We start from the raw sequence: 120749 nt of genomic DNA, 5'->3' as shown, positions 1-120749 counted from the left end.
CACACACACACACACACACACACACACACACACACACACACACACATCTTCCTCTGCATGCTCCCCAATTACCTCCAGGAAGCCACACAGCAGCTGCAGCTACTTGCTGTCAGTGTGCACCAGTCTGACTGCAAAAGCACTATTCCAGTCACAGCTGGTTTCAACAGCCTGCACTGGATCTTTTTGCCTACACAAGTCTCTGAATTGTAGAGGACCTTGTTTACCCTACAGCTCTCCTCTCTCAGGCCAGATGGGGAGCCCTACCCTGCTGGTCCAGCCTAAGGCCTTTGATTGGTGCAAGCACAGTTCTTCATTTACATGAAGGTTCACTATGATTGGCTGAATCACCCTGGCCACACCCCTTTTGAGTTTATGAGCAGGCTGTTTGGCTCACTGGCCCAGTCACCTTAGGGCAGAGAGTTCCAGCACTGGAAGGCTATTTGGGAGCTGTAGCACTAGCCCGTTGCTTCTGCTACTGTTGAAAGCTGAGGATTACAAGAGCTCCCAAGGACTGCTGGCTAAATCCTACAGCAATAAACCTTTAGATAGGGTCCTATAAGCCAAGCACTTAAATAACTCAGTGCCCAGAGTTGTTAGCTTCTAGTTGTGTGTGGTATGTGGCTACCCTCAGAGCCAAGCAACTACCATCTTGGGGAGTTCAGCTGCACTCCGTTGTAAAAGGGTATAACTCCTGCTGGATTTACTGACCCTTTACACCCCATGAAAAGATGGGGAGTTGCAAGACCCTCTCCTAAGAATCCAGCCACTTCCTACAACCTGTTTTATATACAACTCTGCCTTAAGTTGCATGTGGCATCAGAAAGGAGTTAGCGTGCATAGGCTGGGAACACCAGGGGAAGGAAGCTCCATCTATGGTGCTATAGGGCAGCCATCATCTCTTCATCCCTGCTGAAGTCGACTTTCACTGCGGCCTTTGGGACAGAAGAGCACCCACACCCCTGTAAGTCACCCCTTACTTATGTTCTGAAATGAACCCCAATAAACTCATTGGTTCCCACAAGTGAACTTTGGTGGAACTGTGCCTCAGTTTGTCATTGGAACCTCCAGATCAAGGACAGATGTTGCTTACGTCGTCCCCACCAGGAAGGAATTTTAACAACACTCTGCTGGTTCAGCTCTCAGGCACTGGGAACTTCAGGAGCCAAGGCTGACAGTTCTGGGGAGCTGCTCCTCTGCTCTGAGTAGAGTGGAAGGACCCAGACACCTGAGTGGAAACAAGCATGCCGGGTCTACCTGAGTTTATTCAAAGCTGGTCCCCTAAATGACCACCCTTGAAGTAGAGTGACCATGGCTGGCACAGGTGTCTGGCTCTTAATTGCCTTTTTGCCTTCCATATGCTTGCCCTGGATGTCCAGAAGATCTTGGACCCCAACTATTGGGACTAGCAGATCTACAAGAAGACAGGTCACCCAGAATCTCTGGGTGAAAACACAAGTTTTCAGGAGATGCCAGCATACAGAAAACATGAGTCCCGACTCTCCACAGCCTGGAGCCACCTGCATACTTGGAGCCTCAGCAGAATCAGGTTCTGGACCTATGGATTTTAATATGGCTGGGAGTCCATGTCTCTAATAAGCTCCAGGATGTGCCTTGGCAGCCTGCCCATGGACCCTAAGGAGGAGTGAGGCCTCAGAGCATCCTAAAGGGATTGGGGGCCTATTTTGGAGGCACCATGCATTTTGAATAAAGTTCTGGATATTTGGAACTGTGAAAACAACTTAACAGTCGAGAGAAGCAAACACAAACCATCGTGGAAACCCAGTGCTACTTGGCATACATTGCAAGGCTCTCCAAGGAAGGGCAGAGGGGGCCATGCACACTCAGGTACTGGGTGTCCTGACCTCCCCACAGGAAGCTTGGACAAAAGCACAAGCTGCCCTGTTGTCATTTCTTTGGTCTTTCTAGTATCCCAGGATGCCCGTGGGAACCCACAGAAGTGAGGAACAAGGGGCTGGAGAAATGGCTCAGAGGTTAAGAGCACTGACTGCTCTTCCAGAGGTCCTGAGTTCAATTCCCAGCAACCCACATGGTGGCTCACAACCATCTGTAATGAAATCTGGCATCCTCTTCTGGTCTGCAGGCATACATGGAGGCTGAACACTGTGTACATAATAAATAAATAAATAAATCTAAAAAAAAAAAGATGTGAGGAACAAGCCTCAGGGTCCATAAGACTCCGGCTCCTGCCAGATGAGACCAAGTGTCACACAGAGCTGATCGCCAGCAGATGCGCAGCTCTGAGGCCTTGAGCCACCAGGGAGGGTGGTGCAGCTGGTCCTCGAGTGGTGCGGACTGTGGTGATGGTTCTGAGTGGTTCTGCTTATGGTGGTACTGGGAGAGGCGGATCACAGTGATGGTCTCTGGGGTGTGTGCTTATCACCAAACCCAAGTTCACATGCTAACTGAACACAGCTAAGTGTCAGCCTGGCGGTGGTGGTGCACACCTTTAATCCCAGCACCCAGAAGGCAGAGGCAGGTGAATCTCTGAGTTAGAGCCCAGCCTGGTCTATAGAGTGAGTCCTGAGAAGCCAGGACTACACAGAGAAACCTGTCTTGAAAAACAAAACAAAAACAGTTGCTATACCTTTTCTCTGATCCAAAATGGCAGTTGGATTGGCTATAACCTGGTCCTTGCAGTTACACGGTAGGGAACCTTGAACTGTTCCCCAAAGCACAGAACACACGTTTTTTTCGTGAGGCCAAAGAAGGCCCAAGAGTCCACGACTACCCTTGTTGGGTACTGGACCCTCCCTGGGTGGTAACAGGCCTCAGACCTTCCTAGGGTTTCACCATGGTCATGGGCTGGTCATCATGTGAGTGCAGACGGTCAGTTCAGCCCAGGACTCAGAGCACACAAATCAGAATTACAAGAGAAATGTGTTTTGTTTTGTTGGGTTTTTTTAACCAGCGGTTTGTCTAGAAAAGGATGCCACATGGTATCATGCTGGATGCTGCTGCAGGATAAGAGCTGGATGTGGCTTTAGGAACCTTCAGGAATGTTAACCAGAACCTATAGTGTCAGGCACCAGGTAGCAGTGCCTGGTTGGCAGGCAACTGAGTGGGAAATGTGGCACTGGGTTGGCTCCTTGCCCAGAGAAGGTGTGGTTGGGACACATGGAGACCATGAGGGAGTCTCAAAATGTGACAACCTGGGATTTGATGGCCCTCAGGAGTCATGTTCTATAGGACACATGAGACAGTGTGCGTCTAGAGACTTCATCATACCCAACGACCTGGGGCTGGAGTAGACACTTATTTTCTCCCCCCAGCCTCTGTATAGGGGTGTGAATCAAATCATGAAACACAAGGGTCCAGCTACACACACTGCCCAGAAGCCAGAGCACTGGTACCTCCCTCATTTACTCTCCCTGGGAGACCCCCCTGGCTGCAGCAATGGAGGGAGGGGTGGTTCAGAGAACTCTATGCCCGCTGACTGTTTCACTCAAGACTAGAGACACAAACAAGTTTTTGTACTGGAGATCAAGCCCAAAGCCTTGGGCACGCTAGCCAAGTGCCCCACCACTGAACTGTCACCTGTCCAGTGTAGAAAAATTTTTATTAGAGTTTGGGTTTTTTAAAATGAGTGAGACACCAGCCTCTGGACGGCTTCAGCCTGCAGGCCTGACTTTCAGTGCTATGTGACAAGGCCCCTAGGACTCTTCTCACTGCCGTACTGGACGGCTGTGTTCTGCAGGCTGGTGGACAACATGGGACATCATAGGAGCGTGCTGTGATAGAGGACAGAGTGGGGTGGCCCCTATGACACCGCAGACCCCCACTCTGTCCTGTCTAGCCTGGCAGATGGGTGTAGGATGGGGCGGGCTGCTCACTCCTCCCAACCATGCTCGAACCTGGGCTAGGAGGGAGTGGCGCCAGTGCCCTGTATGTGAAGTGTGAGGCGGGTGTGCAGAAGCCTTTCTTTCCTGAGATGGGACCAGTCGGGGGAGGGGTGTGTCATCACATGTCCAATGGCAGAAGCTGCCTACTATACATCCACGCCTACATGGGTGGCTCCGCCCCTGGGCTGTATGTGTGTGTCCCTCAGGCCCATCCCGCCCCAGAACCAGCTCCCAGTAGCTGATGGCTCCTTGGTCCTAGCTCAGAGGCCCTTTCTGGACCCATGAAGGTCTGTCTTTCAGAGCAGCAATTCTTCCACAGCTCCTCCATCTCCAAGGCCAGGGTAGACCAGGAGGCGACATCATCACAGCCCTGCAGGACACCTGGCCGTGCTGAGTATCCCTGCAGCTGCCCCTTCCCAGTCCCCCTGTGCGCCACCTGCCAAGTTGCCATTCCCCTACTCAGGGCCTGGGGTAACCCAGCCACCGTTCCTTAACTGAACCCCCACTTTGATGCCAGGACAGCCACAAGCCTAAGCTGCAGGGTCTCAGCCCATAACCATATGGGGGCATTTTGCGGAAGCGATGGGCAGGGGAGATGAGAGATGTCCCTACAGGCACACCCCCAAGCCACAGCACCCCGGGGAGACCCACGGTTCTCTCCTGGCCACGCAGAGGGAGATAACAGGACGTCGCCTCTACTTAAGAACAGCTCATCTAAGATGAAGCAAGGCAACTGCTCCTGACGGTTGAAGCGAGGCGCCTGGCCAGCATCTGTAGATCCTGAGTGTGACTGGTCCTCTGCAGTGGCAGATGTGGCTCTAGCTGCTGCAAATGGCAGTGGATCAGATTTCTGGGCAGGTACCCTGTCCCCACTCTGTTCCCCGTTGGGCCATCAACTCGCTTGTGAAACCGGGGCCGTGGCCCCTACGGACACTGCGAGGACCTCCCCTTGTCCCCATCAGCCCACCTGCAGCTGACATCAGAGCTGCTCAGGTGCGGACAAGGCATCCCCGGGATGTGACAGCCAGGTGTGAGCAGCCCAGTAAGGTGCGAAGAAGCAGCATGGTGTGCAGAAGAGGAAGGAGCACCGCCTATGGCTGCTCCAGGGGGGGAGGGCACATGGATGCCACTGGTGGGACTTCTTGTCCCAGTTGGAGGCTACTCCAGCAGAGGGCACAGCACCCCTGGGTTTGGCGGAAGGAAGGAAGGAAGGACCGGGCGCTTGAAGCACAAGTCCTGCTGACTACTGGCCGGTATGTCCCTGCCCTCCTCGGCTCCTTGATCCGCAAGGCCAGCACTGTCCTCAGGATGCCCTTGCGGAGACTGAGGTCCACACGCCCCACAGCAGTGGCGGCAACAGCAGTAGAGATGGCGATGAAGACTCGTGTGCATCTGAAGTGCAGGAGCACACTGCTAGGCTGTCCTGGGCCCCACTGCGGCCCTGGGGTCCAGGCCCGACTTCCTCCGCATCTGCCAGCGGCTCGCCACACACCAGCCAGTCCCGGGCTGTAGACTGGGGGTAGCCAGGTGCTGCCTCTAGCTCGCCATCCAGCACTTTCCAGTACTCCTGGCCTCGGAAGAAATAGGATGCACCTGTAGAGTACAAGAGGGTGGCTGAGCTGGTCCCTCAGACACAGGGAGGCTCTGCATAGAACTGCGGTTTCTGAATAGAGCTGCGGGGGCTGGGGGGGTGGGCAGAGGTAGGACATCTTAGGCTGTCTGGGCCATGCATGAGCCTGACTTGGGCATCTGGAGGAGACTCTGGGACACAGGGACAGACTGTCAACTTCCACTCTTCCTTGCTGGAGTTTGCCCAGCATTGGTTCTGCGTGCCTCTCTTTTGGTATTGGAGGGGAGGCTACAAGTAGGGTACAGGTGCTCTAAGGAAAATGTACAAAGGCTGGAAGTCCTGTGTGTTTATGGAGTGAAAAGTAGGAGGTCAGGGCGGGTGGCAGAAGGGAGCAGAGCCCATGAGGGGGCTGAGGAGAGGGGTGAGGTCCTGAACCCCTCAGAGCTCAAGACAGGTTAAGTGTGGTTCAGCAAATCCCGCCCCCATGCCCCATCACAATCCCTATCTACAGTCAAGGAAACATGCTGGACAGCACTGTCCCCTGCCTGGCGCTCACCATCAGACCAGCGCATGGCGTCATCCAGCATGCTGGGGACACCCCTCCATAGGGGGCCCTGGGCAGGGTAGCCAGGGTCCATGCGCCGTGTGTGGTCATCATAGCGCCAGTACAGCTGGTCCTTAAAGAAATAAGTCCTGTCATTGTGGGCCCAGGAGAAGACAGCATCGATGCCACCTGGCGGGAGGCTGAAGTCGGAGACAGGTCGCGGGTACCCTTCCTCTACGTTGTTGTCCTTAAACACCCAGTATCTGTCTCCTGGTGGTGAGAGAAAGAGCCATAGGCTGCAGCAAAGGCTCCGGTCTTGACTTTCATGCGTGTCCCCCATCTTCACCCAAGGGGCCCTATAGAGTAGTTACCCTATGTCACCAAGTCAAGGAGGAACCCTGTCTGACATTTAATGAGCACCTACTACACACGTCTTGGTGTGCATCTGAGAATCAGTTCCTATTCTGGCAGTCACTGAGAGACAAGGAACCAAGACAACTTACCCTGCTCTATGACTGTTATGTATGAAAGGTAGGAACGTTCCCTCCCCCGTTTTGAGACAGAGTCTCTTACGGCCCAAGCTGGTCTCAAACTCACTACGTAGCCTAAGGGGTGACCTTGAACTTCTGACCCTCTGGCCTCCATTATCTGAATGCTAGGATTAAAAGCAGGTACCACCATGCCTTGTTTATGGGCTTCTAGGGACTGAACCCAGGCCTTCATATGTGCTAAGCAGGTGCCGTAATAACTGAGCCACCTACCTAAGCCAGGTATGACCATCTTATGGCAGAAGGCATTTAGTCTGAGGCCTAATTACAAGTGAGATGCAGGTCTCTTTGTGAGACTTTATGAACCAAGATGCTGAAGAACCGTTGGGTTCCATGGGAACAAAGATGTGTGGAGTGGGACCAGACAGACTCCATCCAGGGGTACCAGTGTGTGGGGTGAACTCAGGGCAAGATGCTCAGGTGGCTCTCGCTGTTTCCAGAGTGGAAACAGTATGTCCAAACCATCAACAAATGGGATGGGTCAGGACATCGTGGATGATATTACTGATCCACAGGACACACAGGACACACGAGGGGTAAAACCTGGGGTGGGTAGATACTGAAGGCCCGAGAGAGTGCTCTAGATTGGAGACCAAAGACACCACCATGTAAGGGAGATCCTGGCTGGGACCCTGATGATGCAGGAGTGGGTGTCTATGGACTAGATGAAGGCACTATAACCTCATTGTAACTGTAATATAAAAGTCGCTGTAACCTCATTGGCTTGGGTGGGGAGCAGTGCTTAGGAACAACTGGTATTGGGGTTCACGGCTCAGTCTCAACTGAAAGTCCCAGAGAAGAAAAAAAAAATACTGGCCACCCTGGGGATACACAATGAACTCTAGGCCAGCCAGAGCTACACGGTGAGACCCTGTCCGGGTAAAAGGAAAGGCACGATGATGATTAACACTGCCAGCTTGATAGCAGGTAGAATCCAGCCTCTGGGCGTGCCGATGAGGGATGTTAACCTCGAGTGGGCTGAGGTGGGAAGACCCACCCTGAATGTGGGTAGCACTGTCCCATGGGCTGGGGTCCCGGATGGAATAAACAGGAGAAAGTGAGCTGAGCAGCAGCTCCATCTTCCCCGACTAAGGGGGACGACGTGACTGGTTGTGACCGGCTGTTTCATCCTCTTGCCACCCATTTCTTCCCTAACATGCTGGACTGGAACTGTTAGCCACAACAAAACCTTATTTGCTGCTGTCGGGTATTTTATCACGGCATCGAGTCAAGTGACCTGAGGCCAAGCTGGCTCAGTAGCCTCAGAGGGACCTGAGCTGGGAGGGTGACCTAAGAACGGTGGCAACTTTGAGCTGAGGGCGAGCCGCTGCTCACACCAACCCCAGGTTTCTGTCTGTCCATGTCTCCCTGTGCATGGGCCCAGGAGGCTCACACCTCACACCTGTTTCCCTCCTGCCCCTGCCTTAGCTTCCTCCTTCCTAACTTAGGCTGGTCTCAAACTTGCCAACCGGCTAAAGATGACCTTGAATTTCTAATCCCCCTGCTTCGAACTCCCAAGTGTTGGGATTAATGCACCCCGTGCGTGCAATGCCAGGGCACAAAACCAGGGTTTTGTGCACGTTAAGCAAGTACTCAACCGATGGAATGATATCCCTAGGCCCTCAGCGCCCAAAGTTTTGGGAAACAGTCTTAGTATGTAACCCAGGCAGGCTGGGAATTTGCAGCAACCCTCCTGCCTCAGCTTCCCGAGTGCTGAGATTATAGGAATGTGCTGCCTTCCTGGCCCAGGTCTCTTTTCCCTTTCTGTGGGAAGAGACACATCCCATCCAAGGCTAGTAGTGAAGGCTAGGAGCCTTGCTTCCAAGTTAGGGACAGGGTAGGGTGGCCTAGAATGGGGCAGCTGCTAGGGGTTGTGGCCTCATGGCCTCTCTGGGGCCCCTGGGGCCTCTCTCTTAGCTCTCTGCACGCGGAAGGGATGTTTCTGCCTTGGGGGTCTTCACACTGGCTCACCTGATCTGGACCCTGTTCTTGGTGTTTCTGCTCAATGCAGGTCCCTAGATAGACTTCGCCTGCCGTTGTTTGTTCTCTCCCATTGCCTCTTTGAATAAACTCTCTCCTGTGGAGGAGCTCTTCACACCCTACCTCACCCCCAACTTCCGCTCTACATCGGTCCCAGCAGAGATTTTCCTCTTTTTTCTTCTTTTCTTTTTTTGGCTTGCTGTGTGTATCTGCAGCGCCCCCTACAGGAATAGACGACAGTAGGCCTCCATACACATCCAAGGAGTACAGCTGCTCTTCAGACTGGTGGAGCAAACTGCTCTCTCAACCAGGCTGGAGGTGCAAGGTTACAGCCAAGGGTTGGCAGGGTGCAGGGGAGGTCAAGGCAGGTCAGATGGCACAGGGGGAGGCCATGGCCAGCTGTGGCCCAGGAGAGAAGCTCACTCACCTTTGAAAAAGACAATCTTGTGATCGCTGGTACGCTCATACACGGCATCCACACTGTCCAGGTGCAGCGGCAGGCCCCGCCAAAAGCGATGCATTTGAGCTGGCTGCAGGGACACCAAGTGCCGATCCCGGGTCAGCCGCCAGAAGTACTTGCCTGGGTGATGGAAGGGAAGGTGGCTGCAGGAGCCTGGCGTGGCAATGGGGATCTGTCCTTCCATTCCCCAGGGCCCCCCAGGGTCGGTTACCTTTGAAGAAGAAGGCTTCACCTCGGATCTGGGCCACGGCATCGAAGTGGGCAGTGCACCTATGAGGCATGTCCTTCTGGGGCCTGTAAGGCAGAACGTGAGAGGGTCTGAGAGGGAAAGCACCCGACCCAAGCAGCCGGCTGAGCTACGGCTGCCAGCATCATGAGGGGAAGCATCCTGGAAGGACCCACAATAACCCTGTGTCCACATGGTAGACGGAGCTCACCAGGCAAGAAAGGGCAGTTAGAATGAGGGCCCCATAAGGCTATAAGCTGCATCGTGAGTCGGAGGCTAACCTGGGCTATATGAGACTGACTCAAAACCCCAAAGCCAACTCCCCTAAACCTAAAAACACCAGACGATAACAACAGCACCCGAAACGAACCTATAACGATGACAAACAAAACAAAAGCAAAGAACGTGAGCTTCAGTCGGGCTTGCGGCCACACTAGGCCTACAGTCCTGTACTCAGGAGGCTGAGGCAGGGGGATCGCTATTGTCTGGTCAACTCAGGTGTTGGGTTTCAATTGCCTGGGAAAGAAAAACATTCCTAGGAGGGACAGCCCTTACGGCTTAGGAGGGAAACAAAACTCCTAAGTCTCAGGAAAAGTTCCCGAAACTTACAAGAGTCACAGGCCCCTAACTAAGGTTACATAAGACGGCCGGGGCAGAGATGTCACAACTGGCTACCTGCCAGTCACGCAGAAGTTTCAAGGATACAGCTTTTTTCGGTTCTCACTCAGCCTGGGGTGGGCTTTCCAGTCACGAAGCTGTCTTTGCATCACCTATACTCTTATAGGAACTAACCCTCGTGCTTGCTCCTGTGAGAAGCCCTGGAAAACTTACTGGCTCACTATCCTAGACTAAAATCCTTCCCTTGGTCTGCTGTGGGGGCCTTATCTAGGGTAAAGAAATGTTTTTATAACTCCCTATGGAGTCATACAACACTGGGCTCCACAGTAAGCCCTTGTCTAAAGCGAGAGGGAAAGGAGCTGGGGAAGTGTTGAGTGGTTAAGACCCAGGTCGGGTCCTTGCACTCGCGCTGGGTAGCTCAGAACTGCCTGTAACTCTAGCTCCAGGAGATCCAGCGACTCTGGCCTCTGTAGGCACTATAGGACCATGCACGAAGCCACATATAGACACACGACTTTTAAAAGCCCTTAAAATCGATGGAAGGGCAGAACGGCTTCTCGGCTTCCCAGATAGGTCAGTGTCTCAGCACACAGAGCCCCGTGGGTAGGAGTCGGGGTGTGAGTGTCTCAGCACAGAGCCCCGTGGGTTGGAGTCGGGGTGTGAGTGTCTCAGCACAGAACCCCGTGGGTAGGAGTCGGGGTGTCAGAGTGTTCACTGATGCACACTGTAGACAGGAGAACCATGTTACACGCCCGAGACTGAGAGGGGTCCTGTCGACCACAATGCTAAGTATGCAAACACGAGCCCCAGAGCATCACCCGACACAAAGGGGACGGAGAAGCAGAGCTGTGTCAGGGACAGCGTGGTCCATTTGCTGAGAAACAGCCAGTCCTGAGGGTGTGTGGCAGAGGACTTCCCAGCAAACCACCTGCCAGGGCCACACACAGTAGTGTGCCATGCATGAGGACACTCTCCCTTTGTCACAACGCAGAACCCTCCGGCAGTGTCACACATGGGTGACCTAGAGAGCTTGGTGGGAGGGGTTGGTAGGAGAGAAATGATTCTTGCAGGGACATATAGCTCAGTGATAGAACGTCCTGGGTTCACTTATCACTTAAAAATGAAAGAGAAAAGAAAAAGAAGAAACAGCAAAGCCAAGCGTGTGGCTTTGTTTCATCCAGCTCATATCTGAACGCCAGCACGCAGGAGGCAGAAGCAGGGTGTTCATGATTTTGAAGCTGGCCTACGCCATGCAGCAAGTTCCAGGCCAGCCAGGGTTACACCGCAAGGCCCTACCTGAAACGAATCTGCAGAGGGTCAGTGCGGTGGCTAATTCATTACAAGGACTTGCTGTCAAGGCTGATAGCCAGAGTTCAGTCTCTGAATCAATATGGTGGAAGCCAGTTCCCACCAGCTGTCCTCTGACCTCCATACACACTGTGTGCCCACACCAAATGTGTGTGTGTGCATGCACACATGCACAATCACATATGCACGCACATGCGCGCATGTGCACGCACACACACACACACACACACACACACACACACACACACACACACACTGGGGATGAGTATTTGCCTAGCATGCACAAAGTCCAAGATTCAACTCCCAGCACTACATTAACCTGGATTAGTGGTATACGCCTGTAGTCTCTGCACTTGGAAAACAGAGGATGAGAGGGTCAAGGCTGTCGTCATCCTTAGCTACACAGGGGTCTGAAGTCATCTTAGGATACACGAGACCCTATCTCAAACACCAAACCAAACCAAAAAGTACCAACAACACAAGAAACACACACACACACACACACTCCAGCAGATAGGAAATAACAATGGGTTGATCATATTGACTCATACCTACAATTCCAGCACTTGAACTGTAGATGAGTGTGGGCACAGCAAGGAGGCCAGGGTGTGGGGGTTGGGGTCAGACAAGAGAAGGGACAGGCTGAGAAACAAAAGGTGTGCACTGTGCACTGCTGTACTGAGAGCCCAAGTCCCAGGGACAGCACAGATGTGCGCCGGGAACTGTCTGAATAAGCGCAGTTCTCAGTCAGCTCTGCAGAGGGACTGGCAGGAAAGTAAACAAGCCACTGTTTGCAAGATGTCCTAGCCCCCAGGTCCTGGGCTTTGTGAACCAGGCTATAGAAGAGGGACTATTTGAGGTTCATTGTAGCTCCACGGGGTAGCGGGTCCTTTCCCGTCCCGTCTCCTATTGGGAGGTCTAAGAGAAGAAAGTGCCCCTTGGGCCCAGTCAGCACATACAGCAATGCCTTCCTCAGGATCCCAGGCTATACTGGGTATTATGTGCTTGGTAGGGACAGCAGTAATGGGACAAGGGACAGGACTTACGGGGTGCTAGACCGATTGCTGGGGGGATCCGGCAGGAGGGGTGGTTCTTCAGGCTCTGGAGTATCCAGCTGTGCAGTAGGGGACACGGACTCCCGCACACCTGCAGAGACAGAAAGTGTGTGTTCAACCCAGGGCCTTAGTCTTACCAGCCTATCCTGCGGCCCTGGGCATGCAGTCTGGGCTGTGAGGCTGGGGGCCCCCAGTTCTGCTCATTCAGCCAGATGGGTGTTTGGTGGGGCAGACCACAGCAGCAGTCCTGTGAACTATACTGTGCCCCCAAAAACTTGTGGAGAGCATCACTGTCCCTCGAAACCACGCTCCTGGGTGGACACCCCTAAAAGATGTAAGCCAGGTGATCCACAAGAATTCCGCACCAAGGTCCACAGCGCTGGTCACAAGAGCCTGACAGGGAAGTAACCCTGTGCTCAATGTTGAGTTCATTCAGCCATGGAAAGGAACCAGGCCTGACTCCGGTTGGGGAGAAACCTTGAAAATACCACACTTGGGTAAAACAAACAAAACAAACACACACACACACACACACACACACACACACACACACACACACACACTAGCCACAGAAAGCCTCATTCTGCCTGGCTCCCTTTCCTCCGAATGTCACACCTCAGGCAATCCTCAGAGACAGTCCCTTGGGGTTAGTTAGTTCAGGGTGGCAAAAGTTGTGGACCTAGGTAGGGTGGAGCCTGAACAGCCCTGTGACGCACGTGGAGATGAGGGATTTTACTGCATTAGAAACAGCACTGGGGCTGGAGAGATGGCTCAGCCGTTAGCAGCACCAGCTGCTCTTGCAGAGGACCTGGGTTTGGTTCCCAGCACCCTCATGGCAGCTCACAACTGTCCATTAACTCTAGCTCCAAGGAATCTAACGCCCTCTTCCACACTCCCTGGGGCAGCAGGCATGCATCAGTGGTGCACATACACATACCCACAGGGCAAGAAATTCATACACATAAAAAGGAGTGACCCACAGGGTTGAAGAGGCAGCTCAGTGGTTATGGGTGCTTGGGACTCTTGCAGAGGACCTGGTTTCAGTTCCCAGCACCCACACTGCCTGAAACTCTAGTTCCAGAGGGTCTGACGGCCTCTTCTGACCTCTGTGGGCACCTGCATGTGTGTGGTGCATGGACATATATTCAAACACTCACACATTAGAAAGGAAATTCTGCAAAATAAACAAAACCACCACCACCACCTAAACAACAACAAACTCCACACAGATGGGGTGGGGAGGTGGGGAATGGAAAAGCAGATTGGGGGAGCACAGAATGAAGCTAGAGGCAGGATGGGGGCCAGGCTGGCTCTAATTCAGGGAGGAAAATGTTTCTGTATATTAAACATCACCTCTCCCACCCCATTCAGAGTAGCATCTCTTGGATGAACATGGGGGCAGACACCTCTACTTATTTCCAGATGTGACCCGGGAGCAGCCCTGGACCAGATTCTGGTCCTATTTTGGCTGTTTATACTCCTGTGGGGCAATACCAGGCAAGCTGCCTGCCTCTCACTCTCACAGATCGACCCTGGCAAGCTATCTACCTCTTGGTCCTGTGGGCTATTCTGGGCAAAGTGCCTGCCTTTTGGTCCTACAGGGATATCTTCATAGTCTTATGGGCTATCCTGGGAAAACTGCTTCTTCTGAATCCCGTAGGGATGTTCTTTCATTCTTATGAGCTATCCGGAACAAGCTGCCTGACCCCAGCCCACCGAGGACTCCTCCTCCCTTAGAGTCATGTAATCAGATGGCCAATTTAGCACAGACCCGGTGCTTAGAAGGCCTGGATCTATCTTTACTGCCGCCAAGGCTCTTTGAGGGACTGATTGACATCCCTGGGGCTCTACGAACAGCACTAGAAGGCCGAGACCTGTGTCCCACACCCTGGGCTCCTCTCCTCTCTCCACTCTTCGGTTTCCAGCAGATGTCTGTCATGTGCCCACAGAGTTCTAGACTAAGAAGGCACAGCCATAAACAGAACATACAACTACCTGGGGCATCTGTCCCTAGCACCGCCCTCCAATGTGGTCCATACTGGGCTTTGGGGACACTCACCATATAATTGCCAGACACGCACCCTGTCCTCGTAGGGAAGCCCGTAGCGGAGTGGGTCACCGACGGGGCCCTGGTAATACGGTTGCATGATGGAGCTTGGGGCAGCAACATGGCTCAGACCAATGGCATGACCAAACTCATGGACAGCCACTGCAAACAGGTCCATCCCATGGGCATCTGGAGACACAGAAGCTGCATGAGCCGGGGAGGACAGGACCCTGTCACTGATGATGGGGCTGGAATACAGAGCCGGTGCTCAGAGGGTCCCTGAATCCTGGCTGTGCTGGGAACTCCAGCTAGCCACGTGAGTACTGCAGACTGGCTCAGATCATGCTGGGCTCCAATGGAGGCCCTGTGTGGCAGAAGAGGCTTCCCAGGGGTCTCTTACACTTCCACAGTATGGAAGCCAGCCCGTTTAGTGTCTGACCATAGTGGAGACATCCCAGGATTGGCAGGATTTTCCAGGTTCAAACACAATAGCTGTCACCCCAAGACCCTACTTGAGAGATCTGGGTTTCAGCGCACTGGGCAGGGAATTAGCTGATTAGCCAAGCCACCTGCAGACACTCGGTGGATCAGATCATGAGAACGGCCCACCAGGTCTCAGTTAGTGGCTAACTTATGAGTGGAGTAGGACTCAGCTATTTAAGCCTAACCTGGGACTCGTTCTGGGGGAGACAGCTGCACCTTTTTAAAAAAGATTTATTTATTCATGTATTTATGTATATGAGTGCTCTCTGTCTTCGTGCACACCAGAAGGAATCTGATCCCACAATCAGATGGTTGTGAGCCACCATGGATGCACCTATCTTTAAAAGGTTCAGGGTGTTACTGTGGGGTCCACAGGGCCCACAGGGGCTGCCCAGGCCCAGGGTTCCAAATACTCAGGACTGACCACCTACATACCTGAGGAACGGAAGGTCCATGCCTCGTCATCATCAAAGTGGGTATCACCTGCCGTGTGGTGGTCACCGGGGAAGAAGGCATGGGCCACTGTGCCCCCGGGGCCATCAAAGGGGTAGCCGTCATTGTGGTCGGCCTTGGAGAAGTCGATCTGGATGTCAGCAGTGTTACCCGCTACCTCGTGGAAGTTCAAGGGTGTGATATCACTCCAGACTTTGAGGGCGTAGTACATGAGCGCCCGCACAGTATCCCGGCCCAGGGGTGAGTCCCGTGGGAAGGTCCGGACCCTAGGGGCAGGGTCAGAGTAGAGGCCAGCTGTCCCTGAGGTCTTTACGGACCTCCCTCTGGGGTAAAATATTGCCCCTCCTTGGCATCAGTGTTCCCTTATCATCTGCCTTTTTCTAGTCCCCAGGAGATGAACACAGATGAGTCCAGGGAACTCAGGAAACGCCAGCTCTCCAGACGGCACGGGCAGGCTGCATCTCAGGGCTTGCTCCACCCTCCATCCAGTCTATACACTGGGGATCCTCTCTGATATGGTCTGGCCCCAGGGGTGGTAGACAGAGAGACACTATCCTGGGGAGCCCCCACCCCGGCCACGCACCTCCAAGAAAGGTTCCTCTTGCTCCATTTGGTTGGTGGCGGAGTCTGTCGCTTTCTTCTTGCATGGGCCCCAGGGGGCAGGTCCGGAAGGGAGCAGCGAGGGGTCTTCATCAGGGCCAGAGTGGCCTCATCTGCATGGCAGACATAGGTCAGCGGGTAGACCTCATTTTACCTCCCCAACGAAGACCCCATGACCCCTCAGAGCCAATGGCCTCAAGGCCAGGTGTGTTCAAGCCCCACCTATCCCCCACCAGGTTAAGGCAACATTCACATTCATGGCTCTGGCCAGTCCGAGTTCTCAGTGGCCAATTTCAGGGTCCTGAGTAGCCAGGGTGGGTATGGCCAGGCTGGCACAGCCTTGATGGGACCAAGAAGCTTCCTGGTGCCTCCCGGAAAACTAACCCAGGATGCCGGTGGTCTCCAGGCCGCCAAACTGCTGCATGGCAGTAATGGCCTTGGACAGTTCCTCCTGGGTCTGTAGCTGTCCTGTTGCTGGGTCTGCAGGAGGCAGGTAGCCAAACCTGCTCAGCCATTCCTGGGGACACAGAGCAGAGCAAGAGGCTGTTAGGGTAGAGCCCAGCGGAGGAGGAGCTGGCCAAGCTCATGACTGTTGCACGGGAAATGCCGCTTGAGCCCTGGCCACCCCTACCTAGCCCCATCCCAACATCCCTGTCCTTTAAATCGGGTTATAAGCCATGATCAATGTTTGCCAGCAACCACTAGATGGTGCTGCAGTCCACATGCCAATTGTGACAACAACTCTGCCTGCTGCATGGACCTGTCTGGCTCCTGATCCAGAGGTCCTGTAGGGCAGGATGCTCTACACCCAAAAGCCAAAAACACCCCCCTTTTCAAGAAGGGCCCAAACACGGGTCCCAAATCTAACTTGTAGACTTGTTTATTTCCATCTCATCAACACACACAACACACACACACACACACACACACACACACACACACAATTTTGAAACAGGGTCTTAACGAATAGTCTTGGCTGGCTATGTAGATCAGGTTGGTCTCAAAATCCCAGAATCAGCCTACTTCTGCCTTCCAAGTGCTGGGGTTAAATGCACCTGCCACCACACCCAGCTACACCACTCTTTTGAGAAAGGGTCCCATGTAGTCCAGTCTGGCTTCAAACTTACCTTGCAGCCAAAAATGATCTTGAGCTTCTGATCCTCCTGCTCCCACTGCCCAAGGGCTGGGATTACAGGCACATACTACCATGCCTGTTTCGTGTGGTGCTAAGGATTGAGCCCAGGGCAAGCACTATCCTTACCTATTTTTTTTTTAATGTTTAGTTATCTAGTTGTGGTGGCGCATGCCTTTAATTGTAGTACTTAAGGCAGAGGCAGGCAAACCTCTGAAAGTCTGAGGCCAGCCTGGTCTACACAGGAAGTTCCAGGATGGCCAAGGCTACACAGAGAGACCCTGACCAAAAAAGACTACAAGACACACGTAGGTGTGTGTGTGTGTGTGTGTGTGTGTGTGTGTGTGTGTGTATGCACGTGTGCATATGTATTCAGATAACCTCAATCCCCAAAGAAGCACTAGCTCCCCTTGGAGATGGACTTAACAGGCAGTTGTGAGCTGCCCAAGGTGGGTGCTAGGAGCCCAACTAGGGTCCTCTGCCAGAGCAATAAGTACTCTTTTTTTTTTTTAAAAAAAAAAAAGAATTTATTCTAAATTCTAATTGTATGTTTTATTTTGTGTGAGGGGGGTTTTACCTGCATGGATATATATAGCCACAAGCATGCTTATTGTCCACAGAGGTAAGATGGCATCAGATCCCCAGGACTGGAGCTTTGGGTAGTTGTAAAGCCCCATGTGGGTGCTGGGGATGAACCCAGGTCCTCTGCAATAGGAAGGAGTGCTCTTAACCAGAAAGCCATCTCTCCAGCAGCTTCTCCACGCCTTTTTGAGACAGTGTCTCACCATGTAGCCCTGGAATATGCTATGTAGACCACGATGGCCTTGAACTCACTAAGATACTCCACATCTGTCTTTGCTTCCCAGTACTGGTGGGCACTGAAGTTGTGGCCATCATGCCCAGCAACCTACTTCTGTTTTGATGAACACACACACACACACACACACACACACACACACACAAAATACCACCCTACTCAAGTCCTTCCCTGACTCTCCAGTCCCAAGGACGTCACCCAGACTCCTTTCTTGCACTGGTTACTGCTGCTGAGAGCTGTTGCTTGGGAGTCCAGTGGATGTGGTTGGAACTGGGTTTCATCTCCCGGGACTCCTTGGAGCGTCAAACAGCGGCAAGCTGCCCAGGCTAGGAGGTCCAGCCTGGATGATGTAATTAGCATACATTTGCAGTGTGCCTGCCAGGTCTCTTCTCTGCATAACATGTATCCTCGCTGGGGTTTCTCTGTTTCACAATTCATCCCACCCCAACCCGTCCTACATCCTGTTGGTGTATATGGGGATGCCAGGGACTGGTTTCTAAGGCTGAAGGGCAGGACCTTCAAGCAGCCCGGAAAGTGAGAGTCATGCCCCGGGCACACACCCAGATCTCTCTACTGCCCCATTTTGGGTTCTGTAAGAAGGCCATCTTGGTGAGACCCTGTTCAGAGCTCTCCTCTCAAAAACTGTTTTAACATTTTAGCTGTTTTCACGTGTCAAAACACACACACGTTTTCACAGCTCAGACGCGGGGCCCCAGGGCTGCCTTTCCTTCCTACAGGAAGCCCCCTGAAGCTTCCTCAGAGAATGGATCCGCCACCCGAGAGTGCACATGGATGGGGAGCAGGGGCTGGAGGCTGGGATGGTAGCCCTTGTTTGTCTAGAACAGACCGTAATTGGGCTTGGCAGCATTGCACCTGCAATCTCGGATGCCCTGCCCCCACCAAGAGAGAGTTTAACCCTCTTGCATGCTGGCAGCCCCCTCCCTGTATCCAGGAGCCTTCTCCGCAGTGCTGAGTCCTGGGAGGGGCTGACCACAGTGGACTTTGGCTTGGGGAGGTGGGTGATCGCCAGCACTGGCCTCAGGTGGACACCCAAGGGGCAGCCAACTGACCAAAGTCATACATCAGCAGAGGATGGGTGTGTGGAGGCCACAGGCAGCTAGCTCATCCATCTCCAGGCGGGTGAACCCCAAACGCTCACATAAGCTTCCCATTATCATCTGGGACTAGAACCTGATAAACGTCAAATGAGGATAACGGGCCATTGAGACGGCAGTTAGCCTAGTGGACTTGGGGTTGCCTAGGCTGACAAAAGCCACGCAGAGGACAAGGTTTCTGCAGAAGAGGCAGCCTTGACTGGCACCTTGCAGCTAGAGAACCGAGGCAGTCCCTCGTCACCCCATCTGACCTGCTCTGACCCCTGCAGGTGTGAAAGCCTCTCCCCACCTCCCCGTCTGCAGCAGGATGGCCAGAGATAAGACTTCCTTGCTTCCTCTCCCCTGTCCCCTAATACCTATTGAGCCAGGACCTCACACACCCTTGTCCTGGGCCGCCAGCTCCCTGCTTGCCTGCCTGGTCCTCCTTCCACTGTCGCCACGGAGACAGACCGCTGTCTCCAGGGCAACGGAGGCTGCAGCAGGCGGGTGCTGTGAGGCTCAGGGTGAACCTTCCAGAAGGCCACTGGGGAGGAGGGTGGGGCCGGAAGAAGAGGAGTCCCACTCCCCAGGGCAGACACCCCTTCCTCCCAGCCCAGTCAAGGAAACTAGACCATTACTGCAGACCATGACTGAGGTTGGCTGAACAGTCCCGGGATTCCTGCCCAGATGTAAACACACGCAGTCAGTCAGCGCTAGCCCCCTCCTCTTTCTCATCTTGCTGCTGCGTTTATCACCATTTGACACAATGTGTATCCTTTTACAGCTCTAACGAGGCATAATATGTACAGTGTTACAATCCTTCAGATGGTTTTAGCAAATTTATAGAGCCACCCCAATCCCTGCGCTGGCTTATCCAACTGTCTTATGGAATCTGGGCAGCTCTGCCCACAGCCTTGATCAGATGCCATTGTGGCCCCCAGGAGCCTGCAGACCTTGCCTGGCACCTGGACTATTACTAAGCTTATGACCACCCCCCTATCCCTCTCTAACTGTACCCACCAGTTGGAGGCAAATGGATGCCACCAGCCCCATCTCACAGGTAGGGAAACTGAGGCCTGGAAGCTGAATCCAGATTCTTGTCCTGCCAACCTGTGTCAGGAACAGGGCCAACTCCTGATATATATATATATATATATATATATATATATAATGATAATGATATATGCTATATATCATTCATATCACATATGCTAACTGTAGGTGCTCTGATCTGTAGGCAGTGCCACCTTTGGCCACTCACTCCTCACATTTACCACTTTCCCCCATATAAAAGCCCTCAGGCCCTTGTAAGGGCAATGCCAGTGGGGACCCTCCAACCCTTACAGGTGAGGCATCTGAGACCCCGAGGAGCAAGGAAACTGTCCACAGCTACGCAGCCCATGGGATCCATGACTCATCCATTTATCAATGAGCATGTGTGTGTGTGTGGAAGCCAGGGGACAAGCTTGGGGGTGACCCTCAAGGTACACTGTCTGGGTCTTTTGCAGCAGGGTCTCTGCTCACCATAGAGGTAAGATTGTCCATCCAGCATCTCCAAGAATCTCTTGTTTCTACATCCCCAGTGCCAGAATTATGGTCCACAGCTAGGTGGTAATGGCACACACCTTTAATCCCAGCATCTGGGAGGCAGAGGTGGATGGATCTCTGAGTTCAAGGCCAGTCAGGTCTAAAGAGTGAGTTCCAGGACAGCTAGGCCTACACAGAGAAACCTTGTCTTGAGAAATCAATCAATTAACCAAAAAAAAAAAAAACAAAAAACAAAACAAAAAAACCAAGAATGTTCCACCAAGCCAAGCTTTAAAAAATATTTTTTTTCTTTTTTTTTTTTTGTTTTAAAAATTTTTCTTCTTTTTTTCCTTTATTAAGCAAAGACTTCCATGCCCTATAGAAAAAATATTTTTTTAAATGTGTTTGTGAGTGGGTAACTTGTCTATGAGTGCAGAAGCCCAAGGGGGCCAGGGGCATCTGGTCCCCTGAAGCTAGCATTCCAGGAAGTGGTGAATCACTTGCTGTAGGACTGGGCCTCAAATGTATATGCTCTTAACTGCTGGGCCATCTCTCTAGTTCTATGATCAGCTTTTCCAGCGGTTTCTGGTGGTTGAACTTGAGTCCTCACGCTTGCCTGGCAAGCACTTACCCAACCAAGTGAACCTCCCTCCAGCCCCTGTGTGGCCCTTTTATAAAGAAAGATCCTAGCAGATAGTCAGAGTGGTCCCCTGCCTGGGCCTTTCTGACCAGAAGGGAGACAGGTAGACCAGGGCGGATCTGTCCTGGAGGGGAAAATTAGTGGAGACCATGCACACATTGTCTCCGGCCATTTTCGTCCTGATGCCAACTGCTCCACTGATTCTGAGCTAAGGGCCACTGAATGCCTGTGAAATATGCGGAAAGCTCCACGCAGTCCCCAGGATGTGGGGAGGATGGTGGGCGCTGTTTTTTTTTTCTTTCCTGCACTTTCCGTCATGCACAGTGTTCCGTAAGTCACTGCGAGTTGGCCCGACGAAGTAGGTGCTGCTGCTACCCCATTTTACCAACAACGGAAGAGAAAGAAGCACAAAGTACAGACCCCTGTCACATAGTATGGGAGTGCAGAGCTGAGGCTGGAGCTGGCTGGCTTCTGGGCTAACCCCGTAACCACTGCAAGGCAAGGGAGGGATGTGACAGAGGGGACAGTTAGATGGACACTCGGGGAAGTTGTTCTGGGCAGATACGGGGTTGTCATTGTCTATAAGGAGCCCTGGGGAGAGTATTCACGGTGGGAAGGTTTTCCTGTTTGGTTTTGTTTGTTTGTTTTTGTTTTTCGAGACAGGGTTTCTTTGTGTAGCCTTGGCTGTCCTGGAACTCACTCTGTGGACCAGGCTGGCCTCCAACTCACAGAGACCCGCCTGCCTCTGCCTTCGAATGTTGGGATTAAAGGTGTGCACCACCACTGCACGTCCTGGTGTGAAGGTTTTGATGCAGGAAGTAGCTAGGTATAGCACCTAGGAAGGAGATGGTTACTGAGGGGTGAAGGGTCTGGGGACAAGGACAGAGTGGGACTTGGCGCTATGAGGGGATGCATGCCTATTACATAACCATCTCGTCTTTGCTGGGAGCCAGGTGCCCGGCGTATATAAGATGTCTTTTCCTTCCTGGACCAGCACTGGCCTGTACACAGACCCAAGGCCAGGTGGCACTGAAAGTTTAAAGTTTACAGTTAAGGCGACAGGCATCTGACACACCTGAGAAGTCCCCCAGCAGGCTCCTCACTGGACAATGCCCTGGAAGCCTTCTGAAGTTGTCCGGCTTCCCCACAAGAACAGGCTGCTCCTATGGGCCCATTTGCTAAGAGAGAAGACTGAGGCCCTATGAGCTGGTCACAGAGCAGGTAAGCAGCAGCCTGGGACTCAGCCTAGATCTAGGTAAATGGGTCTCACATCAGATATCCACAGAGTGGCCGGGTATGGACGTGCACACCTTTAACCCCAGCATTCAGGAGGCAGAGGCAAGCAGACCTCTGTGAGTTCCAGGTCAGCCATGGCTACAAAGACCCTGTCTCAAATGGAAGCAAAGCACAAAGTAGTGAACATTGAGACTTGTTTCCTTCTCTCTCTCTCTCTCTCTCTCTCTCTCTCTCTCTCTCTCTCTCTCTCTTTCTGTGTGTGTGTGTGTGTGTGTGCATGTGTGTGTGTGTGCTAGGACAGAACTCCGGGTCCTTCACGTGTTAGACAAATGACCTACGCGATGTGGTTTGGATGAAAGTGACCCTCCCCACCCCCCAGTTCATATATTTGAACACTCGGTTCCCAGTTGGTAGAAAAGTGTGGGGAGGATCAGGAGGTGTGTCACTGGGCCTAGCTTGAGGTTTCCAAAGAATTGCCATTCCCAGTGTGTTCTTTGCAACCTGAGACGTGGGCTCTCAGTTATTCCTACAATCAGGGCTTCAGCCCGGCCGTCATGAACGCTACCCGTCTGGAACTGTGCTCAATCAAATGCTTTCATTTCTAAGCTGCCTTGGTCACGGTGTTTTCTCAAACAGAGAAGTAACTATGACAGTATAACACTGACAGACAGCATCATCTTCTATTTTCTTGAGACAGTGTCTCACTAGTAGCCCTAGATGGCCTGGGAACTCCCTATGTAGAACAGGCTGGTTTTGAACTCTCAGATCTGCCTTTGCCTCCTGAGTGCTAGGAGTATACGATTAAAGGTGCATATACCACCATACCCAGAACTGGTCCTTTTTGTTTGTTTGTTTTTTAGAGCCTTAGGTTGCTCAGGCTGGCCCTGAACTCACTATGTAGCCAAAGACCCTAAACACCATATCCTTTTCCCTCTGCTTCCTGGCGCTGGGATTACAGGTGTGTGCCAACATGCCTGGCTTATTTGGTGGGGCTGGGGCTGGCAGCCAGTGGTGTGTGCATGCTAGGCAAGCACTTTCTGAGACAGAGTCTTGCTCGAGAGTCCATGCTGGCCTTCATACCACCCTCCTGCCTCAGTTCTGGGCAGCCGCGGTGAATGCCCGTAAATGCAGGTCTGGCACTATGTTCAACTGCTGCCTTGCCACCTTGGTTTGGGTCCACAGCGAACAGCTGTAGTTCCCAGAGCATAGCTATGGGCATAAGGACGATTTCTTCGTGGGCCCAGAAAGAGTGCAGGCAGCAGGGAGAGCTAAGATCAGGACAGGAGGAGACTGTAGGCTTCAAGAAGGAGACACACAGGCCAACCCTGCATTCCATGTCCCTGCTTCTGCCCGTCACCATTGGCCATCCTTAATTCCAACACACCAGCCTTCAGTTGTGGGCATAGTGAGATGAAGATCTGAACCTGCCCAGCCTGAGTGGTACCAGCAACGGGAGAGACTGCTGTGGGAGGAAAACCCAGAGTCGAAACTTCCGGGGTTCATTTGTTTAGCTGCCAGCATGAAAGGAGCTCTTTAGCAGGACCCCTAGCAGCCGCGGGCCCCCAGATACCTAGACTGCTTGGCGCTGCCGAGACACAGCCACACAGCATGCCCTACGGAGCCAGGCCTGGCTGAGCGATCTGACATTTGTGAATGAAATATAAGGGGGTGACGGCAAGAATCTGCAGCGCCAGTCAGTGGATGAAACAGTCTCCAAGGCAGGTTGTGAGTGAGAACTGCAGGGTGTGAGAACTGGGGCCTGATCTGGCTGTGTGAAAATTGTCCACTTCCCCATGGCTACCCAGCTGGACATCTGAAAGGGCCGTCAGGACGCCACTCTTTCAGAACCTTCCCTGGGGTTGCACACTTTGCTGTGAGGCATTAACCATTCAAGAAACGGAATAACAAAACAAGGCCCACTAGGCTGTGAGGAGGCACAGCCCCGGTGTCCTTCCAGGGGGCCTGGGGCCTCTTCTGGGCTTTATTCACTGGCGTTGGCCCCTCCCGGCCCAGCCGTGGGTGCAGCGCTGTCTGGCAGCGGTTGATCACAAAAACAAAGGCGCCCTTCTCCTCGGAGGCATCCAGACTTGAATACGCTCAACAGCCCGCAGAGGGCGGTCTGAGGGGCATCAGAATGCTCCCACCCAAAGCCCGCCCATCTTTTGCAGCTCGGAGCCCCTGTGCCCCAAGCTCTTTGGTGCCATCTCCTAGAGGGCCACCAGAGGGCGCCCCCTACCACCACAGAAGAGACAGGCAGATGAGGGTTCCCACACCCGGGAGGATATTGTCCTGGGAAGGGGGATGCCTGCTGCACCCTCCCGCTTTATCCAGAACTGGACGACAGGGTTCTGCTGCCTCTGACAAGGCTGCAGTCACGCGCCCTGCTCAGTGAGACCTTCAAAGTGTGGATCGGCCGGTGACCCTAGGGTGCTCAGGAACTCAACAGGGGAGGGGAAAAGTAGATGAGGTCCACAGGTGCCAGGGGGAGGAGCCAGCCCCACCCCAACCTCCAAGGTCTGGCTGTTACAAAACTTCCTAAAGGCACTGGGCCTAATGGAGAAGTTGGCTGGTCAGGGACTCCATCGCCCCAACTCCACCTCGGTGTCCTCTCTCCCTTAACCAGTCCTTTTTGAGACACCCTGAGAACTGGAACACGAAGGGGTCTGGGCTCTACTGTCACCTACCCAGAACTGGGACTGGATGTCCCACTGCTCGTGGCCACGGGGGAGAATGGCTATGAAAGCCCAGGAACAGGAGTGTGAGGAACCCCTATTTTAGAGACCACTGGAGTCGGAGGAAGCCACCCCTAGGGGACCCTCAGGCGTCTGTCCGCAAGTGGGCAGAGAAAGCATGGGGCCACTGCCATCACAGAGGCCTGGGGGTGGCAGAGTCAGCCTCTCACTCAGATCCAGGGGCAAGTCTTGCCAAACAGGGGGTTGCTCCCTCCCGCCCCAGTGTCTCCTCCAGTCTGACATCTCCAAGGCACCTTGCCTAGACCTAAAGGTTTACGAGTCCCCATTGCCAACCGCCGGTGGAGAGTGGACTCTGCCAGGACCCCATTAGGATATTGGCTACTTGTGCCGGGCAAGAAGCCGCCCGGGCTGGGTCTCTGGATCTCAGAGGATCAAGGGCGCCCAGGCCGGGGCCTCCTCTTCGAAAAAGGGCTTTATCCACCGCGCGCGCCTTTGCAGAGGCTTCGCGGGCCTGCGGAGCTATAAAGTCTGATCGAAAACCTTCCGGGTCTCCTGCGGGGACTTGGGTCAGGAGGGCAGACGAGAGGTGGGAAAAAGCCGGCACAGCGGCCCCCAAACAAGGGTGCCCCGCTAAGCTCGGGTCTTAAGGTAGCAGAAGGGTTGGGAGTTGGCGGGCCAGGGACAGCAGCGGGCTAGACACGACAGAGGTTGCCACCCGCACCGGCGGGACAAGGCCGACCGCTCCCGTGGAGGAAGGAAAGGGGGTCGCTCCACGCACGCCGAGCAGGCGGTTCTCCCAACATCGTCAGCAGAGCAAAGTCGGGAACCCCAGGCTTTCCGGACGCCCACATGCGCGTCCCCGGCTTGCGGTGCGCGCCCCTGACCTCCCACTCCGGCCGCGAAGCTTGCGGGGCGCACCGCTCCGAGCGACTGTGACGCCGGTCACCCCGCCAGAGGTCTCTGTGGAGCTGCTTTTAACCAGGGACCCGGCTCCAGCTGGGCGACCACCTCCCCGGGGCGCCCGCGGCTGCGACGCAAGATCGCATCGAACGGGAAAGCGACCGCTGTCCCCCTACACCTGCAAGCGTGCGTCCCGCTCAGCCCGAGTCCCAGGCTCAGTTTCCCTGCCTTGGAAATGGGTCCGCCGCGCCCGGGATCCGCGCACCTCTCCTAGAGGAACAAGGGAGAGTCTCCCTTCTCTCTTGCACCTCGTGAGAGCCCGGGGACTCAGCTCCCGGAGTCCCGTGCCCGCGTTGCACACTCACCACCCCGAGACTGAGGTCCTCTGCGCGGGGCGCTGGCGCTGCGCAGCCCCCGTGGACCGCCAGCGAGAGCAGAAGCAGCAGCGGCGGCAGCCTGGGCCCGGGGCTTGGAGGGCCAGGTCCCCGGGGAGATCCAGGTCCCCGCGGGCGGCGTCCCATCCCGCTCTCCGAGGCGGGGCGGCGAGGATCCCCGCGCCCGCCCGCAGCCGGCTCCGCGCCTCACTCGGCTCCGCGCCCGCTCCGCTCCGCGGGACTGAGCCGCGCGCCCGCCCGCCTCCGGGGCAGGGCCATGCTAATGTATGCTAATAAGATATCACCCCGCCCACTCCCTTAAAGGGGCCCCCCCGCACGGGCGGGACCGGATAATCCGCACCGAGGGTTTGCCCTCTTTCAGAGCTGGAGCTCTGCTCCAGGTAGGGGAGCGGGGAAACTAGGGTGCGAGTGTTCAAGATCCTCGGTCTTCTGCTAGAGCTCCCGGTCCAGTTCCAGGTCACTCAAGACCTGGAAGACAGCCGCAGCGCGCATGATGGGCGCACGGGGGAGCCCGCGGGCCACAGAGTCCTGGGGCGAGAGGGAGTGAGCACCCCGATGCGGAGGGAACGGAGGTGGGGGGAGGGGGGATAGTGTGATTCCGACGAGCGTAGGAGGGAGCCTGGGATGGGATGGGTGAGCGTGGGTGGGAATAGGGGCGTAGGATGGGAGGGGCTGAGGCCGAGAGCACACCTGAGTCCTGCAAGGAGCACGGAGCGCAGAGCACTTTGTTACCCTGGTGCGCCAGGAAGCACCTGGCTTCTGCGGCTGAGTGTCTGCGGCAGGTGTGAGAAAGGAGAATTTGTGTTTTGAGGTGCGGGGAGTGAACCCCCAAGGCTGCCGACGGCCTGGACCGGCTCTCTCTCCCTGAGCCGCTACCGAGTGGGAGGCTATGAATAGCTCACATTAGCTGGGATCTGGCATCCGCTCAGCACTTTACATAAAAAAAATTTTCTTTCTCACAACCCTTTAGAGGTGGAAACCATATTTCTCAATTTGTACACAAAGAAACTGAGGTCCAGAGAAAATAACTCCTAAGCAGGTGACAATGTGCAGAGCGACAGAGGGGAAACTGGCTGGGCTAGGGGACAGGGTTCAACCCCTCCTCTGCCCCCAGTTCAACTTCTTATCACCTTGGGATGCAGCTGGATCCCTAGTCTCTCTCCCATCTGTCTCTCTTTACTGTTGGTGTTGTTAGGATTACAGTCTGTTGTCTACATAGGGAAACGGAGGTTCAAGTGATGTCCCCTGAAGGGGAGGGTGGCTCCCTGCATCCCAAGCAAAGCTCCCTCCCCCAAATCCTAGCTGTGGGACTTGGACTGTGCAGTCCCTGTTGCTCTCAGGGTCTGGGTGGTTTGGGAAGAGGTTTAGATTCTGCGCTTACTTCAGCACTGTGTAGTGACAGCCGGAGACGGCTGTGTATAGATGCGTGTGTGTGTGTGTGTGTGTGTGTGTGTGTGTGTGTGTGTGTGTGTGTTGGGGTTTAGGACCTTAATTTGAGAAAGCTGGTGGCCCAGAGGGTACCCAACCCAGCCATCCAACAATGAGACAGTAACATCTTGGGGTGCTTCGCTATGGGGGACAGACAGACTCCATACCACTCCATATCAGCCTATGAAAAGGTGCTGTCCACATTTAAAAGTGGGTCTTCCTATATCTCAGTTAACCTAATCTAGGTAATCCCTTAAAGGCGTGCCCAGAGGCTATCCTAATCTAGCCAGTCTCTCGCAGGTGTGCTGGGGGACTTGTATCCTAGGTGATTATAGACCCTGTCGAGTTTACAATATTAACACGTGGCATTAACATCACATTGGTATTAGAAGAAAACTCGGTCCCCATCGAGGAGCTTTGTGCTCACCTGGTAGACGAGAAGAGGGGGACTGACTGTAGGTAGCATCTGTAGTTACTCTCTGTGAGATCGGCTGCAAAGCTCCAGACCTCCTGTTCTGTCTGTACCGAGGTCTCTGGCCTCCCGTGCATGACATCCCCATGAGGGAATGAGCCTTGGGAAAATGCAGCGTAAATGGGAAAACGGCTTCAGGCATGGGTGTCTCTAGAAGTCCTGGCTTCAGAGTCTGTGGCTAACTCCATCTGGTACCTTCTCCCAAGGTGCAATCCTTTGCCTGTCTGGCTCTGCGAGTTTCTTCCAGGACTCCTATAATCTGGCAAATGTCCACTTGACATTATAGACATGCTCTTAGTCGGACAGAAATCTTTTTTGTTTAGGATTCTGTCCTGTTTCAGCCTCCTGAGTGCTGGGATTTTGGGTGTGCGCTCCCATGCCTGGCTTGGATAGGCGGTCTTTGCAGGTATGATTGGGTTAAAGACCTTGAGATGATCTCACTAGGGGATTGTTCAGGGGACCTCAATCCACTGTCAAGTGTTCTGATAAAAGCAGGGGAGGCTGGGCATGGTAGCAGGAGCTTGAAATCCCAGCACTTGGGGAAGCAGAGGCAGGAGGATAGTAAACTCCAGGCCAACTTGGCCTACAGTTTCGTAAGTGTATTTAAAAACAAAAACAAGCAAATGAGGACAGAGGAGAAGCCATAGGAAAGCTGACCACCTAAGCAGGGAGGCGGAGGGTGTGATGTGGCCACAAATAGCAACATCAGGATTATGGTACCACTTGGAGCAGGATAGGCTGACTCTCCCTTTGAGTCAGGGAAGGAGATGTCTGCCTATGGCTGTTTATAACCAGCGAATCTGTGGCCCTCTGCCCTAGACCCTAGGCACTTCCTACTCAGTCCTCGACATCCGTTCTGGCCTCCGTCAGGCAGACTGAGTCAGAGTCGGGCCCTTCTTCCCAAAGATGAGCGAGATGTCACCACCCACATCACGCTCTGGAAGACAAATCCAAGCTCCTCTTCCCAGCCTGTGGCATCTTGCTCTGTTCCGACTTCACCCTGCCTGTTCCCACCTGCTTCCCTCATCTGGTAAAGTCTCTGACCTCCTCCAGGGGCCTCCAGATGCCGAAGGACCTTTGCATGGGCTCTCTGTGTGGGGTGGTCTTGCCTTATGATTCTTTGCCTCAGATCTCTGCAGACGATTCGATTCTTGCTTCATCTCTAAAAAGCATCCCTTGCCCCTGGCACCCGCTCACTTAGCACCGTCTTATTCGCACGCACGGCAGCTCTCCCCCTCTGCCATCTGTTGGAGCCTCCTCTGTTCACTGCTTGCTTCCCGGAGGCGTCAGCCCAGAGGGCAGAGATATCTGCTATCACCGGCTCCTGCTCTGGGTACAGTGGGGATGGGTTCAGTAGGCAGTCTCTACCTTCAAGTGGGGGCAGTCTCTATCTTCGAGTGGACCCCGCTCAAGCCAGTGTGCCCTTTTGCCCATCTTCAGGCACGTGGGGGTGGGAGCCTGGTGGCGCCATTGTTAGCACCCAGCTGGCCACTCCTCTGCTTTGACTAGGAATTATGCTAGTCCGTCCCGGTGCTGCCAGATCTGAGCTCTGGAGTTCCCAAGGCTTAGGGGCTTGACTGGCAGACCCAGAGGCTTAGAGCTTCTGAGAGCAGGGTGGCCTATTGCTCCAGGCTTTAGATGCCAGAGACTCAAGAGTCTCAGCCTGGAGGCTTATTGCTCTGGGCTTTAACCACGAGCGGACTTGACACTTGGCAGCTGATGTAGGTAGCTTCCAGTGGTAGTGAGCGGTGGCAGCATCTCCAAGTGCTGCAGTTCCTGAGAAAGGTGTTGGGACTTCAGCTTCCTGGTGGCTGATTTTGCCTAGCTCAGGCCTTGCCTGCTGGGGATCTCTGGTGCTGGAGGTGTAGCAGCACTCCAGGAGTCTCCCAGCCTCGGCTCTTCAACCCCTCCCCTTCTCCCAGCTTCTGCTGTCCTGCCTTTGCCTCTGCTGGTCCTCTTCCTGCAGTTCTGCCCTGGCTAGCTTTTGGAGCCCCATGTGTTTGTAAATAAGAGGAAAACTTGTGGGAGTCAGTTCTCTCCTTCCAGAGTGCGGGTTCTGGGGAATTAAACTCGGGTCGTCAGCCTTGTGTGAACGGGCCTTTGTTTGCCAAGCTATCTTGCTTCCCCAACATTTTTTCCCCTTTAACAGGATTTCATGTAACAACTATGTAACAACTCTGACTGTCCTGGAACTCAGTTTGTAGATCAGTCTGACCTTGAATTCACAGAGATTTGCCTGCCCCTGTCTCCTGAGTGCTGGAATTAAGGCATTTGCCAACATGCCTGGCACATTTTAAAAAAAAGATTTATATTTATTTTATGTGTGTGTGATCCTGTGTAAATTTATGTGAACCATGGACATGCAGATCTTTGAGGAGGCCACAAGAGGGTGTCTGATTCCTTGGTACCTGGAGTTACATGTGCTTTGAGCTACCACATGGGTGCTAAGAACTGAACCTGGACCACGCTGTCAACCACTGAGGCTCAGCATCAGTTCCAGCCATAAACCGCCCATTCCCCCATCCACCAAGGTTTTAAAAAATATTTATGTGTGTACATGTGTTGCCTGCACATATGTCTGTGTATCAGTGTGTTCTGTTGCCTGAAGAGCTCAGAAGAAGGCATCAAATCCCCCGAGACTAGTTATGAATAGCTGGGAGTTACCCTATGGGTGCTGGGAATCAAACCCAGGCTCTCTGCAAGAGCAACTGCCCTTATCCACTGAGCTGTCTCTCCAGTCTCCCAACCAAGGTTTTTAACCTTGTTGAGTAAGTTAAAATGGCCTCTCCAGCCTCTGGCATTGGCCATCCTGTCTCTATGGACTTGCTGTCCCCAGGATCCTTCCTCGTGCTACTGAGACACTGCAGGATTTGTCCTTCTGTGGCTGCCTTGTTTCATTGTCACACACTGTGACCTGTGTCAAGGTTCCTCTTTTTTTCCCCTAAAGCCAAATAAGCCGGGTGGTGGTGCATGCCTTTAATCCCAGCCTGTTGGAAGCAGAGCAGGTAGAGCTCCGAGTTTGAGGCCAGCCTGAACTACAGAGCAAGTTTCAGGACAGCCAGGGCTATACAGAAAAACCCTGTCTAGAAAAACAAAAGGCAAAACGAAAGGCTGAATAATATTCCCCTGTCCACAGGGACCATATCCATGGCTGTGGATGCACATGTGGATTGTGCCTACCCTTTCTATTCATACTATGCCCCTTCATTTGCTTGGTATCCCTTGGCAGCGTCTTTTATCCTTGGGTCCCCTGCAAGTCTCCCCCTTATTTCTGGTCCTGGGCCCCATTCTGCCTCCTCCATCCTTCTGGCTGTCGTGTGTCCCTACTGTCCTAGCACTGGTCTCAGCTTGATCTTGCACTGGCTTCCTGGACATCCCTGATAATAATCCCTTCCAGCCGATTGGCCAAATCCGATGCCTTGCCTCCCTCCCCTACCGCCCAGATACCTGGTAGACAGTGCTCTTCACTCGGAACTGTGGCCATCTCATCCACATCTCTTATCATGTTATTCCAGAACTACTCATTCTGAACACTAACGAGAAAGGAAATATCTTGCCCTCTCGCCTTCATTAAAGTCAACATATAAATACTGCTTTTGCAAGTGTTCTGTCCTCCCAGTTACAGAGATCTGCTGTAGAGGAAATAACCGAGTATCAATCCTAAGACGTTCTGGAAATCAGCTTTTAAGTTCAATCATGGGAGCCCCGAGGCAGAACGATGCCCACCAGGCACGTTGCCAACAGTACCACGCCTGCCTCATTCCAGTGGAACTGAGGACATGCGTCTTGGCGAAGCCACACCCCCATCCTCCCTACCGTGCTCAGGAAGCCTAGGTTGTGAGCCAGCTGGGAGGCTCTGGAACACCCACTCCATGGGTGTGGGGTTGTGCTCCTGTCTCATGAAGTCAGAGCACCGGCCGGCCTTCCTGCTTGACAGCCTTGGAATGCGCAGTTTGTGTTCATGTGCTTTATGGTTTTTTTTACAATAAGATTCTAAATTTAGACTATTTAGAGTCATAGAGATATTGTGGAGACAGAATAGTGTATTCTGGGCGTTGTCACCGACTTGTACCACAGCCACTTATACTGCCACTGCTCATGGCAGTTAAGGGCCCTTCCATCAGATTTAACCAATGGTGTATGCCTGTAATCCCAGAGTTTGGGGGACTAGAGGCAGATGGATCAGGAGTTCAAGGCCAGCCTCAGCCACAAAGCAAATTTTAGATCAGCCTGAACTATGTGAGAAAATTAAAAGATTTAACAAATGGTTTTGACAACCGAGTTTCCGCTCATGTCACCTGTCTGAAGGTTTCCTCCAAGCAGGACATGATGTTTAGTGACCGCTTTTCCTCGGCAGCCAACACTTACTTTGGGGGAACCGTCTGGTACAGTGTTGCTAACTGAGACTTGGCTCCTATTTTTCTCACCACCAACCCAGCGCTCCTCTGAGGTGCACTGCCATGTCTGAGTTTGCCGAAAAAAGTCATGGCTGAATTTCTATTCCATTAGGCAAGAATCTGTGACTCAGCAGGGTGGTGGTGGTAGCACATGCCTTTAGTCCTGGTATTTGGGAGCAAGAGGCAGGGGGATCTCTGAGTTCAGGCTAGCCTGGTCTATAGAGGAAGTAAGTTCCAAGACAGCTAGGGATACACAGAGAAACCCTGTCTGGGGGAGGGGGATGTGATTTGCCTTGGAAGATGGTGGCCCTGACCACCTGGTCAGGGTGTTTGTGTCTCTGCTGTGTGATATTCACCTGGGTCCATCCCTCAGAAAGGAGTTGCTGCTCAAAGGGGTTTGTGGGGGGGGGCGCACTGCCTGCAGGGGTGCCAGAGCAGTTCCCAGGTGGTCCCACATGAGTCTGCTGCATAGTGATGTTGTAGCTGTCTTAAACACGCTCAGTGATGTTCACAGGGTGACAAAGTCATATGTGATGTGCGACTGGGTTTGAGGGCCATCGGCCCCCTGGCTGGGGCTGCCCCGAGGACAGCAGGTGTTCATGTGATGTGCGACTGGGTTTGAGGGCCATCGGCCCCCTGGCTGGGGCTGCCCCGAGGACAGCAGGTGTTCATGTGAGGGATGAGCGCCCCCATTTGTCCCTTTTCCATTTACTTTGCTGTCGGTTATGGGCATCAGCATGGATTCATGGAGATGGACTCGCGCTGGAATCTAATGTGACCTTAATTACGTTGCTCGGCTTGTGAAGGCTCTCCAGGTAAGCCCCGCCCACCCGAGATGTCGTCACTTTGGGCACATCTGAATGTGGCTTCCACCATGCCTTTCCTGCCCAGTCCTGGCCATCAGTAGGGAACGGGCACAGGGGCTACAGAGGGCGCTGGATGTTAATGCTGTTGAGGGTTCAGAGCTGGGCTTCTCTTACCCTCACCTCCAGCACACTGCTCTCTCCCTCCCTCCCCTCTGCCTGGGTCACTCCCCCCCCCCCTTCAAGACCTGCCCATTGTTCTGCATCCCTTTTGAATGCTTTCATGGCTAATGGGCTGTGCGGACGCTGGCCTCCCACTGCCCTCGTGGGGCTTTCTGAGGCGGGCACAAATCTAAGGCTGCTGTTTTTCTGTGGGAAGGATGTGCTCGGCTGGGGGCTGTTAAAACCAAGCAGAGGCCATGAGCAGTACAGCAAGGCCTCCTCTCGATACAGGAGCCCAGGGCTGCCAGGTGTTGTGTTCTGGGGGCTGAGGGAGACATGGAGAAGAGGGAGGTGTCCTCAGAAGCTGAGCGCACCTCCCAGCTTCGGAAGTACTGTGGCCTATAGTGTAGCAGCTATTCCATTTGTTTGTTTGTTTCTTCATATGTTTTTGAGTTGGGAACCTGGGGTCATTTCAGGTCATTAAGGGCATCGTCCTGACCTCATCACCATGGGATCTGTGCTGAGCAGGACCCAGGCTTCTGTTCTGCTGTGTGAGATGTGGGTTGAACGGGGAAAATGCTTTCTCAAATCTTCTGCTTCTGATGTTCATGTTTCCCTAAACTGCCCTCACTGAACAGCTTATGCGCCTGTAATTAAAGCAACTTTTCACACTGCTGAAATGAGTTGGTGCAAGCCGTCCTTCAGGGGACCTTTGCAGTCTAAGATGACGGAAACCTTGGCGGATCCGGGGGAGCTGGAGATACAGGCCCATTGACCCTACCCAGGGCCTGGGCAAGTGTGTAATCACCAGCCCTCATATTATGGGGTGCAGTGAGCCCTGGGGAATAGCACCTCATTTCCTCTCAGGCTGAATGTCCTTACTGGACACAGGGTGGTGCTTACTGCACCCATGGAAAGTTGTTCTCTGAACCTGAATCCCAAACAACTGGAAAGGGCAGGTATCACTGCCAGGGTCTGGCAGGGCTGCCAATACTATACTCTCTTGGGGAGGGGAAGATGGCTCCACCCTGGGGATAGCCAGCAGCTTACAACCCTGAAAGCCGAGATCAGATCCTCAGATAAGATCAGAAAGGAGGTGTTTGGGTAAGGGACAGCTTTGTCCTCAAAAGGGCTTTGCCTAGCTTGAGGTTTGTTTACAAAGGAGGCCACCTGGGGTCCTGCTCAAGTAAGCACAACAAACACAACCCACGTGTTCCCAAGTGCTCTCTCTCTCACTTGAACCTAGGTATTACCCTAGGGTTCCTAGAAGTCTCAAAACAGAGACTGTGAAGTTCCTCATTCCGTCGTGAGCAGTCAGAAGCACACAGAGTTCCAATAGGAGAGCAGTAGTTATTAGCACCCACTGGTGCCCTCCCATGACAGACAGGCACGTCCATAGAGATGAGAGGTTGCTCTTGCTGTGGACTCCCAGCTGACACAGCAGCGTAAGGGGAATGCCCTTGAGCACCACGGAACAGGACGCTGACTAGCCGACTAGCACTGAGCAGCAGCCCGGACGCCAGCAGGGAATGCAGAGCAAGGCTCAGCAGTACCCGGCCAGTAAGCAGTTCACAGAGCGGCACAAATGCTTCCAGTTCTTAAGAACATATAAATTACTTTACTTTTTGTACATACGTGTTTGATCTGCATATATGTACCGTGTGTGTGCCTGGTGCCTGTGGAGGCCAGAGACCTAAGGCTGGAATTACAGACAGCTGCGAGCTGCCATATGGGTGCTGGGTATCAAACCCGAGACCTTTGGAAGAACGACCAGAGTTCTAACCACTGAACTCTCTAACTGCTCCTCACACTTTTTTTTTTTTTTTTTTTGACACAGGTTCTCACTCTGCAGCCCTGGCCGTCTGGAATTATAAAGACCAGGCTGGCCATTTCATTTTATTGATCACTAAAAAATAAGAAATTAGAAGGTGGCATACACCTGGCAACTTGGAATGTGGAGGCAGGGGGATCAGGGAGTTCAAAGTCATCTTTGACTACACAGTGAGTTTGAGGCAAAAACATACAGTAAGTAAATATAAAAAAAAATTCTTCAAACATACAAAATCTTTTAAAAAGTTAAAAAAGTTCAAGGCCAGCTTATCTACATAGCAAGACCCTGTCAACTCCCAACAAATCAACAAACAAAACATGCAGGCCCCTTATGTCCATCTGAGTCACTGTAGGAGTCTAGAATCACGAGGGTGGCAGTGTCTGTCACAAGCGGCCAGCACTTTTACTCTCCTGACTTAGCCAGCGCTCAGTGGTCCTGGCAGACAGGTGTGGTGTGTGATGTTTCCTGAGGTCTGGGCTGTGGACAGGGAGGAGTGGCCCGGTGGGAGCCAGAGACTCAGATTAGGTATGCTCAGTGTCATGAGTCCTCTGAGGACAAAGTTAGTTTATAAAGTCACCATTCGTAGCTGAGGCCACTGGGGACGGAGACGGGGTCTAACACTGACAACCTGACATACACGAGGGAAGCACAGGCTGGCACCAGGCTGTGAGGATGACAAGGCACAACCGACACAGGTGTGGGGTGGGGGAGCCTAGCTGATGCCTCAAAGGCAGGTGGTGGTTCTGTCTGCTCAGGAGTGCTTGCTGGGCCAACTAGGGGGCCATTGTCTCACTGACACCCATTTTCTAGGGCCACCAACTCCATCATCTGCCCTGCCCACACCAGCTTCTGGGGGCTGTGAGTGTCTTGAGGGAAGCATCAGAACCTGAGTGGGGACCACTGCAAGGGGGGAAGGGGCCCATTTCTGGTCAGGCACAAGGCAGGACCTGCAGAGGAAGCCCACCTAGCACAGAATAGTCTGAGCATACTCGAGTGTCAGCCTATGCCAGCACGTCTCCATTTCTCATGTCAGGACCCTGTATGCCTTGCATGTGAGCAGTGGGAGAGTAAAGGCCTCCTGAAGGGAGGGATACACAAACCTGCAACTTCATGGGGCAGTTGAGGCCCATGTCAGGATGACCCTGTGACTGGCTGGTCTGGCAGAGGACACAGAGGACACAAGTGGGACATCCCCTTCCTCAGCCAGGGAGAAGCCACCACTGGAGGGAAGTCCCGTTTCTCCACAGGCTGACACTCGTTAAGTGGCAGAAAACAGAAAGCAAGAGCCGCCCTGGCTGCTAGCTAGAAAAGGTGTTTCCTCCCGCTTTATTTGATAATACATTTTCACAGAAACATGATATATTTACAAATATACAGGTAAGAGACTGCTGGTCAAAAATTTGAAACTGAAAATATCACCAAAAATTTACAAAAGCCACCGACTAACCCAGGGAGTCGGGCTGGAGAACCTGGAGGGCCGTGTGTAGGTCGGCACAGAGCTTGCAGCTCAGCTTCTGGCTGGGCTGTGGGTGCTCTGAGCTGAAGCCCAGCACCTGTGGCCACAGCTGTGCACGATGCTCTGCTTGGGGCCGGCTCCATGGCTGCCGTCTCAGGATGCACTGGTCTGCAGGTTTTTTGAAGCTGCGAGCATTGCTCTTACTTTGGCCATGAGATCCTGTGTAGGGAAACATGGAGGGCATTTCAGTCTCCTGTTAACCAGACTTGTGAGGAGGTCGTGGTGAGGACAGGCAGCAGAGTTTCCAGCACCCTAGCTGTGAACCCATACCAGCTGCACAGGGACCAAAGTAACCCTCTGTCTTGTCACAAACTTCCCAGAGCTGTGACCCCACATGGCCTGGGGGTACAAGTAGAGCCCAGGATGTGTCAGTCACCTGTGGAAGACTTGGGCTCTACAGCATAGCAACCCCAGGAGGAGGACATGAACTTCCTGTGGAAGACGAGGATCCCCAAGAAGTGATTCCTCCCCGTTCCCTGCCTCATGGGCTCTTACTTAGTGCTTGACTGTGGCAGGGCCCAAACCACTGAGTCAGTAGGTGACCAGCCCAAGATTTAGACCTGGGTTAGTACTGGAGACAAGGTGTGAGAAGGAAAATTATCAGAAAACAAAAAATTGGGCCCCCATTTTAAAAGCTGAAAGGAGAGGGGCACGCCCATCTTACCTGAGTTATTTTGCTCTGCACAGAGGAAACGATTGCTGAGGAGATCTGGCCATCTTTTTCCTGAGAAACTCCCCTAAGGCAGAGGAAGGAGCGGAGGCTCAGACACACTCAAGAATCTGAAGGCTGGTTCCTGTGCCCTATACTCTCAAACTAACTTGAAAGTAGCAACAAGCTTAGGAACACACCATGTGTGCATGAGGGGCAGGGGCTGTGCTGGGTGCCTTCCTCTACTGCTCGTGACTCTTTTGTGAGACAGGGTTTCTCACTGTCTGTTCTTCATGGGTTGGACGCTGGATACTCCCACCTCCACCTCAGCCTGCTGGACCTGCAGGAGCATGCTGCTGTGCCCTGCTCTTCACATGGATGCAGGGATCAACTTCAGGTCCATGTTTGTGCTAGTAAGTACTTTATCCACCGAGCCATCTTCCCATGCCAGGAACATGCATTTTTATACCCACTTCATAAAAAGAACCTAACTTACATTTTAACACCATTAACAAATGCTTGTAAAGAGGAAGCTAACAAAGGCAGCACCTGTCAGGTAGGTCGGTAGGATCAGAACCACAGCCCAAGTGATTCCTAGTTCACACATAAAGCTTCTGTGAATGTGGACATCACCCTTGTCCTTGTGGCCGGGGTTTCCTACACTTACTTTGGGATGGCCCCCGTCAAATGCAGAGCCCTTAGGTGAGCTGTGTTCCTCACAGAGTGGCCATGAACCTGTCTGAACTGAGTATGCCCTGTTCATGCTTATGGAAGCTCCTACCAAGAACACACACTTTAACCTTACACAGCCAGCCCTAGACTCAAGATTCCCTAGACTTCTAGGCCTGATTGTTTGGTAGATGCAATTCCAGCATGGATAGCCTCCTGAGACCATTTGTCATTGAGACGCACTAAGTTTTGTATGGTACCTCAGGTGCTCTTTTACTGACGGAAGGAATCTGAATGTCTGATAAGGCAAGGATTCACAGGAGGTGCACCCACACACTCCTGTTTGAAGTCACCCACTTCAGGTCACTTGGTATCCCCTATTCCCAGAGAAGCAATGGGGGCGGGGGCTCCACTGAGGCACTCACAGCCAGTGCTGGCCAGGTCTCACTTCCTCCCCTTGCTTTTTCTCTCAGAAAGCCGTCCGGGGGTCATGGTTACCTGGAGCGTTCCTGGGAAGAACCTCGGCTCTCCACAGGAGAGATGCTGGCCGAGTGGGCTGAGTGTGCAGAGGGACGCTGTGCTGCCTGTTTGCTCGGGGACGTTGATTGGGAGCGGGCTTTGGCCTTGGTGCGCGACCGTGATCTCCGCTTCTTCTTCTTCTCGTGGGGACTTCTGAAAGGGAAGTGCTCTTGTCAGGGAATGCAGCGTGACAAGAGGCCAGTCTGAACTTGTTTATTTCAAGGGCCCCTCCTGTAGGTTTTCTTTCTTTCTTTCTTTCTTTCTTTCTTTCTTTCTTTCTTTCTTTCTTTCTTTCTTTCTTTCTTTCTTTTTTTTGTTGTTCTTTTATATTATAGGCTGGCTTTGGACTCATTATGTAGCTGAGGATGACCTTAAACTCCCCATCTCCTTCCTCCACTGCCCAAGTTCTGGAATTAGAGGATGTACCACCAGGACTGGGGTGTGAAATACCCACAATTGAATGAGGGTGTCGTGCATGCCAGCAAACATTTTAATAGCTGAGTACATTCCCAGCCTCATATGCATGCCTTAGACAGCTGTAATCCTTCAGTCAATTGAGCCTGTATATCCACAGGGTACTGAGCTTTAAAAGAACCATCCAGAATCCAGCCTCTCCATAGGGGAAGCTTAGACCTGGGGAAATGTCTGGCATTTAATGTACAATGAACAATCTATTTGCATTGAAAATACCAAGATAACTACCAAGGGCAGCCTGTAGGAAAGTCTATACTGCTTTCTCATTCACGCCAAAAGATAGGGAATTATCAGCCAAATCCTGCATATACCCCTTTGTGGATGATAACTCAGGAGGAGGCAGCCTGGGCCTGCTCTGCTCTGCATGTCTGCTGCACCACAGGACAGGGCTGCCAAGCCCACCAGTCCCAGCAGGTCCCACTCCTTCTGAAGGCTCTGGCATTGCCTCACTGTTTCTACCATGTACAGATGTAGACACATACACAAACACATGCGCGAAGACTGTTGAGGACACATACTTGGTAAAATGCAGTGTCTTCCCTCAGATCCATTCCCTACATACAGGACAGGGCCACTGCCAGCCTGCACTCCACCTCCCACTAAGCCTGTCTTGAGATGCTTTGGAGCTCTATCACTGCCTCCCAGAGTCTTTCCTCCCTCTTGGGCTGCAGGACACTGCCAGGCAGCTCACCGCTTGGCTGTATCTTTCCAACTGTACCCACTTTAATGGGAACACTGCTAAGTCACTGTCGCCCTTTTCTCTTTTGCAGTCACCAGGGACCCAGCTCTTAGGCATTTGGTTTTCACAGAGACACAAAGGCCCTTCCCGATCTGGCCTAGCCCTCTGTTCTCCAGGAAGGCATAGGCATGGAGGTGAGAGGACGGCTCTGGACAGTTCTCCCCTTCTTCCACGTTGTTGTGAGTCTTGGGGCTCACCCAGGACGTAGGGCTTGCACAGTAAAGCACCTTTACTTGGGGCTCACCCAGGACATAGGGCTTGCACAGTAAAGCACCTTTACTTGGGGCTCACCCAGGACGTAGGGCTTGCACAGTAAAGCACCTTTACGGGCTGAGCTTTCTCACCAGCCCTGATTAATCTGAACTTTGCTGGAGCAAAGCAGTTTTTAAGTTGCTGAGGTGCACTTTGCAACTGGGTCCTCCGTGCTGTTGCTGAGTGACCAAAGCAACAATTGTGGCCTGCTGTTCTGGAACATTCCCTCAGTGTACTTTTCAGTCTATGCCATCCTCCACACTCAGCTCTATAGGAACCAACACTCACATTACTGTATGGGTCTCAGCAGTATTTCCAAGTCCCCTGTAAACCTGGGCATGCCCCCACATGTTCTTATACTAAAAGTAGCACTGTCCAGGTGCAGTTGGTAACCTCACACCTCCTTGCTTCTGTGGCCAAATATCCCCAGTGCAGTCTGGGGAGAAAAGCAGTGGTGAAGTACAGCAGGTGCACCTGTAACCTTGTAAGAAACGAAGCTGTTTCTAGACGGCAGCCTCAGCTGTGAGGACTGGCTGGTGAGCATCCTCGCCTGACCACTCTAAGTGAGGCTAGTGAGCAAGGAGAAACTTGCTGAGGCTCCCTTACTCCGGACTGCTGATGTTCAACATCCTCTTGAGTGTACCTTGCTAATGTGTTTCTCTGTGAAGTCGGTGGCCTCCGGTGTTGACACGGACTACAGAGACAGGCACCATGGGTGTCTTTTTCACTGGGAGAACAACTGCTCTGTCTCCTAATTGCCCCTGGAAGAAGGCTTTTTTGACTTTAGTGATACTGACTGTATTATGCTTTCCTCCCATTGGTAGGGTCTTCTTCTGTGGTGTGTATGGATGCAAATGTGGGAAGACAACCTAAGGGCCTGACTGCCTGTTTCCCCGGTATTGGTATTATGAGCACGTACCGCATGTGTGGCTTTTTGTGTGGCTGCAGTAGATGGAACTCAGGCCCTACTGTTGGTGTAGCAGGTACTTTACTAACAGAGCTGACTCCCTAACCCAGCAGGGCTTTTATCTACCTACCTACATACCTATCATCCTATCATCCATCCATCCATCCATCCATCCATCCATCCATCCATCCATCCATCCACCCATTTTTTAACATCTTAAGGAGTCTCAGGCATACATTCTGTTTTCTGGTTCTGGCTTTTATATTTGGATAGCTGATCTAAATAGAAGTAACATCAGGAGTTTGTTCTTTCTCATCTCAGTGTCCAGTGGGTGGAGCAGGTTCTGCTAGAGGACTCTCCTGCAGAACTGCTTCAGTGCTCTGGTCTAGCAATAGGTCATGCCACAGTGTGGGCTTTAAGAATGTTGCAGTCTGCTCAGTGTTTACCATAAAGCTTGACTGTGGCTTCTACCAGGATCTAGGTATCTCCAGGTCAAAGTCCTGCACCTTAGCGCTTTGACAATCATTGTTTCAGTTTGTCTGCCAGTTCTCCAAAAGTCCTAGAATGTACGCTGGGGTTGGGCTGGATCTATAGATCATAGAGGAGAGGCTCTATGTTTCTCAGAGCACTGGTCTGTGAACACAAATATGCAGAATCCTTGCTAGCCTAGGGATTAGTCATCTGGTCTTGGGGTGACTGGGGAGTGGCCACTTCTCTCTGCTGAGAAGGCCCCTGAGTGGTTACCTCATCATTCCTGCATGCTGGATTCACAGGGAAAACTGGTTTGAGCTGGGAACCAGGTCCTAAGAATGTAAATTCCAATTTCTAAATTGGATTTTCCCAAGCAGATCAAATGATGTCCTTCTCCTGTGTCAGTCTGGGACTCTGTCCATCTCTCAGAGACAGAATTTCCTTATTATCCATTATAGGTATGCAGGCCTTTCCTGCCTGATTAACTACAGAATGGCCAATTCTTTGATCAATTTCCACAACCTTTAGTTCTGCTCCTTTCTTTTTTTTTTTTTTTTTGGTTTTGGTTTTTCGAGACAGGGTTTCTGTGGTTTTGGAGCCTTTCCTGGAACTAGCTCTTGTAGACCAGGCTGGTCTCGAACTCACAGAGATCCGCCTGCCTCTGCCTCCCGAGTGCTGGGATTAAAGGCATGCGCCACCACCGCCTGGCTTTCTGCTCCTTTCTTATGCTGCTGTTTTTTGTTTTGTAAATGTCTCACTTCACTTTTATAATTTCCTTGCTTCTGCGCTGTCTCCTCAGACTGTGAAGATGTGGAACTGGACCCTGTTTCTACACGGCTGCTCTTCTGTAGTCTAACACCAACATTACAGAGACTCATTTCCTAGCTGGTGCCCTGCAAAGGGGAAACTTTCACATCACTTTCATACTTCCACACCACTCCCTTCCAAGTAGGACTCTTTCAGTGATGACTTCTCTCAGCAAGGGTACGGGGAAGTGTGCTGCAAACACACCTGTGGCTCTCCATACTGTTACAGGCCTCTGGCACACTGTCCTGGTCAGTGTTGGGCACCTATTTTAAAAGCAGGCGTACCCTTGGGCTGCCCATGGCTGTGTCTCTTTGTCTGCTGCACTGTATTCAGCTGTTTCTGTTCTGAGTACTAAGCACTAAGGTTCCATTTTGCACACATTTTGAACATTACATCCTGATGCTAAAATGCCTGCCTCAGAGAATCGGCTGTCACCTTCACTATTATGAGAATGGGAAAGTGGATCTTCCTTGCCTTTTAAAATCTCATCTGTTAGTATATTTATTTTTAAAGCTTTTTTATTTTTATTTTTTATTTTTTAAAAAAAGACAAGTCCCACAAGATCCAGGTGAGCTCAAACTGGTCATGTAGAAGAGATGATGGCTCCTCTGATCCTGCCACCCCCACTGCCACTAGGCATGCCCAGCTCATGTCCAAAAGCTAGGGACTGAACCCAGAGTCTTGAGTCCAACTGAACTGCAGCCCTGGCCCTAAGTGTTTAAATAGGGTGGAGGATACAGCTCCATTGTAGAGCACTTTGCTTAGCCATGTGAGAGGGCCTGGGTTCACCTCTAGCACTGCCCAAACACCCAAGCCCTAAAAGCCCACTTTATAAACACGTCTAAGATCTGTCTGACATGCTTGCATCTAGAAAGATTTTTCACAAAGCATTTTTTAACTAGCCACCTTCTCATGGCCTTATTTGTCTTCTTTTCCTTCCTGAGCTTCTGCTTTTTTTTATTTTGAATGAAGAGTTTTAAATGTTTTATATCTCAGCTTTTATTCATTTACTTAAAATAATCATGTTTTGTTTTTGTTTCTTGAGACAGAGTCTCATTGTGTAGCTCTGGCTGTCCTGGAAATATGGAGGCCTGGCTGCCTCTGCCTCCTGAGTGCTGGGATTAGAGGTGTCTGCCAGCAAGCCCTGGATTCTTCTCCGCTTTAAAAATAGATTATATTTACTTATTTTGTGTGTGCATGTAGATACTTGTTTGTTTGTGTGCCAAGGATTACATGTGGAGGTCAGAGGACAATTGTGGGAGTCAGTTGTTTCTCACCAGGTGGTTTTTAGAGACGTCAGGCAACTTTACACACTGAGACATCTTGCCAGCCCCACCCTATATTTTTTCAGCTATGTTTTCCCCGGTTGTTGAGGGACTGTAACATATATCTCACTTCCCAAGCTCACCTTGAACGAGTAACACTACACACCCAGCAAGGGCCGTTCAGTCACTAACTTCTGGTGCTGTGCCACATGCAGTGTTCTGCACAGGGAACGCAATGGCAGGAAGCCATTCCTACCAATTCCTTCCTTACTGCAGTGAAGTAACCAGGACATCCTGTTGACTACAGTGCCATCGAGTGTACTCTCTGAAACACAATTCACCATGTACTCACATGCTGTGTGTGGATGCTGCTGCTGCTTGCTTTTATGTTTTGCCAATTTTGGTGTGTTATTTTTGAAACAGGGTCTCGTGAAAATACGTAGAGGATGACCTTGAACTCTTGATCCATCTTTCTCTACCTCCTGACTACTGTGCACTGCCATGCCTTGTCTACCAGATTTCACTCTAAAAATGGGCAGTAGACTTAGATCCTGATTTCCAAGCTTTCACTAAAAGGAAGCAGGTTATGCTGGAGAGATGGGTCAGTGGTTAAGAGCACTGACTGCTCTTCTAGGGAACCTGGGTTCTGTTCTTAGCACCCAGATGGCAGCTCACAACCATCTGCAACTCCATTTTTCTTGTGGCCTCCACAGGCACCAAGTACACGTTATTATGCACAGACATACATGCAAGAAAACCTTCATACCCACAAATAATAAAATAAAAAATAAAAACGAAATGGAAAGGAAGTTGTGTAACAGAGAAAGGACAGACCCCGGAGCTGTAACAGGAAAGGCAGCACAGCCTGGACATGTGCACAGAGAAGCTAGCTAGTGTTTGAAGAGCACCATGACAAGAGTCAGAACAATGTGACAACTGCCTTGGAGGCTTTTGGAGTCTGTCACAATCAAACAGAATAAGGGAATGGGAAATGTACAGTCAACAATGTCCAGAGCAGTGCTAAACAAGAGAGGGGCTAGCTAATGACTGAGGAAGAGACAGGACCAGAAAGAAGCCATTCTTGGCATCACCAACTGACTTGGCAGAAAACTGGGAACAGAGTTCACATGCGTGCCCAGGGTCCCCTAGAAGGTGATCTGCTTGTACAGAGACAGAGGCAACTTTAGATGAAGGACTAGGTGTAGCATCACTAAGGATGCATTCTTCAGAGTACTAGGTGTTCCTTCCATGGACGAGTACCATGATCCTGCCTGTGGGTTTTCTGCAGCACCGCTGGACTCTTTAATACATGTGGGAAGAGCAGTGGACAGAGACAGAGGGAAGCAGGAGAGGACATGCAGCTAAGTGAGCTGCTGACCAAATGTGTGTGGGTGCTCTCAGTATCACGTTAAAACCCCCAGTTAGTGGGCTGGGCGGTGGTGGTGTACACTTTAATCACAGCACTCAGGAGGCAGAGGCAAGTGGATCTCTGTGAGTTTGAGGCCAGCCTGGTCTACAGAGTGAGTTCTAGGACAGCCCAGGGCTACAAAGAGAAACCCTGTTTCGAAAAACAAAACAAACCAACGAAAACCCACTCTAGTTAGTTTAGCAGGTGGTAAGCAGTCTGCAGGAAACTGCTTCAGATTGTGCTCTATCAGAGCAGTAGCATGCCCCTCCTTCTGGGTGATGTATCAGGGTATCAGCGAATCAGCCACAAACCACCCACAGACTGAGAGGGAAGAGTGGAGGGAGTGTCTGACTTAGGGCTGAAGGTGCTGGATGGAAGCGGAGCAGCTCCAGGTCTGGGCGGAGGACACGGTGGCTGGCAGCTGCACACTCTTCAGTGCTGCTCCTAGAGCAGCGCTCAGCTGAGAGGCCTTGCCCTGTCTTTTCGGGATGACAGTGTTCCAGCAGAAATGCCAGAGGCCCCACAAATCCTGATGCCTAAGACGGGGCTAGACACCCCACACTGTGGACACTGGCCCCTCCACTACCTTCTCCCATCATGTCCCTCTGAATGCAAAGGTTAATTTGAGGGCAAAGCAAGAATTCTTCTGTTGAGAGAGATCTTTTGCTGTAAGAATTAATTTTAGACCATGCCCTTTACATATACCAAAGGTGATGATGAACTTCAAATGTTAAACCACTTGCTTAAGGAATGAATTCTATGTACTGCAATAGCTGGTAGGATTATGAAGGCTGGAATGTAATTTATAAATGTGAACTTGTATTGGAAACCTTTGCCAACACCCATCAGCCTCCCATCTTGTCTGCTGGCTTTTCAGGTTAAAGAAAGTGATCTCTTTTTTCCAATCAACAGCCATCCTGTGACCAGCTAACAGGCCGTTTTGTACTGCTCCACCTTAGGCTACCTCCAGAGGGGGGATTCTATGACCACTGCTCCTGTCCTAGGATTAGCATTTTGGACAATAGCTGGGGCCCCAGATGTGTCCTGTTCACCTGAAACCCATGGTCTGTCCTCTAAAAATTCTAGCTTTTCTGGCTTTTTTGTCCCATGACAGAGAGTGGTCTGATGACTCCTGTTCACTTGGGAACTAAAGAAATCCACCAGGAGACACTAGCTGTTGCTCCAGGGTTGCCCTGCTGTAGTCATAATCTAGATTTTCAATGTCTCCCAGATGCCTATACACAAAATATTTGGTTCCCAGAGTGGTGCTTCAGGGACAGACTGGGACCATCAAGAGGGACATCAAAGGGTTTGGCCCTAACATGGGCACATACCACAATTTACTGCCCCAGTACAGGCCCAAAGGAACAGGACTAATCAAAGCAAACCTTCACTCTTTGTAAGCTATTATTTCATGCACTGGACTATAGAGACAGAAAGGTGATTAACAGGAACGGAAGCAGGCACCACGGAGTGTAGACAGGTTTCCCCCAAGTTAGAGATGAGCCAGAGAAAGCGCTAGGGCCCCAGTGTGATAGGGGAGGCCAGGGTAGCCTGGGGCTCTCACCAGGTCAAAGTGCCAGGAAACTGTGGCTTATAGGGTTAAATGGGCTATCAGGGGCCAGGCTCAAACCTAGTAGCTGGGATTTCTGCTCTATAACCATATTGGCTGACCTCCTCCCTGCCCTGCTCACCATCGTATGCCACCCAGTCTCCAGTGTCCATCACTGGAGAAAAAGCAGAACACCAAGACAAGGAGTTTGTACTTTCAGCATTGACCCCTCTGTTCCCTACAGACAGGTAAGAGGAACCAGTGAAGATCCAAGACAGCAAGGTCCCTGGGCTGGTGTTAAGGAAAAACAAGGTGCAGAGCAAGGTCATGTGTTGGCTCCAAAGGCAACTGCCCTGAAACCCCATATACTCCTGGTAACACACTGCCCCAAGAGACAGTAACCACTGCTAGGTGAGCCTGGGTTCCCAGGAGACATTATCACTGAAGTTACTTGCAACTGCCTCACACAGGTGACATCAAGACTTCAGACATACATTTTTTTTCCCCCTGTGAGACATGATAGCCTACCTGGAACGGGTTCGTTTCCTGCTGGCTCCAGGGCTACCACTCATCCGGTAGGCAGTAGGGACACTTCTGTCTTCCCGTCGTCTCTCAGGAGAGTGTGCTCTCCTTCTTGGGGACCGAGAGCGTGACCTAGATAGAGAACAAGGTGAACTTTAGCTCTTGTCTGAGGCCTGGTCTGTGTGGTATGCACCTCCCTACCATGAGGCCAGAGAGGCCCCTGTCTGAGACGCTGGCTGCTCAGGCAGGCCCTGCTCTACTGATACCAGCTGGGAGGCACAGAACCTCTCCCCACCCCTGCCTTGCTACAGCACAGCGCAGGTCTCCAGGAGGCTGCACTTGCTCCTCCCTGCTCCTGCCCTGTGCTCACTCACGGCCTGAAGCTTTCAGTTCACTCAAGCTGTTCCTACCCTTGGGCAGGGAAAGGCGCTGACATTCTGGCAGAAGGGAGAAACTAAAGGTTGAGAAGCCAAGGACTGCGGGCTGCACCTTGCCATCTCTCCTGTCACTCATCTCAGGCTATGCGGCAGGAGGTAACAGGACCACGCTGCAGGCCCACTGGCATGAAGCCCAAACCCTGCACCTCTCAGAACATGATGCCCTCATGACAGACTGATTAAGTTTATGGGAGGTTTCATGGACACAAAACCATCTATTAATACTTATTCTTTGTTTGATTCATGCTCAGATTTACTCCACGTATGGCAAGAGAGACCCTCAGACCCCTCTCACCCTTTGTGGGTGTAGAGGTCCTTAATACAGGTTCCTCAATGAAGGCTTGGGATTTTTATTTGCTATTTCAGGAAAATCTCCAATAAGCAAAAATTTAGGGGGGGGAACCCTACCAAACCCAAACTCCTCTCTTTGTTCTGTTTCCATGACAACCCACTCAAAAACAATATAAAGAGAGCAGTTTGATTCCACCATTTGAGAAAGTTCTTCATTAACTCATTCTAAGCACAACGAATTCCTCCCTCCCAACAGAAACAACACATAAGTTGTTCAGGAATCAAGTTCTGGTCACACCCTGGCCCCCATGTGGGGCCTCTCCAGCAGGGCTGGCCTAGGTGGTGTGCCTCCCCAGACCTTCCCTAGGCTACACAGACTACAGAGGTGGGGGCAGTCAGACACCTTGACGGTTTACCAGGTTTCCCCTCAAAAGAGCTCCAGGAGTCAAAGCTGCTCGAGGCCGAGGCTGCCTGATAACTCTCCTGCTGTGCTGCCGCCACTGCCGAGCTGCTGGGACAAGGCTCCACACTCAAGATCCCTGGGGAGGCTGAGGGCCTGCGGTCGGAGGCACATACTTGACATTCAGAATGAAATGTGCCGGGCTGGGTGCTACCAGAGCCGTGAGAAAGCTCCGCTCACTCAAAGCTTAGCACCTATGGACGCTTAGCAAAGAATTCTACAATAAACTCAACAGTTAGGAAAAATAAGTTAGTTTTGAATGCCTGCAGATTCAGAATGTTGAAGTACAATACCGTTTTGCAGTGGCCATTAGCAATATGAATTCCTCAGAGCACATGGCTGTTCCCAGTAGAGTTCCAACCTTCTGGGAAGGAAGCCCTGCTCAGAACAGGGCAGCAAATAACAGCCGGTAATTCTTTAGGTTTCACTTTAATTAAGTAGGTCTTACTGCTTTTAATTTTGTTAACCAGGCTCTTAATGTTGATGCCAGCACAGTGCAAGAGCCGGGAATCCGGCTTAAAGTCAATCAGTAGTTCAGCGTCACCATAGGCCTTCTTAAAGAAGACAAATCAGCCTCATGTAAAAACTTCCAGGCATAGTGAGTGCAATGAAGATATCCCTTCTTGAACGACCACAATGCTTTGCTCTGGCTCTGGAGGCAGGAGACTTAATGATAAAACTCCAAACTATTGTCTGAATGCCAGTGTCTGCTCCTCCCTGCTCCTGGGCTTCTCACAGCTGTGGGCAACAACAGGCTACTCGGCAGCCAGGGTCCGGGTCTAACCTAGTGGAACCTGGCTACTGGTGTGAAGGTTAATTGGATAGGATGAAGTCACCTTCTGTTCACCCCATTCACAGGAATGGCATTGTGAAGTGCAGGCACCTGAGCCTTACCTGGCTTGGCCACAGGTCACCTCAACATAATACTACTGTCCTACACCCACAGGGATGGCACCACATGGGAGGTCCCAACCACGCTCCTTCCTTTAACAAACAGGTTTGCAGGACTAAATGTGCGTTCCTGGTCTGTTTGTCACATTGTTTATCGCTGGGAATGGGATAGTAAAGACTCACTAATTTTACACTAAAATATGACCTCAATTTAACCTGTCTTTCTTACTTTTTTTTTGAGACAGGCTGTCCTGGAACTAGCTCTGTAGACCAGGTTGGCCTTGAAGACCCAGCAGCCTCTACCTCCCATGTGCTGGGGACTAAAGGTATGTGTCACCATGCCCAGTTTTCTTTATGAATGCCAAATAAAACTAGCAAAAACCAACCAAACAAACAAAATCCCCTTAGCCTGAACTTTTTCCGTGCTTGAAGGGATTTATGGAGAAATGTCTTTACCACACAGTTCTCCACACTGCTGGGCTGCCCACGGGCCTTAGCTGAACACTGAGGGAATCTGACTATGGAAGGTCAACAGATAAGCAACTTGACGTGTCACTGGTGGACGTTAGTGCAGTAACACCCAAATCATTACTGTGACTTAGCCGTGTGCCTGCTGCTTCACCTCAGGAAGACAGAATGCTGGACACAGCACAGCTGAGAGCTGGACAAGTCTTGGGCTTTGGTCAAGGCTGACTCAAATCCCTCATAGTCACTATGCTTTCAGAGGTACTGGGCATCACTAGGAGACTAAAGAATTTTGCTAAGAACTTGTCTTTGCAGATCCAAAGTCACCTACAGTTTGGACATATGAAGAAAGCAGTTTGCGCCCTACGAGCACATCACACAGTAAATGAACATCACACTGTCCTGCATTTTCCATCAGACCAGAACCACTTAATATAGAGAACACACTTCAGTTACAGTATGCTATCACGGGAGAATGCCAACGACTGCAGCATCTTACTTTGAGCTAGCAGTCATCATTTAAAAATGACCACTTAGGCTGTGCCAGGCCTGAAAAGTAAGTCTAGTATGTACCATTGTAGATGTTACCATGGCAACGTGTTACTCTACCTGAAAAGATAGTTAAAGACAAATAATGATGGTATCATCAGCACTTTCTGCACTGTGGTTAGAATGTCAACAGCACATAGCATGAACTTGCCATCCCATTTCAGTCACAATTCCAACGTTTTATTTGGTGTCTTTTTGTCTTCAAGATATTGTCTTAGTATGAAGACCAGGCTGGCCCTGGACATCCTCTCTTCTCCTGCCTTGGTCTGAGTGCTGGGATCATAGGCATGGCTACTGCACCTGCCATAATCATGGCTTTCAAACAGCTTTGATCCTGGGAACAACAGTGTGGGCAGGGCCTGGATTAGGCACCTTTGCTTTCAGCTTGGGAAAATACAACCCTAACCCAGAGAGCATGAGGAACAAGAGCGAGAGTGAGGTCCGTGTACAGCCGAGGACAGCAGCTTCTAGGGTCCATGTTCCAAGCTCTCGGGGTGTTTTGCGTACAGACAGTAGTTAGAAGGTGGGTTACATTACCAACACTCTTAATCTGCAGAAAGGCTGTACATGTCTTGATATTTATCTAAACTGTAAAGCCAAACATCAAATGCTGTAAATTATGTGAGTTGTTTAACCAAATTATTCAAAAGGATCTTTTTGATCCCGTCTCAGCCCTTGAGGTGGAAGTTTGGGGAGCTTTGAGAATGACCAGCTGTAAAACATTTTCATTGAAGGTCAAATTAAGATAAAAGTGAAGGCCTACCATCAGAGAAGAAATAATGGTCAGAAACATTTCAGCTTCGTTTGTCTTTTAACTGACAGTTACACTAAGGAGCAGGATTTTGCTCCTGGACCTGTAGGCACTGAAGATATAAAGTGTTATAAATAATGCACTTGTATAAAATATACAAACCTAAGTCTATTGCAAACTTAAAAACATTTTAAAAGGTAAGATAATATATAAAATAAGCTAGTCCATTATAGTTAAGGACTACAGTTAACTGTAGTCAGGAACTTACAAGGCAGGTGTTAGGTGAACACTCCAGGTCAGTAGCACCACTACATGGGGACAAGCTGGGCAGCCAAAGCACAAGGCAATCTGCCCTACCACACACTGAGATTAATGTGGGTGCCTGAGGTGAGGAAGGGCCTTGGGCAACCCTCTCTACTGGCTCAAAGTCTGTGAGTCATGAGGAAACTGTTTTTCCCCCTGTCTGAGCCCTGGAACAGAGGAAATCAGGGTGAACTGACTAGCCAGAATGAGACTGAAGGATAGGTACAGCCTGTGTTGTTTGGATCTGTAACACAAATTCTAGGAGCTTAAAAAAATAAATAAAAATCTAAAGCATGACCACAACTAAATGACAAGCTTTCTGGTAATGGTACAAAGTGCTGAACTTCCAAGAACCAGAACCAAAGGCTCACCATGTAGACAAACACACTCAGTGAAGACAGTCACACACACTAGTGACTGCTGAACCTCATTTTTAAACCTTTCAAACCTTTTAAGCGGTATGCTGAGACCTATAAAGTTCAAGTTTACTAATTCTGTTGCCAGAAATGCTCAACTGCTTCTTTAACACCTGGCTCCTTATCAAGAGGGCTTTTTGGTAGAACGTTTGGAGGCAGCAGGCTGAGGTGAAGAAACAGATCCACACAGCTGCCTCATCCACACTCACTTGCAGATACTCTGTAGAACATCTGAACACAGACTGAGTGGGAAGGGCTGCTGTACCACTTCACACTCAGAAGCGATCAGCACAGGAAAGTTCATTCACACAAAATAACTCCAGCATTGCCAGCCTATGAATTTCTACAACTCAACACATATTACTCCCTTTATGTTCCATAAAGCAAACAATCCCCCCCACTCTCTATAAGGCAGTCTCATGTTCTCAAATTTGCTATACAAAGATAACCTTGAATGCCTTGATCCTTCTGCCTCCATCTTCCGAGTGCTGGGATCACAGGCATGTGTGACCATGCCCACTCACAACTTCGTTCTTCAAAAATCTTGATGGGAGGGAGAGGATAAGTGTTTTGTTTGTTTGCTTGTTTTTCAAGACAGGATTCTCTGCGGAGCCCTGACTGTCATGGAACTCACTCTGTAAACCAGGCTGTCCTGGAATTCACAGAGATCTGCCTGCCTCTGTAGGCGTGCACTACCACCCAGCAACTCATTTTGTGTGTGTGTATGTGTGTAGGTCAGAGGGCAATACTCGGTGTTCTTCTTCAGTAGCCATTCACTGTGAGTTTTTTTTTAAACTAGTCTCGTTAGCCCTAGTTAGCCTAGAACTTGCTATACAGATCAGGTTGGCCTTGAACTCAGAGATCCACCTGCCTCTGCCTCCTGAGAGCTGGGAGTAGGGCTTTTGTCCACATATCCAGCTCATTCACCTGACTTTGGGACAGTCTCTCACTGGCCTGGACTTTGCTGATTAGGCTAAGCTGGCTAGACGAGCCCCAGCCGGTATCCACCTCCCATGCTAGAACTGGAAGCACACACTACCAGGCCTGGCTTTTTCACCCAAGTCCTCATGTTGTACAACAAATTGTACTGACTGAGCTAGTACCCTAGTGTAGCTTAGACTGCCTTAAACTGGAGATCCTCTTGCTTCCACCTCCAGAGTGAAGAGTGAAGTATAAATAAGCTATGCAGAGATAAGAAGCATAAATAAATCATTTAACCTGTAGTGGCTGATGAGCTTTGAAAAGCCTAAATAATATTTGAAAGATTTCATTTAGATTTGCAGGATGCCATACACACACACACACACACACACACACACACACACACACACACACACACCCTAATGCATTCACCAGCCTAGTGAAAACTATGTTTATTTTAAATATACACAATCCCCCCCAACCCCCCCCCCCCCCCCCCGGTGTGTTCATCAGCCTAGTGTACCCTGTGCTCACTTTAAACCTTCTGCTGGCTCTACAGGGTGCCAGGAGGAGGCTCAGCATGCAGGGCAGACCAGGAGCAGGAGGGTATGAGCACCTGCACACCCACCTCGACCGCCGCACTGTCCGGTAGGCACTGGGCAGGGAGTGCTTGGCTTTTGAGTGGGATCTAGACCTGGGCTTGGAAGACGAGTGGTACTTGGGGGAGCGGGACCTCGTTCGAGACCGTTTTTTGTGCTTCTTCTTCTTCTTTTCTCTTTCTTCTTCTCTTGGTGGGTCTCTACATCTGCTTGAAGGCCTTTCTGGAGGCTTCACTTCTAACATGGGCAGAGTTCTACCTCCAACCAGCAGAGGACAGGGCATGACACCGGTTTCCTGGAAACATAAGTGAATGTGTGGATGTCAACAGGAAATACAACACTTGAAATGTAGATAGCTCAGGGGCTGTTATTTATAAAAATTCCCCTGCTGGGTGTATGGATTACACCTTTGACTGAGACATGTAGAGGGCAGAAGGAGGAAAACTACCTTGAGTTTGAGGCCAGCTTGGGCTACAAAATTTAATTCTAGACTAGCCTGGTATATAGTGAGATCCTGTCATAAAAGACAAACAAACCTCTGGCCTTTCAGGAAAAATATGGTTTAACTAGTCATCGATTGCTACACATGGAAGATTTCTCATTTTGTGCCTAGAGGATTTAGCAGTAAGGCTTATGGGAAAACTCAAGGGAGATGCTCTGTGTGAGCAGCCTCTCATACTGCCCCTGATGTCTGGGAGCCCTGGAATGGGATGGGGACAGAGGTGGTGTGCACATGCATTTGTAAACCTGCAACTATGGGTACGGGGGCTCTGCCATCGGGCCCATTCTGCCAGCTAATTAGCATCTCTGCACACAATTCTTACAGAACTACCAGCTCACAATGAAGAGCTCTGTCCAGGAGGTCGAGCTGAGGCCAGATGGCTACCTACAGTTGTCAGACAGGAGGGAGAGCTCTCAGTTTTTCCTTGAACTCCCTTCTGCTTTAGGCCACTAGCTCACAGGCTTATCATCACTGATGCAATATTCTTAGCTAGTGTATAGACTGCTTAAAATTTTAGTATACCATTAATCTCTTTCTTCTCTTAGATAGGGTCTCACCTATGTATTCCTGGCTGGCCTGGAACTCATAGAAAGTGCTGCCTGAGTGCTGAGATTAAAGGCAATTTCTGTGAGTTCTACCATATCCATCCAATACTAATTTTCTATGTCAATGAGTACATTTAAAGACATCACTTAAGATCACACCTTGATATGTAAAGCCATCTAATGGCCAATGGCACTGGGCAGACTAGCATGCAGAAAAGGACCATGTATGTACCTGTGCATGGTGGAATGCTACCCTCTGGGTACCTGCCCATCCCGAGGATGTGACCTTATCTCATATAAAGAGCCTGCAAGAACTCTTATCTACATCTAGGTGGTTAACTGGGTGAATGTGCCAATATTTATGGGCAAAGAACACATTAAGTTACTCAGCAAAGTCAACGACAGCCTATCCATGAAGTTTCTTGATAGTGACAACATTTTGGGTTTGACTCTTATTATTAACTGTCAATTTATTATGAGTTCTTCAGTTTCAAAGCAGTCAGACACTTATCACCATCTGCTCCTCATGTTCCCTTTCTGTTGAAGCAGTTCTGCTGAGATAATCTTTGTGTGCACACAAAATCAGGGAGACCATTCCAGAGCCAAACATCCATGGATTATAGACAGGGTTAATGTTGACAGACAAGAATGGAGTCATCCTGAGAGAAGACAGGGGCTGGGTCAGCACTTTGGTGCTGCCAGCAGGATGACGACAAACAACCCACATCAGAACACAGAGGCAATCTTGCAACCATGGCTTGTTTTTATCTATATGCAGATATGGCTTTACATATTTTTTATTTTTTGCTATTTTGGAGACAGGGTTTCTCTATGTAGCCCTGGTTGTCCTGGCACTCACCCTGTAGACCAAGCTAGCCTTGAACTCATAGATTCATCTGCCTCTGCCTGAGTGTTGGAATCAAAGGTGTGTACCACCATCACCCAGTGGCCTTATATTAGTCCTTAAAAATTAATATCGACTAAAATATAAAATTATATAAATATAGTTATCAATGACATGGAAAATGTATCTATATAATTATGAAATGTTATGACATACATAATTTTTAAAAATTAATAATATAAAAAAATTAATGCTATACAATATATTTATATATTATCTGTTTTGAGTGTGGAGGTCAGAGGACAGCTACTGAGTCTGTTTTCTCTTTTCACTATGTGGGTCCCAGGGATGAACTCATGCTTTATTAGGCTTGGCAGCAACTGTGTCTACCTGCTGAGCCTGCCCATGCTGTCCTATCTGGCTTTCACCCCACTTTGTGATAAAGTCTCATCTAGTGCAGGCTGACTTTGGGTGCACATAACTAAGGGTGATCCAGAACTTCTGAACTGCCTTACCCCCAAGTGCTAGTATTATCGGGTGTGCTAACATCTATCAAAGACAAAACCTAAGACCCTCTGCATTCCAGCTTACAGATGTCTTAATGAGTCTCTTTGTTCATTGTACAAATCAGAATGAAATAAGAGATTCAAGCAAGCTTCATGCATGCCTGCCCATCTCCTTCCATAACTGCAGGGTTCACGTTCTTGCGCTTCTTCCCTCACACCGATGCCACAGTGCCAGATGAATGCCCTCAGCTGGGGCCACAGTGTACCATGGCTGCCTTCAGCTGGGTAAACTCTGTTCCTACTTTCTGTAGGAACCAACCTTGTGTGAGGAACCAGAAGGCAGTCCACCTCTGTGGGGCTCTGGAAAATGGGGTTGCTATGTTCTGCCACCTCCCTGAAAAGCTCATTCTGGCAAAGACAGGGCAGAGGTCGGCATTAGGACAGGACCACTGAGAACATGTGAGGTGGACACAGAAGCAGCGGGTCTCAACATCCAGGAGGTGGAAAACAGTCTCTAACCACAGACACACTGCAGACACCAAAGGCACTTACAAGTGTCAATACAAGTTAAAAGGGCGAAGGAGCCTGAGGCAAGAGAACTGATATGTGGTCCAGCCCCCTTTCCCTTTCCAACAATAGTAAACCAGAGCAAAGGGCTTGGTCTGAATTATGAGGAAAAATCAAGTGTGGAAGTCTGAATGAAAATGGCCCACAAAGGCTCACAGGGAGTGACACTATTGGGAAGTGGGTCACTGGGGATGGGCTTTGGGGTTCCAGAAGCCCAAGCCAAGCCCAGTGGCACTCTTTCTTCCTGCTGCCTGCTGATCTGGATGTAGAACTCTCAGCTACCTCTACAGCACTGTGTCTGCCTGCACACTGCTATGTTTCCTACCACGATGATAAGAAACTAAACATCTGAACTGTAGGTCAGACTCAATTAAATATTTTCCTTTCTAAGAGTTGCCAAGGTCGTAGTTGTCTCTTCACAGCAATAGAACCCTAACCAAGACCAAGCATAATAGATATTTGAAGACCTGGAGACAAAGTCTTGCTATGTGGTCCAGGCAGTCTTCCAAGTACGGGGATGCTAGGGACATGCCCGAGAGATTGTTATATTTTTCCTAAATATTTTAATTTTTAAATCATATATGTATGTTTGTATCTCTATGTGGGTATGGCATGCAAGTGTAGCTGCTTACAGAGTCCAGAAGAGGACATCAGATCCTCTGGAGGCAGGAGTTGCAGGCTGATGTGAGTTGCCTGCGATGGGTGCCAAGAACCAAAATCAGGCCCTATAAAGCTGTATGTACTTACTTTTAAGCACTCCCACCTCCAAATCAAAGTTTAGGATAAGAAAAAGAAGAAGTGGCCATCATCCTCCCTCAGTCTCCCAATTACGATTACTGGTGTGAGCCACAATGCCCAGGCAACATTAAAATTTTTTTTCAAGATTTATTTTTTGTGTATAGGTGTTTTGCTTGTTCATATGCATTGTGTGTGTCTGTGGGGGCTAGAAGAGGGCGTAAGAGCTCTGACAACTGGAGCTATGGATGACTGTGAGCCACCATGTAGGTGCTGGGAATTAAACTCTGGAAGAACAATCATTGCTCTTAACTGCTGACCCATCTCTCCAGCCTCCCAAGAAAGATTCTGAAATGACCACTTTGAACTGCTCTTCAGAAGCACTGAGTCACAAGACTGCCGCTGGGTCTGCACTCCAGCTGTTTCACCCTTTAAGCCAGGAGGCATTTGATGCACTGCTAGTTTTCTTACTTGGAAAACTTACATTTCTAAAAGCTTCTTGAACTCCGCCATGAATTCCTAGATACCCATGAAGTATTTTTACCCTCCCCCCCCAAAGAAAAGTCTTAAAAGATACCTATCAAAAATCTAGAAGAGAAGACCCAGGGCTGGGGATGCAGCTCAGGGTAGGGCACTTACCTGCTACACATATGGCCCAGGGCTCCTTGACCAGGTCTAGATAGGCATGACCAGAATTTTCACTGAATGACACATTGCTGCCGCCAACAGCATTTACTCAGAGTTCCTGGTGCTAGGCATTGCTTCACACCAAAGTACCATGTGATGATCTTGTTCAAGGCCACCACTTAGGAAGGAGCTGCCTGGGCTCTCTAAGACCTCTTGGTGTTGAGGATGAGCTCAGGGCCTCCCACACATTAGTGCTCTTCCACTGAGCTGCACACCCAGAGAAGACAAGAGTGGCTACAGTTTGCTTTTTCTTTTCCCTAATTACAACATAATGCAGATACAAGTGATCTCTGCCCTAGTGTAAGCTCAACAATGTGGCTGCGACCACTGAGGACCGACCTAGTCACATGTAGCTGGAGCCCCTGAAAGGGTAGTCATGAGCTGAGCTTCCTGATCAGGATCTATGGCTGTGTTCTAAGACTGCAGCCTGCCTTTGGTGTGTTTACAGGTAACTGTCACGGCATCTCTTTTCACAGACTCAAAGCTCTCAGCAAAGCCCGTGCCTCTATGCTGCTGCCATCTGACTCAAGGTTGGGGTTCCATGGGCAGAGTAGGGCAGAGGCAGCTTTCATCTACAAACCCAAGCGCGCTCTCAGGACTTCTACATACCTCTACACTGAATGCACTCTCCTCAAGTTTTCCAACTTCTGTTTCTGGAAGAGGATTTTTTAAGGTTTGTAAAAACAAAGCTGCTTTCCTTTTACGTTCAGCCTGGAGCTGCTTCTCCTTTGATTCCTTGGATGCCTGGGCCAGCTTTTCCCGTGCAGCAGCAGCAAGGCGGTCCTCCAGCTTTTGTTTTGCTATAGAAAACAAGGGAGGCAGAGTTTATGATAAGCAGTGTTTTACTTCTAATTCTCACAGGCACCTTCTGGCCATACAGCACTGCCATTTCAACAGCAACCTCAGAGCAGACAGACACCTGGGACAGACCACAAGTTTGAGAAAATAAACTTATTATGTTTATTATTTTTATGCTTAAAGGGATGTACTTTACTCCAAATGCAGCAAGGCTGAAGGGGTTCCATGATGGTAGAAGATGGGGCTGGATTCTGGGAACTGCAGAATGGCTCTCATGCACAGGAGCCCCCAACACTTGCAAGTGTCTGGATGATCACTGCACTTAATTATGCCTTGTGGGAAGTGTCTTAGTTCAGAGGGCATGACAAACTACTGAGGTCACGCACAGAGTGCAAACAAACACACAAGTGTGACTGTAAGTGAACTGAGGGACAGCAACTATGGGCTCATGACATGCTCTCCTCTGGAAGACATTGGCTCCAAGAGCATCCTTTAATCAGTGCTGTATGGTCTATTCATGCATACCCAGACACTGCGATCCAAGAAAACCAGTTAGTACAGGTAAAAGCACAAATGCATTTATTGAGTAACTCCTTCACTATGGAATACGACTTATTTTGGAGGTGCAGATGTCCCCAAAATGCTAAGCATTTTACCACAGTTCCAGTCCCATCCCATGTCCCTCACATGCTGTTGGCCATGCTCTGACCCCTGAAGATGATCCAGAGACATCAACTCTGCCAGGCATCATCTTCAAGGGCTGATGGTTTTAGGAATGTCTCTTGAAAAAGAGACATTCCTAAAAAAGGGCCTCTTCCAGTTTGGTGCATTAACTGGAGCTGGGAGTCCAGGCCTGGTGCCTCACCCTGGGGCTGTCGTCCAAGTACAAAGTGCGTCTCCATTAGAGCTGCCCACTTAGCGCATTAAGCTGCTCTGAGTACAGATTGCCAAGGGCACTGCATCAAGCTAAGGAGTGCACAGTGCCACACAGCACTGCATGTAGGACTTTCAGAGCGCTCCTGCATGGCTCCAGGCTTTGGTTTGTAGTCTTAGAATTTCCGGTTTGCACATAAATCTTATATTTGTCTTTTTTCTTTCAAGAACTTTAAAAGCTATCAACAAACCTTGCTTTGCTTCTAGCTCCTCCTGGGTGAGCTGGGGCTTCTTCTCCTCCACGACCACACAGGGTGGGGCTGCGGCTGGGCTGGGGTTGGACACGCTGTTTGTGCTTTCCTGGCATTCCCTGCTTTCTTCATCTTCTTCACTATCATCGTCCAACTTGACTCGGTTTTTTTCCAGAGGAAGTAGGTCATTTTCTTTGGCCTTGATGGCAAAGCTTATTGGAGCAAATGAAGCTGCTGGGAAAAGGTGACAAGTGTGACACAGTTTTAGGCACCAGAGCAAAACGTGCAGACATCATAGGCACCAACACTTACAAGAAAGATGGCGGACAGGAGATAGCACCTGTAGTGAAGGCACCCCCCCCCCTCGAGTTGTGTGTGGTCTACAGGTGGGGCTGCTGCAGTGTCAAGGGAATCTTGTTTAAATACTTGAGGCAAGGCATCAGACTGGGGTGTGTGTCTGAACCATACTTAACAAGGACAGCATAGTGGTGGTGTCATAGCAGACACACCTGCTGAATATGAAACGGTCACCATTAGTCTGAATAACCAATTTTGTCATTTTCCTTTTTGTAATGTGTGTGCTTGAGAGTGTGCCATGTGTGCAGGTCAAGGTTAGAGGGCAACTGGGAATCAGTCCTCTCCTACCACATGGGCTGTGGGCATTAAACTCAGGCTGGCAGAATTGGTGGCATAAGCAGAATTGGTGGCAGAATTGGTGGTTCCACTGAACCATCTTGCTAGCCTGCCATTTTTCTTAAAAAAAAAATTTTTTTTTTTTCAAAAACAATCTTGTATGTAGCTGAACTGGTATGACTGAGCATGTGACATGGCTCCACTAAGAAACGGTGTCTAGAAAACCACGTTACATTAAAAGAAAAAGAAAGCCCTGTCCTTCAAGCAAAATCCGAACCAAAACACAGAATTCATTCTTTTATTTAGTGAACATGGCGAGCATCCTGTCAGACTGCGATCTACACCTATCACAAGTATTTCAATGTGTAACAAAAATTTAGGTGATACCCCTAAACACTTAGAGAAACGCAAAAGCCTTAAAGGATATCTGTCAACACTGACTCTCTCTGTCACTCACTACACTGAGTGAGTGGCTCCTAGCAGCCACAGATGAAGTCAGACACTACAGCCTTCATCCATGATGGGCATCAAGAAGCTACACTGAAGGGCATCTGCAGAACAGCTGCCTCTGAGTGAGGTAGACTGTGGGACACTTACTGCAGTTCCCCTGCACCTCTCCCTCATCCTGTCCCCCAAGCTTCTCAAGACAGGACACTTGGCCATGTGCTGGGCTGAAGAGAATTTATACCTGTGACATACGCCCCATTTAATATGCAAGAGCCAGGAAAGCAGACTTCCATGCGACTCCTGGTAAGAAGTGGAGTGCACTTTGAGCTGCTGCGGTACTGTAATGCTGATCCAATATTAACCAAAGTCCTCATCTTTCATAGTACAACCAAGATGTCTTTGCTAATGCATATGAGGATCTGTGGCAGCAGACTCTGAGTGGAATGGAAGACAGGGACAGAGAGACACAGAACAACTGCAGTCCAAGGGCCGACTGCTGAAGGCGGTGGAGTACTTGGTGAGGCAATATGGGCTACTGTTCCATGTGCTGTTTTTGCACATGTCTTAAGGTTCCTTAACAAAACTTAAGTTTCCCAGGTGGTGGTGACGCACACCTTTAATCCCAGCACTCAAAAGGCAGAGGCAGGTAGATCTCTATGAGTTTGAGGCTAGCCTGGTCTACAGAGCAATTTCCAAGACAGCCCAGGCTACACAGAGAAACCTTGTCTAGAAAAACAAAACAAAACAAAAAGAAAGAAAGCTAAGTTAACAAAACAAATCCTTTACTGTCTGTGGTAATATGGTCTCTTTAATAAGCAGAGGGTCAAAGACATTTTTATTTATTTATTTATTTATTTATTTATTTATTTTTGGTTTTTTTCGAGACAGGGTTTCTCTGTGGCTTTGGAGCCTGTCCTGGAACTAGCTCTGTAGACCAGGCTGGTCTCGAACTCACAGAGATCCGCCTGCCTCTGCCTCCTGAGTGCTGGGATTAAAGGCGTGCGCCACCATCGCCCGGCTCAAAGACATTTTTAAAAGAGAAAATTCATAAAATGTTAATCGACTCACTTATGAAGTTAGACAAAAAATACAAGATGATTTAAAAACACTTGTACTGTTTGCAGAAAAGGACAAGCAGATCATGACAACGGAAGTATGTGAGCACTTTGCAACACAGTCTGGAGAGCATTCAGTTAGACACAGAGCCAAAGCACCCTTACCCCCATACAAGGAACCTAATTACAGAGCCACTTAACCTGTGCATCTCAATGTCCTGTCTCACTGTTGATGACTGATTAGATTATCAGGGCCCATACCCCATGGCACTGACGAGAACCAAGAGGCCAAGGCAGGAAGCTTCTCTAGGTAAGCCAGCCCAGACAAAGGCCCTGAGAATTCTGGAATATTCTGGTTACACAATTTGCACACCACATCTTGCATTGTCACTGATCCTAAGCTCTTTCTCCAGGTGGCCCATACCTTGTATGATCCAGCTATGCCCTTCTGCACTGTGCTCAAGCTGAGACAGATGTCCTTGCCTGCTGCCTATAGGATCTGCTCCTTTGGGCACATCTGACCCTCAAGGATGGGTCTAGCACCCATGGCCTCACAGCTTCTCTTACTTCTGGGTAATAACTGCATGTGTGTGTACACATACATATGTGTATATTCCGAGATGAGCTCTTAGCTATGTTGCAGGTACCCGACACGGCCTAGATGAGTGGTATTACTATTATTACTAATTATATGTTGTTCTTGTGGTGCATTCATGTGCCCAAATGTGTGCAGATAAATACATCTGTATGAGGGGGAACAGAGGTCGATGTTTTTGGCTGTTGTTCTCCACTTTGTTTTTTTGAGACAAGATCTTTCACTGAAACTGGTATTTATCAATGGCTAGCCTAGCCTGGCTGGCCAGTGAGCTCAGGGAGTCCTGTTTCTGGGCCTCCTCAAACCACATGCTAGGGTTACAGCCATCCCTGGCTTTTTAGTAGGTACTAGGGATGGGACCTCAGGTCCTCATCCTTGCATAGTAAGCACTTTACCCACAGAGCTATCTCCTCATCCCTGATACATTTTTTTTAAATCTGTTTTTAGAATTTTAATTATTTTAGATTCATTTGTGTGCATGAATGTTTTGCCTGCATATATGTATGTGCATCATGTGCATACCTGGATTCCCTAGGACTGGAGTTATGAGTGGTTATGGGTACTCGGAGAAGACTCCCAGTACTATGTGGGAAGCCAACCCAGGTCCTCTGCTCTCAAACCCCAGCACACTAGTCACGTGTCTTCCTCATCTGAAGAATGCCCTCAGTCCATTTTCTGACCCAGAAAAGCTCTTTCTAGAGTAAGGACTTTAACCCTTCATCGTCCAACTTACTGTCATTTGCCTTTTAACTTTACTCTGGCTCTGTTTCCTAGATCTGTAAGCCTGATTTCTGGCTTCAACTCTCTGATTCTAAGGATCATAATACATATTATATATATGTATGTATGTATGTATGTATGTATGTATGTATGTATGTATGTATGTATGTATGTATGTATGTATGTATGCAGGTAATAATACATATAATATATATATGCAGGTAATACATACATACATATATATATATATATATATATATATATATATATATATATAAACAATTATTTTCCTTCCCCCTGCTTTTCCTCCTTCCTCTCTCTACCAGGTCTCATGTAGGCTCACAAAGCCTTGGACCTTCCTGCTGCCTTCACCTCCAGTGCTAAGATCGTGGGCATACACTACCCACACTGACTACATTTAGAAACTGAACTTCTGGAATCACTGCTGTTAGACACCTGAGTCTTATAACTCTTTAAAAGTTAAGGGGGCTTACAAGATGGCTCAGTAGGCAGGGAGCTTGCTGCTAGGTTTGACAACCTAAGTTTGATCCCAGAGACACACATGTTGAAGGAGGAGTCAAAGAGGAGCTTGCCCGTGCAGCCTCAGTTATCATTACACTACTGAAGTTTCAGAAGACCAACACTCTCTCAGGTTAGGGAGATAAGACCCCATAAGTCTGCTTGCAGACAGGTGATGGAGAGGCCATCCCAGGGCCCTGGAACAACACCACCGCTTATTCCTGTCACCGCTTTAGTACAGTTGGATTCCATTAATATTTTAACATCATGCTTCTAAGTGCTGAGGTCTATAGATTGCTGAGCTCTGAGAGCTTCTTAATTCTGTCTCCCATAAGCCCCAGAGAAACTATACTGACAGAGACGATCTAGTTCTCCAGGGTAAATTAAGCCAACCTTTAATTTGTTTTGGCCTATTGCCTGGTTCTAGAGGCTGTGCACCAACCAATATTTTAAAGATCTGCCAGACTAAAAATCTGTCAGTTTTCCTTTCTTTCTCTTCTTTTCTTGAAATACTTTTGGCAATCTATGTTTCTTTGAAATGGTATTTTTCAGTTATTTCAGTTTATTTCCATTTAAGGTTATGTACATGCTATCCATGTAGATTTTGAAAAAGATTTACAACTTTGTGTTCATATCTGCATTCTTTTTCTCTTGAGCACATGCAACATATTTTACTGGTCTTTAAAAATTACTTTCTCAGTAATCTCTTAATTTTTATTCCTTTGTTTCTGCTTTCCTTCTCCACCATCCTGTCCGTCCCCTCCCCAACCCCCGCCAAGGACTGAACATGCCCAGGCCATGTTGTACTGCATCCCAGCTCACTTCCTAGTTTCTTGAGTTCAATGTTCATTTATTTTTTGTTTGTTTACCAACATAAACAAGTAATGCTATTGTCATTTTTGCAATAGTATCTTATTTTATTTTCGCCCCCAGCAGTGTAGGGAACAGAATCCAGGAAAGTGCTCTACTGCTGAGCTATGCCTTAATCATAAAACTTCTTTGATGTTCTTACTGTCCTTATTTCTGTGGACTCAGGACTTTGGGGTGCTACTATGCCTACATGCCTTCCTGTTCTAGCATTCAGAGGTACAGAGAAATGATGCACCGACTTGCCTTCTCTCCTCTTCAGAGAAAAGCCTGGCAGTTTCCACCTGGATGAACTTCTACATCTGTCCCTATCCTTGAGATTTCTGAGAACTTCCCAAGCCATCTTCTAGTCAGACTGACCTCGGTGATTTCATCATGCTTAACCTAGCATCATTTCTGAGCAGTCTTCTGAAGCTGTCAGATTATTGGCAGCCTAAATTTTATAACATCCTCAACTCTTTGAACATAGACCTAAGAATCTGCTCTGATACGTAGGCCAGCGGCTCAGTTGTTGTCTTCTAAGTCTCAGCCCCTCAGCAGGGCTGTGCTTTTCCATCCTGAACTGCAGAGGAGCAGGCCAGTCTCTTCCAGGTCTCGCTGCGGGCTTGTGCTTCTACTGCCACCACTCTTGCATTAGCCACTGGGCCTCAAGGCCCCCAATTGTCCCTTTATCTTAATCTCAAAAAGCCAATGCTAAATAAAGCATTCCCTAGTAACCACAAGCCTCAGGGGAAGCAAAGTCCCAGGTGCTGGCCAGTATACCTCTCCAGACTGAATCACTACAGCCACCTGTCACCACACCAAACCAAGAACCTCACTTATCTCTGAACACTCAACACAACCTTTTCTGCAGTCTCTTTGCCAGTAAGAGGCAGTTGACAGCTTCTTCACAGAGCTCTGCTAAGCAGTCTGAAGCAGTCTTTCTTCTCTCTTCTCTATTGCACCAGCCACTTACATACATCTGTCCTGCTAGACCACATCATCTCATGAGGGACAAGGCAAGGAGACCAAATGTGAGTGAGCGCAGCACTGACTGACTGACAAGGGTACTCAAGGGAGCTACTTGGACAAAGGAAACAAACCTCATCACAATAGTTTGCACCAAGCTGGGACCTAGTGGAGAGCATTTGCTCAGGTGAGCAGTGGTGCAGACCCCAGAACCACAAATAACTGAACAGTTTCAAAGGTCTGGGTGAGGATGAAATACTATTTGAATACTTATAAACATGTCCACTAAATGGCTCGGAATAGGCTAAAAACTGCTGGATACTTGAACTAGCATGTATTTACAGGGTTCCAAACATCATGTTTGGATAAGGATAAGGTAAACGTGCTTAAATATAGTAGTTCAAGAAGCCAAGCCCAATGAGCCCTCATGGTTGAGGTACTTAGTTCTGTCCCTCAGGAGGGAAATCCATGAGGCCTAGGCTTCACCTGGACAGCGCACCTTTTACCAGCTTCCCGTCCACGGTGCTCTTGCTGGACCCAGCCTCCTTCTTCCCGCTGCCTCTTCCCCCAGTCTCTGCCATACCCTCAGCAGTGCCGTCCTCCCCGGCTTCACTCGACTCTTCAGCAGCAGTTTCTGTGGAAGCCTCTTCAGCCGTGGGTGCTACCTGGAAAGAGACAGCACTGTGCACTGTTACATGACAATTACGCAGGTTTGTCAGTATATACCACAGTATGTGCCTATAATCTCAACAGCAGGAGGTAAAGGCAAGGAGTTCAAGAGCATCCTGGCCAAAGAGAGTCTGAGGTCAGCCTGTGATTCATGAGTCACTCTAAAAAAACACACTGAAACAATCTCCCAACCCGCCGAAAATAGCATTTCCACATTTCAAATTCTGACTAGTAGTTTTCTTGTGCTTTCGAGTGTGTGTGTGTGTGTGTGTGTGTGTGTGTGTGTGTGTGTGTGTGTGTGTGTGTGTGTTACTGGGGACTGGACCCAGGGCCTCTGGTATGCTAGACAAGTAGTGAGTGCTCTGCCACTGTGCTCCATCCCCAGGCCGGCCTGTATGTTTATAAAATAACAGTCTAAAGTGGTGAAGAAGTACCTTTTCCTTGGAGTCTGGTTACTGACAATACCTTCAGAATAGAATCCCCCACTGACTACAGAGGAGCGAGCAGCTTCAGTTTCAGCAATCATTTCTGGCAGAATAAGCTCAAGAGTGCAAGGAACTACACAAGGAACTGTGAACTTGGCAGCTAGGCTCCAGCTCTGCCCCTGGAGGGCAGTGAACAGCTCCAGCACATGCACCATGAGGTGCGTGCGTTACATGTAGTCAAAGTAAACTGGGCACAGTGGCACATCTGCAACCCCAGCACTTGGGAGGCAGAGGCAGAGGCAGGGCTACATGAGGCTATGTTTCAACTCCCCTCCCCAATATTGTTAAAAGTAGCCTCTGATGCTTGAAGCAAGTGTTTTCTGTTTGGAACATACTGGAGAAGTGGTCACTAAGGCACGAGTGAGTGGGCACTTCAACAGATCTAAGCTTCACCTCTGAAGGGAAAGGTTAGACATAATGTAGACTTGAGAATAAACAGGAAGTCAGTCCTGCACTTGTCGTCAGAGCTCGTTTTGTGCCTTCCCCACCTTCAGTGAATACCTGTGTGCTACTGCCTCCTTCCTTCTGCAGGAAGAATTGCTTCTTAAACTCATAGTAGGCGTTGTACTGGTGCCAGGGCTGAAGGAACTCAAATCTGTGAACAGAGAAGCATTCAGTATGACCCACACACAGGCTCCAGTGTTTCCCACATGGTTTGCACTGTCATGGACATCTCATAGACACTGGTCATCCCAACAACTTCATAGATTCCACATGGATCAGTCTTGCTCTATCCAGTAACATGTGAATCGGGCAGAAGGCTACCTGTTCTCCAGGATCATATCACAGGTGAAAATGCAGTCCATGTTTTATGGACACAGCCACAGGTAGGGGAGAAGGACCCTTGGAAAGTGTGAATTCCAGTCTTTCAAGCACCTACATTTTTACTGCACAATAAAAACAACAGCAAAACCCCTCTTCAACTGTAATTTAACAAGATGTACAAAAATGTCTATCTAAAGATACTCCAGGGAAGATGAAAGAACAAAGGAATAGTGACAGGATTTCAAGACTGCTAAACGAAAATCCCAAATCTCATAAACCTGACATGCTTAAAATTTTTTGAGTGTTTTTGCAATGTGGGAGCTTAAGCTCAGAAATTCATGAATACCCACCAGGCAAACACTGGCACTGAACCACACCCTAGTCCAACCCCCAGACCCTCACCTCACCTTTGATCATTCTTGGCTCGAACACTGGTCTCAAACTTAAGGCCGTTCCTGGCGACGTACTCTGCCAGCTTGTCGATCACAGGCTGGATGTCAGGGGGCGGGGGTATGATGGCCACGGGAGCAAGCGCACTGTGGAGAAGAGCTGGTAAGCAACCCCGACCTCAGTGTGGCTTGAGCCTGGCAATGGCAGCTGGAGGGTCCTTTCAGGCTCAGACATGAAAGAAGACTCTAGATCTAAAGCAGTGGTTCTCAACTTTCCTAATGCTGTGGTGGCAACCCCAACCATAAAATTGTTTCCATTGCTACTTCATAATTGTAATTTTGCTACTGTTATGAATCATAGTGTAAATATCTGAGATGTGACCTCTATGAAAAGGTTTTTCGATCCCCAAAGGGTAGAGAACTGCTGGTCTAAAGTCAAGAAGCCTTCTAACTAACCTAACAAAGCCAGCTCCTGAGCACCACTGTCAGTGACAACGCAGAAAGCTACGTGTGGCACCCTGTAAGCCTAAGGCTAGAGAGTGGCTTACACAGCTAGACCCTACCTCCAAAACCAAACTAACAGTGGGAATTTACTAAAGAATGATGTCCAAAGTCCCATGGGTAGGTTCAGTCCTCCTCCCAATTAGTATTCCCTTTTAACTATGAGCTACTTCTTAGGAACAAAACAAGGAAAAGACATTAAAACAGCTTGCTAGCATGGCTCAACCTCCTTCACTCCATGTTTACTTCTCAGCAGTATGGCTCTAGGTGTTAGTCCCCAACTCCTCCCATATGCTAGGCTAGTGATCTGAGTGATACCCCTAGCCCACAGTTCACTTTCTAAGTCTTAGAGAGAGGGGCTTTAGTCAAGTTTTTCTGCTGCCTCTACTGGACTTGAGACACATACAGGGGCCCTCCATGGGGCGCTAAGCACTCCTGTCCTTCTGCCATCGCTGGGTTTTAGAGATGCCAACTATGTAACTGGTGGTCTCAAGGAGTGGCCAACAAAGCCCTACCCTCACCAACTATATAAAACCCTACAAGCTTGACAAGTTCAGTTCACCTCACTTGGACCCTGCCAAATACTGCCCTGCTGAGGTGTCAACACACTGAACAAGAGCAACCCAGATGTGGGATGGTGCCCAAGAGCCACATTTACACATGGCTAGATTTCACTGCTTAAGACCCACTTTCAGTGTTAAATAAGGTCTTGCTCTGCAGCTCATTATATAGCTGAAGATCAGCTTCAATTCCTGACCTTTTTGCTTCTACCTCCACAGTGCTAGAATTACAGGGCTGGAATACCTGTAATGAACTATTTAGCCGGTTTTGAACTTTTTTGAGGGGGGGGGGTGGTGCAACAGGGACACATTGTGTTTCTCTGGCTGGCATAGACCTCACTGTATAAATCAGGATGGCCTTGAACTCAGAGACCACCTGACTTTGTCTGGCCATAGCCATGAACCTTTGGTCCTTCTGCTTCAGCTTTCCAAAAGCTGCGAGTCCAGGTGTATGGTACTAATATATGAGTAACTATGCTAATTCTGGAGACACATGCATACAATCCAGAGCAAGAAAACTCGTGTGCTGCAGCAGTCACCACGCTGGGCAGATGGCACAAGTACCTTGTGGTGGTGGTTGTGGAGGTAACCCCACTGCTTGTTTCAGCTGTGGTTGGGGGTGGTGGCGGTGTGGTCCCAGGAGGTGGTGGTACAGTGGTAGTCACACCAGGTGAGTTGGACACGGTCACTCCAGCAGGAAGAGTGCTGTAGTAAGTAGTTACATCGATCCCAGGTGGGGGTGGTGCCAGGCAGTAGGTGCCATCTGGCAACATGTAGTAGCTGTAGTACATGGCTGCCACAGTTGCTGTAAGAAACACGTTCTGTGAGTAAAAGGCCAACGACAGGTGTCACAGTTTGAATCTACAATGTCCCTCATAAGCTCATGTTTTTGACACTTGCTCCCTAGCTTACGGTCATTGGAGAAGTTGTGGAACCTTTAGGAGGTAGGCTGATTGGCTAGAGGTCTGTTATTAGTAGCAGGTTTTTGACAACCATTTCCTGGTGCCTGGCTCTGGCTGACTCCCTGCTTACTGCTCACCACAATGTGAACAGCCTCACCTTCAAGCTCCCACATTCCACAGTGAATCGAGACACTGTGAAACTTTGAGTTAAAACAAATTCCTCCTAGTTCACGTTGTTTCCATCAGATATTAGATCACAGCAATGTGACAATTACTACTATAACAGGATAGCAAATGACTAGGAAAGAGACTCTGGCCAAGTGCAACATCGGTTCTGTCCACTCCAGCCACAATGCTTCTGTATCTTTGATAGGTTCACATTCCGGAATGAGTGGACAGCAGGCAGGCACAAGAACACTCACTGCAGACCATGTGGATTTTCTCTTAACCAACCCATCTTCTTCCTCTGTGCAATAAGGGCAGGTGTGGAAGGCCTCTCTAAATGTGGAGTGAACCCTCCCCCTGCAGGAATAACTGATGGGTGGCCCTCTTTCCACAGGGCTGGCCAGGTAACTCCCTAACTCGCCCCTGCTCGGACACTGACTACGCTTTCTGGAATCTGTTTTCACTCTACTGCCCCTTTAGAAACTGCTGTCTACACGTCCTGCATGGAGTCACTGTATTCAGCTCAGAAGTCCAATGCCTCTGCAGCTGCTTCTGGCCTTTCCTGTCAGGGGCACCGAGGCAATAGGCAGGCCCTAACAATGGCATGAGAGCCAGGCTTCTCAACGGTCCTGAGCCTATTAGCTCATCCTGCACACTTGAGCCCATGGGCTTTTGGGTCTTACCACCCCAAAATCACACAGGCCCTCACTCTGTTGCTACTGTCTCTGGTACATATATGAAATATCTCTGCTTGTCTTGAGGCCCCTCTTAGATTTAACCCACTGGTTCCTGTTTTTGGAAATCCTCCCACAGTTCAAGGCAGAGGTGGGAACAGATAACCTGTGGTAATTCCTTGCAATGCTAAGACTGTGGGCCTGCTACTGTCCCAAGGGTGACATATCTCAAAAACAGTGACAAGTTCTTGGCAGCTCCTGATGCACTCAGCAAGTAGAGCTTAGCTGTGCTATTCTCAAATAACCCAGGGCTGAAATAGCACCAGTGACTATGGCTCACATTAGCCCATTCCTGCTGGCTCAGTCTCCCTGGCTACACACCCTGAAGCAGTGAAGTCTACAGCTCAAGCATCTTATAGCCTTGTCACCAGCTGACTCCAGGACACAGGTTCCCATGCAGCTATTTGTACCAACATCATACCATACCAAGTTAAAAACAAAAGTCACACACACACAAATGCCCCACAAACATATACCCACAGACTTCTTGATTTTATAATATAAATTACAAATACACTAATTGACATTTTATAATCTTACTTTAAAGCCTTCTGGTAGCCTTTTTCAAACAACGTTAATACTACTACCAATCAAGTATTATGTTTGTATTATCTTTGCAAAAACTTTGCTTACATTTAAAAGCACATAATGATTTAAGGTTTCATATTTTGCAAGATAAAAAGAGTATCAGACATCAGGCAAATAAAAATGTAAACTTACTTAATTCTTCTGGACTAACCATTCAAACACAACCTACAACATTATTCAAAAAGTCACACACAGAGCACAGCAAGTCATGAGTTTAAATAAGATGTTACTACAAGAAAAAAGGGGGTTGGAGAAACGGCTCAATGGATAAGAACATATACTGATCTTGCAGAGGGTCCAAGTTCCGTTTCTAGCACTCACACTGGTCAGCTTATAACTATCTATACCTCCAATTCCAGGAGATTCAACCCCTTCTTGTGGCCCTCACATGCACAGCACACATACATGCAGAGAAACTCACACACATGAAAGATCCCCCCAAACCAGAAACCAACAACAAAAACTTTAAAAGAAAAAAAAAGTGACACCTATAACCCACGATCTGAGTAGTGGAGCCATGTAACACAGGTGCCTGGCACAGGGAGCTACCTGTGCTCTTCAATGCTAGGCTGCTACCTCCAGAACCCCTCTCCAGAGGCCTCCGCTGTCCTCAGCACTTTATACTGAACTTTCCAAGGGTACTGCTTTTTCCCCCATCTTGACATGGGGTCTTGCTTTGTTCCCAGGCAGGCCTCTAGGTCACTTGGAGTCAAGTGACCACCCTGCGTCAGCTTACTGAGGCAGCTCACCATGCCTGGCCAGAACTGGGTTTTTAACCGAGTGAAACTATGATGTGACATTATGCTAAATGTATTACATGAGAACTAGAAAAACACACTAGATGAACTGAGAAACTCCAGCAGTTGCCCAGGCCATCTAGACAGCAACACGAAAGGTGAGCTCATAACATGGAGGCACACTCAGGAGCATGTCTCCAGCTCTGCACAAGCTTACATGAGCCATACTCCAAGGCAAGGCTGGTGGAGTCTGCCTAATAATCCTTTACTCTGTTTTGAACTTGCTGTATTGTGGAGAACGGACTCAAGCCCTTCAGCATCCTGTCCTCACCTCCCCAGAGCGGACACACACTCAGCTGATACAGTGCTGGAGAGACCAAAGCTAGGGATTTCTGCGTGAGGCAGCCATTCTACCAACAGAGCTACAGCCCAGCCCTATCTAACCATCTTCCAGAGCCCTTTAACTCTTGCTGACAGTCTGAGCATAGGTGTGTGGAAGAAAACGCCACAGCTTTCCTGAGACCTTAAGGCATGCCTAGGACATCAAAGGAGAGATGTTAAAAAGTTCACAGGTCATCAGCTGAGTCCTTCTGAGATGCAGCAGTGACCCACCCTCTAGCTGTCCCTGGTGATGCACCCTGAGGTCAGGTACCAGGCCACTCTGACTTTGTCCTGAGGCTATGTACCATTTATGCAATGTCCTTCAACCTCCTTCCCACCTCTAGCTGGTTGGCAGGTAGTCCTCAGGCTTTTCTAAGGTCAAAGGCTTTGTATTTTAGCCCTCTGATGATTGCAGAATTCCCATCTCCAGCTATGGGCTGCATCTGTCTGAGAACTGTCCACTCAGCACTCTGATCTGGAGGGTTCAGACATGTTCTAAACCAACTGTGTCCAGAACTGCCTTGGGCTTTCATCTAAACCTTTTTAGTCTGCAATTCTGGTCAAGGGAATGCCATGTCTCCGGTCAGTTTCCTGGACCTCTTGGCAATACCTCTGCCTAGTGTCTGTCTGGGAGGTACTCCCAACAGTCCTTCATCTCTTCTTCTGGGGCCTCTTGAGAACCACGCCACCTCATCCCAGGTTTCTCTAAGTCTTTGGTCAACCACTGATTGACCTTCCTAAAATCCTTAGTTGGAATCAGGTGTAGGCCCACTGTGCTTGTGGGAACATCTGCCACTGCAAACAGCACTGAGCCTGAATGGCTGTTTATTAGTACACACACGTTAACACTCATAAAGGTTTAACTTGAAATCAGTCACAGTGAGAGAGTGACAGCAGAATTAACAATGAAATGGAGCTACTACAGTAATATATGTAATGGAAGTGAACAGGATTATTCTGCAAACACCCCACTGTGCTGTGCACATCCTTCTTGGGGTAATAAATGAATCAGTATCTATGTGACAGGTGAGACATTAGGTAACATAGGCACAAGGATATAGCAGTGCCAGACTACTTTAAAAGTGTCATTTGAACATGAACTCCATGATACAACAGTTGATGATAATTCCTAAGTGACCAGCAGGAGGATAGCATATACAGTTGGCCAAAGGGACGATCAAATCCGGATGGGAAAGACTAAGATAATGTGAGATCTTATCATACAACTTATAACAGTGCACAACTTAAAACTTTTGAATTGCTTATTTCTGGAATTTTCCACTGAATATTCTCAGACTGTAGATCCCATGGAAAGCAAAACCGCAGATGCAGGGCCTGCTGTCTCTTCACTGTTGGCCATCTGTTTTGTTCTCTAGAATGCTGTGCCAAATGGAAGGACTCCATCCAGGCATTCCTGAGATAGCACTGGCACAGCACACTGTTCAGTGAATGTACCAGCCGCACAGGAGACATCAGGGAGTCTTAGCCTAGGCCAAGGGATGGGAAGTGGTAGCACAGAACACCCCAAAATTGGAGGGAAAAAAAAAAAAACCACAGCTATACCGCAATTTGAGGTCCATCCACTATCTATCCAGAAAGAGCAAGAGTCTCAGACATCCAAGAATTAAAATAAGAAATATGACTCCCCGTGGAGTCTTTTGTGGCAAGTTACTGGAGGATGTGCCCCAACAAACAAAACAAGAACCCCAAAGAGACTGTATGGAGCTAATCTACTCAGGTGATGGAGAAGCCACAGGAAAGCCTAGGGCTATAAGCTGAGAACACAGTCTCAGACTAGAGTGGCAGACTGGGAAACAGCTGCCAACAGCCAACATACAGGTACACACTGGCTGATGGACCTACTGTCCTCAGCTTCAGAAGCAGTCACTGAGACTTGAGAGATGGCTCAGCAGTTTAGAGCACTGACTGCTCTTCTAGAGGACCCAGGTTCAATTCCCAGTACCTACATGGCCAACTGTCTGTGAGTCTAGTCCCAGGGGATCAGACACCCTTACGCAGACATCTATACAGGAAAAACACCAATAAATAAAATTAAAAAAAAATCTTGATTGGTGGGTCTCTAAGGGTATTTCCAGGAAGGATTAAATGAGGGGAGAGGACCCTCCCTTGACCAAACAGGAAGAGGTGGTCCAAAGGAAAAATCATTGCTGCTGCATTTGCTTCTTGCTAGTGAGTGCATCCAACTCTCCTGGTACTGCTGCCATCATTTGACTCCTGCTTCTTTGGTCTTGCCACATAGGTGGAAGATAGTAAGTCCCCAGTAGTCTTCCAGGCTTTCAGTTGGGACTGCAAAGGCATCCAGCCGCTTGCAAACTGTGCACCTATTTGTTTCTCAGACTCTTCATTGGGCAGACAGCTATTATGAGACTACCCAAACTGATCTGTGCCAGGATAGCGAATCCTCTTTTGTAACATACACACTGTATTCTTTTGTCAAGAGTGCCATGTTAATACAGACTGTGGTACCAGGAATGAGTCCAAAACAACAACAATCTCTGTAACAAGTCCAGGCTGCTCTGCTACTTGGGCTATATGATCCAGTAAACCTGATGATTCTTAAGGTGTCAGTGGTACGTAAGGATGGTGTTTGGAGCCTTTGGCAGGGCCCCAGAGGTGAATCACAGTGGAGGACTTTGGGATTTTGGGGCAAGGCTTTGTTGTCATCTATAAACAAGGGTTTCTTTGAGAGACTGCTTTTGGCCTGCTACTGGATCTTAGTGGAAATGACAATGTACTACCAAGTTATCACATCACTTGAACAGCTCATCATAGCCTGGGCATTACCTACCAAGTCATGAAGTTGGACATGCAAAGCAGCAATCCATCATCAATTTAAAGTGGTATTTACGTGACTGAGCCCCAGCAGGGCTAAAGTCACATAAAGAAGTTGCCCAAATGCTGATGGTTCCTATTCTTGCAACAATGCCTTTTCTCCCCAAGTATGACCTCATGAGGTGTGCTCTGTGATTGGATGACCAAGGAGGACAAGAGTCCATGAAGAATACAGTAAAGGAAAATCTTTGTAGTAGGTACAACTTTGGTCAAAACAGTTGTATGTTTTTAATTTTTATTCACTATTTCATTTTTTTAAAATTATTTCTCTCTGTATGCATCCATGCTACTGTTGTGCATTGAGGTCAGAGGACAACCTGTGGGAGATAGTTCACTCCTCCCACTATGAGGGTCCTGGGGATTGAACTCAGGTTATCAGGCTTGGTAGCAAGCACCTTTTACTCAATAAGCCATCTTGCTGGCCATATACACTTTATTTGGACAGATGTGCAATTATACAGTACCTGCTAGGCCATACCCAATGGTTTGGGTGAACAGCTAGGGACTTGAAAGGAACATAATTGGAAAATTGGTGAGAAAGACATTTGGGGAAGAGGAATATAGATAGATCTCTTCAAATTAAGTGAAGATACTTGTGTCCTATGTAAATGCTCATCAGATGGTGGTATCAGTAGAAATGAATGTCAACAAGCAAGTAGGATGGCCTGTTCTGTAGATAGACATCAACTCCTTTCCCTGCCATTCTTGCCATTACCCAATGGACCCATGAACAAAGTGGTCATAATAGCAAGGGTGGAGATTATGTATGGGATCAACAACATGGACTTCCCATTTGCTAAGGCTGACCTAAATACATCTGATGCTGAGTGCCAAGGAACTCATTTCATACTCAAAGTGTGGCAGTAAGCACACACTCTTGGAATCCACCTGTCTTGCCATCCTAAAGCAGTTGGCTTGATAAAATGGTCGAATGACCTTTCCAAGACAAAGCTACAGGACCAATTAAGTGGCAGTAGCCTGAAGACTGTATATGCTCTGATTCAGTGTACAGAATATGGTAGTTTTTCCTGTAGCCAGGATTCATGAAGCAAGGGGTAGAAATGGGTCTGGTACCACTCACCAATACCACTAGTGGCTTTCTAGCAACATTTTAGCTTTCTGTTCTTGCAATCTTATGTTCTGCTAGCCTAGATGTCTTGGTTCCAGAGGAAGGAATGCTTCTGTTAGGAGACACGAGAAGGACTACAATGATTCAATTAAACTGGAAGCTAAGACTTTCCCCTGGCCACTGAGATTCCTGATGTCCTTTGAGACAACAGACTAAGAAAGGAGTTACAGTGTTATTAGAAATAATTGATCCAGACATCACAATGAAACTGGACTGCAATGGAGGAACAGAAGAGGAGGGTCTTCCTTGGTGTGACCATGTTCTGAGTAAGTAAGAAACTGTAACAACTCAATCCAGGCAGGATGATAAATGAACTAAAACCTTCAGGAGGCTGAGGCAGGAAGGACAAAAATTCTAGTCCTTCCTGTATCATGAAGGACATTTCAGGTCACACCCACAGGTAAAAAACCTGGGCTTGATGAGCATATGAATAGGTAGCAGAAAAACATAAACCACTATGGCCAAGAGACCAATCACAAAAATGAGGAATGTAATTGCCAAGCACGCTTCTGTCTGACACTGTTAAAATGATCATAAATTTAATAAGCAGATATTTATGTTTTCTTTCTTTTCCTATTCTGTTACCATATAACATGAAGAAAATGTCAGAACTTAAGTGTTATAGTATACTTAAGTTATACTTTGAAGATAGCATTCTTCCAGGGCCTTTTGTTATCTACTCCGAGGAAAAAAACAAATATGTTTTTAGTTGTACATAGTACACTTATGTCACAGCAGGTTGAATCATGACTTAGTTATCATCGTCATTTGGAAATTAAGCATGATATAAAAAGTGGGGGCAAGCTGACAAGGGTTGACTTATGATGCTTAATCTTGTCAACTTGATGGCAAGCAACTTGACAGAATCAAATGAGAAACATGCCTCTGGAGGCCTGTAAGTGCATTTCCAGGAAAGATAACAAAGTGGACAGCATCTTCTAATGGGCAGACCAGATAGATAAAGATGTCTGAGGCAAAACAGTGCTGCGTGCCTGTCCATCTTCATTTCTTTCTCAAAAAGTTTTATTTATCTTTATATGGATGGGTATTTTGCCTATATGTTTGTCTGTGCACCAATGTGTGCCTGGTGCCCTCAGAGGCCAGGAGATGTTAGATCTCCTGAGACTGGAATTACAAGTGGCTTAAAACTAAACCTTGGTCTTCTGGAAGAGAAGTCAGTGCTTTTAACTGCTGAGTCATCTTTCCAGTCCCCTGCCTTCATTTCTTGCTGGTGACTTCATCTAACTCTACTGTTGCTGCAACTGCCATCTTTTGTTGATATCAGACTCCAGTGTCTTTGGCCTTCCAATATATACTGAAGACAAGCAACTCTGGAATCTTCCATGTCTTCCAGTCACATGCGTTCTGCAGTTAATTCTCATTCTCTGTAGCATGTACAGAGCAACTGCTGGACTACCCAGCCATTACTTTATAAGTCATTCTAATGAATCCTTTTTAGAATATACATTTACATACACACCTTCAACCAGTTCCATCCCTCCAGAGGGATAAGACAACCAAAAGAGAAACCACCAGGTTGGAGTATTAAACTCTGGACATGAGGAAGCTTGAGGAGCACATGTGAGTGAAATCAAATTACTGTCTCTCACAGAGGAAGATCTCAGAGCACCTAAAATCAGGATGTGGAGGAACAGAGGTACAGACACAGCAAGGGCAGGTAGAGCCCCACCCAATACCAGAGACCAATGCCACAAGTAATCCTGGAGCCCAGACTGGCACTGGGAGGGGGAGAGCAAACACTTCATAACAAGCGTGCACTTGACTTTTAAATTATAGATATATCCTACTCTAATTAAAACAAAAATTTAGCATATACTAATTATAATCAAAGAAATGAGGAACATCTTACCCTATTCATCACATTCTTGAGCTTACAGCAAAGAGGAAGCACATTATTGACATCCCCCCAATACTGGTGACTAAACAGAGTCTTGTGTGTGCCAGGCAAGTACCCTACCACTAAGTCACATTTCCAGCTCTTCATTCATTCATGGTTTTTCAAGACAGGGTTTCTCTGTGTAACAGCCCAGGTTGTCCTGGAACTAGTTCTTGTAGACCAGGCTGGCCTCAAACACACAAAGATCCACCTGCCCCTGCTTCCTGAGTGCTGGAACTGAAGGTGTGTGCCACCACCGAGCTTATTTATCTATTTTTGTGTGTGGTATGTGTGTGATGAATGCATGTAAGACTATGGTTACCAGAAGTCAGAGCAGGACTGGGTGTCATCCTCAGTTGTTTCTGCTTTACTAAATCAGTCCATCATTTCGGCTAGGCTGGCAGGCCAGTGAACTCTTGGGATCTTCCTGTCTCTAGCCCAATGCTGTGATTACTGGCATGTGCAACCAAATCTGGCTTTTATGTGTGGACTGGGGCTTTAGACTTAGGTCCTCATGCTTCCAGACCAAGTGCTCTTAACTACTGAGCCACCCTTCTCTCATTTTTTCCTTTATTATTTTGAAACAAGTTCTCAGTAAGTTGCCCAGGCTGGCCTGTAACTCACTCTGTAGCCCACGTGGGCCTTGATCTTACACCTTCTTTCCTTAGCCTCCTGAATAGCTGGTGTGAAGGCCTGGAACACTAAACACAGTAGCATGGTCCCTCTCAGTGACTTTTTGCCCCCCACCCATTTGCTAAGTACTGATTTATGTTAGCCAGCTGGGCATTATAGACATGCAACTGACAGGGTGAGCCACCTCAACAACAGGACAGTTTTTAAGATGGAGCCATGGGATCAGGACCTTTGCTGAGATGGTGGTGAAGCTGTTGCTCCTATCAAGATGTGAAGAACTAAAGAAGTCATCTATTAAATGTGTGGGGCACATGGCTGCTGACACAGCATCGATGAGGAACAGGCTGGCAAACACAGCTGTACTTGGGAATTTCTACCCAGGACAAATCAATTCACTCTGAAAGCAGACACAACTAAAGCGCTCCTTTGACTCAGCCCTGACTGCGTCTTGATGACTGCCGACAGACAGAACAGCAGAATGGGCTGGGAAGGCTTTCTGAAACTGTTTAAGATAACTGGTGCACTAGTCTACAGCTAACAGCTAATGACAAGAGCACAGCAGCATCTGGAGTTCATCCTCCCAGATCCACAACCCTCTGGTATTCCTAGTTTTTTAGCAAGCAAGCACCACTAGCAATCTTGGCTTGATTGTTAATCCCTCCTGACTTGGCTCTCCCCTCCCATCTATTTTGCCCTCAGCCATTGGCTCCTATTGATTTTTGTTATACCTCCTCTGTTATCCCAAACAAACTGATGAATTTTCTGCATAAAGCTAACAATAAAATATTTTATGCAAGTTCCAGAACAAAAAACCAATACCAAGTGTTTCCCCAAGAAGAATGGTATACTGAAAAGGCAGTTTCTTAACAAAACAGATTTTTAATAAACTAAAATGTATAGGGCTCCATATAAAACCAGGGAAATGAAAATGCAATCTCATGCAAGCACATTCCTAAGCATAATCATGATGCAAAATTGCCTAAAATTGCAGTCTTCAGAAAGCACTCCTGTAGAAGAGTGACAGACACATGGATACTTAGACAAGTTACCTTACTATTTAGGACCAAGAGTGGGGGTTAGCAAAGTTTTGTAGGGAGACAGATATTGGCGAGTTGAAATGATGGCTTAGTGGGGAAGGGTGTTTGCTGCCAATCCAGACTCCCAAGACCCACGTGGTAGAAGGAAAAACCCGATTCCTGCGAGTTGCCCTAGGACTTCCATTTTCCTGCCATGGCATACCCATATCAGTATATACAGATACACAAAATCAATTAAAATGTAATAAAAAGATAGACACAGGCTGTGTACCTGCCGGCAAAGCTGTAGACAAGATGTAGCTCCTTATACAATGTGAGAAAATGAGAACAAATAGCCATTTCCCCTTCTATACAGCGTCTGTCAGTAGCAGGGGTCGTCTGGGACCTTGTCGCCCTCCCACCTTAGTCTCCTGACTGCTGACAAGGGACTGCTACTTCTGGCAGCCCAGATGTACTACTGAGGAGACTGGCATCCTTTTTTTTTTAATTGAAAAAATTTCCGCCTCCTCCCCGCCTCCCATTCCTTTCCCCCTCTCCAGTCCAAAGAGCAGTCAGGGTTCCCTGCCCTGCGGGAAGTCCAAGGTCCTCCCCCCTCCATCCAGGTCTAGGAAGGTGAGCATCTAAACAGGCTAGGCTCCCACAAAGCCAGTTCATGAAGTAGGATCAAAATCCAGTGCCACTGTCCTTGGCTTCTCATCAGCCCTCACTGTCCACCATGTTCAGAGAGTCTGGTTTTATCCTATGCTTTTTCAGTCCCAGTCCGGCTTCCAATAGATTAGCCTCACTGTCTCACAATCTTATACAATAAAGGAACTTCTGGAGGCATTACCATCCCTGACTTCAAACTCTATTACAGAGCCACAGTATTGAAAACAGCTTGGTATTGGCATAAAAACAGAGAAGTTGACCAATGGAATCAAATAGAAGACCCAGATTTTAACCCTCAATCCTATGAACACCTGATTTTCGATAAAGGAGCTAAAAGTATACAATGGAAGAAAATTCAACAAATGGTGCTGGCATAACTGGATGTCAACCTATAGAAGAATGAAAATAGATCCATATCTATCACCATGCACAAAACTCAAGTCCAAATGGATCAAAGACCTCAATATCAATCTGAACCTGATAGAAGAGAAAGTGGGAAGTACTCTACAACATATGGGCACAGGAGATCACTTCCCACGTATAAACCCAGCGCACAGACATTAAGGGCAACATTGAATAAATGAGAAGCTTCTGTAAAGCAAAGGACACTGTCACTAAGACTGACTGGGAGGAGACTGGCATTCTTCATGGATTACCCTCACCTAACAAACTCTGCACCACACATCCTGTGCAGACATGGGCTGATGGAGCTCACTCTGACTCAGCTGATGACAATCCTGGACAAAGGCTGCAGTCTTGGCACTTTCTACAGAAACACTTGTCTGTCTCCCCAACACCACAGGTTTTATTTCAGAAAGCCAACTTAAAACAAACAGACCAAAAACAAAAGAAAACAAAACAACCAGCCAAACAAACAAAAACCTGGTTAAAATGCTTCTACATTTGGTATCTGAAAGTGTCAAAGTCTTTCTGAAAGCCGGGAAAGTCAAAGGAGTAGCACTCCTCTTAATCCCACAACCATGACTTTCTTGATTTTGAGAAAGGGTCTCACTCTGTAGACTAGGTTGGCCTTGAACTTGTGGTAATCCTCCTGTATCTGCCCCATAAGCATGGAGATTACAGGCACAGGCATGAACCACCATACCTAACTTTTGGTTTCACACTCTTTTCTGCCCTCTTGATGCAGTGGCTGCACAGACAGGATTGTGAGTGTGTTCCTGACACTCTTATGGATCTACTTCCTACCACTCTGCAATGTTGTGCTGAATTAGTCTACACCACTGTGACCAAAATCCCAAACATAAAGAATGTAAGGGAGGAATGAAGCTAACTTGGCTCATGGTTTCAGAGATTCTCAGTTCACATTGTAGTAAAACAGAAGTAAAGAAAAAGACTACAGATAGAAGGCAGGGCAAACCCCACATTCTCCAAAGGCTCTATTGGTTTCTACTTTTCATCCCCTCCCAATAATGCTGTCATATTACCAGGACATCAAGGCAACGACTGACTCCTGGTTAGATCAGAGTCATCACGATCCATTCAACATGGAAACACCCACCGATATGTTCAACAGTTTAACACACCGTTTCCTGTGGTTTCTCAGGAAACACACTCCCAAACCAACAAGCAGTATGCTTCATTCACCTCCTGTAATTAGTTTCTCAGCACAATCAAGATGGCAATCTTTGGGCACATGAATCCCAACACCATAGTTACACTCACTCCTTTTTATCTGCAATGTAGTCAGTTCCATAAGGAGGTCACCACAAAGCATAACTTAGGCAAACCTGCAGGTGACTGACTGCCAGGGAAGACTTGCTCTAATGCAGTGGTTCTCAACCTGTGGGTTGTGACCACTTAGAGGGGGTGGAGGCCCAATGACCTTTTCACAGGGATCACATACCAGATATCCTGCAAATCAGATTTTTACATTATGATTCATAACAGTAGCAACACTGCAGTTATGAAGTAGCAACAAAATAATTTTATGGTTGGAAGTCACCATAACATGAGACACTGTATAATGGTTGCAGCATTAGAAAGGTTGAGAACTAGTCTAGAGCATTACAATCTGGCTTGCTGCCAGAAGGTGGCATTTCTCATGGATGTGTTTTTCCAGGACCAGTGTCAGGATGATTATTACCATAGTAATCTCAGTGTCAATGAGATTATCATCTTTTCCCTGACAACAGATGCCTGTTGCTATCTGCATGCTGCAGCAGATATTGTAAGGGCCTCGCAAGGCCCTACCTCCTTCACACTGAGATGAACACTCAGGGGAGGTCAAAGTGACTTTAGCATGAATGTTGGCACCAACAAGTCACTGTCATTGCTGAATCCTTCCTTTTTCAGATCAGGAAAGTCCACACATTCAGTGGATACTGAAAACCTTCAAGGTCTCCAGAGGTGAATGGGGAAAAACTGAACTGAGAACCCAAGTTTCTCTTTTCCATGCAGTTAGCTCAGTTCTCTGGAGTCCTTACTTCATCCTCTGAACTCAGGTACCTGACTGTCAGGAATTCCCAGAAGATCCCTTCCTAGTCTAAAGCAGTCAGCACTTTCTAATACAAAATCTTCTATTACAGAGGAGAAAAACAAAGTCAAGCAATCTCAAAACTCCTTAAAAAGCCGTGCCTATAGTTTTTAAATAGAAAAATGTCATTGTCCTTCTCATAACAGGCTCACCACACTGTCTCGAGGACATCCCATCACAGCAGAAGACTGCTGAGGTCTGCCAACAGGGCGCATGCACTATGATGTTTGAGAAAAGGAACACCATATGCCACACTAGTTTACCCACCCTGTTGAAACTTCCAGACAAGCTATAAAATGTCTCCACGGCTGGGGAGATGGCTCTGTTGTAAAGTGCTTTCGCAAGAAACATGGGGACCTGTATTGAAGGCCCAGAACCTACAGGAAAGTGCAATATAGTGGTGAATATTTATAATCTCAGCGCTAGGGAAGTGGTGACAGGAGGATGGATCCCTGGGGTTCTCTGGTCAGGCTGTCTAGTCTAATTGGTGAGTTGCAGGCTAATCAGCAACTCCATCTTAAAGGATGTGGAGTGTATACATTTCTAAAATCCTCTGACAAATTTAAGAGAACACATGTACATAAACCACACATGCATGCACACTCACAAACACATTATATTTTTTTAAAAGTGTCTTTAAGAAAAGACTTATTTTGATATCACCAAGTGGGAAATTGGAATGACATCTGCAGTGGTACATGAAGGTCACATCTGGGAAGAGCCACCAGATGCATCCACTGCATCCAATATGTTTAAAAACTCCTTCTTTCCTTGGAGGATTAGATTTTCCTCTAGAAAGGTCTCTCTAAACTAAGAATTCATGTGTGTGCATGAGCGAATGCACACATGTGGAGATCAGAGGTCAACAACAGGTTTCTCCCTCAGTTCACATCTCCCTCAACTGCCTTCTACCTTATCATTCCAGATTATTTATTCCCTAGGCAGGGGGTCCTGGACAGAAAGTCAACAACTGAGCAGGTCTCTGTTCTGGACTGTGGATGGGATGTGACTAGCTGCTTTAAGCTCCTGTCACTGTGCCTTCCTTGCTATAATGGACTGTGATCTGGAACAGTGAATTGAACAAATCCTCTCTCCCAAGTTGTTTTTCATCACAACATTTTACCACAGCAACAGAAAACAAACTAGAACAAAGGTAAGTGTACAGAGACCAGGACACTGTCAACCAAGCACGGGTCAGCATAGGCTTGCCATCTGCTTTTTGCACAGGCTCCAAGTGCAAAATTGCATATATATAAACATTAAAGGGAAAAAAATCAAGCAAAATAGTTGTTTTACAATAGAAAAAATGTGGTACTCAAATCCTGCTGGCTACACACAATTTTTGTTATTGTTTCCTTGATAGTGTTTCGTGTAGAATTTGTGATCCTCCTACCTCTACCTCTGGTTCATATAAAAATATTATTGTTGCCCAGTTATTTTGTCTATGGCCATCTTCATCTGACAACCACAGAGTTGGGCAGCTTGGTAGACACGCAGGACCTGGGAAGCTGGCAATGTTTACTCTTGATATCTAAGAAGTTCTGGCCCTTGCCCCACTGTAGAGCTTTAGAAAGCAGACTGAAACACTAACACAGAACCAACACAGTGTGAACAGACTGACCACAGAAGACAGAAATAATCACCAGACACCAAGGGGAGGCAGAGCCACAACCAGGGAACAGAACACTCACAGGAAAAAGTGTCCAACAAAAGGGAATGTATGCCTTCCACTGAAGGTGCACATGGGAAATGCGAACTGACTAAGCAATTGGCATTTAACCTAGTGGTATTCCCCTGGTGCTCAGGTGAAACAGCACACAGCTAGCTAGTGAGCAGGGAAGCCTTTTCCTGAAAACAAGGCTGAGTCACTATCTATGCTGTAGACGAGTGTGGCTCAGTAGATGCTGTTGCTATGTATGTTAACAGGCAACAAACACTTTCAATCATAAAAGAATTTAAGAGAAAAGCTCCAGACCCAGCAGACAAAAACTAGTCAAGCCGGCATGTGCCATCCCACGGTTCTCTGTGGTGTTAAGGGTTACACTGGGCTCTGGTTCGCAAAACTCTGAGGAACAGAAACGGGTATCTGAGAACCTCACACCCAGACCAAGACATGATCTTCTTTTATATGAAAGTTAAAAGCTGGCTTTTTTTTCTTTCTTTTTAAACTGAGTCTTGGTCTCTATATATGTCAGGTTGACTTCAAATGCAAGAGCTTCCTGCCTCTGCTTCCTGAGTGTTCCAAGTACAGAAGCTACTGGGCACCAGCAACCAGGTACCAGTGGGTATTTGTTTTTCATTTATGCAAGGATGTGCAAAGTTCTAAAAAGTCCTTGCAATAGAGTAGCTATGAGACACAAAAACATCCTAGAGATGAATCAATGAAACTCAACTGGAGACACTGCAGGGGAAACACTCTAGTCAGCCACAGAACTAAGGCTAAACAAGCAGGAATTACAGTTATAGACAGAATAGCATTTATGTAATGCTCATAAAATCTCACAACATGAAGTTAATACTCCTAACAAAAACTAGGAATCAGGGATGAGTAAAGGGAACATGGACCCAGGTACACAAGCTAGGTAAGTGCTTTACCATTGAGCTATAAAAGCCAGGGAAGAAAATGATTTCATGGGGACTCATTCCCTCCAAGACAAAAACACGTAACTTTCCTCCTTGTCCTTACTGGTGTCATGACTGAACCTGGGATTCTGTGACTGCCATGCAACTGCTCCACCTCGGATCTCCAGATCTCTACTCTGAACTAGAAAGAGTTCTTTCAGGGCTGAACAGCTGTACCTACAGTTCTGCACTGAGTTTAAATTGCAGGGTCTGCGGCTAAGCACAAGTAAAATCTCCTTCTCACCAGAGCCCACACTACTCAGATTCTGCTGCGCAGACCCAGCTCATCCCTCTCCTCGTTGGCACGGTAGTTGCTTGGGCTTGAGCCTCATCAAGGATGCTCACGAATGCCAAGAGGCACAGAGCTTTCCTTGCTTCTTCCTACCTCCCTTGACTAACAACTACACTCCTAAAAAAAAGAAAATGCCACAGCTAGCAGCAAACCAACTGATTAAACACTGGGATAAGGACCAGTGAGATGGCCGAGTGGGTAGACAGGATTGCTGCCAAGTCTGACAAGTGAATTTGATCCCTGGGACCCACATGATGGGTGGACAGAACTGATTCCCACAAGTTGTCCTCTGACCTTCCTGTATGTGCTACATTGCACATGGGAGCACACACACAAATAAATTTAAGAAATATAACACAATTTAAACCAGGATAAGGCTAGAGAAATGGGTTAGCAGGTAAACTGATTCCATAAAATTGTCCTCTGACTTCCACAAGAACACCGTGACACACACATCCTGTGTGCACACGGAGAATATTTAGTCACAAGGAATACTTTAATTTTAGTTATTTATAGAACATTATACAAAGTATTGTTGATTCTGACAGTGGACAGTATTTCAGCATTAACGCCTCTTGCGTAATTTATTTATACTAGTCTATAAGGATTTATTGCTAAGTAGCAAAGTAATATAGAATAGAGCTTGAAAAATGGTTCACTACCAAGCTAGAAATAAAAGAAATTGTTAATTTTATACATCTACATTTAAAGAGCTTCTAGAAAAAATTCACAAAATAAAAATCAGCTATTCTATTTCACAGGCTGCCCAAATCCAGGAACATTAGTGGAAAGTGAGTCACAAGGAGCCTGGGTGCATCCTGAGTTGCTGAGTAAACACCACAAGGAGAGCAGTCACTAGCTTTGCTAGCAGAGACCTACGGGGCTGAGTGTCTAGACAATAGCTGGCCGTGGAGGCAGTTTTGAAGTTGTACATCAATGTCACAGCTGTAAAAGACCCACTCTGGTCAGTAGTGGAACCCTAATCACCATATATACCCGAACACCTAAGGCTGGGGAATGCAGCTCACTGGTATACTGTTTTTCTAGCATGCATGAAGTCCTAGGTTTGTCCCCATCACCACCTAAAACCAGGTATGATGGTGCATGCCTGCAATTCTAGCTGGTGATGGAAGCAGGCGAGTAGGAAGTTCAAGGTCATCTTTGGCTACAATAGTGAGTTAAGGCAAGCTTAGGTTACATGAGACCCTGCCTCAAAAAAACAAAACAAAGATCTGCATGTCTGTTGGCAAGGGGTCCATATCACTTTAAACAAGCAGCTCTTGAAAGAGGCAGGCAAAGCAGCCACCACTCCACCTCAGTTTCTGTCCCCCAGTTCTCAATGGCACTACTGACATCTTCCCCTCTAGCATGCTGGCCTTCTTTCACCCCTTCCTCAGAAGCTACACGCTCTGTGGGCCCTGCAGTAGTGCACGAACTCTGCTAGCATCAAGCTCCAGTGCCCAGGGGGTGGACAGGGGAGCAAAACACCCATGTAGCTCTTGCCATGCTCTGGTAAACTACCTCAGCCTTTGGCTACGTCTAAAGCCTTACTTAAATGGATATCCTTAGAGACTAATGGGGATACACTGGCCCAAAGGATGTGTATTTTAGATTAATGCCATTCATACTGCCTGTTCACATACACAATCCCACTGATAAAACACTGTCAGCTTCCTCTTCTCTGCTTCAGTGATGTCTGCTTTCTCATTCATTTTCGCTAAGACTGTGAGTAAAATATTTCAGTGGCCCCAACCCAACTGCGCTGATACACAGTAGAAACTTCCTAGATAAGCCCTTGCTCAGTGGCTGGGGAGCAGCTGAGCTGAACCTTTAAAATGGAAGCACAGTCATTTTTCGCCTCAGAGCTATTTGTACCAATTTCTGAACAGAATGACACTTATTTCTCATTTGGCTGTGAACATTATTGTACATTAAACATTTCCCCTATTTTCTCATTAGTTTCATAAAATAAAACAAAGTAAAATACCCATTCATAGATGTAATCAAGTGTTGGCTACTGGCTACTCCTCCTTAGCTGAGAACCTCCCCCATCTGGCTCTCGAATACAGAAGTCAGCTGTTGGCCATCCACACACTCTAGCTGGCTCCGTTTTCCAGACACTACTCTTGATGCCGTCTCCTCTCCAAGGACTCCTGGCTGTGCCGGCCTTCAGGCTCTCTCTGCTTCCCTCTGCAGAGCCAGTTAGTGCTGCTTCTCTGTGCTGAGACTGCAGGAGCTCCCTGAGCAGCAGTGGTTCCACCTGACCTCGGCAGCCCATACCAGGACACACCAGGCGGGGTGGGATCCTCTTTGGAAAGTTGAGATTTTGCTTTTTACCAGTTTTTTTTTCTTAAACAGTTTCTTTTTAGTTAAACTTACTGTAATTATGTATTATGTTAAATTTTATGCCAACACACAATTTGAATAAGAAGAGAATTACTGTTTCTGTGATTATAAAGTTGAATGCTTTGAAAAAACTGGATAAAAAGCCAAGTGCTTTCAAAAGCTATTATATAATTACAGGAGAGGAAGGAACTGTGGAGGCCTACAAAAAAAAAAAAAAAACCTACAATGTGGTACCATAGTACTTGGTACCTGCTTCTCAGGACAAAAACCCTAAAAGAGATGGAGAGGAGGGTGAGGAATGGGGAAACATACTTTGCTGGCGTCCAAGGAGCAGCTATGACCCAGATCTGAAATGATGAAGAGCACATAGGAACTCTTATGGGAAAGGAAGGAGGAAGGAAGGCAGGCAGGAAGGCAGGAAGGCAGGAAGGCAAAGAAAAGATTGGGCCAGTAAGACAAGGAAAATGCTGTTTAGCCTGCAAGCCTAGCAATCAAAGTCTGATCCCAGAACCCTTGTGAAGGTGGAAAGAAAGAACCAACAGTCATTCTCTCACTGCCACACTCGTGCTGTGGCATATGCAGTGTCCATGTACACACGTTGTTACACACACACACACACACACACACACACACACACACTAGTAAAAAGATAAAGATCGGGGCTGGAGAGATGGCTCAGTGGTTAAGAGCATTGCCTGTTCTTCCAAAGGTCCTGAGTTCAATTCCCAGCAACCACATGGTGGCTCACAACCATCTGTAATGAGGTCTGATGCCCACTTCTGGCCTGCAGGCATACATGTAGACAGAATATTGTATACATAATAATAAGAACAACAATAATAATAAAAAGATAAAGATCAATCCCAGCCCCTAGGGAAGGTCAGCCTGGTGATGGTGAGACCTTCTTCCGAGGACTGATTTCAGGCCCACAACTACCATCTTCAGACCTATTTTTACTACATACTTGTTTAAGTCATCAACTATTTCATGGGCCTCATAGCAAAATAACATTTTATTATGTTAGCATATGTTCCCCTATATTAAACTTCTTTTCACATTTCTCATGTTCTGCCTTACTATTGTTTAGATAACTAGGGAAATTTTTACTAGAAGAAAGAGAGAGAAAGAAACCATCATCGTAAACCACCCTGAGTTTCACTTGACCATTATTGCAATGTGGAATCTTAAAATACTATGGAAATAATTATCTTCAATGTTTCATTCAAAACATAATAAATTAACATCCTAAATGCACAAATGGGAAAATAAAGGCCTGCAGAAGTAAAGACACTCATGCAGACAGGGTTTCACTCTGCAACCCTGGCTCGTCTGGAACTATGTATACCAGGTAGGCTTTCACTCACAAAGATCCACTTGCTGGGATTAAAGGTATATGCCCTCAGGCTTGCGGTTTAAGATGTGCTTTCATTTATGTGTGTATGTATGTGTGTGTCTATGCCTGCTTGTGACTGCAGAGGTCAGAAGAGGGTGCTGGATCCCTTGGATTTGGAATTCCAGCCATTGTAGGCTACCTGACACGGTGGGTGCTGTGAAATGAACTCAGGTCCTCTGTAAGAGCAATACGTGCTCTTAATCACTGAGCCTTCTCGCCAGCACTCTTCTTAATGTTTTAAAAGTTACTCACTAGTAACCATTTCTGAGAGTCCTATGTACCCCCGGAATAAAGCAAGAGGGCACTGTACTAGCAGGTCAGGCATGACCTTTATCTACACGTGCAGACACACGACTATTTAACACACTAGTACAATAGCCTCTGGAATACCAGTACAGCAAACACCAAGCAGGCAAGCTTGGTAAGGAAGGCATACATGGGCCTGGACAGCCAGCATGATCCCCACAACCCCTTGACAACAGTTGCTTTGCGTTCCTGTTCCATATTCATATTCATTAGCCCCTCAATCTGCCAGATAAGTTCATTCTCTTTATAAGAACCGAAGGCTGTAATCTTACTAAGCCTTGAGGCAAAACAGTAACTCAATGTATCACTGTGGTTCTGTGCAAGAACCACACCAAGCAAGCACCTGTTCTTTGACTCAAGTGCAACAGAGACCAGGCACTCACCTTCCACTGAGTCCTGACACTGCTGCCCAAGACCCCAAAGTCTCAGGCACTCCCCGCCCCTGTCCTGTCAGCAAAGTTCTAAGAACTGGTGGACATGAGCAAGGTTAATGAATGATGGTGGTGAGTCACACAGATGCACGAGTGGGAAAGGAGAAACTCTGAACCATCTGTTAGATCTGACCCTGATACATACAAACCGAGATAAGTCACAGGTCACTGTCTGTAGGCAATGCTCTAAATATTATAATCAGTTACCAACTTTTGAAAGTTTAACAGTAAAACACATTTGAAAGATGTAGACTATATGGGCCAGGGAGAGGTTCGGTGGGTAAAGTACTTGCTGTGCAGTTCTGATAACTTGAGCTCTGGCCCCAGAGCCCACATAAAGGCAGAACTGACTCCACAAGCATATGACATGTGCACCACTCCACCATGCACACACATTAACAAATAAAAGGAAAAAATGTTGAAAATAAGAAAAGTTGAGGGAAAAAGGCTGATGCCATTCTGCACAGGGCCCCAGCAATTGCTTGATACTTAAGCAATCTAATTGCTGTATATGGATGAATTTACCACAAAAGAACTAAAATCAACAGCTGCGACTGGTTTTCTTCTACTTGGCTGCATTTGTAAGTGCTGTATTAATGGTTGGCTACAAACCAAGTGTCACCTAACTGAGCAGAGCCACAGCTGCTGTGAATGACCATCAATGGACCAGACAGAGATTTGGATTCAAGCAACTCTGGCAGCCTACAGCACCATAAGACAAGAGCAACAAGATGATGCAGATACTCAAAGACAAAGAGTACAGAGGGAAGTGAGAGTTTCAGGCAGGTACCCAGCAGAGCTGGAGCCCTGGAGAGACCAGGGCTGTTCCTAACTGCAGCAGTCTCACCGCCAAGGATGCTGGGACTTTTCTGATGGTTTTTGAGCAGTTTCATTGAGAAACAGATCCTAGGCTCTAGCCACTGGGACTGGCTCTGCTGTAAAACCACAAGTTCACCTCTTGTACCCAATGATCTTTTAGATCCTGGGCAGGAGGTTGTGTTAGTGGCTCTGAGGGCTCTGGTCTTTGTAGCTGATAACAGGAGCATATCTGAAACCTATCAATCCCATATAGATCTGTTTGTTCTTACAAACTACAGATATCTAAACAACCTATTCTTCCTTGTGTCCAGGAGGCTTCATCAGGGCCTGATGTCCTTTTTGGTCCTTGAGGGCACTGTAGGCAGAACTAGCCCTCAAGCAGAACATGGCAAGCCTGCGTGGTCCTTTGACAACCTACACTGCCAGAGTTTGCCTCAGGCCACTGTTCCCACTAGACTGGGAATGATGAGTCAGCTTGTCTACCATGCTGCCTGGCCCACAGGGTCTGTGCACCACCACAGCTGACCTCTGTGTAACTTGTCCACCCTTTACTGACAGAATTAGTTTCCCTACCCCCAATTTCTATTGCTCTCTTTTATGGCTATAAAAAGATACAGGAACATGAATAGATAATGCATTTGATTTAAGCAAATTCAAGATAGTCTTGGAAGAGGAATGTGGGGGGTGGGCAAGATGGATGGCTCAGTCAGTAAGCTGCTTGCTGTGCAAACACAAAGAAATGACTTTGGATTCCTAGCACCCATGAAAAAGCTGGGAGCTGCGACTTGTGCCTGGGAGGTAAACACTGGCCAACCAGTCTAGTTAAACCAGTGAGCAATCCTGTCTCAATAAAAGTAAGGTGGAAGAGAGCAATCCAATCCAGAGAGGAACCCAACATTTGCAGGACACACGCATACCTCCTAACTCTATACATACAAAGAAACAAAAACAAAAAACAAAAAAAAAAAGTAGAGCAATTGAGGATAGTCAGCACTGGCCTCTTGCCTCCACATGCACTTGTAAACAAGGGTGCAAAGACAAGAACATGCATTGCATGCACACATACACACATACATACATATACACACTTAAAAAAACAAAAAAGCAGAAAATAGGCACACATGAGGTAGGGGTGGTTGGCAGCACACCATTCCCTCTCTGGACTGCAACCAGACTGCTTGGCAGAGCCTCCTGATGCCACTGATTAGGTCTTTCATGAGCTTTCCCTGGGGCTACACAGGGCATGGGAAACAGGCAGGCTATACACATGGATCACTTCCCAAGTGTGTACTTGAGCCAGCAGAAATCTCCTGAAGGCTGCAAGATGGCTGCCTGTGGGATGTGACAGCAGGACATGTAACATGCAGTCCTGTAACACGAGTTCCCCTGACTGGATAGTCCAGATTGATGCGGCTCAATTTGGTTATTTAAAGATTATTATTTAAATGATCTAAGTTCCAGCCTAGGTTTTCTAGGCACAGACTCTCAAAGTTCACTCAGACACTGATTTTTTTAATGATAGGGTCTCACTATGGTAGCCCAGGCTCACCTTGAACTCAGAGATCTACTTGCCTCTGCTTCCCAAATACTAAGATTTAAAGGCCTGTGCTACCACATCTGGCAAGTAACTGATTTTTACAGTCTTGTCACTTTATTAAACCAAAATGCCACATTTGTGTGTTAACAGAGTGCAGAGAAGTTAGCATATGTAAAGAATGTCTACCCTGGGCAAATGGCAGCTCTCTTTTTAGTGCAAGACCCACCCTCCAGGCATGTCGCTTCATTCGAGGAATGGAGTCTGCAGCAGGGCAGCACAGCACAGGCTGATCCTTCTTTGCTGAAGGTTCCTCTTTTCACACAACACTCACACAACGTTGCTTAGCCTCAACAGCAATGAGACTTGACACTGCGCCTAAGGTTAGATATTCTGAGTCAGTCTCCAGAGTCCTCCCCTTCAATTAGGTAGAAAGGTAAGAGAGCAGCAATTCTTAAAAGCCAAAAGAACATAATCCCTGTACATCAATATTCTTAGTCACACACCCACTATTCAAGCAGCTGATTCAAAATACAAAGGGGAAAAGTTACACTGTATTGAACAGTCACTAATTTTTCCTTGTCATGACCCCTTGAGCAACAAGCATAGCAACTATTCACACAGCATGTACAACGTATTGAAAGTTCTCCAGAAAGGATTCTCTTAGAGGCTGTGAGAGAAACCAGGAGTTTTACTATCTGTGGGGGGTAAGAGGTATCCCTGAAACCAACCCCTGTAGAAATAGAAAAATGACGGTACATGCTAAGCAATCATGACAGGCAACCCTACATTTCCCCATCCCTGCTTGCTGTTCTTCTCAACAAAATGGTACCTAATATGAAGCCAATACCAGGGTATTTTCATGGCACCAAACAACTCTACAGGACAGCAATGCTGTGCTGTCTAACAAGTCTCTGCTCCTTCCCATTCTTAACAGTCAGTGCACTGCTCAGTGCAGCAAAGTTCTGAACCGTAGGTGTCACTTCCCAGCCCCCACCGCTCTAGCCAATCATGAGCTAAAGGAGGTGACAGTGTGGCTTTGGGAAGCTGGGTAGGCTGACTCTTCCTTTCAGGAATATAGAGAGCCACAGGCCAGGCAAGCATGCCTTCCAGGAACCTCCCTCCTGAACCACAAAGGAAGTCTGAAGGGAAAACTCCACAGCACTGAGGGACAGCATGGGGGTGAGGGAGAGCTGCAGCTGGACACAGAAAGGACACTCTAGGTACTCACAGTCTGCTGTGTACTCCACCTGGGAGGGCTGCACAGGTGTGCCATCTGCAGTGGGTGCGGCTGGAGCAGAGCTGTCGGCCTGTGCTTTACGGACAAGGGCAGCTAGAGGATGATCTGGGTCCACCACCTTCAAGGGCTAAAGACAAAGAAGACACTGGCTTTAACATTTTCTATGTTCTGCACCATGTATAAAACCTTCCTTGAGAAAAGACTCAACTTCACAGTATTGTGAGTATGCCTCAGGAAAAGCCCAGCACACATCTAGACACAGTGAAAGCTGCCACTGTAGAGCCACTATGTCAGACCCTGAACAACAAAAAGGGAGAGCCGGGAGGTCATGGAGGCAGAACTACATGCATGTGTCCAGTGATCATAAGACACCTGTCAGAACCACACCTGAGCACAAGAGTGCTGCCACAAGCACACTTGCCCTGAAGCTGCTTGCTCAATGCTGGCTTACTGGTTCCAGTATGCTCCCGTAACTCTCCCCCTGCACCTTTGAAAACCACCATCCTCTGTCCTTCCCCTGAACATGCCACCTCCATGAGAGCACACACTCCCAAACACAACTTTCTTGCCAAGAGCCACTGTTATTTAGGCTGGACGGACGGACACACACACACACACACACACACACACACACACACACACAGGTCCTGTCCACGTGGGGCCAGGTGCTCCAGCTGGCTGAGAGTACTAGAGGAACTAAGCAGGCTTCAGTTCCAGAACAACTAAGCAAAGGGTGGAGGGAGCATCAAGACCAGACAGCTACTCAAAGTATAGGCATCCAAACTCACACAAAACTTCAAACTCTATCCTTCCTCACTGGGATGTAATTTCTCATCATCAGCTCTTACCTTCCCATTAATCAAGAACCACTCCTCTCAGACATCAACTACATTTTGTGGCTGTGGAGAACCGAGCTTCAATCTCATAGATTCTTTCCTCTACATCATAAACTGCAGAGTGGAAGTGTGCAAGCATTGACAGTCTCCTCATAAGGATGAGGGGAGGGCCAGAAGGCCAGAGGTAAAAGCACGTATTTAGGAACTGTCTATGGAAGGAACTAAGGCTTCATGAAGCAGCCATTTAAAAAGCATAGAATCCAACCCTAAATTCCAATCTACACAACAAAACAACTTCTACGTCGTCCCCAATACTACTTATATAACAAAACAACAATCTTCTGCTTGTGCAACCTGTAACGTGGAGACATAGGTAAACAAATGATTCTTTACCACATGGAACACAGACGTGCAGACACCTCCGTGATAAAACAAGATACACAAGATACAGCTGTAGCACAGGAAATGGTAGTTTTGTGTTTCCATACGTAAATGAGCAGCAATTTTGTGACAGTGTAAACACACAGACTAGTGAGAAGATAAAGACCTTCATCAGCTCTTCCAGGCGGCTGCTCTTCTTGGAAGCAAAGAGAGACGGGTGTAGGTAACTCCCATCCTCTTCCTCATCTTCATCTTCATTGTCAGAGGTCGTCCCCAACTCTGAAATTGAATTCAAGATGTTGGCTATCAGGTATGATGGCACACACCTGTAATCCCAGCACTCAAGAGGCAGAAGGACAGCTACAAGTCTCAGGCCTGTTTGAGCTACATACTGAGATTCTATCTCAAAAATTTTTTACTTTGGTTCAATTGCTTACATGTATTAAACTATCACTGTATTCTATGAATATGCTCATTAAATTCATATTTAAAGAGAGTCTCCTGGGCATGGTGGCAGATGCTTCTAATTAATCCCAGCACTTGTGAAGCAGAAGTAGGAGGATCAGATTTCAAGGATAGCCTGGGCTACTTAAGAAAGAATTTTAAAGACCAAATTAAACATGGGGCTAGAGAGATGGCTCAGCAGCTAAGAGCATATATTGTTCTTCCAGAGGATCTGTACTGGGTGCTCACAACTGCTCCAGGGGACTCAAAACGTTGGCCTACCCAAATGGATGTGGCCAAGACTCACAAAGATACAATCACATATATATAAGTAAAAAAATAAATCTTTTTCTTTTTGTTGGTTGTTTGAGACAAAATTTCTCTGTGTAACCCTGGCTGTCCTGAAACCTGCTCTGTATACTAACTCAGAGTTCTGCCTGTCTTCGCCTTCCAAGTGCTGGGATAAAAGGCGTGTGCCACCTGGTCATATAAGAAATAAATCTTGAGCAAACAAACAGAAAAATCTTAAGTGAAAAAAAAAAACTCTTCTTTTTTTCCAGTGAGTTTGATCCCTAGAACCCACATGGTAGAAGCAGAGAACTGACTCCTGCAAGCCATTCTCTGAACCCCACAAAGTATGCCATGGCTTGAGGGGGCTCATACACACAATATTAGTAAGGAAACATGGAAGGGGACATAGGTTGGACATGGCGGCACATGTGGGAGCGAGAGGCAGGTGGATCTGAGTTTGAAGCAGTGGGGTCTACATAGTACGGGGAGAGGAGAGGATGGGAATGAAGAGAGGGGAAAGGAGGAAGGGGGACGAACACAATGAGTTGTGGAAACACTTGAAAGCAGACAAGGGCAGAGTCCTGCAAGGCTTTTTCTTGGTTACCTGAACACAAAACCAGGGGGGAATATTCTTTTTGGTTATATAATCTGTTCAGAAAAAAGCCAAATAGGAAAGAGCACCACCTCGTCCATCGCACAGGCTCCCTTTAGCATTTACTGCAGTGCTATAATAGGTTTTTATTTTCAAAAAGGGCAAAAACTTTCTTTATTCATGAAAAAAATATTACCAAAAGGAAACAAATGAAAACAATGAAAACCCAAAACCACCACCAAGGTGGAACAGATACGATGTGCAGGTAAGATTTGCACAGCTGGGCTGGGATGCAGGTGCAGTTCTGTGGCAGAGTGCATCTTTGGAGGGGCAAGGTTGTGGGATGGGAAGACATAGCTAGGGAGACTTCCCCTGGGTGTCACTCAAAAAGGAAAAAAACTGGCTTTCTAAGAATCTGGAATGGAGACAGTTGAAAAACAGTTTCAGATAAGTAATTCAAGACCAAGGAAGCATCATTTTGTGAACGTATGGGATTTAACTTCCTGCCCCATGCACTGGGATGCAAGCACGTGCACTGGAGAGTGAAACCATCTCCTTTGCGGACTGTTATGCTGCCAGAATGAGGAAACATTCCCAGTCTCGACATCAACACTGAACTGTACTCTAGCCATTTGTAAAGCATGAACTAAGGACGTAGAAGGGTGTGCTGGCAGGCTATCAGCAGTTCACAGGCGCCTGAGAACTCAAGCCTCCATTTCAGCCACGCTCCTCTGAGAGCAGGTACCTCTGTATTGACCATCCTCCCAACCCCGAGAAGCCAGCACAGACCCACATACTTTTCTTCTCCTCATTCTTGTTTTCTGCCAGCACCGTGTACCGTCCTTCCTTCATGGCTTTCTGGATGAATTTGTAGTAGGGGTTGAGGTAGTGATCAAATCGCAGGAAATCGAACTGCGAGTTTCGTGCTTGCTTGGCCTTCAGCATTATCTCAAACTGTGCTCCCTGTTTGCACACGAAGTTGGCTGTGCGCTCGATGATGGCATGCATTTTGGCTGTTGGTGGCTGGGGGAAAACAGTCATGTGATCAGTGTGTGTATACGTAAGTAAATGAGCTACACAATTTAATTAAAAGAAACAGCCTGGTTTTACTGTCCCAATTTAAGAAATAAGACATTTTAAGGTTAGAAGGTGGCTCAGAAGGTGAATATGCTCTACACCATGCCTGACAACCTGAATTCATTACCAGGATCTATGTGGTGGAAAGAGCGCGCTAACTTGAGAGTTGTCTAACCTCCATGTGTGTATAATTGTACATGTGTGCTCCCAATGCCCCCAAATAAATAAATGTTCGATATTTTTAATGTTAACAAAGATATTAACATTAGAAAACTACATAGGAAAAAGGCTGAAAATTATTTACACTAAGAAGGGGTGGTTAAAAATTCAAGATGCAGCTGGCTCTGGTGGCTTTAATCCCAGCTCTCGGGAGGCAGAGGCAGGTGGCTCTCTTGAGTTCAAGGGCAGCCTGGTCCAGGATGGCCAGGACTCTTACACAGAGAACAGAGAAACCTTGTCTCAAAACACCCACCCCCTTAATATCAAGATGCTTACGTAACTTTAGGACCTTATCCTTTATAAAATAAAATAGCTTAATTTCTCAAGTTTAGTTCCTCATTAATACTGCCCCCTCACTTTAAAAGGAGAAAAGTTGACAGAGTGGGGAAAGGTGTCTGCTGCTAAGCCTGATGACCAGAGCTCAACCCTAGAACCCACATGATGGAAGAAATGACCCCTACAAGCTGTCCTCTGACCTTCTCACAGACACAGTGGTGCACAGTGACCCAACCCCCCAACAAACAAATGAACTGTAATAAAACATTATTTTAAAACAGAGAAATGTTTGCAGTTTAAACTATTTGGCTCCTGAATAAATTCTGTTCCATGTCAAAGGGAATCTGAGTGCACTGGAACATGGGCCCTGATCCAGATTTCACCAGTTTTGGTTTAACAGAAAGACTTGTTTGTATAACAGTCCATTCTATAAACATGCTAAGAAGCAAGGATCACTTCAGCACGACCCAAATAGACAGGCATGATTTCACCATGCAGGCTCTTAGTGGACCAGGTCAACTGTTGGCCTCCATTACTTAAAAGCAACTACAGTGGCTCAAACACAGCACCAATCATTGCTCAAAACAAAGCAACCCCTTCACACTTTCATTTATTTTCTGTGTGTGTGTGTTCTTGTGGTCAGAGGACAACTTGCAGCAGTCAGTTCTCTTCTACCACATGGCTGTGAAGAATAAAACTCAGCTTGTCAGGTTCGATGGCAAGTAAGTGCTTTCACCTGGCCCAAGGTACCTTAAGAGCTGCTACCAAGATAAAATACAACTATTTTTCTAGAGAAGGCCATTTATAATGGTTAATTCTAAGTGTCACCTTGACAGAATCTAGTACCATCTGAGAGATGGGACTCTGGGCATGCCTATTGGGGATTATCTTGATTACAGAAGTGGGAAGACCTGCCCATTGTGGGCAGCACTCTCCCCTGGCTTGGACTTTGGAGTCCTTAAGTGGAGAAAGGAAGCTGAGCAGCGGCAAGCATAAATTCCTCTCTGTTCCTGATTAGGGATGTTATATTACCAATTGCTTCAAGCTCCTGTCACCTGGACTTCCCTGCCAGGATTGTGAGTGAGAATAAACCCTTTCTCATTCCTCTGTCAGGGTAGTTTATCATAGTATCAGAAACTATGGCAGCATTCTCTGCATCTTTACCATACAGATCTTAAATTCTCTTTCATTTAGGACCATCATTACCAATCCAGCACTACAGAATGCTATTTTAAAATATACTTAGTATGATAGGCATATGGTATGTTGATTCCAGCATTCAGCAGAGATGGGATCTCTATCTAGGCTAGCCAAGGCCATATAGTAAACCCTATCTCAAAAACAAGTCAGGTGGTGGTGGTGCATGCCTTTAATCCCAGCACTTGGGAGGCAGAGAGAGGCAGGCAGGCAGATCTCTGTGAGTTCAAGGCCAGCCTCATCTACAGAGCTAGTTCTAGAACAATCAGAGAAACCTTGTTTTTTAAAATCTAAAAACAAACAAACCCACACAAAAAACAAAACAACAACAAAAATAGTTAAAAAAAATAATAACTGGGGTACAACTCAATGGCAGAGCACAATGAGGCCCTGAGTTTGAACTCTGGCACTAAATAATCACACATGAGCCCCAAACAAACAAAAACCTCAAACTAACAAACATGCTAAGTATGCATGTCACAGAGCCTACATAGCAGAAGGAAAATGTTCTCCGCTCTCATATATACCTAAGTCCTGTGTTGAGAGCCCTTCTCCCTAGAAACTTCGTCAGTGTGGCCCTAAACTCAGAGTAAGAACTGAGAAGTGGGACAGCCAGAGGTCAGGAAGCCCACAAGAGCTCTGAGAAGTTCTGGATAGGTTCAGCCGTGGGAACAGTAAGAGATGGTTCAGGAGGAAGGCAGAAAGAGGTGAGGGGGTCTGTGAATTGGCCCAGAGAAAGAGAAGAAACACTCTGTTTGCCCATAGGTTCAGATAAGCACGAGATCAGTCACACAACAGATAAACAAAACCACGGAAGAACTAGGAGGGGATGCAGCAAAAACTTTCCCATCAATTGGGAGTGAAAAAGAGTTCTCCAAAACCAAGCTTCAGAACCCTGTGGCACAAAGGAAAGACACAGGACTTTGGCAGAACATAGAAATGACCTGGAGAATCACACACCGACACAACACCCAGTGCTTCAGCAGCATTCCCAGGTGGCAGACAAGGGTCCCTCTTTTTTCAGAGATAAGTGGACAACAACAAAGCTCAGCTCTTAGACCCCAGGGTGTCTCTAATTTCACAGTGACTGGAATTTCCAAATGAGAAATACAAACAAACACAGAGATGCCCTGGCATAGATCTGGGTCACGGTATACCCACAGGAGGTGCTTACTGTCCCATAACAGACTAAAGCACACAACATCTAATAAAGTCCTCCCTCCTTTCCCACTGTGTACTCTTCCAGAAACATGTCTAACAGCCTGCTAAGCAGCAGAACTTCTGGACCCTAGCCTGACCAGTGTTGGGTGGCAGAGCCAGCTCTGAGGCAAGCCCACAAGGCCAGGAGTCTCTGGCAGACATTCGAGCTCAGGAACCATCATGCTAGGTGCAGATAGCCATGTCAGTCATCTCTAGTGTCTTGGGAGCAAGGAGAGGGTGAAAAGATGGGCTGAGCAAAGGATTCTGCCCTTCACCCCATGTGTTACAGAGATCCACGGGTCAACACAGTTAGCCAGAGGAGGTGGCTAGCTGATGTGTGGGACTCAGGGTGCCTACATGATGCATAAATACATAGTGAAAGGAAAAACAGGTCTTTTTGTTTCTCTTTCCTTTGAGCAAAAAGACACACCCATAACAGTACTAGAAAAAAACTAAAATCTTAAAATCCAAAGAGCTTGAGTCTAGAAGCAGGCATGAACCAGCGGCTACAGAGTCATGGTGGCACGCTGGCTGGCAAGCATGCAGCAGGAGGCGGGCAGTGATCCCAGGTGCTTTATGTTCACTAGGTTCTCACCCAATAGCTAATGTAAACCAAAGAGCTCTGAGAACACCTACCTCCTTACCCACCCAATTCAACCTTCCAGGTCAGGATCAATAGCAACACTCAGGCATTTAACCAAGCCACCAAGTATGTTGAGTCACCAACCAGAACTGCTGCTGCAAATACTGTCCCCTCTCATTATCCGTCAACACACAAAGGTTGTATGAGCTACACAGTATCCTGCCACCAACACTCCACAGTTTAACGATTTTCCCAATGAATGCCCAAAGCCACAACTGAGAAAAGTGAGATATTGACACTGTCAGAGGGGCAAAAAAAAAAGGCAAAGCAGACACTCAGCCAAGGACTCAGGGACCTCTCAAACCTTGATACTGGAGAATTGTGCCAACAGAACAAGACTCCCTTAACTGTCTGTGGGTCCAAGGTAACTATTAAACAGCTCAGTGATGCTTATGTTGTGACTAAACAGCTGTTAAATCTAACAACAGGAGCTAAGCCATCAACATTCTATTGTACCTTTGTATTTTATCTGAACAGACATAAACTTGTGTCAAAAACAAAAGGGCTGAGGAGAAGGTTGAGTCGCCGAAGCACTGGATTGTACAAGCATGAGGACCTGAGTTCAATCCCTAGCAGTCAGGTGAGAAGCTGAGCACAGGCATGTGCCTGCAATGCCAGGATGAAGAAGCTTGAGACTATCTAATCTAGTGAGTCCTGGGTCCCAGTGAAATTTCCTGTCCCAAAGAATAAGGTGAACAAATGGCTCCTGAAAAATAGCTGACTTCTTTCCTCTACTTGTAGGAGTACATAAGCACACAAAAGACCTCACACTTGGGAGATGGAGGAAACAGGATTACAAATTCAAGGTCAACTTAGGACATATGTTGAAGCTATCTCAAAAAAGTGGGGTAAGGAGAGGCTGGAGAGATGGCTCAGCATTAAGAGCACATATTGTTCTTGAAAAAGACCTAAGTTTGAATCCCAGCACCTTAGTAGGCAGGCTTACACACTTGCCTGTAACTCTTAATTTCCAAGGGAATCTGATACCTTTTTCTGGCCTCCTTAGGCACCTGCACACATGTGTAAAATGCACCCCCATACATATAATGAAAAAATTAAACAGCCAGGTGTGGTGGCACATACCTTTAATACCACTTGGGAGGCAGAGGCAAGCAGATTTCTGTGAGTTCCAGGACAGCCAGGAATATGTAAAGAGACTGCCTCAAAAAATAAAAAACAAAACAAAACAAAACAAAACCCCACACAACAACAAAAAAGTCAACCTCCCTCCCGCCAAAAGAAACAAATTGGGGAAGGGGACACGGAACCCATAGTTAATCCTAAATAAAAGTATTTAGTATAAAGTACAGATAACACAGCAAATGATTTTTAAGGTTCAATTTCAATAGGCCTCTGATGTAGAATAGTCTGCATTGGAATGCGCAGAAACAAACTATATCAAAACAAGAATAGGGGGCTGATTAAGAGCTCTTGCTGCTTTTCCAGGGACCTGGGCTTGATTCCCAGCATCCACCCATATTGGGCAAATATTAATTGCCTGTAACTAGCTCCAGAAAAATCTCATACCCTCTTTTAGCCTTTGTGGCCATCTTCACTCATATGCACAAACCCCCGCCCCCCAGATATACATAATTTAAAATGAACTTAAAAAAAAAACAACCAAGAATATGTATTAATGTAATATTTAGGACATTAGCTCTTTAGGTAAATGTATTCAGCTCTAACTGTAGCAAAGCAATCAAAAGATAGAAATAGGAAAGCAAACACAACTGCAATCACACAGAAATTTCTACCCAGATATGTAAAAGATGTCAAAAGGAAGAGCCAGGCACCATTCTTTCACAAGAACGCACAAGAGGAAAAGAGCAAGAGCTTCAAGTCCATGCTGAACTGAGGGTGGCTACTATCAACAGGGGGTGTCAGGGGTGCCACTGTGTGTGGGTTATGGTGTCTACTGTCCTCCTGGCTACTGTGCCAGGCACAAAACCTGGAACCTTCATACCTCCGACTGGCACTGAGTGAGAATATTGTCAAAGTAAACACGTTTTCCTGAACACAATCCCTTAGGAACCCTTTCCAAACACGACAGATACTGGGCTGGAGGCACAGGCCTGACATCCCAGCACTAGGTAGGGGTGGAAGCAGAGAGGGTCGGGAGTTCAAGGCCAATCTCAGCTATATACCGAGTCTGAGATCAGCCTGAGTTACATGAGATTCTGTCTCAAAACTAATTTTAAAAAGTACTGGCAAGATGGCTTATCAGACAAAACACTGAATGAACTGGCACCTCAAGAGACAGGGAGGTTAATTCACAAAGCTCTACCTCTGCCTTCTTCGTCCATGGAAAGTTAGCCTGGACACGTCCCATGGACCCAAAAAATGTCCAGTGAATGTAAGGTAAAGAGCAAGAGCCTCTACAATTCATACTAGAAAAGCCAGAATCAGGTACTTTGCTGAAAACAGGACTGCTTTGAGCACAACTGTTTTCACATCTGTATGAGGACAGCAACATCTCAGTCCAGCCCTGACTTGGCTGATAAAACAGAGATTCCCCACAGAACTCTACACAGATCCAACACAACTCGCTGGTATGCTGAGCTGTTCTTGATGGTGGACTTCCACTCTCTCCATCCCCTGCCTCTTCCTTTTGTTTTAAAGTGTACGTTCTTAAAAAGTACAGTTTGTATGTATGCATACATGTATGTATCTTCATGAGGCTATGTGTACTGTGTGCATAGGAGCTGGCAGAGGGTAGAAGGTATGTGTGTGATCCCCTGGAACTGGAGTGCAGGTGGTTGTGATGGGGGTGGAAGCAGATGCTGGGAACTGAACCAGGGTCCTCTGAAAGGAATAAAAGCAATCTACTACTGAGTCATCTCTCAGCCACACCCCCCTTCTGTTTTCTAATAGGGTCCCTGTTTGGAGCACCCAGGCGGGCTTGGAACTTGAGATCCTCCTGCCTTATCCTCCCAAGTCCCAAGATGACGGCTGTGTACCACGACATTTGGCACCCATTAATCTTCAGAGGTAAGTACGCTGTGCTTTCTCATTCAACTTACAAATAATCTTGCAGCACAAAGTACCTAAACAGCGGATGTGTTTTACTGAGCTCTCACGCACCACAAAGAACAAACCACAGTGCAAAGGCTTGTGAACCAACACACATACCAGCTCCACGTCAGACGGGACACTTAATCCTAATGGGGCAATGAAAGGCTCTTCATTTTCGTCCAAGTTTTCAGCCTCATTTTTTTCTGTTAAAAAAAAAAAAGGAAAATTAAGAACTGCAGTATGATGCCCCACCAACAGTAGGTAACTATACAGTGTGGACTTTTCCTGATTCTTCACCTTTTCACCACAATTTCCACAAACCCCTCCCAGCTTCCTACTCTATCCCATTAACTTGATTATCCTCATTCAGGGATTCCAAAGAGGTGGTGGTGGTACAGCTACAAGAGCATGTTTTTGGAGAAGGTGGAAATCTGAAATCCAGCCTGGTTATTTCTGAACTCCGAATCCCAGGATTCTGGGCATATGCTTCTCTTACATCTATTTCTATGCTTGCTTCAGTGCAGCCCAGTTCATTTCCGTGGTGTAAGGGAGCTAAATAACACGGCCACCTTCCCCTGAGGAAAATGCTCAAAGCTTAGTACTTAATGTTTTTTTAAATGTTTTATTGCGGGGGTAGAGGGTGTATAAGTGTATGGTGTGTGTGAGCGTGTGTAAATGTGAATCAGTGTGCATGTGGAGGAATCAGATGCAGAAACAGGCACACATGCACTCAGCTAGTACAGCAAGGTTGAAAATGCTCAGCAATAATGAGAACACATAATCTTAAAAGTCAAGAAATATTTAGACATGTCACTGGCCCAGAAAAACCAAATATCTTATATGTGACACTTGAATTTTACAATCAGTGGTACTAGGTTCCACATGAATCCTACTATGTTTACAGTATTTTACTAATTAGTGCAAAATAAAAAATAAAAATCATCAGCTGGGCTGGGCCTGGTGGCCAAAGCCTGTACTCCCAGCTTCTAGGAAGACTGAGACGGGGGTGTGGGGTGTGTGGGGTGTGTGGGGTGTGTGGGGGTGGTGATGACAGGGACACACACAACAGTTCAAGGTCAATCTGGGTTACAGTTCAAGGTCAACCTGAGCAACTTAGTGAAGTCCTGTCTCAAAATGGAAAGGGAGATAAAAAAGGAGTTGGGGATGTAGCTCACTGGTTCAGTGCCTGCTAAGTTCAATCTCTAATACTGAAAGGAAATTGTCAGGCTCCAGGAACATGATTTTATGATGAGAGGAAGCCCACGGAGCCACACTGGTATTCACTACCCTACTCAGTACTAAGCTGCAACAGATCCAAGCCCAGACCAGTGGGTCAGCAAACAGTGCAGAGGGGTACCACCAACAGGGGTCATATGCTCTGCCCCAGCCACTCCACTCTGCTGAAGCACACCATTCCTGCTGAGCTGTGATCTAACAAAAATGCCTTTACATAAACCTGGCACCTGGCCTATGGGCAAGGATAAGACGTTAGGAATACAGTGTTCCTTTCTAAAGATAGTTGCTGTAATCTTAAAAAAGAAAAAAATGCATGACCTCTCTGTATTTCAAAGTTCTTTAGTCAGAAAATGGTTGAGATGCTGGGCAGCGGCGGTGCATGCCTTTAAGTATAGCACTTGGGAGGCAGAGGCAGGAGGATCTCTGTGAGTTCAAGGCCAGCCTGGTCTATAGTTCCAGGACAGTCAGGGCTGTTACACAGAGAAACCCTGTCTGGAAAACACAAAAAGAAAAGAAAGAAAATACAAAAGAAAATGGTACTAGTATGGTGACAGTATGTATTTTCTCCTTCTGTTGATGAAGCAAACAAAATACCCAAAACAAAGTTGAGCAGAAATAATGTGGTCCAGACAAATCAATGGGTTTTAGTTCTTAGACCTGAAAGAATTCTAGCACTTCACAACCTCCATAGGACAGTTAATTTCAGAAGCCAACACAGGTGCCAGCACTTGGGAGGCAAAGCACTGAAACAAACTTTAGGCCAGCCTGGTCTATGTAGTGAGGTATAGGCCAGGCCAGACAGGGACATACAGTGAGAGCCTGTGAAAATTTAAAAAGCAGGACACACACACTCTCGAGGGCAGCACAGATCGCAGGTGGTTCCTTCAATCGCCTTTCCCAACACAGTCCCAGATACGCTTGCAAAGCCTCAGTAAGTCCACATAGCAGCTGCGTGTGTTACATTCTGCCCATAAGGTGATGAATGTGGCTAGCACAAGGGCAGGAAGGAAAGCCTGCATGGATGTCTGTTTGCCTGCTGTTCTGCTACCCCACTCAGTGGGTGGGGTGAGGTAGGGCCGAGCTAGTGCAGTTGCAGGACACAAGGGTGGACAGCGCCTGTTTGAATATGCAGCTGTGGTCTCACTTCATCACCTTCAGGAGCAGATTCAGCTCTGACATAAGTCTCTGCAGGATGTGATCTAGTTTCCTATTTTAAATATCTGAACAGCTTTCCATGTTCAAGGTTTTTCTCTTCTTCAAACAGAACATCCTGATTATCAGAGAATTATCCTTAATGGCTTAAGTTTATATCACTGTTACTGACAAAAGCTAATCGGTATGTCCTACTGTGACAATGGTCTTCTCAGGGCTCACAGAAGTGACCAAGGGCTCTGCTTATACTGCAAGCGCTTGGAGTTTTTGATAGCACTCTTTTTTTATGCTCAAAGGTGCCGCATTAGCCTAGGAAGGGCACCAGCTTCAATCTTTAATGTTAACTAACAGTTTTCCTGTTACCAAGTCCTTCAGGTGTCTTTCCACTGGTCAGGTCTGTGTGGGATAGGCTTTGCAGAGGTTCATGGGAAAGAGATGGACATTAATGATTCCTAGGCAAAACTGACTTTCCAGTGACCCCAGAATGAATACTAAGGCTATACAAGTGTGGCAGTGTGAATAAGAATAGTCCCATAGGCTCATATACAACAACACTTAGCCAGCAGGGAGTGGCACTATTTGAAAGGATTAAAACAATTATGAGTTGTGACCTTATAGGAGGAAGAGTGTCACTAGTGGTGGGCTTTGAGGTTTCAAAAGCCCAAGCCAAGTCTAGATAGTCTCTCACTTTCTGCCTATGGATCAGAATGTAGTTCTCAGCTACTGCTCCAGGGCCTGCCTGTATGCTCCCTGCCATGATGGAAATTGACTAATAAGCTTCTGAACCTGTAAGTAAGCCCCAAATGAAATGCTTTCTTTCATAAGATTTTCCTTTGGTCACGGTGTCTCCTCCTTCACAGCAATAGAACAATGACTAAGACAGAAGAATGTGTGTTTGATGCAGAAGCATGGGTCCCAGGATGAAGAACTCCGTGAGACCCTAAGTGAGACCTAATCCAGGTAGCTAATCAAAGTCAGAACTGTCTTTCCACCGCCACTCACAATTCATCTTCTAGCTTTTAGCTTTGTTCCAGCAAAAGGCACCTCATAGTGTCCCTATAGGACAAGTGGCAGGTTCCTTTCCCCTCACCTCTCTGTCTCGAAGGCTCCTCCTCTTCCGTGGGCTCTGATGGGTCGTAATAGTCACTGCCGTAAGTGAACCCTACGGCACTGTAGTTCCCATCCTCTGCCAGAGCTTCGCTCAATCTTTTGTATTCTTCCTCTTGAATAAAAACGAGAATTTTATTAACAAAAATGGACGTTTACTAAGAAAAACTTCATACACTTCTAAAGTGCAGCTATCAGTAAAGCATAAAACACACTTTTTTCAATCTCTTTTTGAGGAGAAAATTTTTCTGGAAATGCACACTTGGTATCTATTGTTATGTACTTTTGCCAGTATGTGTTTACCCACAGACAGCAGAATACACGTCTTTTATGGAAAAATTCTTCCTGCTGAGGAAATTTTGGGATTAAAAACTGTATTAAAGATAATTAAGGCAAAGACAAGAACATCGATTTTAATTCATACAATACTGTTAAAGAAGAACAGTTAAAGAGTTTTGTTTTTTGGTTTTGTTTTTTTCAAATCCCAGTCTGCCCTCAAAAGCTGGGAAAATTCTCTGTGGTTCTACATATAAGCTATCCTGAGGTCCTCTCAGAACGCAAAGACTCCTGTTTTTCCAATCCACTGGGTACTGTCAAGATAATATCAGAAAGAGTGAGTATAAAATAAATGAATGGGAGTAACGTTTTAAATAGTTAAATTTTAAAGGGTGTGGCTGAAGTAGGTCTTTCTTGAGCAGTACCTTGCCTTGCCTCCTCCTCAAGCAAGTCCGTATGCAAGGCTAAATACCTCTCCTCATCACACAGCGCCTCTACCCGCGCCTCCTCTTCAGACAGCTGGTAGTCTCGGTTCCACGTGGCGTACTCAGCATCGTACGCAGAGAGGTCATGCAGGTGACCACGCCCGTCGTATCTGTAATGGGAACAGGCTGGTCAATGGATGGAAGTCTACACCCATGCTGGTTGTGTGTGACAGTCTATACACATACTTACCAATTAAAATAATGAAATAAAAATATTAACTCAAATGCAAAGCTTCAGATATATATTTAACATGACTAGTCATAGCTCACCTACTTTTTAAACTGAAGTAATCATAACAAAGACTAAGCTCCTCTCTACAGTACAACAGAACTTAGAGCTAAAGGCAGACAATCCTTTAGGGCAGAAAATGTATCCCCCTTGCTAGCAGTTCTTACCATGTATGCTTTGGTCAACCATTCAATGCCACTTGCAAAAAAATATCTGTTCTCAGCAGTTAAATATTACAGCTTACATTCACACAGACCGAGTCCATAAATACCTATCCGACAGAACCAAACGGGCGAAATTTCCTCGCTTCTTCCTGCTAGTCCCGAACTCTCAGGAGAGATCTTCACCAAAGAAACTTGCGTCCATTGGAGGTAAAATCTTGGCTAGGCTCGCCCCTAGCCACTTGGCTGAGGAAAGAAGTGCTGGGTTATGTGGTAGAGAGACACACATACAAAGGAACAGTGACATATACATGCAGTTTAAGGAGGTTCACGGCAAACACTGCAAAACCACCAGAAGGCGCAGCATCTTAAACTTTAAATCCCACAATGAAGACACATCAAAGAAGACCAAATTAGGAATAAAAAGTGCACTTTCTGCTGTTTGAACATAAGATCCAATACAGATGCTGTCAATGTACAACTGCCGGACAATAATGGGTTAGTGATGTTTGAGACTCAAATTTAAGTTGCAAAAGTGAATGTGGGACAACAAACAAAAGTTTGCATGATTTATTAACGTCGACTTTTGTAATGGAGACCAAATAAAGGAAGGAAAATGTGCGCCACAGGAAAAAGGCCAAAAATTCCTGGGAACCCCAATGGTTGCATTTTTATTAACTTTTAAATTTTGCTTTACTTTGATGTAAACCTCCTTAACTTACAAATGTATTACTTTCAAATATTACACATATCTATGTGTGGTGTTTGCTCCCCACCGGTTCTGGGAGATCTAACTTAACTCATGCACAGAATGGTATGGAAAGAAACTGCATATGGAGTAGCGGCTTCAGCATCTGCCCCACTGTAACAGCACACATCACGGTGAGTGCCTGGGAAGCAACAGCTCTTGCTACCAAGCGAGGTTCAAGGCATAGCACATTCCAGCAGAGTGGACCATCAGATCTGCAACACTCCCTTCGTGAGTCCTTTTTTCCTAGATCTGTCCCCAAACACAGTTGGAAGGGACTGGAAAGGCCTACTGGTCATTAATGTGTCCGTTCTGGCCAGCTCAGAGGTCATCCCTACATGAACAGTCATGCATGTTCCAAGTCCTCGCAGAATCCAGTTTTACTTGTCTCAAACGATGGGTTTCCTTCACTCGGGGAAAACCACTCCACAGCTTAATGGTTGGTCACTTAGCCTTTGAGTCCTGGCCTCAGAAGCCATATTACCCAATGGAAGGTCACATACCCAAACCCAGGATGGTGGGGAAGGAGAAGGGGACTGAGAAAAATGAGAAGAGAGGTGGGGAGCAAACCACCCACATCATGTAATGCCATCCTTTTCAAATCAAACACCGTTTTGAAATCCACAGCCCCACCCCTTTACCCTCAACTCAGGGCACCCTTAAGTGGGTGTGATTTGAAAAGAAACAACACAAAGGTAACCCAGCTCCACCCTTCAATTTTAGGAAACAGTGAAACCAGCTCTAAGAACGCTACCCCTAAGAGCAAGGTCCGCACGGGGTCGACCGGCCTCCAACAGACGGCAACTTCACCAACTACCGCGGTGGGTCAAATGGTCGAATAACCGCGGGGAGGGGCTCGCCGGACGCCAAAAGTCAAGCCGGCCAGAGACGGTTCAGGCTAACTCACGGGGTCCAAAAGAAGCTTCTACCCACGGCCTTGGCGTGCGGCGCTTCGGAGGAACAAAAGCGCACTCCCGGGCTCCCTCCCGCACAGCGAGCGGAGGGACAGCGGCACCCGCCCCACGGCGCGGGCGGGAGGCCCGGGCAGCTTCCACCGCGCTGAGTCGCTAGCGGCAGCCCGGGCTCGAGGGGTTGCGGGAGCAGGAGTCGATCCCTCCGGCGACGGCGCGGCGCCAGCTTTGCCCGGAGCCTTAGGGCCGGTTTCACCGTCCCCTCCCCCCGGATGCCGGGGAACGTGGGGCAGGGAGCCCCCCGGGTCCCCGGGCTCCGCAAAACCCCCTTTTCGGTCCTGGCCATCAAGTCAACATCAGGCGAAATCAAGCGGGCGAGGGAGGGGAGGGTCGACGGGTGGGGGGAGGAACCGACCTGTCGATGAGGATCTTGTGGTCCCCCATCCAGGGGATGAGGTGCTGTCCCTGTTCCTGGGCCAAAGCCCGCTCGTCGTCGCGGAACAACTTGCAGGCATAGCCGAAAACCAGAAGCTCCACCCGGTTGCCCCCAGTGCCGGCGCCGCCGGGCCCGGCCTCCTCCTTCGCTCCTCCTTTCCTCTCTGGCTTGGCGCGACCCCCGCCGGCACCGTACATGACAGCGTCCCCGACGTCCGGGCCGGTCTGCTGCTGTGCCGCACAACGTCCCAGAGGCCTCGCCTGTTCTACCCACTCAGTCAAAGGCGCCGCATCCCCGTCGCAACTTCAACACAGCCGCCATGGCGGGCAACAAAATGGAGGAAACGCAACTTCCGTTGGGAAAGCCGCACTTCCGGAAACAACAGTGGTAGATTCGTCACGGCTACCGGGGCCACTTGAAACTCTAAAAAAAAAATACGACCTTGTTTTTCGTTATTCGATTCTGTATTGCATTGGAAATTTCTGTTTATACAAAACGTTCTATTTCTAATTTTTGGTGGCCACCTAGGGTGTGGCGAAAGTGCGGTTTGCGGTCGCGCGCCGACTTCCGCTGGGACTGGAGAGGCTGTGAGATGTGGAGGCTAAGTGGGATCTTGTTGGGATCGGGTCGCTGCTCTCTTAGGGAGGCCGGCGGAGTTTTGCTCACTTCCGACACCCGTTTTTTTTTTTTTAGATCACTAGGAAGCCAAGGTCCTGGCCGTCTGACTCAGAAGGTTTCCAAGACTGTGAGCCATAAATGTTCGAGTGCTTTCAGTGCTGGGGGACTGCAGTGGGTGAGAGAAACCCAGCTCGGAGACAGCGAGGCTGGTTGTTTCCTTCTGGGAAGCAGAGTTTGTTTTGGGTTTTTTGTTTGTTTTCCGGAGATAGGGTTTCTCAGTGTAACAGCTCTGACTGTCCTGGAACTCACTCTATATAGCCCAGGCTGCCTCTGCCTCCCCAGTGCTGGGATTAAAAGCGTGCGCCACCACCGTCCAGCTCAGAGTTGGGTTTTTTGTTTGTTTGTTTGTTTGTTTTAAAGCAGGGTCTCACCGTGACCCAGGTTGGTCTCGAACTCTGGCAATCCTGGCTCAGCTAAGTTGCTATTAATTACAGGCGAGCGCTCTGCTGGACTGCAGTTTCTCTGATATCTGGGTGGAATGGCACACCGATGGTCTTGCTTAGGAAAGAAATCTCCGTGTTTCTATTTTCATCTGTTCCCTTTCAGTTCTCGTATGAATCCAGGGCCTCAACACTTGCTAGGTAAATACTCTGTCACTAAGCAATGTCCCCAGGCCTTTTCTTGCTCAGTTTCCCAGGTTGACATTTACTTAGTTTGTGTAAATGTATGTGGACTGCCCGAATTAGATCCTTGGACCACCGTGATGGGAGGAGAGAAGCCCTCGGGAGCATCCCCTCCACACACAAGCGCACGAAGCGCAACTACAGTTTTAAAAAGTGGATAGCAAGTGAGGAAAACACTTGATGTTGACCTCTGGCTTCCACATGCATGTGTGTTTGCATGAACGTGCACATATATACACATGTACACACACTAGAAAACATACTAAGTGAAACTAGTCAACCATGTGGAGAATGTTGCTTTGCTTAAATATGTAGTACCCGGGGCAGAAATATGTGTGTGTCCATTGATCCCAGTCAGAGTTCGTTCAATGAACTTTTAGTGAAAACGTTAACAATTACCCTCCCACACACTCACAGAGTTTCTCTGTGTAGCCTTGGCTGTCCTGAAATTCTCTCTGTAGACCAGGCTGGCCTTGAATTCAGAAACTGGCCTGCTTCTCTCTCCCAAGTGCTGGGATTAAAGGTGTGAGAGACCACTGCCCAGCCTGAAAACTTTATGTAGTATAAAAATACTGCTATTGCTGGACGGTGGTGGCACACGCCTTTAATCCCAGCACTCGGGAGGCAGAGGCAGGCGGATCTCTGTGAGTTCGAGGCCAGCCTGGTCTAGAAGAGCTAGTTTCCAGGACAAAGCTACAGAGAAACCCTGTCTTGAAAAAACAGAGGGGGAAAAAAAAGAGAGAGAGAAAGAAAAGAAAAAAATTGCTGCTATTCTTACTGTGCAGTGGTCTCAGTTTTGAGCTGTCGTGTTGGATCCGCTCGAAGTGCAGTTCACATGTTGTGTGCTCAGAGCCAAGACTGCAGGACAGCCACACGCAGGACAGCCGAGCACTGTCAGAAACACCTTGGGTACTTTGAATTTTGAAAAAGATTTTTCATTCAGAAACCTTTTACTGTTGCCTCTGACACCTACATTCAGTTCCTCACCCCATTCGGAGTATCGAGCCGCAGTTTGAGAAGCAGTTGGGGCTAGGAAGATGCCTAGGTTGAGATAGATTGTTCTATTGGATTCGACGGCTAGCTAACCTGCTCAGTTGATGAGTTCAAGATCAGTGAAAGGCCCCGTGTTATAAAAAAGTGGATGACACGTGAGAAATAACATCAGATGGTCTTTGGCATGCATATGCACACACATGTACCATTTGAGCCCCATCTAAGCCTTCCCTAGGAACCAGATGCCCTTCAACACTGTAGGTTAAATACTTGTGATGGAGGAAGGTCATTGGTTAAGTAATAAAGAAACTGCTTGGCCTCATAGGTTAAAACATAGGTGGGAGGAGTAAACAGAACAGAATGCTGGGAGGAGGAGAAAGTGAGCTCAGACTTGACAGCTCTCCTCTCAGGGGCAGACGCCTCAGAGAGACACCATAGCTCAGTTCTCAGGGGCACACGCGATGAAGCTCCGACCCAGGATGGACGTAGGCTAGAATCTTCCCAGTAAGCGCACCTAGTGGTGATATGCAGATTATTAGAAATGGGTTAGGCAAAATATGAGAATTAGCCCATAAGAGGCTAGAGCTAGTGGGCCAAGCAGTGTTTAAATGAATACAGTTTGTGTGTTATTTCGGGGCATAAGCTAGCAGGCGGCCAGGGTGCTGGGGACGCAGCCCCACCGTTTCTATTACAACAGAATGGCGCCCGATATGGTAGCAGCAATTTCTTGGGTCTGCTCTGCTTGCTAGAGGCAAGCAAGTGCTCTCATCTAAGAGAGGCTTCCTGACTTAGCTTTAGCTGCAAAACCCTGCAGCTCATTAAGAGGTCGTGCCACAAAACACTTAAACGGTGTTGACGGGAAGCTGAATGCATGCTTTTCGGTTTTCAGCCGTAGCAGGAAAAGAAGCTGCGCCGTTTAAAAATGCCAGCTTTCTGGGCCGTCCTGCCAGGGCAAACTCTGACTGTTTGAGGCAGGAGGGCCGGCTACAGAGAGAGGACTTGAGTGTTGTCTGTTGTAGCTTGTTTGATGGCAAGAACCTTGAAACACTGTAGACTTGTGGCACTGAATGCGGCTCTGGCCGGTACCTCAGCCACAAGGTTGGAATGGCAGAAAGCTAAGGAATGGTTTACATCTAGCCGGCAAAGCCACGGCTTTAGTCCTACTGATATTGCTTGGTAAATTGAAGACTCATGTGTTCAGAAAAAGAGAGATATATAGTAAAGAGAGATTCAAAGACAATGAAAAGTTCTAAATGGCTTACTGTGTGTTAAAAATATATGCAGGCTAAAAGTTGAAGATCTTAAAATAAAAAAAAAGGAAGAGAGTTGTTGGGTGTGGTAGTACACACCTTTAATCCCAACACTTGAGAGGCAGATGGAGATTGACCTCTGTGACTTCAAGGTGTGGTAGCACACGCCTTTAATCCCAGTGCCTAGAAGGCAGAGACAAACAGATCTCTGTGAGTTCAAGGTGTGGTAGCACACGCCTTTAATCCCAGTGCCTAGAAGGCAGAGACAAACAGATCTCTGTGAGTTCAAGGAGTAGTAGCATACACCTTTAATCCCAATGCCTGGGAGGCAGAGACAGACAGATCTCTGAGAGTTCAAGGTGTAGTAGCATACACCTTTAATCCCAATGCCTGGGAGGCAGAGACAGGCGGAGCTCTGAGAGTTCAAGGACAGCCTGGTCTACAGAGTTATTCCAGGTCAAAGATGCAGAGAACCTGTCCCAAAAAGCAAAAAATAAAAGTAAAAATATACAAAATAGAGTTAAAATAAAGCCACACAAAGATGGAAAATACACAGAGAATCTTGATACTGTATGCTATTATGCTCTCTTTGAATTGTTTGAATGCTGAGAAAAGAGCAACATCTGCTAAAAGATATTTGTTTATAAATGCTGCTGAATTAATCCAACATAGATATTTTGAAAATGCCTTGACTTTGAAATTTGGATTTAAGGACATGATGCTTTGGAAAGGAGTTTCTTATTTTGTTTTCACAGAGGGTGAGAGTCTGTGGATCGCTTCTATCCCAGTATGGTATGATGGACCACGCCCTCCTGAAGGGTTGCTGTGAACATCTTCAGAAAATTGCTTCGCTCAACTGCCAACTGAGATGAAACTAGCACACAGGTTATACCATGAAAGACCTAATTAACGACGCCCCCATTCAGCAGGAGGCAGGTTGGAGCGGAAAAACTGTGCCCATGTTCCCAATTATGGTTTATAAATGATCTTTTACATTTAAAGGGGGATATCATATAGGTATGAATAATTTGCATTGATATGGATTTTGCTTTAGTGATATAAATTTAAGGTCAATTTTGTTATATGTATATGCATATTTCTGCTATTGATTAAGATATTGTGATTGTGTAGTTCATGTAAAATGTAATGTAAAATGTAATGGATAATAATAGTCAAGCTTGTAGTCATGTTAGTTAAGATTTTCTAGATGTACATAAATATATAAATAGGCATTCTTCATATTTTTCAAAGATTATAGAATATGGCATTTTAAATGTTTTAATAACTTAGGGCTTTTCATGACAAGGAGATACAACTGCTCCTGGCAGCACCAATCTACTTAAAGAGGAAGATGGGCATCGAAGAGGATCCTTATGGAGTTTAATAGCCATTTGGGCAAGAAACTGCTCTTGCCTGGACTATTGCATAAACTGGACACAGAGAACCCTCAGAGAGAGGACTGCTGAACTAGCCTAAAGGTGAGATGATCTATCGGGGTTCCTGATTCATGAAATAGTCTGCGAGACATTCTGCAGGACACAGCAGATAGTGACTGAACTGACTTTGAAATTTCCTGCTTCATGGAAATGTCTCTGGATACTATGGGCCTGTAGGCCGAAGATAGATGCCCCAACGGTACAGAGGAACTTTGGGTGACTGTCCAGGCAGTGAGATGTATCTGTCATTTCTAGAGTTTTGGATTTCTTGTTTACTTAGGTAATATTATATTCTCCTGGAGTCTTTGATAAACTTGAAGAATAGTTAGTTATAGTTATAGTTTTCCATTGTTATGATAAAAGATAAGGTAGATATAAATATTGTAACTGTAATTCTTGCTTAATAACTGTTTTGTTATATGTAATTTTGCTATGTTAAAGTTAAAGCCTTTCCTTTTTGTTTAAACAGAAAAAGGGGAAATGATGGAGGAAGGTCATTGGTTAAGTAATAAAGAAACTGCTTGGCCTCATAGGTTAAAACATAGGTGGGAGGAGTAAACAGAACAGAATTCTGGGAGGAAGAGGAAGTGAGCTCAGACTCGGCAGATCTCCTCTCTGGGGCAGACACCTCAGAGAGACGCCATAGCTCAGCTCTCAGGGGCATATGCAATGAAGCTCCGACCCAGGATGGACGTAGGCTAGAATCTTCCCAGTAAGCGCACCTAGTGGTGATATGCAGATTATTAGAAATGGATTAGGCAAGGGTGGTGGCGCACGCCTTTAATCCCAGCACTCAGGAGGCAGAGGCAGGCGGATCTCTGTGAGTTTGAGGCCAGCCTGATCTACAAGAAATGGGTTAGGCAAAATATGAGAATTAGCCCATAAGAGGCTAGAGTTAGTGGGCCAAGCAGTGTTTAAATGAATACAGTTTGTGTGTTGTTATTTCGGGGCATAAGCTAGCAGGTGGTCAGGGTGCTGGGGACGCAGCCCCGCCGCTCCTATTACAACAGACTTGTGGCCCTTATAGCTCACTGTCTTATTTAGGGTTTCTGTTGCTGTGAAGAGACACCATGACCATGGTAACTCTTTTTTGTTATTATTGTTATTATCTTTATTTATCGCTTTGGAGCCTATCCTGGAACTCATTTTATAGACCAGGCTAGGCTTGAACTCACAGAGATCTACCTGTCTCTGCCTCCTGAGAGCTGGGATTAAAGGTGTGTGCCACCACCACCTGGCCTAACCATGGCAACTCTTAAAAAGGACATTTAATTGTGGTGACTCCCTCACAGTGAAGAGGTTCAGTCCATCACCATCATGGTGGGACATGGTGGCATGCAGGCAGACATGGTGCTGGAGATAGCTGAGAGTCCTACATCTTGCAGGTCACAGGAACTCAACTAATAGAGGGAGTAAGTAGCTTGAGCATAGGAGAACTCAAAATTCACCTCCACAGAGACACACTTCCTCCAAAAAGGTCACACCTCCTAAAAGTGCCACTCCCTTTGGGGGCCATTTTCTTTCAAACTGCCACAGTCACATTCCTATAGGTATATAACATCATGAAGGCGGCCTTTTGGAGCCACACATCCGTGATGTAGCTGATGCTACTTCTTGCCCCTGGCTGCTTGCTATCTGAGCCTTGGCTCATAGATCTAGGCTTCTTCTGTCCCTCCGGCCTTATTTGTGGGTAATAAATTGTTTTCATGTAACTTACTGCATGAGTGTTTTCTGCCTCCCTGGGTTTTGTTAGATACACTGATAGCCAGTGCACAGTGAGTGTGCCTGCCTCACATTGAGCTTTTGAGATCTCTGTGTCTTGCTGTGCTTTGGAAGCCACCACTGGCAAGTCCCTAAGGTCAAGTCCCACAATGTAGGTTGTGTACCTTAGAACAATTTCTTGGCGGGGAGGTGGTACCAACTGGTATAGAAATCTCAACAGAAAAGCACCCTGGTTTTATCCTGTGGAAACCTGGCTGAATTCATCAGGAGTCCTCTGTATGTAAAATTACCAAAAAGATAGGGAATCAGGTTGGTCTTGATCAAAAGGTATTAGAATGTCACTGTGTGGAAAACTGTCCGGTGGTACGTAAACATGGATGTGCACACAAGAACTATAGGTTCAGTGAGCAAATTGCAGCTTTGCTTGCTTTTTTTTTTAATTTTTGAGACAGTCTCATGTGAATGAAAAAAGGAGGACATGACTGCTCCTAAGGGGCTGAGGTTTTTATTATAGATATAAAGGAGAGTACAGGTATCTGGGAGAGTCCAAAGTGGACATAACTGGAAGACTGGGGAGAAAGGAGAGCCAGGAGACTAGGAGGCCAAAAAAGGAAAGGAGATGTGGGATTCCCCTCTGTATGCTGTGAATGTTTTATTGTCATTGCTTAATAAAGAAGCCACTTTGGCCTATGGCAGGAAAGACTTTAGGTAGGCAGGAAAACTAAACTGAATGCAGGGAGAAAGAAGGCAGAGTTGGAGAGACACCATATAGCTGCCAAAGAAGAAAGACACTAGAACCTTACATGTAAGCCACAGCCTCATAGTGATAATAGATTAATAGAAATGGCTTAATTTAAGACGTAAGAACTAGTTAGGAATCTGTCTGAATCATTGGCCAATGAGTGTTGTAATTAATATAGTTTCTGCTTTGTTATTTGTGTCTGGGCAGCCAGGAAACCAATGTGCAGTCTCTGTCTACAAAATGGTGCCCAACGTGGAGCAACTACATCCACATGAAACCTGGGGGGAGCTTGGGAAGGAATTCCAGACCCAAAAGAACAGAGTTAAGCATGGCTTCTTGGTAGTAGCATTTTCTCAGGTCGGCTCTCCTTTAAGCGTCTCCTGTAAGAGAGGATTTCTGACTGAGTGTTAGCAACCTGCTACCAAACACTTAAATGGTGTTTACGAGCAGCCTTTGACATGCTTCTTGGTGGTGGCATGGAACTAGAAACTCTACTGAGTTGTAAAAAATGTGGCTCCTGCTAGTACCTCCACCGTGGAGCTAGACTCTCAGGAAGCCAACACATGGGGTGGGTCCAGCTGCCAAAGCTGTGGCTTTAATCCTAGCCATATGGCTTAGCAAATTAAAGACTCATATGGTAAAAAAAAAAAGATAAAGGTATACAATAAAGACAGAGTCAGACAAAAGAAACTATAAAAGATTTGCAATGTGTTTAAAAATATACATAGGCTGCCAGTCGGTGGTGGCACACGCCTTTAATCCCAGCACTCAGGAGGCAGAGGCAGATGGATCTCTGTGAGTTTCAGGCCAGCCTGATATACAGAGTGAGCTCCAGGACAGTCAAAGAACACAGAGAAATCCTGTATCAAAAAAATATAAGACAAAAATAAAAGAAATAGAGTTTTAAAAAAAAGCCATGTAAAGATGGACACTACATAGAGAATCTGGGTATTGTATGTTATTTTGTTGTCTTTGAATTGTTAGACTGCTGAGGGAAGAGCAACAGCTGTTAAAGGATATTTGGTTATAAATGCTGCTGGATTAATCCAACCTATATATTTTGAAAATGCCTTGACTTCAAAATACAAGTCAAAGGTATGTTGCTTTGGAGAAGAGGTTTTTCTTTTGTTTCTACAGGAAATGAGAGGCTGTGGATTCATTCTTGGTTAAGAAAAAATAAAGTCTGATTGAAGAAGGCCCCCTGAAAAATCTCCAGTGGAAATGGGTGGCCCAGGTGATCCAACGTTTCAGAACACCTTTGTTGCTGTTCTTCTGGGTTCTGCATCCAGAACAGCTTCAAGGCTGCTGGCTGAGACAATTAGGCCTCAAAGAATATTCCGGTCAGGACTTGACTGTAATCCTAAATTTTCTTTGGGTACCCATAGATTACTAGTGCCCCCAATCAGCAGAAAGTAGCTTAGAAAACTATGCCCACATTCCCCCTCCCAAATGGATTATGGATGTTTGTCTTTGTTTAGAGTGTTGGTTACAAGTTGTTATGGAAAATGGTCAGAAAAAAAGTTAAACAAAGGAGTTTAGATTCAGAGTTCTTGTTTTGAAAAGAAAAAAAGGGGAAGTGCTGGGGGATAATCCTCTTGTACCCTGTAAACAATTGTCACTCGTACTGGTTTAATTAAATGCTGTTTGGTCAGTAGTCAGGCAGGGAGTATAACCCTAGATAAGAATTATAGGTTAATATAAATTGTAAGAGCTAAGCCTGAGCTAATAGGCCAACCAGTTTATAATTAATATAAGCCTCTGTGTGTTTTGTTGAGACTGAATGGCTGCAGGACCTGGCAGAACAGAAATTTCTATTTACAGATTAGGGGGACAGGACATGCTGTAGAATCTTTTACACTGTGTGAATATATGTCACTGTGATTGGTTTAATAAAGAAGCTGACTGGCCAATAACTGGACAGTATAAAATTAGGGGGAGAGCCAAACAGAATGCTGAGAAGAAGGGTGGGGTTAGAGGAATAGCCAGGAGATGCAGAAAGAAGCAAGATAGACATGCCATACAGAGAAAGGTACCAAACTATGTGGCAGTTCTGTGGGATAATGCTCTTGTACACTGTAAAGATAAGTCACTCATATAGGTTTAATAAATCACTGATTGGCCAGTAGCTGTTCAGGAAGTACAGGTGGGGTGACCAGACTAGGAGAATTCTGATAAGAGGAAAGGCAGTGAGATGCAGTCACCAGCCAGATGCAGAGGAAGCAAGATGAGAATGCCTTACTGAGAAAAGATACCAAGCCACATAGCTAAACATAAATAAGAATTATGTGTTAAGACCGGCTGGTGGTGACACACACCTTTAATCCCAGTGAAAGACCCCCAAGGTGGGCTGCCTTTCAGTCTGGAGAGACCCTCCCAAGGAACAACGAGTCCACTCGTGCGGATGCAAACAGCAAGAGGTTTATTGGGTGGGCACAGGTACCTGTGGGCGGCAAATCCCTTCAGAGGACTTGCGTGCTTTCAGGTTGGGGCAGTGGGTTTTTATGGGGTAGGGCAGCAAAAGCGCGGGTACAGAAGCGAGAGGCGTAGTTACAGGGTTTTCATTGGTCAGTTTGAATGTGGCCGAGCTCAGGTCGGGGCAAGGTCCCTAGTTTCCGAGAATTCAGATGTGAGCTGCCTTGGCT

At 47.7% G+C, this 120749-nt stretch overlaps 2 protein-coding genes across 6 annotated transcripts; both read right to left on the bottom strand.

Moving 5' to 3' along the window:
• Positions 1 to 2784: 2784 nt before the first annotated feature.
• Positions 2785 to 26397, bottom strand: Mmp17 (matrix metallopeptidase 17). Its single transcript, XM_005344533.3, has 10 exons — positions 26157 to 26397; positions 16137 to 16269; positions 15736 to 15865; positions 15135 to 15418; positions 14229 to 14405; positions 12161 to 12260; positions 9174 to 9256; positions 8930 to 9082; positions 5987 to 6244; positions 2785 to 5453 (listed from the first exon to the last, which is right to left on the bottom strand). The coding sequence occupies exons 1-10, from the start codon at positions 26310 to 26312 to the stop codon at positions 5164 to 5166; spliced, it is 1764 nt and encodes a 587-aa protein (XP_005344590.1). The 5' UTR covers positions 26313 to 26397; the 3' UTR covers positions 2785 to 5163.
• A 9204-nt stretch (positions 26398 to 35601) lies between these two features.
• Positions 35602 to 110983, bottom strand: Sfswap (splicing factor SWAP). Of its 5 annotated transcripts, none has more exons than XM_026784568.1 (19): positions 110643 to 110983; positions 108119 to 108288; positions 107401 to 107532; positions 104040 to 104125; positions 97096 to 97321; positions 95138 to 95250; positions 93746 to 93881; positions 69138 to 69378; positions 67531 to 67659; positions 66860 to 66953; positions 65704 to 65869; positions 59421 to 59654; positions 58108 to 58298; positions 53142 to 53407; positions 48161 to 48313; positions 47036 to 47161; positions 38612 to 38785; positions 37460 to 37532; positions 35602 to 36954 (listed from the first exon to the last, which is right to left on the bottom strand). In XM_026784568.1, exons 1-19 carry the CDS (start codon positions 110858 to 110860, stop codon positions 36889 to 36891), a joined length of 2994 nt encoding a protein of 997 aa, XP_026640369.1. In that variant the 5' UTR covers positions 110861 to 110983; the 3' UTR covers positions 35602 to 36888. The 5 variants fall into 5 exon arrangements, with proteins under 5 accessions (XP_026640369.1, XP_005344588.1, XP_013205778.1 ...); XM_005344531.2 differs by having other exon boundaries at positions 59421 to 59651; XM_013350324.2 differs by lacking the exon at positions 48161 to 48313.
• Between the last annotated feature and the right edge of the window lie 9766 nt (positions 110984 to 120749).

The sequence above is a fragment of the Microtus ochrogaster genome, chromosome 2 (assembly GCF_000317375.1).
Source record: "Microtus ochrogaster isolate Prairie Vole_2 chromosome 2, MicOch1.0, whole genome shotgun sequence".
Classification (NCBI taxonomy): Eukaryota; Metazoa; Chordata; class Mammalia; order Rodentia; family Cricetidae; genus Microtus; species Microtus ochrogaster.
This window is presented reverse-complemented; position numbering and strand designations above follow the sequence as displayed.

Coding starts and splice junctions, on each gene's coding strand:
- Mmp17 (XM_005344533.3), bottom strand. CDS start 26,312: ATGGGACGCCGCCCGCGGGGACCTGGATCTCCCCGGGGACCTGGCCCT. Junction 6,245..8,929: donor CAAGATTGTCTTTTTCAAAG/GTGAGTGAGCTT, acceptor TCTCACCACCAG/GAGACAGATACTGGGTGTTT. Junction 5,454..5,986: donor CGCCATGCGCTGGTCTGATG/GTGAGCGCCAGG, acceptor TGTACTCTACAG/GTGCATCCTATTTCTTCCGA.
- Sfswap (XM_026784568.1), bottom strand. CDS start 110,860: ATGTACGGTGCCGGCGGGGGTCGCGCCAAGCCAGAGAGGAAAGGAGGA. Junction 66,954..67,530: donor CGAGCCAAGAATGATCAAAG/GTGAGGTGAGGG, acceptor CTCTGTTCACAG/ATTTGAGTTCCTTCAGCCCT. Junction 38,786..47,035: donor AGGAAACGAACCCGTTCCAG/GTAGGCTATCAT, acceptor CTTCCCTTTCAG/AAGTCCCCACGAGAAGAAGA.